Genomic DNA, 144179 nt, shown 5'->3' with positions numbered 1-144179 from the left:
ATCTATATATGTGTTAGATCTATATATGTGTTAGATCCATATATGGGTTAGATCTCTATATGTGTTAGATCTACATATGTGTTAGATCTATATATGTGTTAGATCTATATATGGGTTAGATCTATATATGGGTTAGATCCATATATGTGTTAGATCTATATATGTGTTAGATCTATATATGTGTTAGATCTATATATGTGTTAGATCTATATATGTGTTAGATCTATATATGGGTTAGATCTATATATGGGTTAGATCCATATATGTGTTAGATCTACATATGTGTTAGATCCATATATGTGTTAGATCTATATATGGGTTAGATCCATATATGTGTTAGATCTACATATGTGTTAGATCCATATATGTGTTAGATCTATATGTGTGTTAGATCTACATATGTGTTTGATCTATATATGTGTTAGATCTATATATGTGTTAGATCCATATATGTGTTAGATCCATATATGTGTTAGATCTATATATGTGTTAGATCCATATATGTGTTAGATCTATATATGTGTTAGATCCATATATGTGTTAGATCTATATATGTGTTAGATCCATATATGTGTTAGATCTATATATGTGTTAGATCTACATATGTGTTAGATCCATATATGTGTTAGATCTACATATGTGTTAGATCTATATATGTGTTAGATCTACTGGTTCATGTCAGTTCCGAGCAGTTATACCCCCCGATCACAGCGATTCTCAGGACGTTCTCTTTCACATAGAGGATCTGCTGATTTTTGAGGTTCTCCTGGTCTTCCCTGTGAATGTTTGTGTTGTTGCAGACCCTTCCGGCCATCCGTGACATCAACAGGGCGAATCCGGATGGTCAGTCACCCGCTGTACCACACCACGGTGGATGGCGATAACCTGATGATGGAAATCTCCTTGATTGGCGGTAATGAACGAGGCATTTTCATCAGCTCTGTGAAGCCAGGATCTGGAGCAGAAAAGGCTTTTCTTAAGGAGGGCCAGCAGCTTGTAATGGTGAGATCAGCTAGGCATCGCCTTCAGTTATTCCAGAAGCTCAGCGCACGCATCAAGACTCCACAATGCAGCAGTGGAGTAAAATGCAATATTACTTTACTGGTTATTTTTTTCTTATTTTACAATACAGCTAATTTCATTTACTTGAAGGGGTTGTCCATTTGTAAACTAATTGTGTCCTATCTTGAGGGTGCGTCATCAATATTAGATTGGCAGGGGTCCGTCATCTGGGACCCCTGCTGATCAGTTGTTTGCTGGACCATCATGCTTTTGCACTGAGCTGATTTCAGCAGGAAGCAGATAGCCCCGTTCTTACTGCAGTGGCCAGGCTTGGTCTTACGGGAAAGTCCCCATTCATTCCAATGCCTGTAATACCAAGCCAGGCCACTGCAGTAAGAATGGAGCTGTTTGCTTCCTGCAGAAATCAACTGAGTGCATGAGTACATCTGAGAATAGGTGATAGGATGGAGCTGTGTAACGGCTTGTTTTTTACATGACAAGCTGCAGTTTTTATTGGTAATATTTTGAGGTCTCTTCTCATCATTTTTATTGGCTTTTTTTTGGAGGCGTTTTGGTTCTGTTAATGTCTTTTTTTGGAGACGTTTGCTTTGTGGGCTAAAAAGCATGTTCAATTTATTGCATGGCACAAGTAGTGCAGTGTAGTGAACCAGCAATCGGATGATCGCCTCGTCACGTCCCCTCGAGGCACAAGAAAGGTAAAGAGTGTTAAAACTAAAATAAATAAAAAATCTCCCCTACAAAACTTTTTTTTTTTTTTTAAATAAACCCCACTTATTAGGTATTGTGGTGCCCATAAAGAGCGGCACTATAAAATGTGTGTAATGCAGGGAATGGTGCAACAAAACATATACCAGAGTTGCTATTCATTCGCCTTCAAAAAAGCGCAATTAAAAAGTGAGCAGAAAGTCAAACGGGGGGGGGGGGGGGGGCTCGAGATCCGACCAAGTTACTGCTGGGGAAGGTCACAGGGGAAAAGTAAGGTTACCTGAAATCCAAATGTCACTCGTGACGCCACCGTTCCGTCCTCTTGACGATAGAATAAAGTAGTCCACAACCAGAGAAAATGTTCTGGACAAACCGGGAACGGTCGTTAATGTCCGTTTACTGTAACTTTGGCAAAGTCCAACTCACAACAACAGTCCTGCACAGATACAACAAGTGATGCAACAGAGGGGATTCTCAGGGTATCTCGGATGATCCACAGTCCAAGTTATCTGTGTGACCCCGCTCTCGGCGACTCTTTCTATCTCTCTCACTCTCTACCAGCTAACACTCCCGTTACTTGTGCTTTCTTCCTCTAGCCATGCAGTAGTCTTTCTCTCATTCAGTGCTTAGTGGTAGCAGCGGCATATCATGGGTAGCCCAGGCCAAGCAGAAGCAAGTCAATCACCTCCCTCCATTCTCTCCTCACACAGACCGATCAGTGTCTGAGTGGCTCACTCACTTGCAGACTACCTCCAACTCCAACCTAGACTGACTCTGCCACTGACTTGCATCCCCCTTGCAAAGACATAGAATAAGCAACATCATATGACTCACAAAACGATGCATTTTCCAGACATAACCCGGACATGAACTCATTGAGTACTGCAGAGGTACAATACACATAGACCTAATGCACTACACAAGTAAGACACAGACATGAGACATGCATATAACATTATGGAGGGGCCACACTAACTCTGGGCCACTACACTTGGGATTTGGGTTAGGAGACCAGCGGTCCGGCCGGACTCACTTCTGTATTAAACAAAATGAACGCCAAAATACATCAGCGTGTCACCGGCCTCATCGTCTCACAAGTTTATGGTGAAACTACAACTCCCAGCATGCCCTGAATGTCTGGAACTGTCAGGGCATACTGGAAGTTGTAGTTCTATCAAAATCGCAGTAAATGGAGGACCTGCAGTTTGGTGGAACTACAACTCCCATCATGTCATAACAGTTACAGACTGATGGTATGCTGGGGGTTGTAGTAGCTGCTCCCCTAATCTACCCTCACACCTCTCTATGTGATGCTGGAGGAGCTCCTCTCTTACCTCCACTCCTAGTTAGTCGTGCAGATGGGGGCGGATGTGTGGGCAGCGCCTTCATGGACTAACATGGCGGGTGGTGGGTGTGTTCTATGCCATAGAGAAGGGCGCGTCTGACCCAATACTCTTCATTCCTGCAGCTCGATGGGTGTATTAAAGGAAGGAAGCAATCTGTCCCCATGGAAGCTTGCACCAAGGAGGAAGCCCACTGGACCATACAGCGATGTAAGGGGCCGGTGACTGTGCACTACAAGGGAAACGACGAAGGTAGGGAAGATGCGCTATATGTTGTCCTATATTTACTTAAAGGGACATCTACAGTTAGACATTTAACATAAAACACAGTATGTAAGGCTGCAAAATACCCCCCGTCCAGTTCAGCCTATTACCCCCCAAATGTGGTCCAGAGGAAGGCGAAAAAACAATGCGGTAGAAGCCAAATTTCCTCATTTTAGGGGAAAAAATTCCTTGTAATCTGGCAATCAGAATAATCCTCGGATCCCTGACCCTTCTGAGTAATGGGGTGACATCGTGTAAGGAGCAATTCAATAATCACTGAGATGTTTTTGCCACTGACACACAGAGGGCTCCTCACTGATGGGTAGTATCCATCCCCATGCTAACAGCACAATGCACTTCCTACATAAATCATCCAACGCTTTGACTACATACAGTGATCTGCCAGATGTCATGGGACAAGAACCTCTAGGACCCTCCAGCCTAGAAAGGTGCAGCAACTCAACATAGTGGACAGAAGACAACTTGAGGGATGTAGAGCCGCCCTGATAGCCACACACAGCTCTGTAAGATCTCTGCTACAAATAGTCCTCTTCATCATATTCTATAAATGTTCAACTGGGCTTCGGGTGAACTTGCAGGCCGCACCATTCATAGGAACTCTCCAGAATGCTGCTTCAACCAACTCTGGACAACTTGGGCCTTATGGCACAGTGCATTATCTTGTGGGAATATCCTACACTGTGGGGGACATGAAAGGCTGAAAATGGTCACCAAGCAGTGAAACAGAGTCTGCACTGGTCAGTGATGTGTGTAGCTGGACCAGTGGACCCAACCCATGCCATGAGCACACACCAGTATGGACCCACCACCGGCTGCACGGTGCCTTGTTGATAACTGGTGTCCATGGCATCATTTGGTCTGTGCCACACAGGAACCCAACCATCATCCTGAAACAACTGGTACTGTGACTCATCAGACCATGCAGTATGTTGCCAGTCCTCTAGGGTCCAGTTAGCAACCTCACAAGCCCGAGTGGGCACTGTGTCCGGTGTCGTGGTGGTAACAGACTCCCTGATGGGTCTTCTGCTCCTGTATCCTTTGAAGCTAAAGAACGCTGCCCTGACCCACGGGATGTGTGTGCGGGGTCTCGGAATGTGGATGTGATTTCAGCCAAAGTCATTTGTCTGTTCACACGGCAAGTCTTGCCAGACGCCATTGGTTGTAATCAATAAGCAGTCATGGGTGGCCACTGTACTGTCCAATGTGGGTGGTAATGTGTTCTATGACATATTCACGGTACACACGTGAAACTGTAAATCAAGGAAATCTTAAATACCCACACAACTTCAATAATGTCTAATCCACCTGGCACCCACTGTGACACCTTGTTCGTACTCCCATAATTCATGTCGCCTTTCTATGAGCATGCTGGCCGGTGATCAACCTCACAAGATGACCCCTCATAACGTATACAGGTGTGGGCGTCCCCAAACTGTCACCTGAGGTAACATCACTTCATAACTAATTTCCATATTACTAGCTCATAACTTTGGCATGTGAGTGTATTTGTAGTCTCTCCTTGAGGAGAGCACCTAGAAGAGCTGGACATTGATTTGAAGGAATGCTGCCATCCAATAGGTGGCACTACAGAGGTATTATTCCATCTGCCCTATTTGCATATTACCCAGAGGAGCATAGATGGCTCTATAAGTCTCCTCACACCTTCTAGGTGCTCTCCTCAAGGAGAGACAATACCCCTACCGACTCATGTCATAGGCCTCTCACTAGCCAAGCCAGGATCCTACTACACACTGATGATGGGCAAAAACACTTAAACAGCTGTCTGTGCATGGACTCTGGCTTGGTATTCAATTCCCAGTCATTGTTAAGACTTGTATAACGAGTTGGACATTGATTTGAAAGAATGCTACTGTCCAATAGGTGGCGCTGCTGAGGTATTGTTCCATTCCACTTATTAGTGTATATATACACACAGTAAGGTTGACTTCCAGGTGGACTTTCCAGTATCAGTTGTCTCCATGTTATTTCCATTTTTGCTCTTGTGTACCGTACTACAGCAGTTGGCTTCACAACCTCCATAATGTGATGTTGCATCTTCGTCATGACATGATGGCTACCTATTAACTGCACTGAAAGGTCACAAGGGGCTCGCAGATAACTATGCTTCATTATCCAGATAAACATTCTGAGTAGCTGCACAACTATCAGCGAGTCGCCCTACTGTCCTTATGACGTGGCCCTTACATGAGCAGCAGTGAAGCATGATCAAATGGCCATTAATATGAAGAGCTCTCCCTTGCAGTCTAACAACCCCAGATTCAATGTCCAAGACAGAACTGTAGAGATGATCATAAAAACACTTAAAAAACAGAATATGAAGGAAATACAGCAACGATACATGGAAATCCATCACCTCGGGCCACACATACCATGTCATGCACCAAGTGTTACCACGCAACTGAGGGTCTGGAAATCCCAGCGCCCCTGACCCACACGTTTCGCCCTTAGCTTCATCTAGGGACATCATCCCGTTGCAGGCTTGTAATATAGCACAAGTGAACGGACGGGCTCCTGGGTGGTCTCAGGGCCCTCTCTAGGTTCACGATACAGGAGTCTTACCAACAAGTCAGATCTTGTCTCATGAAAGCTAACAGGGACTGCCTGCGGGGAGAAGGAGTTCCTCTCCTCCCAGGACTGGGCTTTGTGGCCATTTCACCGCCTATTGGCATCCATGTAGCAGCAATGAAATAGGCTTATGTTTTTCCAGGAGGCAAACACTTCGGCCAACTTGCAGCCAAGCTCAAACTTTTAAACTAAGCAGCAATGAAACATTTGTCCGTCGGGCCTGGAGGTCAGCTGCCTAAACGTTACAGTCAATGTCTCTGGCTCATGAGTCCACAGGGCCGGCCTACGAGTACTTAGCAAAGTACCAGTCGCTACAGTTTACTCCCTCCGGTGAAGGTGTCGTTACAGAGCCTCGGAAGGAGCGTTAACGTCTGGGGACCCAGGGATTTCCCAGGCTCCTGGCCATTTACCCTTCCTCTTCACAGAACCAGCCGTAGGTCTAAGCACAACAAGACCGTACATAATGGCTTGGTACAAGTCATCAGCCGTGTTGAGTAGCTGCTCTCTTCTCTAGCGTTCATCCGATTGAGCTTGTGTGAATTACTTCCATTACTTCCTGCCTCTTGTGTCCAGACATCCCACACGACATCCCCCACAGGTCACAGTGGGAGAAAACACCAGTGAAGCTGTAAGGAGAATTTATGTGTTTATCAAAGAGAAGACGATCCCAGATCTCGTGCAGAAGTCTGGGCCCAGGAGAAATACAAATCACACCAGCCTGTGCGGTATCAGATGATTTCTAATTTATTCTAAGGTGTTTGAAGCTGATATACCATAAATGACATCACAGCAAAAGTATATACCTCCAAGATTAATAAGAATACATAATAGGCTAAAACAAAAAACGATTACCATAAATTACACCTCCTAAGGTGTATCTATTACATACAATAAAACTGTTATGAGTTGAGGGAAAAGGAATGCAAGGGAAGGCGCCTTATAGTTTACCCCGTTTTCTGTGTACATCATCTATAAACATACATACATGGGTGGTCTAGTAGACTGTCTCATCTCTAATCTGTCTACCTCAGAAGAGATTAGAGGCCTATAGAAGGGTTTCATTTAACCCCTTCACTACTTATACTAGTACCATGCTATATATTTCTAGTCTACAATGCAATATAGAATAATTAACTGATACATTGATCTAAAATTTTCTTAACAGAAGCCCCCGCAGGGTTCCTACAACCCTGTAGAACATTAATAAACAGTAATGTACTACACAAACCAGAAGGCGCCGTAACATTCCGTAAACCCCCCTACACAAGCAGAAGGGGACTTGTATATAGGTATTCATAGAGGGGCTCTGCGGACCTTCATCCACCCCTTCTTTCTTCTCTTCAGGTTACAGGAAACTGCTGAAAGATCTGGAAGAGGGGAAAATCCGCTCTGGAGACTCGTTTTTCATCCGTTTAAACCTGAACATTTCTAACCACTTGGACAGCTGCACCATGTCCGTGCAATGTGATGAGATTGTTCATGTTCTAGATACCATGAATCAGGGGAGATACGAGTGGCTGTGTGCCAGAATGGATCCATTTACTGACAGAAACCTGGAATTTGGAACTATCCCTAGCTACAGCAGGTGTGTGTCAATTAGCAGCAGTTGTTTTACTCTGCCAGGGTTACCATCGGCTGAATTCACTTATCTGCACAATTCCCACGTTTACCAGTCTTCTAAATCAAGTAAAATGGTCACTGTACAGGGTGAAGCAAAAGTCTGGACACACCTCTTTAACTGCTGTAATAATGAGAACATTGACTTCCAATGTGTAAAAGTATTAATTGGCAGGGAGGAAATATTAATTGGTGTTGGGGACATTTATGGTGACCGTTTTGAAGGGGGAAGAGGGTCATGTGATATCGTGTGATGGCTAGAATTTACTCACAAACACACCAGAAGTGTCAATTTTGCTTCATCTTTACTTGTTTAGGAGTGAGGGTAAAGTTTGAAAATTGTGTCTGACAACCAGGGTCTTTTTACATTGGTTACATTGACGGATCGCATACCGGTGAGCAGTACCCCCAGATGTTACAGATCACCACATTACCTTCTGCGTTCCACGGGAGCAGGGAGCTCCCACATTACTTTCAGCAGGATGACACACCTCCGCACTTTGCTCTGGTTGTATGCAGATGGCTGCATGTGCAATTCCCTGGGCACTGGATTGGGTGTAAAGATCATGTAGAATAGCAGCTAAGGTCAATAATACCGGAGGAGTGGGAGTGATTCCCACCGATCCCACCTCTGTCCACCATTACTCATGGATCGACTATTCTGAGCGCATTCGCTGCTACCAACCATCATGGCCGAGCCTCAATTGATCACTCTAGCAGAATTGCAGGCATGGAGTTCTTAGAATACAGGTGGATCTGTACCCGGCTTTCCCAGGCTTCTGCACGCATGCGAAGTGAAAGCTCTAATCACCACCTATCCGTTCTAACGAATCAGCACTCTCCCATAACCACACAAATACCCGCTGCCACCCCGAGGTTGTTACAGGTAAACTGGAACCCAGACTTAGGAATTATGAGCACAATCTTTGGCGCTTATGAGTCGTTTTAAAATGAACAAGGCTAACAAAATTTCACAGAGGAGGCAGAGTAGAAGTCTCCAAATTTAACTATAACTTGCCTTATCACAGTGGTGACTTAGAGTAAAAGATTCAATTTTTATTAAGAAAATTATTAAAATATACACGTAGGGGCACAACACATAAAACAAAAAGACAAGTAAGAGGCGTGGTGTGAACCATCTAACCACACCGTCACTAAAGGTAAGTGTCCAATCCCACAGTTGTGTGTGTGGGTGTTATAGTGTCTGGTCACCAACGACCGCAAGGTTTCTTGTCCTGCTTATTGCTGATTGGATGTGGAGCAGGACCTTGATTATATGTTAGCACGCCGGATACGTAAGATTTGATTAATCCCGGTTGCTATTTCTTGACACTGTGTAACCCACACACCATAAATAAATGGGGTTTTAGTGACTCATGTACACATTTCTTCACAATTGTTTCTGAGGAGGGTTAGAAGTACTCAACCGATTACTATAAATAAAGAGACCAAATTGGTCTCACCAAAAAGGAGCGTCTCACGAGGTTTCTAGGATGTATCACAAAAACCTCCATGAGAGAGCTTCCCAAAGATGTACAACAACCTCCCCTCTGTTAATAGGGGTCGTTTTAAGGATATTCAACCCAAAAAAGATTCCAATTCCCTTTTTGTATGCTATTTCTCATTGATTCGCTGCTCGACGCGTTTCACCACTTTGTTTTACGTGGATCATCAGGAGCAATATAAATTGGGATTCAATGATATAGACGATAATAGGAGGTCTCAATAGACCGATTGGTAAAGAAACGAGTGTCCTAATCTTTAGAGGACCAGCTGTCTCGGCAGATATAATGAGGGTTGGATAGCACCTAGATTGGGATCCTCAAACCCCAGGTTTCTCACATTAACATGAGTGCGGATGTAAAGTTGACCAGAGGTAATGTATCCCAATGGCACAAGGTGGCACTTAGGTGCAGGTATCTATCGTGAGGTTTTGAGCTGAAAACCTATGAAGATATACTCAGACCTCAACTACTCACATGGATTAGATATAGGAATGCAGTAGTATCCTGTGTGTGTGTGTGTGTGTGTGTGTGTGTGTGTGTGTGTGTGTGTGGGGGGGTCAAACTAGCATTCCCCTGCTACTACCACACCATCAGGGGGTCACATAAACATTCCCCTGCAACTACCACACCAGCAGGGGGTCACATTAACATTCCCCTGTCACTACCACACCAGCAGGGGGTCACATTAACATTCCCCTGTCACTACCACACCATCAGGGGGTCACATTAACATTCCCCTGTCACTACCACACCAGCAGGGGGTCACATTAACATTCCCCTGACACTACCACACCAGCAGAGGGTCACATTAACATTCCCCTGTCACTACCACACCAGCAGAGGGTCACATTAACATTCCCCTGTCACTACCACACCAGCAGGGGGTCACATTAACATTCCCCTGTCACTACCACACCAGCAGGGGGTCACATTAACATTCCCCTGTCACTACCACACCAGCAGGGGGTCACATTAACATTCCCCTGTCACTACCACACCAGCAGAGGGTCACATTAACATTCCCCTGTCACTACCACACCAGCAGGGGGTCACATTAACATTCCCCTGTCACTACCACACCAGCAGGGGGTCACATTAACATTCCCCTGTCACTACCACACCAGCAGGGGGTCACATTAACATTCCCCTGTCACTACCACACCAGCAGAGGGTCACATTAACATTCCCCTGCCACTACCACACCAGCAGGGGGTCACATTAACATTCCCCTGTCACTATCACACCAGCAGGGGGTCACATTAACATTCCCCTGCCACTACCACACCAGCAGGGGGTCACATTAACATTCCCCTGTCACTACCACACCAGCAGAGGGTCACATTAACATTCCCCTGTCACTACCACACCAGCAGAGGGTCACATTAACATTCCCCTGTCACTACCACACCAGCAGGGGGTCACATTAACATTCCCCTGTCACTATCACACCAGCAGGGGGTCACATTAACATTCCCCTGTCACTATCACACCAGCAGGGGGTCACATTAACATTCCCCTGTCACTACCACACCAGCAGAGGGTCACATTAACATTCCCCTGTCACTACCACACCAGCAGAGGGTCACATTAACATTCCCCTGTCACTACCACACCAGCAGGGGGTCACATTAACATTCCCCTGCCACTACCACACCATCAGGGGGTCACATTAACATTCCCCTGTCACCACCACACCAGCAGGGGGTCACATTAACATTCCCCTGTCACTACCACACCAGCAGAGGGTCACATTAACATTCCCCTGCCACTACCACACCAGCAGGGGGTCACATTAACATTCCCCTGTCACTACCACACCAGCAGTGGGTCACATTAACATTCCCCTGTCACTACCACACCAGCAGGGGGTCACATTAACATTCCCCTGTCACTACCACACCAGCAGGGGGTCACATTAACATTCCCCTGACACTACCACACCAGCAGGGGGTCAAACTAGCATTCCCCTGCTACTACCACACCAGCAGGGGGTCACATTAACATTCCCCTGTCACTACCACACCAGCAGAGGGTCACACTAACATTCCCCTGCCACTACCACACCAGCAGGGGGTCACATTAACATTCCCCTGTCACTACCACACCAGCAGTGGGTCACATTAACATTCCCCTGTCACTACCACACCAGCAGGGGGTCACATTAACATTCCCCTGTCACTACCACACCAGCAGGGGGTCACATTAACATTCCCCTGTCACTACCACACCAGCAGGGGGTCACATTAACATTCCCTTGCCACTACCACACCAGCAGGGGGTCACATTAACATTCCCCTGTCACTACCACACCAGCAGGGGGTCACATTAACATTCCCCTGTCACTACCACACCAGCAGGGGGTCACATTAACATTCCCCTGTCACTACCACACCAGCAGGGGGTCACATTAACATTCCCCTGTCACTACCACACCAGCAGGGGGTCACATTGACATTCCCCTGTCACTACCACACCAGCAGGGAGTCACATTAACATTCCTCTGTCACTACCACACCAGCAGGGAGTCACATTAACATTCCTCTGTCACTACCACACCAGCAGGGGGTCACAGTAACATTTCCCTGTCACTACCACACCAGCAGGGGGTCACATTAACATTCCCCTGCCACTACCACACCAGCAGGGGGTCACAGTAACATTTCCCTGTCACTACCACACCAGCAGGGAGTCACATTAACATTCCTCTGTCACTACCACACCAGCAGGGGGTCACAGTAACATTTCCCTGTCACTACCACACCAGCATCGGGTCACATTAACATTTCCCTGTCACTACCACACCAGCAGGGGGTCACATTAACATTCCCCTGTCACTACCACACCAGCACAGCAGGGGGTCACATTAACATTCCCCTGCCACTACCACACCAGCAGGGGGTCACATTAACATTCCCCTGCCACTACCACACCAGCAAGGGGTCACATTAACATTCCCCTGTCACTACCACACCAGCAGGGGGTCACATTAACATTCCCCTGTCACTACCACACCAGCAGGGGGTCACATTAACATTCCCCGGCCATTACCACACCAGCAGGGGGTCACATTAACATTCCCCTGTCACTACCACACCAGCAGGGGGTCACATTAACATTCCCCTGTCACTATCACACCAGCAGGGGTCACAGTAACATTCCCCTGTCACTACCACACCAGCCGGGGTCACATTAACATTCCCCTGCCACTACCACACCAGCCGGGGTCACATTAACATTCCCTTGTCACTACCACACCAGCAGGGGGTCACATTAACATTCCCCTGCCACTACCACACCAGCAGGGGGTCACAGTAACATTCCCCTGTCACTACCACACCAGCCGGGGTCACATTAACATTCCCCTGCCACTACCACACCAGCAGAGGGTCACATTAACATTCCCCTGTCACTACCACACCAGCAGGGGGTCACATTAACATTCCCCTGTCACTACCACACCAGCGGGGGTCACATTATCATTCCTCTGTCACTACCACACCAGCAGGGGGTCACAGTAACATTCCCCTGTCACTATCAGACCAGCAGGGGTTCACATTAACATTCCCCTGCCACTACCACACCAGCAGGGGGTCACATTAACATTCCCCTGCCACTACCACACCAGCAGGGGGTCACATTAACATTCCCCTGCCACTACCACACTAGCAGGGGGTCACATTAACATTCCCCTGCCACTACCACACCAGCAAGGGGTCACATTAACATTCCCCTGTCACTACCACACCAGCAGGGGGTCACATTAACATTCCCCTGCCACTACCACACCAGCAGGGGGTCACATTAACATTCCCCTGTCACTATCACACCAGCAGGGGTCACAGTAACATTCCCCTGTCACTACCACACCAGCCGGGGTCACATTAACATTCCCCTGCCACTACCACACCAGCCGGGGTCACATTAACATTCCCCTGTCACTACCACACCAGCAGGGGGTCACATTAACATTCCCCTGTCACTACCACACCAGCAGGGGGTCACATTAACATTCCCCAGTCACTACCACACCAGCAGAGGGTCACATTAACATTCCCCTGTCACTACCACACCAGCAGGGGGTCACATTAACATTCCCCTGTCACTACCACACCAGCAGGGGGTCAAATTAACATTCCCCTGTCACTACCACACCAGCAGGGGGTCACATTAACATTCCCCGGCCATTACCACACCAGCAGGGGGTCACATTAACATTCCCCTGTCACTACCACACCAGCAGGGGGTCACATTAACATTCCCCTGCCACTACCACACCATCAGGGGGTCACATTAACATTCCCCTGTCACCACCACACCAGCAGGGGGTCACATTAACATTCCCCTGTCACTATCACACCAGCAGGGGTCACAGTAACATTCCCCTGTCACTACCACACCAGCCGGGGTCACATTAACATTCCCCTGCCACTACCACACCAGCCGGGGTCACATTAACATTCCCCTGTCACTACCACACCAGCAGGGGGTCACATTAACATTCCCCTGTCACTACCACACCAGCAGGGGGTCACATTAACATTCCCCTGTCACTACCACACCAGCGGGGGTCACATTAACATTCCTCTGTCACTACCACACCAGCAGGGGGTCACAGTAACATTCCCCTGTCACCATCAGACCAGCAGGGGGTAACATTAACATTCCCCTGCCACTACCACACCAGCAGGGGGTCACATTAACATTCCCCTGCCACTACCACACCAGCAGGGGGTCACATTAACATTCCCCTGTCACTACCACACCAGCAGGGGGTCACATTAACATTCCCCTGCCACTACCACACCAGCAGGGGGTCACATTAACATTCCCCTGTCACTACCACACCAGCAGGGGGTCACATTAACATTGCCCTGTCACTACCACACCAGCAGGGGGTCACATTAACATTCCCATGTCACTACCACACCAGCAGGGGGTCACATTAACATTCCCCTGCCACTACCACACCAGCAGGGGGTCACATTAACATTCCCCTGCCACTACCACACCAGCAGGGGGTCACATTAACATTCCCCTGTCACTACCACACCAGCAGGGGGTCACATTAACATTCCCCTGTCACTACCACACCAGCAGGGGGTCACATTAACATTCCCCTGTCACTACCACACCATCAGGGAGTCACATTAACATTCCCCTGTCACTACCACACCAGCAGGGGGTCACATTAACATTCCCCTGTCACTATCACACCAGCAGGGGTCACAGTAACATTCCCCTGTCACTACCACACCAGCAGGGGGTCACATTGACATTCCCCTGTCACTACCACACCAGCAGGGGGTCACATTAACATTCCCCTGTCACTACCACACCAGCATCGGGTCACATTAACATTTCCCTGCCACTACCACACCAGCAGGGGGTCACATTAACATTCCCCTGTCACTACCACACCATCAGGGGGTCACATTAACATTCCCCTGTCACTACCACACCAGCAGGGGGTCACATTAACATTCCCCTGTCACTACCACACCATCAGGGGGTCACATTAACATTCCTCTGTCACTACCACACCAGCAGGGGGTCACATTAACATTCCCATGTCACTACCACACCAGCAGGGGGTCACATTAACATTCCCCTGCCACTACCACACCAGCAGGGGGTCACATTAACATTCCCCTGTCACTACCACACCAGCAGGGGGTCACATTAACATTCCCCTGCCACTACCACACCAGCAGGGGGTCACATTAACATTCCCATGTCACTACCACACCAGCAGGGGGTCACATTAACATTCCCCTGCCACTACCACACCAGCCGGGGTCACATTAACATTCCCCTGTCACTACCACACCAGCAGGGGGTCACATTAACATTCCCCTGCCACTACCACACCAGCAGGGGGTCACATTAACATTCCCCTGTCACTACCACACCAGCAGGGGGTCACATTAACATTGCCCTGTCACTACCACACCAGCAGGGGGTCACATTAACATTCCCCTGCCACTACCACACCAGCAGGGGGTCACATTAACATTCCCCTGCCACTACCACACCAGCAGGGGGTCACATTAACATTCCCCTGTCACTACCACACCAGCAGGGGGTCACATTAACATTCCCCTGCCACTACCACACCATCAGGGGGTCACATTAACATTCCCCTGTCACTACCACACCAGCAGGGGGTCACATTAACATTCCCCTGTCACTACCACACCAGCGGGGGGTCACATTAACATTCCCCTGCCACTACCACACCAGCAGGGGGTCACATTAACATTGCCCTGTCACCACCACACCAGCAGGGGGTCACATTAACATTCCCATGTCACTACCACACCAGCAGGGGGTCACATTAACATTCCCCTGCCACTACCACACCAGCAGGGGTCACAGTAACATTCCCCTGCCACTACCACACCAGCAGGGGGTCACATTAACATTCCCCTGTCACTACCACACCAGCAGGGGGTCACATTAACATTCCCCTGTCACTACCACACCAGCAGGGGGTCACATTAACATTCCCCTGTCACTACCACACCAGCAGGGGGTCACATTAACATTCCCCTGTCACTACCACACCATCAGGGAGTCACATTAACATTCCCCTGTCACTACCACACCAGCAGGGGGTCACATTAACATTCCCCTGTCACTACCACACCAGCAGGGGGTCACATTAACATTCCCCTGTCACTACCACACCAGCAGGGGGTCACATTAACATTCCCCTGCCACTACCACACCATCAGGGGGTCACATTAACATTCCCCTGTCACTACCACACCAGCAGGGGGTCACATTAACATTCCCCTGCCACTACCACACCAGCAGGGGGTCACATTAACATTCCCCTGTCACTACCACACCAGCAGGGGGTCACATTAACATTCCCCTGTCACTACCACACCAGCGGGGGGTCACATTAACATTCCCCTGCCACTACCACACCAGCAGGGGGTCACATTAACATTGCCCTGTCACCACCACACCAGCAGGGGGTCACATTAACATTCCCATGTCACTACCACACCAGCAGGGGGTCACATTAACATTCCCCTGCCACTACCACACCAGCAGGGGTCACAGTAACATTCCCCTGCCACTACCACACCAGCAGGGGGTCACATTAACATTCCCCTGTCACTACCACACCAGCAGGGGGTCACATTAACATTCCCCTGTCACTACCACACCAGCAGGGGGTCACATTAACATTCCCCTGTCACTACCACACCAGCAGGGGGTCACATTAACATTCCCCTGTCACTACCACACCATCAGGGAGTCACATTAACATTCCCCTGTCACTACCACACCAGCAGGGGGTCACATTAACATTCCCCTGTCACTATCACACCAGCAGGGGTCACAGTAACATTCCCCTGTCACTACCACACCATCAGGGGGTCACATTAACATTCCCCTGTCACTATCACACCAGCAGGGGTCACAGTAACATTCCCCTGTCACTACCACACCAGCAGGGGGTCACATTAACATTCCCATGTCACTACCACACCAGCAGGGGGTCACATTAACATTCCCCTGTCACTACCACACCAGCAGGGGGTCACATTAACATTGCCCTGTCACTAGCTAGTTTTATTGCCAGTGGAACTTAGGGTCTCCTGTACTTCAGAAGACCTGGCAGATGCCAAGGATGGGGAGTGAGATTAGACCATTGAACTCATGTCTCCTAGTATCCCGAGCGGCATGTTGCAATGGGTGGATAGTTGGGGGACGCTTTATCACTATCTCTAGATCACACCTCCCCTTTTAGGATGAGTAACAGTGGGTAATCTCTACAGATCACTTCCAAAGCCCATCCCTGTCGCCTAGTAAGGGGAAATTCAAGGGGGAAGGATGTCAGCTCAGCTTTCCTAGTGTCCTGAACAGCAGCTGATTGATACTGGGCAGCACGGGGGGGGGGGGGGGGTACACTTTATTAATCTCTGTATACCACATTAACCCCTTTGGACTTTTACCTGTGGGGCCATTTACAGTTATATTAATGATATTGCGTATATCATTCACCTGAATGGCGCACCCACGGTGCTGTGAAGAAATCTCACCTGGAGATCTTCAGTGTGTTCCCCAGGACTGGATTAAACATTTAACCATGAGCATCCGACGGAATCATGGACACATCGAGCACTTCATGTAAATCACTTGGTGAAACCATGCCCTCACTTAAAGGGGTTGTCCCGCGCTGAAACGTTTTTTTTTTTTTTTTTTTTAACCCCCCCCCCCCCCGTTCGGCGCGAGACAACCCCGATGCAGAGGTTAAAAAAACAACCCGCACAGCGCTTACCTGAATCCCGGCGGTCCGGCGTCTTCATACTTACCTGCTGAAGATGGCCGCCGGGATCCTCTGTCTCCGTGGACCGCAGGGCTTCTGTGCGGTCCATTGCCGATTCCAGCCTCCTGATTGGCTGGAATCGGCACGTGACGGGGCGGAGCTACACGGAGCCGGCATTCTACACGAGCGGCCCCATAGAAGACTGCAGAAGACCCGGACTGCGCAAGCGCGGCTAATTTGGCCATCGGAGGGCGAAAATTAGTCGGCTCCATGGGAACGAGGACGCCAGCAACGGAGCAGGTAAGTATAAAACTTTTTATAACTTCTGTATGGCTCATAATTAATGCACAATGTACATTACAAAGTGCATTATTATGGCCATACAGAAGTGTATAGACCCACTTGCTGCCGCGGGACAACCCTTTTAAGTCCTAAACAAGTGAAGAGAGAAACACGCTGGAAGTGTTAGTTTTGCGCTGATTAAATTCTAGCTAAAAATTAAAAATTCGCATGACCCCCTTCCCATTTGAAAAACATGAGCTGAATTCAATATGGCGGAGTTCAAAATGGCCTCTAAAAATGTCTCTCGCAACAAAAAATACAGCCCCCCCTTTCAATGTAATACTTTCACATATTGGAAGTCAATTTTCTTATTATTACACCACTTAAACAGGTGTGTCCGAACTTTTGCCTCACTCTGTATAACTCCAAAAATACACCTATTAGTTCATAATAAAATGAAGGGTAGCAGACGCGAGATATACTGTAACTCCAAAAGCTAGAGAGGGGCTATGTGCTCAATATAAGAGGCTTTAGTCAGAAGTCATATACAAATACATCATGTGGCTTTATATTGGAGTATTGTTGTGTTAGTTTGAGCTTGATTGTGGATCTGGTTTACTTTGACTCTAATGGGTGTGCCAGCTGTGGGTATATAACTAGGGGCAATTCGGGGTTGGGTTAGTTGCCTCCTGGCCTGGGTTCTGTACTTGTCCATTTCAGTACAGTCTCCTTCTGCTTTGGAGTGAGGACCTCTCTGGATCTGTTTTTTGTGGTTCTTTTAGCGGCTTCTCAGACAAGTTCTGAGATTTATTCTTTGAGGTTTTGGTTTACTCTTAGGGTGACTACCCACTACAATTTTTTTTTTTTTCACTGCAAATTTTTTTTTTGGCAGGGGTCTATGGGACTTGTAATGTTAAAACTATGATCGCGCAAAATCACGATTTCGCGGTAAATTGTGATTTTGCGCGATCGCGATTTTAACATTACAAGTCCCATAGACCCCTGGAGAAAAAAAAAATCACTGTGAATTTCGAAAAAAAAAATCACTGTGAATTTCGCAATAAAAAAAAGGCGTAGTGGGTAGTCACCCTTATAGTGGTTTTTCCTTTGTGATTTATCAGGGTTAGTGAGTGGCACAGGCATGAGCGTGGATGCGTCCTTATCAGGGTTGGCCATCCACTAGTAGGCAGGAGTTGTCAGCCTCTTCCTCATACTGCAGGGGGTTCCTGGTAGCGTGGTGTAAACATTGTCAGGGGGAATATATTTTGGTTTGCAGTTATTGCACGCATGAAGCAGACATAACAGGTATATGAATTGCTGCTGGAAGGTAAAACTTGACTTTGGTTTAGTAGAATAGATTTATGATACTTTGGTGGACTAATACATGACAGTACTGAAAACCCCCGAGGGAACCGTGTATCTAGTGTCTAAAATACTGAAGAAGTGTAGGCAGCTCTAGGCATGAGAGAGATGGTTGTGTCTGACGCCTCACATGGCGGGCCTGTGGTCACACAGGATGCCGCCCATCAGTTAGATGTAGGTTGGGGGCAATCACCGCCTTAGGGTCTTTCATCTTCCTCCCTGGAGCAGTGTTGTGTGGAGCTACATCAATCATCCTCCTCCTGGCTCTGTCTCCTCTCTGCTAATGTTCCAAAGTGTCGCTGTCAGCTGATCAGCACCTCGCAACATGATCAAATACTTCTGCTACTGTAGTTATGTACTGATCTTGGTTCTGGTGATGTAATTAGGTGCTTATCTTGATCATGCTATTGTATTTATGTACTGAGCTTGGTTCAGATGCTGTATTTATGTTAGGAGTTTGGTTCTAGTATTATACCTATGTACTAATCTTGGCTTTGTTGTATTTATTTTATGATCTTTGTTCTGATTCTGTATTTATGTTGTTATGAGCTTTGTTCTGGTGTTGGATTAATGTATTGAGCTTGGTTCTGCTGCTGTATTTATGTACTAAGCTTGATTCTGGTACTTTACTTTCTGAGCTTGCTTCTGCTGGTGTATTTCTGTACTGAGCTTGGTTCTGGTATTATAATGATTTTGGTCTGGTGCTGTACTTATGTTATGAGCTTGGTTCTGTTTCTGCATTTATGTTATATGTTTGGTTCTGGTGCAGCATTTATATACTGAGCTTGGTTCTGGTATTATATCTACGCACTGATCTTGGCTCTTGTGCTGTATTTATATTGTAGCTTGGTTTTGGTGCCTTGCTTCCTGCTACCGTGCGGCTTTCATACCTCGACATGTAGCCACTGCTCCACTGATCACCATTGATATACATGGCAGCTGTGCGCACAGTGCTGATGTCATCATTCATGTTGTATAACCTGCTGTTCATAATAGTAGAAATGAATATTACATGACAAAAGCCGTCTGCTAAAGTGAGGGCGTCACAGCCCAGTTATAAACGCAACCAACGGAGCTGATAATGCCAGAACTATTATAACGCGGTCACCACATTCTACTGCCTTGTCAACAGCACTGAAAACGCACCCCGTTCATTTCAATATGCTTCCTTTTAAAACACAGAAACATATGAAAATGGAACACACAGCACTTAAAAATCGCTGCGTTTAGCGCATGTCTGAGGAGCGCCGTTGAAAACGCAGCATTAAAAAAATAATAATTAAAGCCCCAATTAAAAAAACGCAGCTGGAAAAAACACGTGTGAGAGTGGCCTGACAGTAGGCTGATTACGGGCTCCTACCGCAGTGGGCCAGAGCTGCGGAGGGGGCAATTGGCAAGGGCAGCGGAAATTACAAACACAGCTTGGCGTCCGTGCTGCACAGCGGTAAATATATATTACAATTTGGCAGTTCTTTCTAAGGTGCTACCAGCGGAGTCAGGTAGGGTAAGATGGGAGTTCCCAGTGGGGTGCTACCCACAGAGTCAGGTAGGGTAAGATGGGAGTTCCCAGTGGGGTGCTACCCGCGAAGTCAGGTAGTGTAAGATGGGAGTTCCCAGTAGGGTGCTACCCACGGAGTCAGGTAGGGTAAGATGGGAGTTCCCAGTGGGGTGCTACCCACGAAGTCAGGTAGGGCAAGGTGGTGTTTTGTCGTGACGCCAGTCCGTATACGGGTAGGGACCCATTCCGGGTAAAAATAATAAATCTAAACATGGGAGAAATGAACCACAAATGGGGGTAGTAATCTTTCCACTTGGAGGGTGTAGTGTGGTACCTCAGTGCAGATGTTGCATTGGTGGGGAGGAACTACAGTTCTTCCATAAGGGCACAGCATACAAATTATTTTACGTCATTTTGAGATAATAAACATGAATTTACGTTGCTTATCTTCAAGATGACTGTAGACACTGACGACTTTTACTTTGTTCTGTTATCTATTTTACTGTTGTTCTTTACTCTCTGACCCATTTAGCTTAGTCCCTGGCTGTGGGTCTTCTCTCTTCCAACAGTGCTGATCCTTCACTGCTATAGTCCTATAATGTCTTGTTCTCCCTCCTTCTCTGACATTGAGATGATGATAGTACTCACACTTTGTTGTCTCCCCACCGCACTGGCTCCTATGTCCTTAGCTCTTCACTCCTCTCCTTCCCTTCTCTTTCTCCTCAACTCCAACTTTCTACAGATTCCCCTCACAAGCTCCATCCCCGCTCTTCTCTTATACTATCACTATAGCCTAACCCATGCAAGGGAGACCTTACCCAATCACAGGCCCTCTCTCTTCCTGCTACCTAACCAACCACTCCCCAGGCTGACCTGTGGGGATGGGGAACCTCTCAGTGCTACCTTACACAGCAGTGAATGTGAAGCCAAACTTTAACGTTTGTCACACACAATGATAAACCTGCTTTTAACCCTGACATACCACAGAAGTGCAGTAGTACTAACTCTGGGGTACTACACGACTCCTGCCCCCCAGTGGCCAGCCGTTATCACCAGCAGATCTGCTACAAGGTAATGTGTAATATAATCCCTGCAGCAGCAGCACCGCGCTCTTCAGTGTCGTTAGCAGGTCGGATATCGTGTTTTATTACACAGTGACTGCATCTTTATCGTCTCCCATTGTCTTACTCTTGTTATGAGAACCTCTTTTCCCGTCCCACAGGGCGCAGCAACTGTTTCTGGTTAAGCTTCAAAGAATAATGCAAAGAAGTAAGGATGAAAGTGAGGGTTCAAGCAACACATTGCGAGCCATGAAGGTAAGCCATCCTTATGCCATTGTACACATCGCATGTATGTATATATGTATACAAGGAGTATATATCCACTCATTGTCAGTGACATCCCTCTCCTAGACGTTGGCAGATAGAAGAAAACTTTCTTTGTGTATAACATTGATATAAGTGATTACAGGATCAGAGCAAAAGGACCATTTATTGTGGAAAACTGACCCCTTGTAGGGAGGCTCTAGTACCCTGTTGTACCACCTCTAGCTTGGATACAAGATGTGATATGGGCGGGCATGGAGGCTCTAGTACCCTGTTGTACCACCTCTAGCTTGGATACAAGATGTGATACGGGTGGGCATGGAGGCTCTAGTGCCCTGTTGTACCACCTCTAGCTTGGATACAAGATGTGATATGGGCGAGCATGGAGGCTCTAGTACCCTGTTGTACCACCTCTAGCTTGGATACAAGATGTGATACGGGTGGGCATGGAGGCTCTAGTGCCCTGTTTTACCACCTCTTGCTTGGATACCAGATGTGACACAGGTGGCCATGGAGGCTCTAGTACCCTGTTGTACCGCCTCTAGCTTGGATACAAGATGTGATATGGGGGCCTGGAAGCTCTAGTACCCTGTTGTACCGCCTCTAGCTTGGATACAAGATGGGACACGGGGGACATTGAGGCTCTAGTACCCTGTTGTACCGCCTCTAGCTTGGATACAAGATGAGACACGGGGGACATTGAGGCTCTAGTACCCTGTTGTACCGCTTCTAGCTGGGATACAAGATTTGATACGGGGGCCTGGAGGCTCTAGTACCCTGTTGTACCGCCTCTAGCTTGGATACAAGATGTGATACAGGTGGCCACGGAGGCTCTAGTACCCTGTTGTATCGCCTCTAGCTTGGATACAAGATGTGATACAGGGGCCTAGAGGCTCTAGTACCCTGTTGTACCACTTCTAGCTTGGATACAAGATGTGATATGGATGGGCATGGAGACTCTAGTACCCTGTTGTACTGCCTCTAGCTTGGATACAAGATGTGATACAGGCGGGCATGTGGGCTCTAGTACCCTGTTGTACCACCTCTAGATTGGATACAAGATGTGATACAGGAGGGCATGGAGACTCTAGTACCCTGTTGTACCGCCTCTAGCTTGGATACAAGATGTGATATGGGGGCCTGGAGGCTCTAGTACCCTGTTGTACCACTTCTAGCTTGGATACAAGATGTGATATGGATGGGCATGGAGACTCTAGTACCCTGTTGTACCACCTCTAGCTTGGATACAAGATGTGATACAGGCGGGCATGGAGGCTCTAGTACCCTGTTATACCACCTCTAGATTGGATACAAGATGTGATATAGATGGGCATGGAGACTCTAGTACCCTGTTGTACCACCTCTAGCTTGGATACAAGATGTGATACAGGCGGGCATGGAGGCTCTAGTATCCTGTTATACCACCTCTAGATTGGATATAAGATGTGATATGGATGGGCATGGAGACTCTAGTACCCTGTTGTACCACTTCTAGATTGGATACAAGATGGGATATGAAAGGGTTAATGTCTGGTCATATCTGGAAAATGTATCATTTAGTCCCTCGTGTTGTATAGGAAAGTGGTCACATGATTAAGCCTGAGAATGGTCAGAAGGAGAAACTGGAAGAGAGGTGTTGAGTAGTGAGTCAGCTACTGAGCAGAGGAGACAGTCAGTATGGAAGAGCCCAAGAGGTGGTCCTCTGCTCCTGCTTGGGCCTAGAGCTTCTGGAGGAAACTCCCTAGAACTGCTATCCAGTAAAAGAGATCCTAAAAGATACGTGGGAAACGCATGAGTCTGGAGAAGGAGAGAAAAACGCCGGGAAGCGAGAGATGTGACTGGCAGTGGTGAGAGAAATTTACCCGGAGAGAGGAGACCCACAGATAACTAGACTGCGGCTGAGCAATTCCCCGGGAAGCCTCCTGGTTCCAGCACATTGCTAAGGAGTGTTCTTCTGTGTTAAGACTGTTACATTTTTCTGTTGCCGTGAAGAGGAGTTAAGTAAACGGGTAGAACTGAATGCTCCCGATTCCTACTCAGGAAAGTATACATTGTGTGTGGACTATTTTATTCCCAGAATGGATGTCGAGGTGATTCACCACAAAGGACAGAATGTTGGCGTCACGAGTGACTAATACTAGACTGCGGGTAACCATGGTTACTATGCCCTTGATCTCCCCCAGCAGTAACGAGGTCAGGTCCTGAGCTACCCTTAGGGAGGAGACGGTAGAGCCTGTGACAAGGCTAACACTCTACACCGCTGTCTCCTCAGCTGAGGGCTTCTCCTGAGACGCTGCAGTAGGATGTGATGAGATATTTTGTTTTCAATCGCATTGTCAAAGGGTGGAAGAATGTGCCTAGTCAGGTTTGGTCGATAGTTATATGGCGCAAGCGTGAGGAGGGGGAACAGTTTTTGGGCTCACGTTACAAGCATTCCTCTTATGATGTTCCAATTTTCAGTGTTTTTAAGGCCTGGTGGCCATGTCGGTGGATGCGTGTGGGGTGAATGCGGACGGAGTTAAGAAGTTGGGTAGGTGGTAATCAGAGGGCTAGCGGTCATATGTGAGGCCTGTTTATCTATACTATAAAGTAACAGGTGGAGTGATGCCGGTTGTACTGTTTGGTTTTGGTTATGGGTTACAGCTGCAGTTGGCGGGCAGGTAGGGATCGTTGGACATTCCTTCGCGTATTGGGTGGAGAAGAGAGCAGCGATACGGCCCATCAGAAGTAGTTTGGACCTGGAGAATGTGACGGCCCATACGCATGGAGTACGGAGTTTTTCATTGGTACAGGCTGCTCAAGGTGGTGTCAAGAATCAGCAACTGGACCCATCGGAAAGTGGTGTTGCTAATACATGCGAGAGGCAACAACCTTGGGAGAGCAAAACTTGGTGAGCTGTTAGTGCTCATGAAACAGGACATGCTGCGGTTCAAGTCGAGGGTCAAGGACAAGATCTTGGTGTGGTCGGTCGGGCATTGTGGGGAATGCAAAGAGTTATAAAGCCGTGCAGTCACTTGGCTAGAGTTGGGATTGGGATGTGCTTAGGGAAGACAGGGTACATTTAAATGATATAGGTTTAGATAGATGATCGGGTTCCAGGATTATCTGGAGGCAGCATTGGTACTGGCAGGTGGGGTGGGGTGCAGCGTAGGGAGTACTCTGCATCCTTGGTGGCCAATGTTTGCTTTCCATGCCAGCATTTGGATTGGGGGAAGGTGGTTTGCAAGCCCGAGTTTAACGAGGCTTTCCAGTGCCTTTCAGGATCCATGAAATCGAGGGTTTTAGTCGGTCAAGCGTGGGACGCGTTAGAGTTAAAAACTTTAATACATTTGGATAAAGTTCATTAAAGGTAAAATAAAGCTGTGGCCTGCCCCACCTAAAAAGCCAAATTGGTGTGGAGTGTTTTTTTGTTTTAGGGTTAGGGGGGAGCATGTGAGAGTAAGGCAGTAATCCCCTCCAGTCTGGGAATATGCATATGGGAGCCTTAGAAGCAAGTAGCTCTTGTTTAGAAGAAAGTCTACTCTACATGTTAATAGGTATGTAAGAGGCTACCCTAACATAACACTCCTGGGACCTGAAGCAAGATAGGTAACACCCCCCAATCCGTCATGTGTCATTCATAGCACCGGAGCTCATGTGCCGCTGCAGTGAACCTCTGCACCCTTATAGCTGCACCCTGCTGATACATTAACCCCTGTGTTACTGCTTTTTGTAAGAAAATGTATGTTTAATTCCCTATTGATTGCAGAATACCCTTCAACCCGAAGACTATGCACAGAGCGATTCTAAGACCAGCCCTCGGCTTTCAAGAGCTAGCTTCCTTTTTGGACAAATCTTCCAGGTAGTTTCTTTGTGTTTTATCATTATTCTATATTGTGCTTGTTTTAAATGCACTTTGTACACCTGATACAAAAAGGATTGGGATTCTAAAGTATATTAAAGTATTACGCAGGGTAAGGCAAAAGTCTGGACACACCCGTTTAACTGGTGTAATACGGAGAAAATTGACTTCCAATGTGTGACGGTGTTAATTGGGAGGGAAGCAGTATTTTTTGGTGGAGAAAACATTTTAGACGGCCATTTTGAACTCACAATGTTAAATTCAGCTCAGGTTTTTCAAATGGGAAGGGAGTCAAGTGATATATGAACTTTGGCTAGAATTTATCCAGAAACACACTGGAAGTGTAATTTCTGTCCTACCATTACTTGTTTAGGAGTTAAAGAGACCATGTTTTTGCAGCCTTCTGAGAGCTTCATCAGGGGGCGCCGGTCACTCTGATTGCAGTGATTTGTCTGCTGGGGGGCTCTGTGCTGTAGTTTTGGAGCAAATTACACTTTATTAGTAGTACTCAGACACAGAACTAGTACTGCATATTCATGAGCTGCTGGCTCACCACACCCACCATGTCCTCTGGCCAATTGGCAGCCTTCTCTATGTACTGTAATTGGCAGACAGCTGTCAATCACTGGCTGGAGGGCGGCGGGGTCTGGCCTGATGGTGACAGTCTCTTTAAGTAAGTACAATGTTGGTAAATTGCCTCTAACACTCGGTGTTCTTCATTGACGGACCGCTGACCGGTGAGCAGTACCCCCCGATGTTCCAGGACACCACATCCCTTCTGTGCTCCATGTTACGGTCAGCAGGATGGCACACCGCCGCACTTTGCTCTGGTTGATGAAGATGTAGAGAAGATCTGGTGGAATGGCCACCAAGGTAGTCGGATTTAACACCTTAAGGCTGCTCCACACATGTATTCAGAAATCACCGTGTCCAAAACGGCGGTGTTTTACCACAATTTTGGACCGCATATTATTGCGTTTGATAGCATTTTTTAGTGCACTTCATCATTGTGATGCCTGATGAGGTGCATAAAAAAGCGGTAAAAAGTATGAAAATATAGCAGATAACGGTCGAACGCTGGTCTACGAAGCCCCCGTTGAAATCATTGGGGCTGTTGTATCGCGGTTAGTACGGCTAATTGCAGCAAAAAGCGGGCCATGTGAGAGCAACCTATGACTTTTATCTCTGTGACCATTTAAAGCCCCTTGTGTATTTAGAAAAAATATGCAATATGGGTCAAATCCTGCAGCGCTGTGAAAGAAATCTCACCTGCAGTTCTTCAGTGCGTTCATGGAGACCGGATTAAATGTTTAACCATGTGCATGCGGCAGAACGGTGGACATATTGAACACATCATATAAAACACTTTGTGAAACTTTGCCCACTCTTAATTCCTAAACAGGTAAAGAGAGCACAAATTGACACTTCCAATGTGTTTCTGGGTAAATTTTTGACAAGATTGATATATCACATGACCCCATTTCCATTTGAATTCAATATAGAGTAGTTCAAAATGACCGCTGAAAACGTCTCCCCGACCAAAAAAATGCAGCTTCCCTCCTAATTAATGCGGTCACACATTACAAGTAAATATTCTCATTATTACACCAGTTAAACAGATGTGTCCAGACTTTTGCCTCAGCCTGTGTTCCATTTGGCTTATGTGTAGTGAATAAAACTTTGATAACTGGACAAATTGCTGTGGCAGAAAACTGCAGGGAAGTGGCTGTTCAGGAACTGGTACACATACAGTAATGTATACTCAGCCAAGATATGGTATGTTGTGTCCTCCAGTCCTGAGCAATCCCTTGACTTAATGCCCTGCAGCGGGCAATTTGCACCGTCCTCAGAATTATCCGCAGTCAGATCTCCACCCATCAGCCAATACCCCCTGTCCTTCAGATAAGGGACAACCTGTTCTTGTGATAAAACCCCTATAAAGAATATGTTGCTGGGTGGAGGAGGAGACCCTCAGAGATCTTGAGACGTCCATGCCTGGATGGGTCTTAGCTGACTGGTGGCATGAGGGGGACCTGCACAATATAGTTATGGCTGATTGGTGTAGACATGATCGGCATGTATGAACTCTGCACATTTGTTGTTAGGAAGCTTTTTGCCTTTTAGGCTCTGCATGGGGGAGACTTCCATCCAAAGGGTGCAACCTTCAGACTGCCTAATTGCTGTAGTGCACTGCTAGTGGTAGACTACTAATCCTCTATACTTGCTCTTGTATTGGCCAGAGCTGCTCACATGATCCGCATCGGCAAGTCAGAAAGCAGTGCACAGTCTACATTAGGTGCTTAGAAAATTGCTGCAGCCATCATTGAAGGCCAAAAACAGGCTGAAACTGTTGGATTGAAGGGGCGGCAGAGAACGATTGCAGCTAATATATCCCCTCCCCTTCCTGTTCCAAGACAGAATTTTGTCCAGAAACTGGAGAGATGCTTTAAACTTTGATGCAATATTGCATGAAGTCGCCCATAAGTGTAAAGGCCAGTATGTGATAGAAAGAAGAGAAGGCAGAGAGGCAGCTGTAGAAACCTGATGGTGGAGCTGCCCATTGACTTGTATCAATGGAGGTATCCGATGCAATAGGCAGAGAGCTATGTGTAGCTATGGAGAATCATGTGAAAGTGCGAAGAACAAAGACAAGGGATCTGGTCGGAATCAAAACTCCAAAGCTTGAAGGGCTTAATACTCTTTCTTTATTGGTAACTGCATTGTCCAAGAAGCGGGCCACAGCCTAGGAGACAGCAGGGTAGAGTTTGGGCCTTGTCTCGGTGGCCCTACTGTCTCCCACCCAGAGGGTAACTGGTGACACGTCCAGGCGCAGGTTAATAAACAGGGAACGCGTGACGCCACCATTTCTTCTGTCGTGAGGGATTCCTAGCTGGTGGAGTAAATCCTCTCTGGTGCAGCTTCCGTGCGGGGGTCCTGGTTGGCAGAGTAAATCTACACACACATACGGCCTCCAGAAACGGACGGGCGACTGGTCGTTTTACTTGAACAGAACTTTGCACAATTAACAGCAGTTTCACAGCAGCTTGACAAGTGGTATGACAGGGAGAAGTCACGGGTAGGCAGGAGAAACCACAGTCTCCGTTATCAGTAGGCCCTGGGCCCGGCAACACACTTTCCTCTCTCTCCGTCTCTACCGCTACACACTCACTGGTGAACATAGATAGGCTGCAGACTCCTGTGGGTAGTAGTTCCCGGCAGCCATCAAACTCTCCTTTCATCCTCTTTCATTCTGGGCCACATGGAGCTCAAGGTGCCCGTGTGGTTCTCTTGCAGAATTCTTTAGCACTGACTCTGTCGATTTCTAGACTTTCCTCTTACAAGCCCTAAAACAGAAGACTAAAGAAGACCTCTGCACGCATCTTGCAACCACATATATCAAGCATGGTCAGGTGACCATCCACCCACAACACAAAAGGATACATTCCAGACAGTCAGCTCACATACCAGACACTTAACCCTTTCAGTGCTGCAGGTAGGCAATACACATCAATCATACAACACAGAAGACACTGACAATACATAGACAAATGCATGCATACTGTTATGGAGGGGCCCCGTTGTAAGGGGCTGCTATAATAACCAGCTTTGTTTCGAGGCCTCTTGCCTCTTCTTCAGAGAGCTGGGGTGAAAACGGCGACTCTTGTCTGGGGAGCTTGATGTCACCCATAGAGGAAAAGTGGCAGTAGCCACCGTATTCTTCCCCAGCTCTCTGAAGAAGAGGTGTCAGGCCTTGAAACGTGTTTATGGTTATTAATATTAAAGAGGATTAAATTTTTCAAGCTGTAGAGTTTTCATTTAGACCAAAATGATGATTTTCATAATTTAGTTTTAATTCTGCTTTTTAAAAGTGTGAAAATGGTCCCAGCAGTGAAAGGGTTAAAGGGGCGGGGATTACGAAGTACTCATCTATGATGGAATGTAGGCTACTTAAAAGGAAAATGTTTGTTTTCAGTTTGTCAAAGGATATGAAAATAAATACAAGAGGATGAACAGCAATGAGCGCGTGCGCGTCGTGTCCTCCCAGTCATCCTCCATCGAAAGCGTCAAACTCCTATTAGAAAAGCAAGAAGGTAGGATGATTTACGTATTATTGTGAATTCTATCCGCTTGACTGACTTATTGATGGTGGCAGAACTTCATGTAAACTCTTTGTTAAAAAACAATCAGGTCCCTGCAGAACTCGTCCTGCGGCTCCATCTCAGGCAGATCTGTAATTGTTGAGAGTTGTGGTGATTAGATGAACGGTCACTGGAGGCCCTAAAAGTGGTTGTCCCCCTTGGCCTATAAGAGGCTCTCAGAGGCTCCTTGTGTGTGGTACCTCTTGTTCCGCTTGTAGAGCTTGCTGGTCACTAGACGCCTCTATGATGCAAAAAAGAGACTTCACCCCGTTACTAGAGGGGGCGCATTATTGGGATGTGAGAAGCTGGATGTCATATCAATGAATTGTCCTCAATACCTAGGAGGCGTTGGAACCAGTGGATGTGTGAGGGCACACAAGACGACCGGGTTCAGGACGCCCCCTACAGACCACCAGTAGAGAGGACCATCTGACCAGACTGTTAGGAGGTGTTGGGACCAGTGGATGGGGGCACACAAGCTAACCGGTCTCAGGACACCCCATACAGAAGACCAGTAGAGAGGAGCATCTGACCAGACTGTTAGGAGGTGTTGGGACCAGTGGATGGAGACACACAAGCTGACCAGGCTCAGGACCGCCCCCCCCCCCCCCCCCTACAGACCACCAGTAGAGAGGACCATCTGACCAGACTGTTAGGAGGTGTTGGGACCAGTGGATGGGGGCACACAAGCTGACCAGGCTCAGGACACCCCATACAGACGACCAGTAGAGAGGAGCATCTGACCAGACTGTTATGAGGTGTTGGGACCAGTGGATGGGGGCACACAAGCTGACCGGGCTCAGGACACCCCATACAGAAGACCAGTAGAGAGGAGCATCTGACCAGACTGTTAGGAAGTGTTGGGACCAGTGGATGGGGGCACACAAGCTGACCAGGCTCAGGACACCCCATACAGACGACCAGTAGAGAGGAGCATCTGACCAGACTGTTAGGAGGTGCATCTGACCAGACTGTTAGGAGGTGTTGGGACCAGTGGATGGAGGCACACAAGCTGACCGGGCTCAGGACACCCCATACACACCACCAGTAGAGAGGAGCATCTGACCAGACTGTTAGGAGGTGTTGGGACCAGTGGATGGGGGCACACAAGCTGACCAGGCTCAGGACACCCCATACAGACGACCAGTAGAGAGGAGCATCTGACCAGACTGTTAGGAGGTGTTGGGACCAGTGGATGGGGGCACACAAGATGACCGGGCTCAAGACACCCCATACAGAAGACCAGTAGAGAGGAGCATCTGACCAGACTGTTAGGAGGTGTTGGGACCAGTGGATGGGGGCACACAAGGTGACCGGTCTCAGAACCCCCCTACAGACCACCAGTAGAGAGGAGCATCTGACCAGACTGTTAGGAGGTGTTGGGACCAGTTGATGGGGGCACACAAGGTGACCGGGCTCAGGACGCCCTCTACAGAGCACCAGTAGAGAGGAGCATCTGACCAGACTGTTAGGAGGTGTTGGGACCAGTGGATGGGGGCACACAAGATGACCGGGCTCAGGACACCCCATACAGAAGACCAGTAGAGAGGAGCATCTGACCAGACTGTTAGGAGGTGTTGGGACCAGTGGATTGCGGCACACAAGGTGACCGGTCTCAGGACGCCCCTACAGACCACCAGTAGAGAGGAGCATCTGACCAGACTGTTAGGAGGTGTTGGGACCAGTGGATGGGGGCACACAAGGTGACCGGGCTCAGGACGCCCCCTACAGACCACCAGTAGAGAGGAGCATCTGACCAGACTGTTAGGAGGTGTTGGGACCAGTGGATGGGGGCACACAAGGTGACCGGGCTCAGGACACCCCCTGCAGCTCTGTTTTATTGTTCACCATCCAGAGACAGGTGGCGTTATCATTACACCCCTGTGTTTGTCTGAACCATTTCCAGGCGCTTGGCTGAAGGACATTTGTTCATGGTGGCTTCCAGTAGCTATTTTCCAGCAGGATAATGCTCGGCCGCACACACAAGGCGGTCACCGGAGCCCCCACAACATTGTCACATTTCCCTGGCCGCCCGGTCACCAGATTTAACACGATGCGACTGTCTGGGATGATAACTTTGACAGCCTACAGGTTTCCATGATCTAGAGGTTCAGTTACAGCAAATGCTGCAGGATACCATACAGAACCTGTGTGCCTCCATACCTGCCGGTATCACATCTTGTATCCAAGCTAGTGGCGGTACATCAGGGCACTAGAGCCTCTGTGCCTGCCTGTATCACAGCTTGTATCCAAGCTAGACATGTAATTTCTTGATGTGTAAATCAGCAGAATCACACTTTCCTGCCTTTGCTCACTGCACACGTACGAATCTCTGCCAAAAACCGCAACAGAAAGCTGCAGATTTTGACATAGATTTAGAGACAAATTTCATGCAGAAAACTGGGCTGTGCCGTCCGCCGTGTGAACACACCCTGCAGCCTCGTGAAATAGACATACCCTACATGTAGAAGTGCTGCCGCGGATCAGAAAGTGACAAGTCATTGGGTCTTGTCTTCTCTGCGCGGATTTCAGATCTACAGCAGAATCATCTGCATTGGGGAGACAGTGGTACCCAACCAAATAAATGGGGGGCAGATTCTGCTCCAAAATCTGCTGGCCCTAATTTGAAGCCCCAAGGCCCCAATGCAAAGTCTGTAAACCCCTGTGATCCGTTCGTCTCTAATCATTGTGTGATTCTCCATTAGACTTGGAACAAGATAATGATCTGAAAAAGAGCCTGAACCTGGTACCCTACAGTCTGGTTCGTCCAATCCACGTTGTGAAGAGGCGGCCTGTTCTCTTTGCTCCCAGCACCCTAGCCAAAGCCATCATTCAAAAACTGCTCAACTCTTCTGGTGCTTTAGAGTTCAATATCTGTAAACCAGGTAAGTGTCTGCGAGGCGTAGCGTGTACTACAGATGCAGAAGAGGCGAATACACTGGTGGAAGTAGAAAGGGAACACGTGATAGGAAAACCGAAGGACTCAGACAGCATTTAAGTGTAAGAAGTGTGCCCACAATGGGTGTTGGTGACAAGTGTGCCTACCATGAGCTCCAGTATGGGTGTCAGTGACGAGCGTGCCCAGAATGGGTGTTGGTGAGAAGTGTGCCCAGCATGAGCCCTAGTATGGGTGCCAGTGGCAAGTGTGCCCACCATGAGCCCCGGTATGGGTGTCAGTGACAAGTGTGCCCACAATGGGTGTTGGTGACAAGTGTGCCTACCATGAGCCCCAGTATGGGTGTCAGTGACGAGCGTGCCCAGAATGGGTGTTGGTGAGAAGTATGCCCACCATGAGCCCTGGTATGGGTGCCAGTGACAAGTGTGCCTTCCATGAGCCCTGGTATGGGTGTCAGTGACAAGTGTGCCCAGTATGGGTGTCAGTGACGAGCGTGCCCAGGATGGGTGTTGGTGAGAAGTGTGCCCACCATGAGCCCTGGTATGGGTGCCAGTGACAAGTGTGCCCACCATGAGCCCCGGTATGGGTGTCAGTGACAAGTGTGCCCAGAATCGGTGCTGGTGACAAGTGTGCCCACCATGAGCCCCAGTATGGGTTTCAGTGACAAGTGTGCCCAGAATGGGTGTTGGTGACGAGTGTGCCCACCATGAGACCCAGTATGGGTGTTAGTGACGAGCGTGCCCAGAATGCGTGTTGGTGAGAAGTGTGCCCACCATGAGCCCTGGTATGGGTGCCAGTGGCAAGTGTGCCCACCATGATCCCCTGTATGGGTGTCAGTGAGACGTGTGCCCACAATGACCACCCACCTAACTAACCCTATAAAACCACATTTAATGTTCTGTTGGTCCCAGCTTTATCAAACATTGTATGGTGATGATATAATGTGGAAAACAAACCCTTGTAATCAACAAGGACATCGTTCCACTGGATATACTGGCGAAGCATCATCCATGACAGCATATTAGAGCTGGTAGAAATATGTCAATGTACAACTAGAATGAAGATCCCACCACTAGCCACAAATACACAACACATCCAATCACCAGCTTCACAGGGTCCGGCCGGAGTCCAAAGCAGAATGGAGACTCGAATATTGGATAGCAGTAAATAAATGGTCTGCTGGAAGGAGCCGCCGCGAGTTACAAACCGAGAAACAGCCTGACTGTCGAATTCAGACCCCGAGAGGAAAAACAAAAGAAAGAAAGACTATGTGTGTCCCTGTGCCTGCCTGGCCATGTCATGCTGCCCCTATGCTTTCACGCTTGGATCCTTGGAACAATAAGTGTTTGGATATTTTATTGGGGTCTCTTCCTACTCGTTCAGTCATTTGTTGATCTACTTATGATGTCCCAGAGATGTTCAAATGGTAATAAATCTGAAGGCTGTGGGCCAATGTGCCAGGGCTCAAGCCCACGACCTCTTGTACTCCAGTCAGTAGATCTCCCCCCAGTGAGCTATCCAGCTTTCTGAACAAGTTCGCCTCTGTCTTTGATTGCACTTCCTATATAAGTCTGGCCCTGCCACTCCCTCAGTGCGAGTTTATTCTGCTCCAGAGCATTTGATCCAGCTTCTATTTGCCTGCTAGTGCTATAAGACTTCTCAATACTGACTCCGGGCTTTTCCTCCTGACTACATTACCCGCCTCAACTAGTAAACTGCAACCAAGACTACCCGTTACTGACTCCTGGCTTTCATCTGACTACTCTCTAGTGCCCTGCATGGCTACTACTCCCACGGGTCCTCTTCAATGCCAGTAAGGTGTTACACAATCAATGGTTATGGCACCTTACATGCGTGTCTTGTGGTGGCTACAGTATGTGGGCGGGCATTACCCTGTTGTGAGATATATCTATACATAGTTATTAGAGCGCCCCCTTGTTACAGCCCTGGGTATAATAGATGATGGGAGAGATCTCTGTACTGACCCCTGATAGATCTATACATAGTTATTAGAGCGCCCCCTTGTTACAGCCCAGGGTATAAATAGATGATGGAAGAGATCTCTGTACTGACCCCTGATATATTTATACATAGTTATTAGAGCGCCCCCTTGTTACAGTCCTGGGTATAATAGATGATGGAAGAGATCTCTGTACTGACCCCTGATATATTGTACATAGTTATTAGAGCGTCCCCTTGTTACAGTCCTGGTATAATAGATGATGGGAGAGATCTCTGTACTGACCCCTGATATACCTATACATAGTTATTAGAGCGCTCCCTTGTTACAGTCCTGGGTATAATAGATGATGGGAGAGATCTCCGTACTGGCCTCTGATATATTATACATAGTTATTAGAGCGCCCCCTTGTTACAGTCCTGGGTATAATAGATGATGGGAGAGATCTCTGTACTGACCCCTGATATATCTATACATAGTTATTAGAGCGCCCCCTTATCCCAGTCCTGGGTATAAATAGATGATGGAAGAGATCTCTGTACTGACTCCTGATATATCTATACATACTTATTAGAGCGCCCCCCGGTTACAGTCCTGGGTATAATAGATGATGGTAGAGATCTCTGTACTGACCCCTGATATATCTATACATAGTTATTAGAGCGCCCCCCGGTTACAGTCCTGGGTATAATAGGTGATGGTAGAGATCTCTGTACTGACCCCTGATATATTATACATAGTTATTAGAGCGCCCCCCGGTAACAGTGCTGGGTATAAAAGATGATGGGAGAGATCTCTGTACTGACGCCTGATATAATATACATAGTTATTAGAGTGCCCCCTTATCCCAGTCCTGGGTATAATAGATGATGAGAGAGATCTCTGTACTGACTCCTGATATATCTATACATACTTATTAGAGCGCCCCCTTGTTACAGTCCTGGGTATAATAGATGATGAGAGAGATCTCTGTACTGACCCCTGATATATCTATACATAGTTATTAGAGCGCCCCCTTGTCACAGTCCTGGGTATAATATATGATGGGAGAGATCTCTGTACTGACCCCTGATATATCTATACATAGTTATTAGAGCGCCCCCCGGTTACAGTGCTGGGTATAAAAGATGATGGGAGAGATCTCTGTACTGACCCCTGATATATTATACATAGTTATTAGAGCGCCCCCTTGTTACAGTCCTGGGTATAATAGATGATGGGAGAGATCTCTGTACTGACCCCTGATATATCTGTACATAGTTATTAGAGCGCCCCCTTGTTACAGTCCAGGGTATAATATATGATGGAAGAGATCTCTGTACTGACCCCTGATATATTGTACATAGTTATTAGAGTGCCCCCTTGTTACAGTCCTGGGTGTAATATATGATGGAAGAGATCTCTGTACTGACCCCTGATATATTATACATAGTTATTAGAGCGCCCCCTTGTTACAGTCCTGGGTATAATAGATGATGGCAGAGATCTCTGTAATGACCTCTGGAGAAAAAAGAAAAAAAAAAGAGCTCCCACCACAATATAATATCCTCTCAGTGACCCTTCACAATATTGATGCCCTCTACACAGTAATCATGCCCCCTGATTATCCCCAAATAGTTACCTTTTGACTGCCCCCACCACAGTATGATGCCCCCTCAGTGACGCTCCTTCAGTGTACCCCCACAAACTAACGGCCCCCTTGTAGCTTTGTGTAATGCTGTGACGGTTCTGTAGATCTTTGCAACTACAATCAGACAGACAATCATGGAGTGAACAGCAGAACAGACGGACGAGGCTTGATGGCGATGTAGCAGAGCTGGGCAAGTAATTGGATGATGTAGCAGAGCTGGGCAAGTAATTGGGTGATGTAGCAGAGCTGGGCAAGTAATTGGATGATGTAGCAGAGCTGTTTTCCCGTAAGGTGACTTTCTAATGTTAAAAACGCATCACACAAAAATTGCAGAGCACAAACTTGTGATGTGTGCCGGAGCCCCAACAGGCCAGACAAGACGGACCTAGTATAGCCGTTTACAGGACGGACCTCAGGAAGGCGTGACTGAAGTCCCAAGATACAGTTCATTACCACTGTGCTAACGGGACCAAAAACCGTTAACTACTGCAGTGCCACAGTGGACAATTAGCACACTATTAGCACATACTAGTAGCATCACATGATGTCCCGTCTGAGACACCAGAGGTGCCCAAGAAAGTCCCACTAATACCCGCAGATGGATGGCACCAAACATATGAGCAGATTGGCACAGCAGGTGACGCCCCGCTGCCATGGATCAGATCACTCATCATACACCTAGCTGACCTACCTATACTTGTGTTTTATCCCTAGACAGCGGCATAAAGGAAGTTTTCCAGAAGAAGCAGGAAACAGAAGCCATTGTCTATTCAAGAGAGAAGAACGTGAACTCGTATGAGTGGATTACTCCGGCTAACATCGAGGCTGTTGTCTCTAAGGTATGCTCAAGTACAATGGTCAACGCAACTACTAACCGGCGGCGTGTGCAGATGCCCCACAAGATGCCGCGGTCACTTACCGGGATTATCCCCCCCCTGACCGACGTCTTTAGCACTTCGGCTGCAGACAGACGTTCCTGAGGAGTCTCACCCCGCCCCTCATGGACAACAGCATCCAAGAAGTAAGCAATTCTCACTCCGTGCCCGCTGCTTACAAGGGTTTGCAGTCACCCATAATTGCTCATGTGACTGTCAGCCCGTATAGAAGAGGGTTCTAAGGGACACCCCTCCATACTGTTACTTCAATGTGCCTAAGAGCAGGCAACCTTCTCAATGTACACTTTAGGCACTGATACTACACCAATCCAACATGCTGCCCGAAGGACGCTTGGCATCAAATAGCAATATCTTCCTTAGGGCTCATGTCCATGGGTGGGTTTGAATTCTGGGATCCTCGTGGGGTATCTGCGCAGATGATCGGGAGTTCAAGCCACCCATAGGCAATTCATGGGCGCCCGCAGCTTCATTAAAGCATGCGGGTTTGTTTTCAAGACCATGCAGCGTTTTGCCACGGAACCCACAGGCATGGCTTCCATTGAAGTCAACGGAAGCCGTCCGATCTGCGGCACACTCAGAACTGTCACTCCGGGTGTGCTGCGGGGCCCGCGGAAATGCAAGAGATTTTTAAAAAAAATCTCCACCGCACATCTACAGGGGGCGTGCCGGCCGGCAGGCCCACCCACATGCACGGAGGAGGCGCCGGACGACCTGCACGCGTCCGGAATGTCCTCATGCCACGGGCAGGGTGGGCTCCTGCCCACAGAACCCGCCCGCCCGTGGACATGAGGCCTTATTACGACACTGATCTATATTTCACGCCGTGGGTATTTCTATACGTGCACCTTGATGACCATCATTCTGCTCTTTCCTAGAACGCGCACTGTTTGCTTGATGCCGGTCTGCAGTGCACAAAGGACTTAATCAAAGCAAAAATGTTCCCCATCATCCTTCTAATCAAAATGCCTGAGAGGAACATGAAGAAGTTCAGGTACTGTTATTTTTAATGACTCCCCTAGACATTTTAACAATAAAGTTTTTATGTTGCACCTTTGTTCCAGATATGCCGGATGTACGAAGGCTGGGGGGGTTCTGCAGATCCACCCTGACTGGTCTCCCCTCCCCCAGCATGATGCTCCACCACCAGGCTTCACTGCAGGGATGGTATTGGGCAGGTGATGAGCGGCGCCTGGTTTCCATCCCCCCTGACCGGTCTCCCCTCCCCCAGCATGATCCTCCACCACCAGGCATCACTGTAGGGATAGTATTGGGCAGGTGATGAGCAGCTCCTGGTTTCCATCCACCCTGACCGGTCTCCCCTCCCCCAGCATGATCCTCCACCACCAGGCATCACTGTAGGGATAGTATTGGGTAGGTGATGAGCGGCTCCTGGTTTCCATCCACCCTGACCGGTCTCCTCTTCCCCAGCATGATGCTCCACCACCAGGCTTCACTGTAGGGATGGTATTGGGCAGGTGATGAGCGGCGCCTGGTTTCCATCCCCCCTGACCGGTCTCCCCTCCCAGCATGATCCTCCACCACCAGGCTTCACTGTAGGGATAGTATTGGGCAGGTGATGAGCAGCTCCTGGTTTCCATCCACCCTGATCGGTCTCCTCTTCCCCAGCATGATGCTCCACCACCAGGCTTCACTGTAGGGATGGTATTGGGCAGGTGATGAGCGGCGCCTGGTTTCCATCCCCCCTGACCGGTCTCCCCTCCCAGCATGATCCTCCACCACCAGGCTTCACTGTAGGGATAGTATTGGGCAGGTGATGAGCGGCTCCTGGTTTCCATCCACCCTGACCGGTCTCCTCTTCCCCAGCATGATGCTCCACCACCAGGCTTCACTGTAGGGATGGTATTGGGCAGGTGATGAGCGGCGCCTGGTTTCCATCCCCCCTGACCGGTCTCCCCTCCCAGCATGATCCTCCACCACCAGGCTTCACTGTAGGGATAGTATTGGACAGGTGATGAGCGGCTCCTGGTTTCCATCCACCCTGACCGGTCTCCTCTTCCCCAGCATGATGCTCCACCACCAGGCTTCACTGTAGGGATAGTATTGGGCAGGTGATGAGCAACATGTGGTTTTCTACAGACACAATGCTTAGAATTGAGGCCAAAACATTCCAGCGTGGTGTCGTCAGAGCAGAGAATCTTCTTTCTCGCAGTCTGAGGGTCCTTTTAGTAACTCTAGGCAGCTTTCACGTGTCTTTTACTGAGGAAGCTTTTTTTCTCACTACTCTGCCATAAAGTCCAGAGTGGTCTCCTTTCTTACAAGACTTTTCTCCCCCTTAGTTGGGTGGGTCGGTAGCTCTGGGAAGAGTCCTGGTTGTTCTTCCATGTATATATTATGGGGGGCCGCTGGGCTCTCGGTCACTTCTCTTACCAAGACCCTTCTCCTCAGTTTGGGGGTCGGCGGCTCTAGGAAGAGTCCTGGTTGTTCTTCCATGTAAGTATTATGAGGGGCGCTGGGCTCTTGGTCACCTCACTCACAGAGACCTTTCTTCCCCTTACTTTGGGGGGGGGGGGGGGGGGGTCAGCGGCTCTAGGAAGAGTCCTGGTTGTTCTTCTATTTAAGCATTATGGGAGCCACTGGGCTGTTGGTCTCCTCTCTTACAAGACCCTTCTCCTCCTTAATTTGGGGGGTCGGCGGCTCTAGGAAGAGTCCTGGTTGTTCTTCCATTAAGTATTATGGGGGCCGCTGGGTTCTTGGTCACCTCTCTTACCAAGACCCTTCTCCTCCTTAGTTTGGGGTCAGCGTCTCTAGGAAGAGTCCTGGTTGTTCTTCCATGTAAGTATTATGGGGGTCGCTGGGTTCTTGGTCTCCTCTCTTACAAGACCCTTTTACCCCTTAGTTTGGTGGGTCAGCGGCTCTAGGAAGAGTCCTGGTTCTTCCATGTAAGTATTATGGGGACCGTTGGTTCTTGGTCACCTCTCTTAGAAGACCCTTCTTCTCCTTAGTTTGGTGGGTCAGCGGCTCTAGGAAGAGTCCTGGTTGTTCTTCCATGTAAGTATTATGGGGACCGTTGGTTCTTGGTCTCCTCTCTTACAAGAGCCTTCTCCTCCTTAGTTTGGGGTCAGCGGCTCTAGGAAGAGTCCTGGTTGTTTTTCCATGTAAGTACTATGGAGGTGGCTGAGCTCTTGGCAACTTCTCCATATTTGAGCCTCCACACAATTCAGTCTCCAAGCTATACAGACAGTTCTGACCTCCCCATTGTCTGGTTTTGGTTCTGATATGCATTGTGAGACCCCAGAACTAAATGTGACATGTTATACCAAAGGGTATGAATAATTAGATCACTGCAAAACAGTAGTATTTAATTTCTAAAAAAATGTACAAAAATTTCTCCCGTCCGGTTGTCACTTTGTCATTTTGGGGTATTGAGTACAGAATGATGGGGAACACAAGGCCACAACATATTAAAAAAAAAAAAAAAAGGGTCTGAAGAGTTTCCGGAACCCCTGGATATGTTACCCAGAAAACCAGGTTCAGCTTTAATGTTTTGGTCGGTGTTAGGCTGGCTGCCCCCGGCCGAGTTGTCGGCGATAAATCGCCTGCGGACCTCGCATGACACGCTTTCCATAAGCTTACTACAGATAACTCAATTAGATAGGCTCACCGTGGAGACCTGTTAGTCCCTCCCCCCTGCGCTAGTGATATTCCGCCTCGGCTGTGGACCGGCAGCCTTACTGTTGCTCATGTAGAGCTTTATTCCAACTGAAGAACATTCCATTTGTGTATCAGCGGTAAATACTGAACATTATGTTCCTCTACTGCAGAAGGCTGCTGTCAAAGCAGGAGAATGAAGAGGAGTTCCTACGCACGTGTCGCCAGAAGGAGAAGGAGTTAGAGGCCCTTCCTTGTCTCTACGCTACCATCGAGGCCGATACATGGAACACCCCTGATGATCTTATTCGTGTGATCAAGGAAAGAATTGTTGAAGAGCAGAGGAAGACAATTTGGGTAGAAGAGGAACTTGTTTAAAAGGGTAATTCCCTTAATATGAAGACAATTAGCAATTCGACAATGGTGTGAATCCATGAGGTGACCTCTGATGGGACGGCTTTCAGTAGTCCCATCCTGAGGTTTATTCTACTATATGGGACACTTATTCCCAAGAGGTGGCGATCACTAATGTAACTCCTGCTGTGTCACTGAATAGGAAGTGGTGATGATTGTTGAGTCCTAACAGCAGCACCCCCATTGGGTACACAGCGGTGGTATTTACCCCAATGTTGTGCTGCTGTAGGACATATGGGGAATGGACACCTACAGACCCGCCTGCCCCCTTTCTTTTCTTGCCTGGCCGTTCTGTGCTTCTATCAGCTGTCATTTTTATGTTCCCCTGGATGTAGCTGCATATAAGGCTTTGTACATGTTAGGCTCTATGTTGGGGTATCAATGAATGACTGTTTAATTTATAAGATGTACAGGACTATGCTAGGCCATGCATGGGGTACGCCCTAACAGACATCACTGCATAGCCGTTGGGGGCCCTTTAGGGGCTGAGGATTCCCTTTGTCTACATAATGACGGGAAAGGGTTAAATGGGTCCACAAAGTCCAACATGGTTGCTGCTTTTGTATATTTTGCACATTTGCATGTCCTTATGGCCACAGAATGTATATGGTTAATAAATATATGCCATATAAGATATACATTACTATACAGTCAGGAAATATTTTGCATCATTCCATCTCTTCAGAACAGATGAAAACAATATAAGATTGGGCTTGAAAATGGATCTTTTGACTCTGGAGGATCACACCTGTCAATAAGGCGGAGCATAGAGGGGGGGGGGGGGTATTCTCATCTTGTGCCATAGTGAAGAGCTAGATTTCATTGTTCTTTTAAAGGGAGCGTTCATTGTAAACTGTTGATGGCCTATCTTTATGATAGGTCATCAATAGTAGATCAGTAGTTTCGGTCGCCCAGGATCCCTGCTGATCGGCTGTTCTCCAAATTCTACAAGCTCCTGTGCAGTTCTTACTGCAGTGGCCAGGCTTGGTATTGCAGGCCAAGTTTCTATTGTAATGAATGGGAACCTGGCTTGCAATACCTAGCTTGGCCACTAGAGTAAGAACAAAGCTATATGCTTCCTGCAGAAATCAGCTCAGCACAGGAGCTTGTAGAATTTTCTATCTGTAGGTAATATTAGTCTGTTTGGTGCACAGCCTTACCTGAGCACCCATGGGTGACTGGAGCGATTATCTCCTAGAAGTATTGCACCAGACAGAACTTTGTATAGCTGCGGTGTAGTGGAAGGCGTACAGAACTCGGTGGCGCCATACAGCCTCCACACTTGTGCATGAAGCCTAACAGTGGGAAATGCTACAAATATTGAACGACATGGCACTTACACTAGTGATTCTAAGGTCCTTTTTCCATGTGTAGATAGGGGGCCGAGTCTGCTGATGGAAATTCCTTGAGTGTCGGAAGAGTAGGAGAGGCCTGGGGTGGTTCATAAGCCCAGGTCCCTCAGAGTAACCAGCCTACGTAGGTCAGGAGAGGTGCTAGTAGGCCTTCGTGATCCAGGTCAGGCCAGACTGTAGCAGAACGGGGCCTGGGCAATGAGAGGACCTGGAGCTGGTGAGCATATGGGACAGACTACGGAGAGGCTACGGTTGCTTCAAAATAGGAAAAACAAGCCATTGCTGCTTGTAATAAATGTCTATAGCTCTACCCATTTTACGGGGGGGGGGGGGGGGGGGGGGGGCTTGTAGACCTGTTCAGTACAGAAGGAAATATCCTGTATTGATGGGACTAGTCACAAGCATCCATGAACGGTACTGGGCCAATGGCAGTTACCGGCACCAATGTCTCTCTCTAAGGGGTCCCACCCACTGGCGATATTTTCTTTCTTGCGCTGCGAGAGCACAAGAAAAATCTCGCATCGCAGCGCAAGAAAGAGGCCGGTATAGAACCGGCATATCGCAAATGGTTTCAGTGGGGCCAGCGGCGGCAGCACTAGCCCCATTGAAAGCATAGGGAGAATGGCGCGGACTTCTGCCACAGCTCTGAGAACTGTGGCAGAAGTTCACGGCATTCTATTCTATTGCTTTCAATGGGATCGGCACTGCTGCCGATCCCATTGAAATCAATGGTTTCAGCCAAGCCCCGCGGAATGATTATCGGGAAAGGGCTTGAAATATAAGCCCTTCCCCGATAATCATCAATAAGTGTGAAAAAAAATAAAATAAAATTATACTCGCCTCTCCTGAACTCAGCCGCGTCCTGCTGCTGGCTCCCCGGCACTGCTATTAAGCTCTTTCAGCAGTCAGGGATATATAAATCCCCGCCTCCTGAAAGGGCTGTGCAGATTTCCTGAGGGCTCAGCCAATAGCAGCTACTGCTTAGCTATTGGCTGAGCGCTCAGCCAATCACACATTGCCCTTAGCTATTCATTCATGAGAGGTGAGTATAATTTAAAAATTTTTTTTTTTCACTTTTGGCAGATTATCGGGGAAGGGCTTATATTTCAAGCCCTTCCCCGATAACCATTCCACGGGGCTTGCCAAAGCAGTGCTTTCAATGGGATCGGCAGTTGTGCCGATCCCATTGAAAGCAATGGAATAGAATGCTGGGGACTTCTGCCACAGCTGTGGCAGAGGATTCCTTCATCCCCACGGTCCCCACAGGGATGAAGGAAACTCCTGCCACAGCTGTCACAGCTTCTACAGCTGTGGCAGAAGTCCCCGGCATTCTCCATCTCTTTTCAATGGGGCTAGCGCTGCTGTCGCTGGACCCATTGAGGAGACTGGCGATATCCCGGCATCATGCCCATTTTTTTCTCGCACTGCGATGTGAGACATTAATTTTAGAATTGCATCACAGTGGAGAAAATATCGCCAGTGGGTGGGAGCCCTAAAACCAATGCTCTGCCCAGGATTACTAACGTGGCTGGTCCAGGAGCCCAAATGCCTGTAGGGCTGCAGCCTTCCCATGTTGGCTGCTCCAGGGAGTATCCCCGGCTCCTGAGCGGAGTAGCTGCCCAACACTAAACTTCCTGTTCCCGTCACAACACCCCCCCCCCCCCCCAAAAAAAAAAAAAAAAAAAAAAGCTGCAGAACATTCTGTATTGAACAAATGTCAACATGACTGCAACAGCCCCCCTTCTACACATCTCCAACTGTTCCTCAAGGAGAGCCCGTCACGTTTTATCTCAATGAATTACTTACAGAGCCTTAAAGGGGTTGTCTCGCGAAACCAAGTGGGGTTATACACTTCCGTATGGCCATATTAATGCACTTTGTAATATACGCTGGGCCGGGGGGGGGGGGGGGGGTGGGGTTGCGCCGGTTACCTTCTGCCTGGCGGTGGGTGACTGGTCGGCCGTGTTCACTCCAGGGGTCCGGTCGGCGGCTGCGGGGCGTCGTGTTGTCATGGAGACACAGCTGGCAGTGTCTCGGGAGCGCGCACGTCGGGCTGCAGCGAGCGACGGGAAAAGAGTCGGCGGCCATCCTGGGGAAACTTTTATAAGTTGCTGAAACGCTGGAACGGTAAGTATAAACCAGCTAGAAATGTCATTTACAGGGGGGCTTAGTAATGTGTACTTAATGGGGGGGACTGGGCAAAAAAAAAATTCACTGCTTCCTCGAGACAACCCCTTTAATATTAAAGTTTACATCCTTTTTTGTAAAGAACACACAGTTGTATTTTTGCCTCTTGCAGTGACTTAATGCTGTGGAGTAAAGCGCCTGTCCTGCCAAACCCCTCGCCCGGGGGACGTAGAAAGGTGATTTAGCCTTACTGCCTCGGGGGCATGATTAGGGTGGTGGAAAGGCTGGTTGGGTCCAGTCTAGGGCTTGATCCCTGGGTACGTTCACACATAGCTGATTTAGGCCTTATCTCCATGGCCGTACCGGTAACACGTCTGCCGACAGAGACGGCGGTGTGAACCCCCTTTGTTACAACATGGCCTCAGGGGAGAGCGCTGCACCTCGATGTGTGGAGACTATTCATCTATGGATATTTCTTTGACACTGATGCACACGCCCCAATACCGGAAGGAGGAGGCTCCAATATGGCCCCCCAGGAAAGCTTTAAAAAAATACATTAAAGAGAACACGGACGTTACTTCTCTTCTACGGAACTAGGGCTATGAGAATTAAATACACAATGCCTTCTCTTTAGGAGCACCAGTGTGAACGGGTGGTGAGACGGTCCAGGCTGGGACTAGGGTGGAAGGAATGTTAACACTAAAGCGGGGGTCCAGCTGTTGACGACATTTTAAAAACGGCTCCAAAAGATGTTAAAACAATAAAAGCAGGCTCCTCACCCGTCTTCTCCGGCAGTGATTTGCGGTCTTCTTGATCATTTTTGTGGAATGGTTACCACCGCAGCCAATCAGATGGGTCAGGCGCCGTTCTCCTGGCATCATGGCTCCCAGCAACTGAGCAGAGATGCAGGAGAACTTCATCTGACCGCTCCGGCGCCTGGGCAGTAATACAGGTCAAACCTCTAGTTCCGTTGGTAAGCCGTCCAAAATCAATCAGCTAAGCTTGAAACCAATGAAACTCGAGGCAATTATTTCCATAGAAATCAATGTAAATCCAATTAATTCGTTCTAGACAATTCAAAACGCACCAAACCCCATTTCTGTACAGCAGTGAGCGCTAAACGCTGTACAACACTCCCCTTCATTACAAAAGGGCTGTCCACACAAGCGCGTGCGTCGCCCATTGAAATGAATGCCCTAGCTAGACTACCCGAGAGAAAAAAAAAATCAATATACTCATCTTGCAGGGGGCATCGGTGTCCCAAGGACAACTCTCCAGGCCTCCGTGTAGGCTGCCAGGCATTTGTCAAGCTGGCAGAGCCTCTGCTAGTGATGGGGATTGATTTCCCCATCTCCAGCGAGAGATTGTTCTGATTGGCTGAGTGACAGCCCACTCAGCCAATCACAGCCAGCGCTGGATGCTACAATCACAGCCATTCATCCATGAATGGCTGTGATTGGACAGCGAGGTCATGTGGTCTGGCGGCAAACATTGAGGCGAAATCCTGCAGTGAAGAATCGGCGAAAGAAGGCAACAAAAGTAGAGGTATGACTGTTCGGGAGGACCGCGAGAGCTGGATCACCACAGAACGGGTAAGTACCCCTGCTTTTATTGTTTTAACAGACGTGGGGCCCATTGAAAGACGTGTCAACAGCTGGATGTGCGTGTAAGCCATAAACAAGGTTATCAGTGTTTGCAGAGGAAATTCATCATAAATCACAAGAGGTCATCGGAACGGCCATTGCTCTGACGCCAGCACATTTTTAGACTATGCCACTATGCCCTGAGGGTTTTGAATGCGCCATAGTGATCTGGCCCCTTGCATTTGAGAATTGACAGAAAGTCCAAGCTCAGGGAGCCCTTGCCTTAAGGTAAAGACCTGCAACTTGTGTTAGCTGATTTAAAGGGGTTTTCTGATAGTGATGACCCATCATCAAAATAGAGGCCACTGACCTGATATTGATTGCCTATGACTGCTTTCCACCAAATTCCCATAAATGTGTGGAGGGATTTGCCTTTTTTTAAGGAAAATTCTGCATAGTGATGCGGGGAAGGAACGGCATGTTCAGATACAGCGTTCGAGTTCTTCCCAAACATGGCACACAGGGTGGGGGAACAGAACGGCTGCAGACTTCATTGAACGACCCAAAGCCCAGATCTCAATCCCATTGAGCATATGACATGGTGCTCGGTCATGTTGGTGGAGACATGGAGCTGTACCAGAGTATTATCACAGGGGAGGTGATGCCACATTGTCCGGGAGGTCTCTGTACCCATTGGTGTTGGTGATGGACTTCACTATGACCAATGGCCCTAGTCCTTCGCAGCAGAACCCCCCCTCCCCTCCATAACAGAACCTCCTCCAAATTTCACTGTTGGGGCAATGCAGGCCTGTGGAAACCACGCTCCGGGCAACTCCCACACCCAAGTGCCGTCATCCGATCAGAAGATAGTATACTGTGTTTCAGCTGTCCACAACGCTTGCTTCCACTGACTTGCAGTACGTCGCCCCAAGCCCCATCACAGGCACTGCTGTGCATTCACTGCTGTGATGTGTGCAGCTCATTACAGAGGGCTCTGGTGCTAATGGATATTCCAATGGCCTCCAAGACAGACTGAATGACGGCAGACAATGTGTGTGATGTCTTCACAGCTTGTATAAGGCTTTGTTGTCCATGTTCTGTCAGTTTGCGAGGTGTCCCTGAACGTGGCGGCACCGCACACACCGGATAGTCTCCATCTCCCATTAACATGGCCAACAGTAGAGTATGGAAGGACCAGAAGCGCTGTAACATCCCATACAGATTGGTTGAGTTTGGTGGTGGGATCTAATCAGTTATCAGCTCTACATCTAGTGACATCCCCACCACCAGGCCCCGTTGTCAGCTCTACATCTAGTGACATCCCCACCACCAGACCCCGTTGTCAGCTCTACATCTAGTGACATCCCCACCACCAGACCCCGTTGTCAGCTCTACATCTAGTGACATCCCCACCACCAGACCCCGTTGTCAGCTCTACACCTAGTGACATCCCCACCACCAGACCCCGTTGTCAGCTCTACACCTAGTGACATCCCCACCACCAGACCCCGTTGTCAGCTCTACATCTAGTGACATCCCCACCACCAGGCTCTGTTGTCAGCTCCACACCTGGTGACATCCCCATCACCAGGCCCTGTTGTCAGCTCTACAACTGGTGACATCCCCTCACCAGACCCCGTTGTCAGCTCTACACCTGGTGACATCTCACCACCAGACCACATTGTCAGCTTTACATCTGGTGACATCCCCCACCAGGCCCCATTGTCAGCTCTACAGCTGGTGACATCTCACCACCAAACCCCGTTTTCAGCTGTAAACCTGTAGACATCCCCCCACCAGGCCCCGTTGTCAGCTCTACACCTGTTGACAACCCGACCACCAGACCCCGTTGTCAGCTCTACACCTAGTGACATTCCCCCACCAAACCATGTTGTCAGCTCTAAACCTGGTAATATCCCCCCACCAGGCCCCATTGTCAGCGCTACACCTGGTGACATCTCACCACCAGGCCCCATTGTCAGCGCTACACCTGGTGACATCTCACCACCAGGCCCCATTGTCAGCGCTACACCTGGTGACATCTCACCACCAGGCCCCATTGTCAGCGCTACACCTGGTGACATCTCACCACCAGGCCCCATTGTCAGCGCTACACCTGGTGACATCTCACCACCAGGCCCCATTGTCAGCGCTACACCTGGTGACATCTCACCACCAGGCCCCATTGTCAGCGCTACACCTGGTGACATCTCACCACCAGGCCCCATTGTCAGCGCTACACCTGGTGACATCTCACCACCAGGCCCCATTGTCAGCGCTACACCTGGTGACATCTCACCACCAGGCCCCATTGTCAGCGCTACACCTGGTGACATCTCACCACCAGGCCCCATTGTCAGCGCTACACCTGGTGACATCTCACCACCAGGCCCCGTTGTCAGCGCTACACCTGGTGACATCTCACCACCAGGCCCCGTTGTCAGCGCTACACCTGGTGACATCTCACCACCAGGCCCCGTTGTCAGCGCTACACCTGGTGACATCTCACCACCAGGCCCCGTTGTCAGCGCTACACCTGGTGACATCTCACCACCAGGCCCCGTTGTCAGCGCTACACCTGGTGACATCTCACCACCAGGCCCCGTTGTCAGCGCTACACCTGGTGACATCTCACCACCAGGCCCCGTTGTCAGCGCTACACCTGGTGACATCTCACCACCAGGCCCCATTGTCAGCGCTACACCTGGTGACATCTCACCACCAGGCCCCGTTGTCAGCGCTACACCTGGTGACATCTCACCACCAGGCCCCGTTGTCAGCGCTACACCTGGTGACATCTCACCACCAGGCCCCGTTGTCAGCGCTACACCTGGTGACATCCCCCCACCAGGCCTTGTTGTCAGCTCTACACCTGATGCCATACCCCCACCAGACACCACCGTCAGCTTTACACCTGGTGACATCTCACCACCAGATCATGTTGTTAGTGCTATCGGACCACACCGGTACCGATCTGATGACCTTGTTGCCAGGTGCCAAATTGGTAGATATAGAAGCTTGTGATGAACAATTATCTATCAATAGCATGAAATCACTCCATGTTATGTCAGGACACTTCTCCAGTGAGAATCTCAATGAAATTCTACTTTATTATGAACATTGCCAACTCTTATACAGGAAGAAGAGGGCGTATCCAAATGTTGCTTGGTACAAAGATTAGTGTTACGTAGCTTACTGTTACAAAGGTGAAAATACTTATTGATCAAAGGACTTATTGACATCTACCAAATATTCTCAAAGCTCGTAAGGCCCGTCTCAGACACAGAATTACCTAAGTCAGGATATTGCTGTTGCATTAGACAATAGTTCTGCAATAGTTGTGTGTCTTCTCTGTTAACATAGCTTAGCCTTATTTAATTTGTCTGTTGACTTCTTATCTTAAAGTCCTAGTTCACGGCACTACAAAGCATAGGTTTCAGTCTTCTATTTAAGGGTCAATAGTCCAATAGAAGGTAAGAAACATAAACTTATTGCATTCTGAAACTTAACACTTTATATTCCATGACATTAGCTCTACACCTGGTGACATCCCGACCACTAGGCTGCGTTATCAGCTGTACACCTGCTGACATCTCACCACCAGACCCCATTGTCAGCTCTACACCTGGTGACATCCCCCCACCGGACCCGGTTGCCAACTCTACACCTAGTGACATTGTAGAGAGAATTTGTTTACCAAGAAGAAGACTATCAGATTCCGTGTAGTAGTCTGGACCCAGGAGAAATACAAATTATACCAGCAGTATCAAGTGATTTCTAATTTAATTTTAAGGTGGTCAAAGATTATATACTATAAATGACATCACAGCAAAAGTTTATACCTCCAAGGTGAATAAGGATACATGATAGGCTAAAATTAAAGTGATTAACATAGATACACTTAAGGAGGTGTAACTTATTACATACAATAAGACCGTCATAAATTCAGGAGAAAGGAAGGCCTGGGAAGGTGCCCTACAGTCTAGTCACTTCTCCCTGTGTATGTTATTCTATAAACATACATGAGTGATTTAGTAGACTGTCTTATCTTCTAATCTTTCTTCCTCAGAAGACATGCAGGCCTATAGAAGGGTTTGGTTTAACTCCTTCACTACTCATACCAATATCATGCTCTACAATGCAATATAGAATAATTAACTGATACATTAATCTACAATTTTCTTAACAGACATCCCCACCACCAGGCCCCATTGTCAGCTCTACACATGGTGACAATCCACCATTACAGCCCGTTGTCATTTGTACACCTGGTGACATTCCTCCACCAGGCCCCGTTGTCAATTCTACACCTGGTGACATCCCCACCACCAGACCCCGTTGTCAGCTCTACACCTGGTGACATCCCCACCACCAGACCCCGTTGTCAGCTCTACACCTGGTGCCATCCCCCCACCAGGCCCCGTTGTCAGCTCTACACCTGGTGCCATCCCCCCACCAGGCCCCGTTGTCAGCTCTACACCTGGTGCCATCCCCCCACCAGGCCCCGTTGTCAGCTCTACACCTGGTGCCATCCCCCCACCAGGCCCCGTTGTCAGCTCTACACCTGGTGCCATCCCCCCACCAGGCCCCGTTGTCAGCTCTACACCTGGTGCCATCCCTCCACCAGGCCCCGTTGTCAGCTCTACACCTGGTGCCATCCCTCCACCAGGCCCCGTTGTCAGCTCTACAACTAGTGCCATCCCTCCACCAGGCCCCGTTGCAAGCTCTACACCTGGTGACATCCCCACCACCAGGCCCCATTGTCAGCTCTACACATGGTGACAATCCACCATTACAGCCCGTTGTCATTTGTACACCTGGTGACATTCCTCCACCAGGCTCCGTTGTCAGCTCTACACCTGGTGACATCCCCCCACCACACCCCATTGTCAGCTCTACACCTGGTGACATCCCCCCACCAGACCCCGTTGTCAGCTCTACACCTGGTGACACCCCACCACACCCCATTGTCAGCTCTCCACCTGGTGCCATCCCTCCACCAGGCCCCGTTGTCAGCTGTACACCTGGTGCCATACCTCCACCAGGCCCCGTTGTCAGCTCTACACCTGGTGCCATCCCTCCACCAGGCCCCGTTGCAAGCTCTACACCTGGTGCCATCCCCCCACCGGACCCGGTTGCCAACTCTACACCTGGTGACATCCCCCCACCAGACCCATTGTCAGCTCTACACCTGGTAACATCCCCCCACCAGACCCCGTTGTCAGCTCTACATCTGGTGGTATCTAATGGTTTCGGTACTGGGGTCCACCTGTGTGTTGCTCTCACATACTGTTGACATATCACCGGACACCACAGGAGTGGTGGGGAAGATTTTTTTAATGCAAGCGTCTTACAGAAATGATAAGACTGACACAGGCCCGTAGCTGAGCAGAAGTTGTCTACAAAGTTAGTGCACCTTTCAAATGTTCTATTTTGATATTATATTCAATGCTTGGCTTTTGTTAGACAATGAAAACTAAGTGCACCTCCTGTACCTAAAATAAAGGGCACAGGAGATGGTAAAGCTTGTTCCCCACGGCGTGACCTCTCTCCATACAATGTGGGCAGCAGATGTTTATTACAGCTGACACCCACGGGCAATAGCTGCAATCGGCCACGTGGCCGTTCACGGCTAATAACCCTTTAAATGCCACTGTCAATTCTGACAGCGGCATTTCAATCCCCCGATGAGATTGCAGACAGATGTACGGGTGTCATGGCAGGGCTGCCTTAGCAGACTGCCTATCAAGCCGTCTCCGTAGGGTGGCCTGATATACCAATCTGACAGGCAATCTATGATGTAATGCTATAGCATTACGTCATACTACAGGAGCGATCAAAGCATCAAATGTTGTGGTCCCCCTGGGGACCAAAAGAAAATGGAAAAATAAGATCAATAAAGTTTAATAAAAAAAAAAAAAAAGTAATACAAGTTTAAATCACCCCTTTTGCCATATTTGTAATAAAGAAAATCTAACTCCTAAAAGCAAAAATCCACATTTGGCATCGCCGCATCCGTAAAAGTCTGATCTATCAAAGTAAGAGCTCCCACCCACTTGCATTAGCGATTTGCGATCTTTTAGCGCTGCGATAGAGCGATAAAAATTTCTAGTTTGAAACAAATGAGTTGTATGCGCATTTGTGATTTTTTTTGTGTGCAGCGCGAGTGCGATTTTTTTATCGATTGCGACTGCCCTATATTTGTGTGATTTTTCCCTCACCCATGCAAGTCAATGGTTGGCTAAAAATCGCATCGTTCAATCGCATGCGCAAACATGTCAAAAACGCTGCAATAAAAAAACAAACAAAAAACAACAACATGAAGCTGTCATGGGGGAGGGGCATCCTCCATGATGTGCCCCGATGAACTGGTCCAGAATGGAACCCCCGGCATCCTCTGAGCATGTGCGCCAAAGTAAAAATGTTGGCACACATTCAGAAGAGAAGAAGACCGACGCGGGACATTTGAAGTCTCCTGCTTCCCGGCTACTGAAGCTAGCAAGAAACCAGGAGATGCCACCGGGGATCGTGGTTAGCAGGCCCCGGGTCCGTGATCGCCGCTATCCATCGGATCACAGAAAAGTTTAAAAAAGTTAAATAAAGTTAAAGTTTTACCTCCCCTCAGGGATGGGATCCATCAGGGAAGGTGAAAACACTCCCCCCCCCCTATGGCCAACTGATTTATCCGCTGACCTTACCCCGGCTTCTGCGCGCGCACCCATCACTAAAATGGCGGACACGTGCGCAAAAGCCGCGGATTACACGGGTAATTAAAAATCTCCTTGCTTCTGGTTACCAAACCTAGCCGGGAGCCTGGAGATTTCCCGGAGCGCCGCGGTACGCGGTCCCCAGTCACATGATTGCTGATAACGGCGATCAAGTTAACATTTCACCTCCCGTCACGGATCCGATCCACGAGGAGAGCTGAAGTTACGTAAGGCCTCCGGCGATGTTTCCCAACTGGATCCTTATCCGCGGTCCTTTCCCCAACTTTGGCACATGCGCCCAACGGCAAAATGGCGGACGTCAGCACAGAAGCTGGGGAGCGCCCTGGAAATTAAAAATCTCCTTGCTCCTGGCTACTAAAGGTAGCAGAGAACATGGGGGAGAGACCAAGGGCCGCGGTGAGCGGTCTGAGGTCATGTGATCGCCGTTATCCAATGGAGAATGGCGGTTAGGTAAAAGTTAAAAACAGTTGAAGTGTAACGCTCCTTCCAGTTTGGGCCCCGTTGTGCATCCAGACATATTAGGGCCACAATGGGGATGTTTCTGAACACGGGACAAACAGGGATATACATTTTGGGGTGAGAGTCCTCACAATATTCACACATTCTATTGTTCTGCAGGGATCTGCAGAACCTTTACGGAGTTATTCTATGTTAGAGACGCAGCTCAGATCTCCAAAGTGTGGCTCCGTCACTAAGGGGTTAATTCCCTAAGCAGCACTGAAGAATAAACCATGGGCTGAGTGTATACCATCTGTCACTGAAGGCGTGCATGACACATTGTAGACGTACCACCGTTACATGTGAACTAAGGAGCGTTTGTTTTGTGGAAGTCGATGAAAAGCAGCAAACGGCTCTGCCCCCCCCCTAATTAACGATCACCACCTATCGGTGGGGTCTCTCCACTCAGACCGGGTCCCCCTCCTCCTCACTGAGACCTTACTACACCGGTGCTGCTCCATTCTTCGTCTTCAGATTGCCGGAGATAGTTCCATCAGCCCCACTAGAACAGCGCCGTGTGAGTGCGACTGCCGCACCATTCACTCTCCATGTCACTGCATGGCGGGGATAACACAGGAATCCGGGGGGCTCAGGGGCAAGAGCTCCAACAAGCCATCTTGGGAATAAGCCTTTACCTGAAGACAAGGCCCGATTATTCTGCAGATTTCTATACTCCGCAGTGCTGCGCCTCATCACGGTTGGATGCTCAGCCCACAATCACCTATCAGTAGGCTGTCGCAGGGTGGGACAAACCCGGGCAAACATACAAGCTCCATGCAGAGGTTGTCCTCGGACTGTAAGACTACGATGCTAACCACAGACATTGGCTGTCTCCACTAGGGGCGTCCTGAGCCTGTCTGCGGTGAATAGTGAGATGCCCCCCCGATTAGTGAAGTAATAAACCCGCTTACCTCCCCCCGGACTCTTCTCTCTAGCATCCAGCAGAACGTCGCAGGTGACATCACACAGAAGGTTTCTGGCCCAGGCGTGGCTTCCGGCATCGGTGCCGCTAATTGTATTCCGGCGATAGAGGATCAGTTGACGGCAGCGGAGGCCCACTGATCCCAGGAGATTCTTAGAAGCTGGATCACCCAGGTAATATGCAAGCACTGGTGCCAAACTGAGAGGTTCTCTTGTGGTTAGCATATCTGAACCCCCGGATCTCTACATCCAGGCCTCTGATTGATGGAGCTCAGAGCTGCAGCAGACTCACTGGAAGGCCGACCGGCCAATGAATATGGCTGATACAAAGAGGTCAGCTGGAAGGTGCAGTCTATTCTGCAGGCGGCATGATCTAGGGCAGGAGGAGCTGAGCGGACTGATGAACAGTCCAGTGGGCGGAGTAGGGCAGGAGGAGCTGAGCGGACTGATGAACAGTCCAGTGGGCGGAGCCATCAGCTATCTTTGTATGACTGTACGTGCAGGGAAGGCTGTCAACCACTCCTAGCTCCACCTACTGGACTGTGCAGAGATAGAAATAAAGTACAAGTTCTACTGAATCTTTCCCCATAAACTATAGATCAGTCTGCTCAGCTCCTCTGGCTCCAACATCATGTCTGCAGGATAGACTGCATGTTCCAGCTGATAGATGTCTTTTAAATTAAAGGTCCATGCTTACTCCAGTGTCCAGGCTTGGTATTCATGTAAATGCCTGTAATACCAAGCCTGGCCACTGCAGTGGGAACAGAGCTGCTTGCTTCCTATAGAAATCAGCACATTGGCTCTGAGAAAAGCTGTTGGGTGGGGACCCCTGGCAGCCGACACCCACTGATCTGCTATTGATCTATCCTGAAGATAATCCCTTTAAACAAAATAAACACACAATTCAAAGTGTAGAAAATGATTTTTTTTTTTTAAAAGGAGGAAAAAAAAACAAAAAAAAACCCGGAGGCTTTGTGACTAGTTGACCGAAGCGAGGATTTGTACTGGGATTACCCGAGTTCTTCTACAGCATACAGTATGAGCTGATGGGGCCCCTCACACGTACCCCATGTCTATGGAGGTTCTCGGCCGTGGAAGCAGTCAATGCGCTGGACTTCATGTAGTCGGCGACTGGTCACACTGAAAGGCTTTCTTACACACTGAATGGAGAGGTTTGGCTCCGGCGCCCCGTGAACAGACTCCTAGGACGCGGTTTGCACGGCTGCTGGATCGGGGACCGCTCTCTGAGCCGCTGCTTTCTGAACGAGCTCCTCTACAGCAGTTAGAAATACAGGAACCGGATCCTGAAACCAACAGAAAAGAAAAAGGACATTCAGTAACCTTCCAAGGAGAACCGGGATGTGGGAGCGGGTGTCTGAGGAGTGGATCAGAGTGTAGGATGCCCCGCATTATAGGACAGGCGCTCGGCACATTTCATACACACTGGCCGATTTTAGGATTGAAGCGTATCTGAGTTTAACAAGCCTTCTAAAATCCCCCGGGTTCTTCTCATCCTGATTCGCTGCGGTTTGCACCCTGCTTCATGTCAACAAGTACTGATTTTCTGCTGCTTTGCAGCTTACTTTCAGGGAGTGGGCATGTAGCGAGACTAGCATTCTGCCAGTAGTTCACTGTCCTGACTTCCTTTCCCTCACTTCCCATGCTGCAATGCACTGTCTTTGGTCCAATCAGCAGGGAGGCAGTAGCTGAATGCCTGCTCCTCTGCTCTCCCACGATCATTCGGCCCAATGATTAGTAAACCCAGTAGGTCTGTGTATAATGTATGTACACCCCCACATGCTGTAACAGCAGGAGGGGAAGAGGCTGTGAAGATCATTATCCCAGTGTCTGTAGATCTGTCAGCCTGCAGTCTGTAATGGACTGATCAATCATTCCGATTTCTGCATGAAGTGGGAATCTGAAGATTATGGTTCAGTGTAAATGCGCTGTTTCTAGTCTGTCATTCAGTTTCTGCATCAGTCCGTGTAAACAGGCAGCTGCCTGCCTACTGTATAAATACAGCATGTATGAAGTACCCTGGCGCCTTGGCAGACGAGTGTGATTCGTTCTGTGACGGAGCTCTTACCCAAAACACTCGTATGTCAGAGCACTTTTCCCCACTGAAATGATTTGACCTCCATGAATGCGTTCCGGATTATTATGGCGTTTCAATTCATTTCAAATGGGGAAACTAACTACATGGAAAGAACCCCAAACATCAATAGTCCCCTACCGCCGGCGCCCCAGTCCTTGAGATGTCTGCAGGCTGCCGCGTCCTCTTCCACGCCGACAGAGCACTTCTTCCTGGACCGACTAGTTAATGCAGCGCCGCATTGTAGCCTAGTTTGTGTTCTAGAACCCAGGGGGTCCGAGGTTGTATTTATCAAGTTTTAAGACCTTCTGAAGACCAATTCTTTTTTTTCTATGCCCCCGATCCCAGACTCCCGAGGTGGTGGACTCCGTTTTCCTCATGGTGTATATATCCGCAGTTCACACAAATACACACCTTTTTTTCTAAAAGCCTTTGCTTTTCGACAGCTTCTTGTAAGCTTAAACCAACCCATTCCGCCTCCTCAAGTGGAATCGCAAATTCCTGGAAGAGTAAGTTGAGTATAGGTTAATTAAACAAAGCAGGTCGGGGGGCCTCCCCGATGGACGGGGGGCCTCCCCGATGGACGGGGGGGCCTCCCCGATGGACGGGGGGCCTCCCCGATGGACGGGGGGCCTCCCCGAGGATGGGGGCTAGAGGCATACCTTGTACTTGTTGTAGACCTGTTCTCTCTTTACTGGGTCATCGGCATGCAGCCCGGGATCCCTCTTGGCCAGCCGCATCAGCATTGCCCTTTTCAGCTCCATTCCCAGCTTGGATTGCAGATCCCTCTGCGGAGTCTGGAATGGGCCGATAACAATAGCGCCCAATCACCATTAGTGAAGCCGCTTCACCTGCAGACATCTGTATTACACAATTCGCGGATTCCCCTCAGTGATTGGTCCGTTAACGACAAGAGGAGGTCCGGCTCGTCCAAACTTTAATGTCCGGAGGTGGACACTTACCATCGTCACTTACCTTCAGGATATAAAAGTCAAAGCCGAAGGCAGCATCGATCAGGTCCAGGGTCCTCATTGTGACCTCGATGGGGAAGGAGCGGTCCAGGATCTCGCTGTACAGCTGCCGAGTGAAGAGCTGCGGCCTCCAGAGACTCCTCACCCTCGTAGAAAGCTGGAAGTGACGGGGAGAAGGGACATCAGAGCTGCGGCCTCGCTGGTGCCCGCGCATCGGTCTCATCATGGCGCCCATTGACCCCTTCTGTACGGAGTGCTTGGCAGCCGTGGCTTCTCCATGTACAGCGGGTGACGGCTGTCGTTAAGGGGCTAACCACAATGTCTCTAGCGTCGTCCATGAAGCGCCAGGCCATGAGCCGCACACGTATGCATGTATGATCCTCCAACAACAGACAGCTGCCCACAGCCGCCGTGATCAAAGACAACGCTTGGTGAATGTCCGCCATGTAAATGCGTTAAAAGGGCTTTACTGGGGTATTGGTTATATACAGAACTATAGGAAAGCAATACACCGGCTGCGGCAGCCAACAGGGGGCGACACCAGGCCCGCTGGCCAGAAGCCTGAGGCAGGTTTACTGCTAGTCACTGACGGATTTCCCTGCCGACCTTCCATCAGCTGCAGCGGTCAATGTGGGTGAACCGACGGGAGCGGCGGGGCGGGGGGGGGGGGGGGGGATTATTGCCTACATGCTAGGTTATCCCCCACTGCCACCAAAGTCAGGGAGTCTCAGACAGCCCCTATACGTGTGCCGCTCCCCTCCGCTCAGGCATCATGGCAGCTTAGGGCCCTCTGTAGGCTCCCAGGACAGTACACTGCAATACTGTAGAAGTGATCACAGCGGCAGCCATGGAGACTAAACACAAAGATTATTAAACTACCACACGAAGAAAAAACCGCAACGCCTGGACCGCGGTCTAAGAAAAAACAACACGCAACGCCTGGACTGCGGTCTGTAAGAAAAAACAACACACAACGCCTGGACCGCGGTCTGTAAGAAAAAACAGCACGCAACGCCTGGACCGCGGTCTGTAAGAAAAAAACGCACGCAACGCCTGGACCGCGGTCTGTAAGAAAAAAAACGCACGCAACGCCTGGACTGCGGTCTGTAAGAAAAAACCGCACGCAACGCCTGGACCGCGGTCTGTAAGAAAAAAACGCACGCAACGCCTGGACCGCGGTCTGTAAGAAAAAACCGCACGCAACGCCTGGACCGCGGTCTGTAAGAAAAAACCGCGCGCAACGCCTGGACCGCGGTCTGTAAGAAAAAAACGCGCGCAACGCCTGGACCGCGGTCTCTGAGAAAAAACAACACGCAACGCCTGGACTGCGGTCTCTGAGAAAAAACAACACGCAACGCCTGGACTGCGGTCTCTGAGAAAAAACAACACGCAACGCCTGGACTGCGGTCTCTGAGAAAAAACAACACGCAACGCCTGGACTGCGGTCTCTGAGAAAAAACAACACGCAACGCCTGGACTGCGGTCTCTGAGAAAAAACAACACGCAACGCCTGGACTGCGGTCTCTGAGAAAAAACAACACGCAACGCCTGGACTGCGGTCTGTAAGAAAAAACAACACGCAACGCCTGGACTGCGGTCTGTAAGAAAAAACAACACGCAACGCCTGGACTGCGGTCTCTGAGAAAAAACAACACGCAACGCCTGGACTGCGGTCTCTGAGAAAAAACAACACGCAACGCCTGGACTGCGGTCTCTGAGAAAAAACAACACGCAACGCCTGGACTGCGGTCTCTGAGAAAAAACAACACGCAACGCCTGGACTGCGGTCTCTGAGAAAAAACAACACGCAACGCCTGGACTGCGGTCTCTGAGAAAAAACAACACGCAACGCCTGGACTGCGGTCTCTGAGAAAAAACAACACGCAACGCCTGGACCGCGGTCTGTAAGAAAAAACAACACGCAACGCCTGGACTGCGGTCTCTGAGAAAAAACAACACGCAACGCCTGGACTGCGGTCTCTGAGAAAAAACAACACGCAACGCCTGGACTGCGGTCTAAGAAAAAACAACACGCAACGCCTGGACTGCGGTCTCTGAGAAAAAACAACACGCAACGCCTGGACTGCGGTCTCTGAGAAAAAACAACACGCAATGCCTGGACTGCGGTCTGTAAGAAAAAACAACACGCAACGCCTGGACTGCGGTCTGTAAGAAAAAACAACACGCAACGCCTGGACTGCGGTCTCTGAGAAAAAACAACACGCAACGCCTGGACTGCGGTCTCTGAGAAAAAACAACACGCAACGCCTGGACTGCGGTCTCTGAGAAAAAACAACACGCAACGCCTGGACTGCGGTCTGTAAGAAAAAACAACACGCAACGCCTGGACTGCGGTCTCTGAGAAAAAACAACACGCAACGCCTGGACTGCGGTCTCTGAGAAAAAACAACACGCAACGCCTGGACTGCGGTCTCTGAGAAAAAACAACACGCAACGCCTGGACTGCGGTCTCTGAGAAAAAACAACACGCAACGCCTGGACTGCGGTCTGTAAGAAAAAACAACACGCAACGCCTGGACTGCGGTCTCTGAGAAAAAACAACACGCAACGCCTGGACTGCGGTCTCTGAGAAAAAACAACACGCAATGCCTGGACTGCGGTCTGTAAGAAAAAACAACACGCAACGCCTGGACTGCGGTCTGTAAGAAAAAACAACACGCAACGCCTGGACTGCGGTCTCTGAGAAAAAACAACACGCAATGCCTGGACTGCGGTCTCTGAGAAAAAACAACACGCAACGCCTGGACTGCGGTCTCTGAGAAAAAACAACACGCAACGCCTGGACTGCGGTCTCTGAGAAAAAACAACACGCAACGCCTGGACTGCGGTCTGTAAGAAAAAACAACACGCAACGCCTGGACTGCGGTCTCTGAGAAAAAACAACACGCAACGCTTGGACTGCGGTCTCTGAGAAAAAACAACACGCAACGCCTGGACTGCGGTCTGTAAGAAAAAACAACACGCAACGCCTGGACTGCGGTCTCTGAGAAAAAACAACACGCAACGCCTGGACTGCGGTCTGTAAGAAAAAACAACACGCAACGCCTGGACTGCGGTCTCTGAGAAAAAACAACACGCAACGCCTGGACTGCGGTCTCTGAGAAAAAACAACACGCAACGCCTGGACTGCGGTCTAAGAAAAAATCCAAATCAATCAAAAAGTCGCATGTACCCCAAAATGGCACCAATACCAGCTGCAGGTCACACTGCAGAGAACAAGGACGCGTGGACCCCAGGGACAGAAGCATAAAGGAGCCCTAATAGAAATATAGTAAGTCTGTTGGTGCGCAGACAGCACCGCGGTCAGACCACCAAACACTCCACAACTTGGGGGGTCCCATTTCAGCCCACTTAGAATCCTTAAAGGGGTTGTCCCGCGCCGAAACGGGTTTTTTTTTTTTTAACCCCCCCCCCCCCCCGTTCGGCGCGAGACAACCCCGATGCAGGGGTTAAAAAAATCACCCGCACAGCGCTTACCTGAATCCCGGCGGTCCGGCGTCTTCATACTCACCTGCTGAAGATGGCCGCCGGGATCCTCTGTCTTCATGGACCGCAGGGCTTCTGTGCGGTCCATTGCCGATTCCAGCCTCCTGATTGGCTGGAATCGGCACGTGACGGGGCGGAGCTACACGGAGCCCCATTCAGAAAAGAAGAAGACCCGGACTGCGCAAGCGCGGCTAATTTGGCCATCGGAGGGCGAAAATTAGTCGGCACCATGGAGACGAGGACGCCAGCAACGGAGCAGGTAAGTATAAAACTTTTTATAACTTCTGTATGGCTCATAATTAATGCACAATGTACATTACAAAGTGCATTAATATGGCCATACAGAAGTGTATAGACCCACTTGCTGCCTCGGGACAACCCCTTTAAGTTTTCCAGAACATTCTACGGAACGGCAATGGGGGGGGGGGGGGGGGGGCAGCGAGCGCTGGGAAATAAAAGACTTAGGCCTCATGTCCACGGGGAAAATCAGATCCGCTACAGATTCTACATGTAGAATCTGCAGCGGGTCCCTCCTGCCCCGCGGACATGAGCGCCGAAAATAAGAATTTAAAAGTATTTACCATCCGGCGCGGGCGGAGAACATCAGCTGTTCCTCACGGCCGGATCTTCATCTTCGGCCGGCGGATGAATTCCTGACGCCGGCGGCACGTCGCCGGCACGTCGCCGACGTGCCGCGCGCATGCGCCGGGCACATCCGCCGAGCCGAAGCAAGGAAGATGCGGCCGTGAGGAACAGCTGACCTTCCCCGCCCGCGCCGGATGGTAAATACTTTAAATTCCTATTTTAGGTCTCCCGCGGATCCGGACGGCTTCCATAGGCTTCAATAGAAGCCCGCGGGAGCCGTCCCCGCGGGAGACCCGCACGAAAATGGAGCATGGTCCGGATTTTTCCATGCTCCATTTTTTTTAAAATCCCTTTTATTGACGATCCGCGGGTATTTATCTACCCGCGGGTGGTCAATGCATCCCTATGGGATGCGGATCCGCACGCGGGAGATCCGCTGCGGATCCTAAATCATATTTTGCCCGTGGACATGAGGCCTTAGGGCTCATGTCCACGGGCAAAATATGATTTAAGATCCGCAGCGGATCTCCCGCATGCGGATCCGCATCCCATAGGGATGCATTGACCACCCGCGGGTAGATAAATACCCGCGGATCGTCAATAAAAGGGATTTTAAAAAAAATGGAGCATGGAAAAATCCGGACCATGCTCCATTTTCGTGCGGGTCTCCCGCGGGGACGGCTCCCGCGGGCTTCTATTGAAGCCTATGGAAGCCGTCCGGATCCGCGGGAGACCTAAAATAGGAATTTAAAGTATTTACCATCCGGCGCGGGCGGGGAAGGTCAGCTGTTCCTCACGGCCGCATCTTCCTTGCTTCGGCTCGGCGGATGTGCCCGGCGCATGCGCGCGGCACGTCGGCGACGTGCCGGCGACGTGCCGCCGGCGTCAGGAATTCATCCGCCGGCCGAAAATGAAGATCCGGCCGTGAGAAACAGCTGATCTTCTCCGCCCGCGCCGGATGGTAAATACTTTTAAATTCTTATTTTCGGCGCTCATGTCCGCGGGGCAGGAGGGACCCGCTGCAGATTCTACATGTAGAATCTGCAGCGGATCTGATTTTCCCCGTGGACATGAGGCCTTAGGGTTTTTGGAAAGCAGGGAGAGAAAAATGGAAAACACAAAGAAACACAAAGGGCCGGAGCGGGAAGGGTTAAATCACACTCATGTGAGACTACTGGGGGGCAAGGAAGTAACAACCTTCTTCATACTCCCAGCTCACCGCTGTGCGCCACGAAGTCTGCCCCCTGCAACACAAATGTAGCATTACACGGCGCACAGTCACGGAGGCGGGAGACCGCCCAGAGACCACCAGCCCCCCACTCAGATAGCAGATGCCCTCCCCCTCCCCACTAATAGACTGCACCTTCAGACAAGCACATTAACCCCCTAAGGACCAAGTGCTGTAACCCTGCGTTATAGTGAATCCCACGGGCGCCCCCCTCACGCCCCAACCCATGCCACGGGCGCCCCCTCACGCCCCAACCCATCCCACGGGCGCCCCCCCTCACGCCCCAACCCATCCCACGGGCGCCCCCCCTCACGCCCCAACCCATCCCACGGGCGCCCCCCTCACGCCCCAACCCATCCCACGGGCGCCCCCCTCACGCCCCAACCCATCCCACGGGCGCCCCCCTCACGCCCCAACCCATCCCACGGGCGCTCCCTCACGCCCTAACCCATCCCACGAGCGCTCCCACACGCCATAACCCATCCCACGAGCGCTCCTTTACGCCATAACCCATCCCACGAGCGCTCCTTTACGCCCTAACCCATCCGAGCGCTCCTTTACGCCCTAACCCATCCCACGAGCGCTCCCCCGCGCCGTAACCCATCCCACGAGCGCTCCTTTACGCCATAACCCATCCCACGAGCGCTCCTTTACGCCCTAACCCATCCCACGAGCGCTCCCTCACGCCTTAACCCATCCCACGAGCGCTCCCTCACGCCCTAACCCATCCCACGAGCGCTCCTTCACGCCCTAACCCATCCCACGAGCGCTCCCTCACGCCCTAACCCATCCCACGAGCGCTCCCTCACGCCCTAACCCATCCCACGAGCGCTCCCACACGCCATAACCCATCCCACGAGCGCTCCCACACGCCATAACCCATCCCACGAGCGCTCCTTCACGCCCTAACCCATCCCACGAGCGCTCCCTCACGCCCTAACCCATCCCACGAGCGCTCCCTCACGCCCTAACCCATCCCACGAGCGCTCCCACACGCCATAACCCATCCCACGAGCGCTCCCACACGCCATAACCCATCCCACGAGCGCTCCTTTATGCCCTAACCCATCCCACGAGCGCTCCTTCACGCCCTAACCCATCCCACGAGCGCTCCCTCACGCCCTAACCCATCCCACGAGCGCTCCCTCACGCCCTAACCCATCCCACGAGCGCTCCCACACGCCATAACCCATCCCACGAGCGCTCCCACACGCCATAACCCATCCCACGAGCGCTCCTTTACGCCATAACCCATCGCACGAGCGCTCCCACACACCATAACCCATCACAAGTGCTCCTTTACAACATTGCGGTCTTCTAGGGGTTAACGTCACGTTTGTGCATCGCCTTCACCTTGTCATTATTTGCATATCGGTAGCCTGATATCCAGCCTTCTCCACCCCAGAGTCCCTCGTCGGCCTGCGGAGGGAAGTAGGGCAGCACCGGGACATCTTGGAGGCGCTCGCGCTGTCCGGACTTGGGGTTGAGTCGGTACTTCTGCCGGTGTGGCCTCCAGTGCACCGGCGTGGGCTTCTCGGGGTCATGCAGGGACTTCAGGTAATGTGCCGGCAGGCGGGCGTAGATACCTTCCTTCAACTTCAGCGACTGCCAGATGGCAGGAGGGTGCTTGTGTAGAGGCATCCCCGATGGCACTGGACAGATGGAAGACAGACAGTTACACGGCCGCACTACATGCACACGCAGGATTAACCCCTTATGGATCAGCTGTGCCGCGCCCGTTTGGGACGGAAGGCCTGCAGTTCCTACTAGTCCCATTTTGGAGTCGCTGTGACAGTTCTGATGGCATTCATATAGGTGTCTGTTTGCTGGATCGGACTCTCACGGGCGCGGCGGCGCCAAATCTGCCTTTATTCTAATTATTAATATGGAAAAAAAGAGGTCTTTTTTAACTTTTTCTGCCTTTATTTTTTCCCAATAATTAAACTTTAAGCCAATTCCACATTTTGAGTCCCGCAGGAAGGTTAACCGTGCGACGATCCGACTACCATAACCGTGCGACGATCCGACTACCATAACCGTGCGACGATCCGACTACCATAACCGTGCGACGATCCGACTACCATAACCGTGCGACGATCCGACTACCATAACCGTGCGACGATCCGACTACCATAACGGTGCGACGATCCGACTACCATAACGGTGCGACGATCCGACTACCATAACCGTGCGACGATCCGACTACCATAACCGTGCGACGATCCGACTACCATAACCGTGCGACGATCCGACTACCATAACCGTGCGACGATCCGACTACCATAACCGTGCGACGATCCGACTACCATAACGGTGCGACGATCCGACTACCATAACCGTGCGACGATCCGACTACCATAACCGTGCGACGATCCGACTACCATAACCGTGCGACGATCCGACTACCATAACCGTGCGACGATCCGACTACCATAACCGTGCGGCGATCCGACTACCATAACCGTGCGACGATCCGACTACCATAACCGTGCGACGATCCGACTACCATAACCGTGCGACGATCCGACTACCATAACCGTGCGACGATCCGACTACCATAACCGTGCGACGATCCGACTACCATAACCGTGCGACGATCCGACTACCATAACCGTGCGACGATCCGACTACCATAACCGTGCGACGATCCGACTACCATAACCGTGCGACGATCCGACTACCATAACCGTGCGACGATCCGACTACCATAACCGTGCGACGATCCGACTACCATAACCGTGCGACGATCCGACTACCATAACCGTGCGACGATCCGACTACCATAACCGTGCGACGATCCGACTACCATAACCGTGCGACGATCCGACTACCATAACCGTGCGACGATCCGACTACCATAACGGTGCGACGATCCGACTACCATAACCGTGCGACGATCCGACTACCATAACCGTGCGACGATCCGACTACCATAACCGTGCGACGATCCGACTACCATAACCGTGCGACGATCCGACTACCATAACCGTGCGACGATCCGACTACCATAACCGTGCGACGATCCGACTACCATAACCGTGCGGCGATCCGACTACCATAACCGTGCGACGATCCGACTACCATAACCGTGCGACGATCCGACTACCATAACCGTGCGACGATCCGACTACCATAACCGTGCGACGATCCGACTACCATAACCGTGCGACGATCCGACTACCATAACCGTGCGACGATCCGACTACCATAACCGCGCGACGATCCGACTACCATAACCGCGCGACGATCCGACTACCATAACCGCGCGACGATCCGACTACCATAACCGTGCGACGATCCGACTACCATAACCGTGCGACGATCCGACTACCATAACCGTGCGACGATCCGACTACCATAACCGTGCGACGATCCGACTACCATAACCGTGCGACGATCCGACTACCATAACCGTGCGACGATCCGACTACCATAACCGTGCGACGATCCGACTACCATAACCGTGCGACGATCCGACTACCATAACCGTGCGACGATCCGACTACCATAACCGTGCGACGATCCGACTACCATAACCGTGCGACGATCCGACTACCATAACCGTGCGACGATCCGACTACCATAACCGTGCGACGATCCGACTACCATAACCGTGCGACGATCCGACTACCATAACCGTGCGACGATCCGACTACCATAACCGTGCGACGATCCGACTACCATAACCGTGCGACGATCCGACTACCATAACCGTGCGACGATCCGACTACCATAACCGTGCGACGATCCGACTACCATAACCGTGCGACGATCCGACTACCATAACGGTGCGACGATCCGACTACCATAACCGTGCGACGATCCGACTACCATAACCGTGCGACGATCCGACTACCATAACCGTGCGACGATCCGACTACCATAACCGTGCGACGATCCGACTACCATAACCGTGCGACGATCCGACTACCATAACCGTGCGACGATCCGACTACCATAACCGTGCGGCGATCCGACTACCATAACCGTGCGACGATCCGACTACCATAACCGTGCGACGATCCGACTACCATAACCGTGCGACGATCCGACTACCATAACCGTGCGACGATCCGACTACCATAACCGTGCGACGATCCGACTACCATAACCGTGCGACGATCCGACTACCATAACCGTGCGACGATCCGACTACCATAACCGTGCGACGATCTACCATACCTCAGTATTACATTATACCGCACACCGCCAGTCAGCCCAGAGAAGCAGCGGCGCGGGCCGTACGGCAATCTGTGCATTTAAAGGGCGCCTTCAGCCATCTGCCGCTCCCAGGGGGTAAGCGGCCGCCCCGGGCCCGAAGCACAGACGCCAGGCTGCAGCGGCCTCACAAAATCTGCAATAAAAAAGGGACCAAACAATACTTGTACCTCAAAATGTAACTTTTGAAAACATGATCTCATCTCACAGAACCTCCAAGTCTTCCGGCCCGCAGGGGGAGACACGGCGGCCTCCTAACACACCGAGGGGTCCTCTACAAGGGATGCAAATGTAGTAAAATATAGGCCTTACATATAGCCCCGCACCTCCGCAGACTAGTTACTGCAGGCCTTACATATAGCCCCGCACCTCCGCAGACTACTTACTGCAGGCCTTACATATAGCCCCGCACCTCCGCAGACTAGTTACTGCAGGCCTTACATATAGCCCCGCACCTTCGCAGACTAGTTACTGCAGGCCTTACATATAGCCCCGCACCTCCGCAGACTAGTTACTGCAGGCATTACATATAGCCCTGCACCCCCGCAGACTAGTTACTGCAGGCCTTACATATAGCCTCCCTCCGCAGACTAGTTACTGCAGGCCTTACATATAGCCCCGCACCCCCGCAGACTAGTTACTGCAGGCCTTACATATAGCCCCGCACCTCCACAGACTAGTTACTGCAGGCCTTACATATAGCCCCGCACCTCCGTAGACTAGTTACTGCAGGCCTTACATATAGCCCCGCACCTCCGCAGACTAGTTACTGCAGGCCTTACATATAGCCCCGCACCCCCACAGACTAGTTACTGCAGGCCTTACATATAGCCCCGCACCTCCACAGACTAGTTACTGCAGGCCTTACATATAGCCCCGCACTCCCGCAGACTAGTTACTGCACGCCTTACATATAGCCCCGCACCTCCGCAGACTAGTTACTGCAGGCCTTACATATAGCCCCGCACCTCCGCAGACTAGTTACTGCAGGCCTTACATATAGCCCCGCACCTCCGCAGACTAGTTACTGCAGGCCTTACATATAGCCCCGCACCCCCGCAGACTAGTTACTGCAGGCCTTACATATAGCCCCGCACCCCCGCAGACTAGTTACTGCAGGCCTTACATATAGCCCAGCACCTCCGCAGACTAGTTACTGCAGGTCTTACATATAGCCCGGCACCTCCGCAGACTAGTTACTGCAGGCCTTACATATAGCCCCGCACCTCCGTAGACTAGTTACTGCAGGCCTTACATATAGCCCCGCACCCCCACAGACTAGTTACTGCAGGCCTTACATATAGCCCCGCACCTCCACAGACTAGTTACTGCAGGCCTTACATATAGCCCCGCACTCCCGCAGACTAGTTACTGCAGGCCTTACATATAGCCCCGCACCTCCGCAGACTAGTTACTGCAGGCCTTACATATAGCCCCGCAGACTAGTTACTGCAGGCCTTACATATAGCCCCGCACCTCCGCAGACTAGTTACTGCAGGCCTTACATATAGCCCCGCACCTCCGCAGACTAGTTACTGCAGGCCTTACATATAGCCCCGCACCTCCGCAGACTAGTTACTGCAGGCCTTACATATAGCCCCGCACCTCCGCAGACTAGTTACTGCAGGCCTTACATATAGCCCCGCACCCCCGCAGACTAGTTACTGCAGGCCTTACATATAGCCCCGCACCCCCGCAGACTAGTTACTGCAGGCCTTACATATAGCCCAGCACCTCCGCAGACTAGTTACTGCAGGTCTTACATATAGCCCCGCACCTCCGCAGACTAGTTACTGCAGGCCTTACATATAGCCCCGCACCTCCGCAGACTAGTTACTGCAGGCCTTACATATAGCCCTGCACCCCCGCAGACTAGTTACTGCGGGCCTTACATATAGCCCAGCACCTCCGCAGACTAGTTACTGCAGGTCTTACATATAGCCCCGCACCTCTGCAGACTAGTTACTGCAGGCCTTACATATAGCCCCGCACCCCCGCAGACTAGTTACTGCAGGCCTTACATATAGCCCCGCACCCCCACAGACTAGTTACTGCAGGCCTTACATATAGCCCCGCACCCCCGCAGACTAGTTACTGCAGGCCTTACATATAGCCCCGCACCTCCGCAGACTAGTTACTGCAGGCCTTACATATAGCCCCGCACCTCCACAGACTGGTTACTGCAGGCCTTACATATAGCCCCGCACCTCCGCAGACTAGTTACTGTAGGCCTTACATATAGCCCCGCACCTCCGCAGACTAGTTACTGCAGGCCTTACATATAGCCCCGCACCCCCGCAGACTAGTTACTGCAGGCCTTACATATAGCCCAGCACCCCCGCAGACTAGTTACTGCAGGCCTTACATATAGCCCCGCACCCCCGCAGACTAGTTACTGCAGGCCTTACATATAGCCCCGCACCTCCACAGACTAGTTACTGCAGGTCTTACATATAGCCCCGCACCTCCGCAGACTAGTTACTGCAGGCCTTACATATAGCCCCGCACCTTCGCAGACTAGTTACTGCAGGCCTTACATATAGCCCCGCACCCCCGCAGACTAGTTACTGCAGGCCTTACATATAGCCCCGCACCTCCGCAGACTAGTTACTGCAGGCCTTACATATAGCCCCGCATCTCCGCAGACTAGTTACTGCAGGCCTTACATATAGCCCCGCACCTCCGCAGACTAGTTACTGCAGGCCTTACATATAGCCCCGCACCCCCGCAGACTAGTTACTGCAGGCCTTACATATAGCCCCGCACCCCCGCAGACTAGTTACTGCAGGCCTTACATATAGCCCCGCACCCCCACAGACTAGTTACTGCAGGCCTTACATATAGCCCAGCACCTCCGCAGACTAGTTACTGCAGGTCTTACATATAGCCCCGCACCTCCGCAGACTAGTTACTGCAGGCCTTACATATAGCCCCGCACCCCCGCAGACTAGTTACTGCAGGCCTTACATATAGCCCCGCACCCCCACAGACTAGTTACTGCAGGCCTTACATATAGCCCAGCACCCCCGCAGACTAGTTACTGTAGGCCTTACATATAGCCCCGCACCCCCGCAGACTAGTTACTGCAGCCCTTACATATAGCCCCGCACCTCCGCAGACTAGTTACTGCAGGCCTTACATATAGCCCCGCACCTCCACAGACTAGTTACTGCAGGCCTTACATATAGCCCCGCACCTCCGCAGACTAGTTACTGCAGGCCTTACATATAGCCCCGCACCTCCGCAGACTAGTTACTGCAGGCATTACATATAGCCCCGCACCTCCGCAGACTAGTTACTGCAGGCCTTACATATAGCCCCGCACCCCCGCAGACTAGTTACTGTAGGCCTTACATATAGCCCCGCACCCCCGCAGACTAGTTACTGTAGGCCTTACATATAGCCCCGCACCCCCGCAGACTAGTTACTGCAGCCCTTACATATAGCCCAGCACCTCCGCAGACTAGTTACTGTAGGCCTTACATATAGCCCCGCACCCCCGCAGACTAGTTACTGCAGGCCTTACATATAGCCCCGCACCCCCGCAGACTAGTTACTGCAGGCCTTACATATAGCCCCGCACCTCCACAGACTAGTTACTGCAGGCCTTACATATAGCCCGGCACCTCCGCAGACTAGTTACTGCAGGCCTTACATATAGCCCCGCACCCCCGCAGACTAGTTACTGCAGGCCTTACATATAGCCCCGCACCTCCGCAGACTAGTTACTGCAGGCCTTACATATAGCCCCGCACCCCCGCAGACTAGTTACTGCAGGCCTTACATATAGCCCCGCACCCCCACAGACTAGTTACTGCAGGCCTTACATATAGCCCCGCACCCCCGCAGACTAGTTACTGCAGGCCTTACATATAGCACCGCACCTCCACAGACTAGTTACTGTAGGCCTTACATATAGCCCCGCACCCCCGCAGACTAGTTACTGTAGGCCTTACATATAGCCCCGCACCTCCGCAGACTAGTTACTGCAGGCCTTACATATAGCCCCGCACCCCCGCAGACTAGTTACTGTAGGCCTTACATATAGCCCCGCACCCCCGCAGACTAGTTACTGTAGGCCTTACATATAGCCCCGCACCCCCGCAGACTAGTTACTGCAGCCCTTACATATAGCCCCGCACCTCCGCAGACTAGTTACTGCAGGCCTTACATATAGCCCCGCACCCCCGCAGACTAGTTACTGCAGGCATTACATATAGCCCCGCACCCCCACAGACTAGTTACTGCAGGCCTTACATATAGCCCCGCACCTCCGCAGACTAGTTACTGCAGGCCTTACATATAGCCCCGCACCTCCGCAGACTAGTTACTGCAGGCATTACATATAGCCCCGCACCTCCGCAGACTAGTTACTGCAGGCATTACATATAGCCCCGCACCTCCACAGACTAGTTACTGCAGGCCTAACATATAGCCCCGCACCCCCGCAGACTAGTTACTGCAGGCCTTACATATAGCCCCGCACCCCCGCAGACTAGTTACTGCAGGCCTTACATATAGCCCCGCACCTCCGCAGACTAGTTACTGCAGGCCTTACATATAGCCCCGCACCTCCGCAGACTAGTTACTGCAGGCCTTACATATAGCCTCCCTCCGCAGACTAGTTACTGCAGGCCTTACATATAGCCCTGCACCTCCACAGACTAGTTACTGCAGGCCTTACATATAGCCCCGCACCCCCGCAGACTAGTTACTGCAGGCCTTACATATAGCCCCGCACTCCGCAGACTAGTTACTGCAGGCCTTACATATAGCCCCGCACTCCGCAGACTAGTTACTGCAGGCCTTACATATAGCCCCGCACCTCCACAGACTAGTTACTGCAGGCCTTACATATAGCCTCCCTCCGCAGACTAGTTACTGCAGGCCTTACATATAGCCCCGCACCCCCGCAGACTAGTTACTGCAGGCCTTACATATAGCCCCGCACCCCCGCAGACTAGTTACTGCAGGCCTTACATATAGCCCCGCACCTCCACAGACTAGTTACTGCAGGCCTTACATATAGCCTCCCTCCGCAGACTAGTTACTGCAGGCCTTACATATAGCCCCACACCTCCACAGACTAGTTACTGCAGGCCTTACATATAGCCCCGCACCTCCACAGACTAGTTACTGCAGGCCTTACATATAGCCCCGCACCCCCGCAGACTAGTTACTGCAGGCCTTACATATAGCCTCGCACCCCCGCAGACTAGTTACTGCAGGCCTTCTATATAGCCCCGCACCTCCACAGACTAGTTACTGCAGGCCTTACATATAGCCCCGCACCTCCACAGACTAGTTACTGCAGGCCTTACATATAGCCCCGCACCTCCGCAGACTAGTTACTGCAGGCCTTACATATAGCCCAGCACCTCCGTAGACTAGTTACTGCAGGCCTTACATATAGCCCCGCACCTCCGCAGACTAGTTACTGCAGGCCTTACATATAGCCCTGCACCTCCACAGACTAGTTACTGCAGGCCTTACATATAGCCCCGCACCTCCACAGACTAGTTACTGCAGGCCTTACATATAGCCCTGCACCTCCACAGACTAGTTACTGCAGGCCTTACATATAGCCCCGCACCCCCGCAGACTAGTTACTGCAGGCCTTACATATAGCCTCGCACCCCCGCAGACTAGTTACTGCAGGCCTTCTATATAGCCCCGCACCTCCACAGACTAGTTACTGCAGGCCTTACATATAGCCCCGCACCTCCACAGACTAGTTACTGCAGGCCTTACATATAGCCTCCCTCCTCCGCAGACTAGTTACTGCAGGCCTTACATATAGCCCAGCACCTCCGTAGACTAGTTACTGCAGGCCTTACATATAGCCCCGCACCTCCGCAGACTAGTTACTGCAGGCCTTACATATAGCCCCGCACCCCCGCAGACTAGTTACTGCAGGCCTTACATATAGCCCCGCACCCCCGCAGACTAGTTACTGCAGGCATTACATATAGCCCCGCACCTCCGCAGACTAGTTACTGCAGGCCTTACATATAGCCCCGCACCTCCGCAGACTAGTTACTGCAGGCCTTACATATAGCCCGGCACCTCCGCAGACTAGTTACTGCAGGCCTTACATATAGCCCTGCACCTCCACAGACTAGTTACTGCAGGCCTTACATATAGCCCCGCACCTCCACAGACTAGTTACTGCAGGCCTTACATATAGCCCTGCACCTCCACAGACTAGTTACTGCAGGCCTTACATATAGCCCCGCACCCCCGCAGACTAGTTACTGCAGGCCTTACATATAGCCCCGCACTCCGCAGACTAGTTACTGCAGGCCTTACATATAGCCCCGCACCTCCACAGACTAGTTACTGCAGGCCTTACATATAGCCCGGCACCTCCACAGACTAGTTACTGCAGGCCTTACATATAGCCCCGCACTCCGCAGACTAGTTACTGCAGGCCTTACATATAGCCCCGCACCTCCACAGACTAGTTACTGCAGGCCTTACATATAGCCTCCCTCCGCAGACTAGTTACTGCAGGCCTTACATATAGCCCCGCACCCCCGCAGACTAGTTACTGCAGGCCTTACATATAGCCCCGCACCCCCGCAGACTAGTTACTGCAGGCCTTACATATAGCCCCGCACCTCCACAGACTAGTTACTGCAGGCCTTACATATAGCCCCGCACCTCCGCAGACTAGTTACTGCAGGCCTTACATATAGCCTCCCTCCGCAGACTAGTTACTGCAGGCCTTACATATAGCCCCGCACCTCCACAGACTAGTTACTGCAGGCCTTACATATAGCCCCGCACCTCCACAGACTAGTTACTGCAGGCCTTACATATAGCCCCGCACCCCCGCAGACTAGTTACTGCAGGCCTTACATATAGCCTCGCACCCCCGCAGACTAGTTACTGCAGGCCTTCTATATAGCCCCGCACCTCCACAGACTAGTTACTGCAGGCCTTACATATAGCCTCCCTCCTCCGCAGACTAGTTACTGCAGGCCTTACATATAGCCCCGCACCCCCGCAGACTAGTTACTGCAGGCCTTACATATAGCCCCGCACCCCCGCAGACTAGTTACTGCAGGCCTTACATATAGCCCCGCACCCCCGCAGACTAGTTACTGCAGGCCTTACATATAGCCCCGCACCTCCGCACACTAGTTACTGCAGGCCTTACATATAGCCCCGCACCACCGCAGACTAGTTACTGTAGGCCTTACATATAGCCCCGCACCCCCGCAGACTAGTTACTGCAGGCCTTACATATAGCCCCGCACACTAGTTACTGCAGGCCTTACATATAGCCCCGCACCTCCGCAGACTAGTTACTGCAGGCCTTACATATAGCCCCGCACCCCCGCAGACTAGTTACTGCAGGCCTTACATATAGCCCCGCACCTCCGCAGACTAGTTACTGCAGGCCTTACATATAGCCCCGCACCTCCGTAGACTAGTTACTGCAGGCCTTACATATAGCCCCGCACCTCCGCAGACTAGTTACTGCAGGCCTTACATATAGCCTCGCACCTCCGCAGACTAGTTACTGCAGGCCTTACATATAGCCGCGCACCTCCGCAGACTAGTTACTGCAGGCCTTACATATAGCCCTGCACCCCCGCAGACCAGTTACTGCAGGCCTTACATATAGCCCCGCGCTCCGCAGACTAGTTACTGCAGGCCTTACATATAGCCCCGCACCCCCGCAGACTAGTTACTGCAGGCCTTACATATAGCCCCGCACCTCCGCAGACTAGTTACTGCAGGCCTTACATATAGCCCGGCACCTCCGCAGACTAGTTACTGCAGGCCTTACATATAGCCCCGCACCCCCACAGACTAGTTACTGTAGGCCTTACATATAGCCCTGCACCCCCGCAGACCAGTTACTGCAGGCCTTACATATAGCCCCGCGCTCCGCAGACTAGTTACTGCAGGCCTTACATATAGCCCCGCACCCCCGCAGACTAGTTACTGCAGGCCTTACATATAGCCCCGCACCTCCGCAGACTAGTTACTGCAGGCCTTACATATAGCCCGGCACCTCCGCAGACTAGTTACTGTAGGCCTTACATATAGCCCCGCACCCCCACAGACTAGTTACTGCAGGCCTTACATATAGCCCCGCACCTCCGCAGACTAGTTACTGCAGGCCTTACATATAGCCCCGCACCCCCACAGACTAGTTACTGTAGGCCTTACATATAGCCCCGCACCTCCGCAGACTAGTTACTGCAGGCCTTACATATAGCCCTGCACCCCCGCAGACTAGTTACTGCAGGCCTTACATATAGCCCCGCACCCCCGCAGACTAGTTACTGCAGGCCTTACATATAGCCCCGCACCCCCACAGACTAGTTACTGCAGGCCTTACATATAGCCCAGCACCTCCACAGACTAGTTACTTCAGGCCTTACATATAGCCCAGCACCCCCGCAGACTAGTTACTGTAGGCCTTACATATAGCCCCGCACCCCCGCAGACTAGTTACTGCAGCCCTTACATATAGCCCCGCACCTCCGCAGACTAGTTACTGCAGGCCTTACATATAGCCCCGCACCTCCACAGACTAGTTACTGCAGGCCTTACATATAGCCCCGCACCTCCGCAGACTAGTTACTGCAGGCCTTACATATAGCCCCGCACCTCCGCAGACTAGTTACTGCAGGCATTACATATAGCCCCGCACCTCCGCAGACTAGTTACTGCAGGCCTTACATATAGCCCCGCACCTCCGCAGACTAGTTACTGCAGGCCTTACATATAGCCCCGCACCCCCGCAGACTAGTTACTGCAGGCCTTACATATAGCCCCGCACCCCCGCAGACTAGTTACTGCAGGCCTTACATATAGCCCAGCACCTCCGCAGACTAGTTACTGCAGGTCTTACATATAGCCCCGCACCTCCGCAGACTAGTTACTGCAGGCCTTACATATAGCCCCGCACCTCCGCAGACTAGTTACTGCAGGCCTTACATATAGCCCTGCACCCCCGCAGACTAGTTACTGCAGGCCTTACATATAGCCCAGCACCTCCGCAGACTAGTTACTGCAGGTCTTACATATAGCCCCGCACCTCTGCAGACTAGTTACTGCAGGCCTTACATATAGCCCCGCACCTCCGCAGACTAGTTACTGCAGGCCTTACATATAGCCCCGCACCCCCGCAGACTAGTTACTGCAGGCCTTACATATAGCCCAGCACCCCCGCAGACTAGTTACTGCAGGTCTTACATATAGCCCCGCACCTCCGCAGACTAGTTACTGCAGGCCTTACATATAGCCCTGCACCCCCGCAGACTAGTTACTGCAGGCCTTACATATAGCCCAGCACCTCCGCAGACTAGTTACTGCAGGTCTTACATATAGCCCCGCACCTCTGCAGACTAGTTACTGCAGGCCTTACATATAGCCCCGCACCTCCGCAGACTAGTTACTGCAGGCCTTACATATAGCCCCGCACCCCCGCAGACTAGTTACTGCAGGCCTTACATATAGCCCAGCACCCCCGCAGACTAGTTACTGCAGGTCTTACATATAGCCCCGCACCTCCGCAGACTAGTTACTGCAGGCCTTACATATAGCCCCGCACCTTCGCAGACTAGTTACTGCAGGCCTTACATATAGCCCCGCACCCCCGCAGACTAGTTACTGCAGGCCTTACATATAGCCCCGCACCTCCGCAGACTAGTTACTGCAGGCCTTACATATAGCCCCGCACCTCCACAGACTAGTTACTGTAGGCCTTACATATAGCCCCGCACCTCCGCAGACTAGTTACTGCAGGCCTTACATATAGCCCGGCACCTCCGCAGACTAGTTACTGCAGGCCTTACATATAGCCCAGCACCTCCGTAGACTAGTTACTGCAGGTCTTACATATAGCCCCGCACCTCCGCAGACTAGTTACTGCAGGCCTTACATATAGCCCCGCACCTTCGCAGACTAGTTACTGCAGGCCTTACATATAGCCCCGCACCCCCGCAGACTAGTTACTGCAGGCCTTACATATAGCCCCGCACCTCCGCAGACTAGTTACTGCAGGCCTTACATATAGCCCCGCACCTCCACAGACTAGTTACTGTAGGCCTTACATATAGCCCCGCATCTCCGCAGACTAGTTACTGCAGGCCTTACATATAGCCCCGCACCTCCGCAGACTAGTTACTGCAGGCCTTACATATAGCCCGGCACCTCCGCAGACTAGTTACTGCAGGCCTTACATATAGCCCAGCACCTCCGTAGACTAGTTACTGCAGGCCTTACATATAGCCCCGCACCTCCGCAGACTAGTTACTGCAGGCCTTACATATAGCCCCGCACCTCCGCAGACTAGTTACTGCAGGCCTTACATATAGCCCCGCACCTCCGCAGACTAGTTACTGCAGGCCTTACATATAGCCCCGCACCTCCGCAGACTAGTTACTGCAGTCCTTACATATAGCCCCGCACCCCCGCAGACTAGTTACTGCAGGCCTTACATATAGCCCCGCACCCCCGCAGACTAGTTACTGCAGGCCTTACATATAGCCCAGCACCTCCGCAGACTAGTTACTGCAGGTCTTACATATAGCCCCGCACCTCCGCAGACTAGTTACTGCAGGCCTTACATATAGCCCCGCACCTCCGCAGACTAGTTACTGCAGGCCTTACATATAGCCCTGCACCCCCGCAGACTAGTTACTGCAGGCCTTACATATAGCCCAGCACCTCCGCAGACTAGTTACTGCAGGTCTTACATATAGCCCCGCACCTCTGCAGACTAGTTACTGCAGGCCTTACATATAGCCCTGCACCTCCACAGACTAGTTACTGCAGGCCTTACATATAGCCCCGCACCTCCGCAGACTAGTTACTGCAGGTCTTACATATAGCCCCGCACCTCTGCAGACTAGTTACTGCAGGCCTTACATATAGCCCTGCACCTCCACAGACTAGTTACTGCAGGCCTTACATATAGCCCCGCACCTCCGCAGACTAGTTACTGCAGGTCTTACATATAGCCCCGCACCTCCACAGACTAGTTACTGCAGGCCTTACATATAGCCCAGCACCTCCGCAGACTAGTTACTGCAGGTCTTACATATAGCCCCGCACCTCTGCAGACTAGTTACTGCAGGCCTTACATATAGCCCTGCACCTCCACAGACTAGTTACTGCAGGCCTTACATATAGCCCAGCACCTCCGCAGACTAGTTACTGCAGGTCTTACATATAGCCCCGCACCTCCGCAGACTAGTTACTGCAGGCCTTACATATAGCCCCGCACCCCCGCAGACTAGTTACTGCAGGCCTTACATATAGCCCAGCACCCCCGCAGACTAGTTACTGCAGGTCTTACATATAGCCCCGCACCTCCGCAGACTAGTTACTGCAGGCCTTACATATAGCCCCGCACCTTCGCAGACTAGTTACTGCAGGCCTTAGATATAGCCCCGCACCCCCGCAGACTAGTTACTGCAGGCCTTACATATAGCCCCGCACCTCCGCAGACTAGTTACTGCAGGCCTTACATATAGCCCCGCACCCCCGCAGACTAGTTACTGCAGGCCTTACATATAGCCCCGCACCCCCACAGACTAGTTACTGCAGGCCTTACATATAGCCCCACACCCCCGCAGACTAGTTACTGCAGGCCTTACATATAGCCCCGCACCTCCACAGACTAGTTACTGTAGGCCTTACATATAGCCCCGCATCTCCGCAGACTAGTTACTGCAGGCCTTACATATAGCCCCGCACCTCCGCAGACTAGTTACTGCAGGCCTTACATATAGCCCGGCACCTCCGCAGACTAGTTACTGCAGGCCTTACATATAGCCCAGCACCTCCGTAGACTAGTTACTGCAGGCCTTACATATAGCCCCGCACCCCCGCAGACTAGTTACTGCAGGCCTTACATATAGCCCCGCACCTCCGCAGACTAGTTACTGCAGGCCTTACATATAGCCCCGCACCCCCGCAGACTAGTTACTGCAGGCCTTACATATAGCCCCGCACCACCGCAGACTAGTTACTGCAGGCCTTACATATAGCCCCGCACCCCCGCAGACTAGTTACTGCAGGCCTTACATATAGCCCCGCACCCCCGCAGACTAGTTACTGCAGGCCTTACATATAGCCCCGCACCCCCACAGACTAGTTACTGCAGGCCTTACATATAGCCCCGCACCTCCGCAGACTAGTTACTGCAGGCCTTACATATAGCCCCGCACCCCCGCAGACTAGTTACTGCAGGCCTTACATATAGCCCCGCACCCCCACAGACTAGTTACTGCAGGCCTTACATATAGCCCAGCACCCCCGCAGACTAGTTACTGTAGGCCTTACATATAGCCCCGCACCCCCGCAGACTAGTTACTGCAGCCCTTACATATAGCCCCGCACCTCCGCAGACTAGTTACTGCAGGCCTTACATATAGCCCCGCACCTCCACAGACTAGTTACTGCAGGCCTTACATATAGCCCCGCACCTCCGCAGACTAGTTACTGCAGGCCTTACATATAGCCCCGCACCTCCGCAGACTAGTTACTGCAGGCATTACATATAGCCCCGCACCTCCGCAGACTAGTTACTGCAGGCCTTACATATAGCCCCGCACCCCCGCAGACTAGTTACTGTAGGCCTTACATATAGCCCCGCACCCCCGCAGACTAGTTACTGTAGGCCTTACATATAGCCCCGCACCCCCGCAGACTAGTTACTGCAGCCCTTACATATAGCCCAGCACCTCCGCAGACTAGTTACTGTAGGCCTTACATATAGCCCCGCACCCCCGCAGACTAGTTACTGCAGGCCTTACATATAGCCCCGCACCCCCGCAGACTAGTTACTGCAGGCCTTACATATAGCCCCGCACCTCCACAGACTAGTTACTGCAGGCCTTACATATAGCCCCGCACCTCCGCAGACTAGTTACTGCAGGCCTTACATATAGCCCCGCACCCCCGCAGACTAGTTACTGCAGGCCTTACATATAGCCCCGCACCTCCGCAGACTAGTTACTGCAGGCCTTACATATAGCCCCGCACCCCCACAGACTAGTTACTGCAGGCCTTACATATAGCCCCGCACCCCCGCAGACTAGTTACTGCAGGCCTTACATATAGCACCGCACCTCCACAGACTAGTTACTGTAGGCCTTACATATAGCCCCGCACCCCCGCAGACTAGTTACTGCAGGCCTTACATATAGCCCCGCACCTCCGCAGACTAGTTACTGCAGGCCTTACATATAGCCCGGCACCTCCGCAGACTAGTTACTGCAGGCCTTACATATAGCCCCGCACCCCCACAGACTAGTTACTGTAGGCCTTACATATAGCCCCGCACCTCCGCAGACTAGTTACTGCAGGCCTTACATATAGCCCTGCACCCCCGCAGACTAGTTACTGCAGGCCTTACATATAGCCCAGCACCTCCGCAGACTAGTTACTGCAGGCCTTACATATAGCCCGGCACCTCCGCAGACTAGTTACTGCAGGCCTTACATATAGCCCCGCACTCCCGCAGACTAGTTACTGCAGGCCTTACATATAGCCCCGCACCTCCGCAGACTAGTTACTGCAGGCCTTACATATAGCCCCGCACCTCCGCAGACTAGTTACTGCAGGCCTTATATATAGCCCCGCACCTCCGCAGACTAGTTACTGCAGGCCTTACATATAGCCCCGCACCCCCGCAGACTAGTTACTGCAGGCCTTACATATAGCCCCGCACCCCCGCAGACTAGTTACTGCAGGCCTTACATATAGCCCAGCACCTCCGCAGACTAGTTACTGCAGGTCTTACATATAGCCCCGCACCTCCGCAGACTAGTTACTGCAGGCCTTACATATAGCCCCGCACCACCGCAGACTAGTTACTGCAGGCCTTACATATAGCCCCGCACCCCCGCAGACTAGTTACTGCAGGCCTTACATATAGCCCCGCACCCCCGCAGACTAGTTACTGCAGGCCTTACATATAGCCCCGCACCTCCACAGACTAGTTACTGCAGGCCTTACATATAGCCCCGCACCTCCACAGACTAGTTACTGCAGGCCTTACATATAGCCCCGCACCCCCGCAGACTAGTTACTGCAGGCCTTACATATAGCCTCGCACCCCCGCAGACTAGTTACTGCAGGCCTTCTATGTAGCCCCGCACCTCCACAGACTAGTTACTGCAGGCCTTACATATAGCCCCGCACCTCTGTAGACTAGTTACTGCAGGCCTTACATATAGCCCCGCACCTCCGCAGACTAGTTACTGCAGGCCTTACATATAGCCCCGCACCCCCGCAGACTAGTTACTGCAGGCCTTACATATAGCCTCCCTCCTCCGCAGACTAGTTACTGCAGGCCTTACATATAGCCCCGCACCCCCGCAGACTAGTTACTGCAGGCCTTACATATAACCTCCCTCCTCCGCAGACTAGTTACTGCAGGCCTTACATATAGCCCCGCACCTCCACAGACTAGTTACTGCAGGCCTTACATATAACCTCCCTCCTCCGCAGACTAGTTACTGCAGGCCTTACATATAGCCCCGCACCTCCGCAGACTAGTTACTGCAGGCCTTACATATAGCCCCGCACCACCGCAGACTAGTTACTGTAGGCCTTACATATAGCCCCGCACCCCCGCAGACTAGTTACTGCAGGCCTTACATATAGCCCCGCACCTCCGCACACTAGTTACTGCAGGCCTTACATATAGCCCCGCACCACCGCAGACTAGTTACTGTAGGCCTTACATATAGCCCCGCACCACCGCAGACTAGTTACTGTAGGCCTTACATATAGCCCCGCACCCCCGCAGACTAGTTACTGCAGGCCTTACATATAGCCCCGCACACTAGTTACTGCAGGCCTTACATATAGCCCCGCACCTCCGCAGACTAGTTACTGCAGGCCTTACATATAGCCCCGCACCCCCGCAGACTAGTTACTGCAGGCCTTACATATAGCCCCGCACCTCCGCAGACTAGTTACTGCAGGCCTTACATATAGCCCCGCACCTCCGCAGACTAGTTACTGTAGGCCTTACATATAGCCCCGCACCTCCGCAGACTAGTTACTGCAGGCCTTACATATAGCCCCGCACCTCCGCAGACTAGTTACTGCAGGCCTTACATATAGCCCCGCACCCCCGCAGACTAGTTACTGCAGGCCTTACATATAGCCCCGCACTCCCGCAGACTAGTTACTGCAGGCCTTCCATATAGCCCCGCACCTCCGCAGACTAGTTACTGTAGGCCTTACATATAGCCCCGCACCTCCACAGACTAGTTACTGCAGGCCTTACATATAGCCCCGCACCTCCGCAGACTAGTTACTGCAGGCCTTACATATAGCCTCGCACCTCCGCAGACTAGTTACTGCAGGCCTTACATATAGCCGCGCACCTCCGCAGACTAGTTACTGCAGGCCTTACATATAGCCCTGCACCCCCGCAGACCAGTTACTGCAGGCCTTACATATAGCCCCGCGCTCCGCAGACTAGTTACTGCAGGCCTTACATATAGCCCCGCACCCCCGCAGACTAGTTACTGCAGGCCTTACATATAGCCCCGCACCTCCGCAGACTAGTTACTGCAGGCCTTACATATAGCCCGTCACCTCCGCAGACTAGTTACTGCAGGCCTTACATATAGCCCCGCACCCCCACAGACTAGTTACTGTAGGCCTTACATATAGCCCCGCACCCCCGCAGACTAGTTACTGCAGGCCTTACATATAGCCCCGCACCCCCGCAGACTAGTTACTGCAGGCCTTACATATAGCCCCGCACCCCCGCAGACTAGTTACTGCAGCCCTTACATATAGCCCCGCACCTCCGCAGACTAGTTACTGCAGGCATTACATATAGCCCCGCACCCCCGCAGACTAGTTACTGCAGGCCTTACATATAGCCCCGCACTCCGCAGACTAGTTACTGCAGGCCTTACATATAGCCTCCCTCCGCAGACTAGTTACTGCAGGCCTTACATATAGCCTCCCTCCGCAGACTAGTTACTGCAGGCCTTACATATAGCCCCGCACCTCCGCAGACTAGTTACTGCAGGCCTTACATATAGCCCGGCACCTCCGCAGACTAGTTACTGCAGGCCTTACATATAGCCCCGCACCCCCGCAGACTAGTTACTGCAGGCCTTACATATAGCCCGGCACCTCCGCAGACTAGTACCTGCAGGCCTTACATATAGCCCCGCACCTCCGCAGACTAGTTACTGTAGGCCTTACATATAGCCCCGCACCTCCGCAGACTAGTTACTGCAGGCCTTACATATAGCCCCGCACCTCCGCAGACTAGTTACTGCAGGCCTTACATATAGCCCCGCACCTCCGCAGACTAGTTACTGCAGGCCTTACATATAGCCGCGCACCCCCGCAGACCAGTTACTGCAGGCCTTCCATATAGCCCCGCACCTCCGCAGACTAGTTACTGCAGGCCTTACATATAGCCGCGCACCCCCGCAGACCAGTTACTGCAGGCCTTACATATAGCCTCGCACCTCCGCAGACTAGTTACTGCAGGCCTTACATATAGCCGCGCACCCCCGCAGACTAGTTACTGCAGGCCTTACATATAGCCCCGCACCCCCGCAGACTAGTTACTGCAGGCCTTACATATACCCCCGCACCTTCGCAGACTAGTTACTGCAGGCCTTACATATAGCCCCGCACCCCCGCAGACTAGTTACTGCAGGCCTTACATATAGCCCCGCACCCCCGCAGACCAGTTACTGCAGGCCTTACATATAGCCCTGCACCCCCGCAGACCAGTTACTGCAGGCCTTACATATAGCCCCGCGCTCCGCAGACTAGTTACTGCAGGCCTTACATATAGCCCCGCACCCCCGCAGACTAGTTACTGCAGGCCTTACATATAGCCCCGCACCTCCGCAGACTAGTTACTGCAGGCCTTACATATAGCCCGGCACCTCCGCAGACTAGTTACTGCAGGCCTTACATATAGCCCCGCACCCCCACAGACTAGTTACTGTAGGCCTTACATATAGCCCCGCACCCCCGCAGACTAGTTACTGCAGGCCTTACATATAGCCCCGCACCCCCGCAGACTAGTTACTGCAGGCCTTACATATAGCCCCGCACCCCCGCAGACTAGTTACTGCAGCCCTTACATATAGCCCCGCACCTCCGCAGACTAGTTACTGCAGGCATTACATATAGCCCCGCAGACTAGTTACTGCAGGCCTAACATATAGCCCCGCACCCCCGCAGACTAGTTACTGCAGGCCTTACATATAGCCCCGCACTCCGCAGACTAGTTACTGCAGGCCTTACATATAGCCCCGCACTCCGCAGACTAGTTACTGCAGGCCTTACATATAGCCTCCCTCCGCAGACTAGTTACTGCAGGCCTTACATATAGCCCCGCACCTCCGCAGACCAGTTACTGCAGGCCTTACATATAGCCCCGCGCTCCGCAGACTAGTTACTGCAGGCCTTACATATAGCCCCGCACTCCCGCAGACTAGTTACTGCAGGCCTTCCATATAGCCCCGCACCCCCGCAGACTAGTTACTGCAGGCCTTACATATAGCCCCGCACCTCCGCAGACTAGTTACTGTAGGCCTTACATATAGCCCCGCACCTCCACAGACTAGTTACTGCAGGCCTTACATATAGCCCCGCACCTCCGCAGACTAGTTACTGCAGGCCTTACATATAGCCTCGCACCTCCGCAGACTAGTTACTGCAGGCCTTACATATAGCCGCGCACCTCCGCAGACTAGTTACTGCAGGCCTTACATATAGCCCTGCACCCCCGCAGACCAGTTACTGCAGGCCTTACATATAGCCCCGCACCCCCGCAGACTAGTTACTGCAGGCCTTACATATAGCCCCGCACCCCCGCAGACTAGTTACTGCAGGCCTTACATATAGCCCTGCACCCCCGCAGACTAGTTACTGCAGGCCTTACATATAGCCCCGCGCTCCGCAGACTAGTTACTGCAGGCCTTACATATAGCCCCGCACCCCCGCAGACTAGTTACTGCAGGCCTTACATATAGCCCCGCACCTCCGCAGACTAGTTACTGCAGGCCTTACATATAGCCCGGCACTCCGCAGACTAGTTACTGCAGGCCTTACATATAGCCTCCCTCCGCAGACTAGTTACTGCAGGCCTTACATATAGCCTCCCTCCGCAGACTAGTTACTGCAGGCCTTACATATAGCCCCGCACCTCCGCAGACTAGTTACTGCAGGCCTTACATATAGCCCGGCACCTCCGCAGACTAGTTACTGCAGGCCTTACATATAGCCCCGCACCCCCGCAGACTAGTTACTGCAGGCCTTACATATAGCCCGGCACCTCCGCAGACTAGTACCTGCAGGCCTTACATATAGCCCCGCACCTCCGCAGACTAGTTACTGTAGGCCTTACATATAGCCCCGCACCTCCGCAGACTAGTTACTGCAGGCCTTACATATAGCCCCGCACCTCCGCAGACTAGTTACTGCAGGCCTTACATATAGCCCCGCACCCCCACAGACTAGTTACTGCAGGCCTTACATATAGCCCCGCACCCCCGCAGACCAGTTACTGCAGGCCTTCCATATAGCCCCGCACCTCCGCAGACTAGTTACTGCAGGCCTTACATATAGCCGCGCACCCCCGCAGACCAGTTACTGCAGGCCTTACATATAGCCTCGCACCTCCGCAGACTAGTTACTGCAGGCCTTACATATAGCCGCGCACCCCCGCAGACTAGTTACTGCAGGCCTTACATATAGCCCCGCACCCCCGCAGACTAGTTACTGCAGGCCTTACATATACCCCCGCACCTTCGCAGACTAGTTACTGCAGGCCTTACATATAGCCCCGCACCCCCGCAGACTAGTTACTGCAGGCCTTACATATAGCCCCGCACCCCCGCAGACCAGTTACTGCAGGCCTTACATATAGCCCCGCGCTCCGCAGACTAGTTACTGCAGGCCTTACATATAGCCCCGCACCCCCGCAGACTAGTTACTGCAGGCCTTACATATAGCCCCGCACCCCCGCAGACTAGTTACTGCAGGCCTTACATATAGCCCCGCACCTCCGCAGACTAGTTACTGCAGGCCTTACATATAGCCCCGCACCCCCACAGACTAGTTACTGTAGGCCTTACATATAGCCCCGCACCCCCGCAGACTAGTTACTGCAGGCCTTACATATAGCCCCGCACCCCCGCAGACTAGTTACTGCAGGCCTTACATATAGCCCCGCACCCCCGCAGACTAGTTACTGCAGCCCTTACATATAGCCCCGCACCTCCGCAGACTAGTTACTGCAGGCATTACATATAGCCCCGCAGCCCCGCAGACTAGTTACTGCAGGCCTAACATATAGCCCCGCACCCCCGCAGACTAGTTACTGCAGGCCTTACATATAGCCCCGCACTCCGCAGACTAGTTACTGCAGGCCTTACATATAGCCCCGCACTCCGCAGACTAGTTACTGCAGGCCTTACATATAGCCTCCCTCCGCAGACTAGTTACTGCAGGCCTTACATATAGCCCCGCACCTCCGCAGACTAGTTACTGCAGGCCTTACATATAGCCCCGCACCTCCGCAGACTAGTTACTGCAGGCCTTACATATAGCCCCGCACCCCCGCAGACTAGTTACTGCAGGCCTTACATATAGCCCCGCACTCCCGCAGACTAGTTACTGCAGGCCTTCCATATAGCCCCGCACCTCCGCAGACTAGTTACTGCAGGCCTTACATATAGCCCCGCACTCCGCAGACTAGTTACTGCAGGCCTTACATATAGCCCCGCACCTCCGCAGACTAGTTACTGCAGGCCTTACATATAGCCCAGCACCCCCGTAGACTAGTTACTGCAGGCCTTACATATAGCCCCGCACCTCCGCAGACTAGTTACTGTAGGCCTTACATATAGCCCCGCACCTCCACAGACTAGTTACTGCAGGCCTTACATATAGCCCCGCACCTCCGCAGACTAGTTACTGCAGGCCTTACATATAGCCTCGCACCTCCGCAGACTAGTTACTGCAGGCCTTACATATAGCCGCGCACCTCCGCAGACTAGTTACTGCAGGCCTTACATATAGCCCTGCACCCCCGCAGACCAGTTACTGCAGGCCTTACATATAGCCCCGCGCTCCGCAGACTAGTTACTGCAGGCCTTACATATAGCCCCGCACCCCCGCAGACTAGTTACTGCAGGCCTTACATATAGCCCCGCACCTCCGCAGACTAGTTACTGCAGGCCTTACATATAGCCCCGCACCTCCGCAGACTAGTTACTGCAGGCCTTACATATAGCCCCGCACCCCCACAGACTAGTTACTGTAGGCCTTACATATAGCCCCGCACCCCCGCAGACTAGTTACTGCAGGCCTTACATATAGCCCCGCACCCCCGCAGACTAGTTACTGCAGCCCTTACATATAGCCCCGCACCTCCGCAGACTAGTTACTGCAGGCATTACATATAGCCCCGCACCCCCGCAGACTAGTTACTGCAGGCCTAACATATAGCCCCGCACCCCCGCAGACTAGTTACTGCAGGCCTTACATATAGCCCCGCACCCCCGCAGACTAGTTACTGCAGGCCTTACATATAGCCCGGCACCTCCGCAGACTAGTTACTGCAGGCCTTACATATAGCCCCGCACCTCCACAGACTAGTTACTGCAGGCCTTACATATAGCCCCGCACCTCCACAGACTAGTTACTGCAGGCCTTACATATAGCCCCGCACCTCCACAGACTAGTTACTGCATGCCTTACATATAGCCCCGCACCCCCGCAGACTAGTTACTGCAGGCCTTACATATAGCCCCGCACCCCCGCAGACTAGTTACTGCAGGCCTTACATATAGCCCCGCACCCCCGCAGACTAGTTACTGCAGGCCTTACATATAGCCCCGCACTCCGCAGACTAGTTACTGCAGGCCTTACATATAGCCTCCCTCCGCAGACTAGTTACTGCAGGCCTTACATATAGCCCCGCACCTCCGCAGACTAGTTACTGCAGGCCTTACATATAGCCCCGCACCCCCGCAGACTAGTTACTGCAGGCCTTACATATAGCCACGCACCCCCGCAGACTAGTTACTGCAGGCCTTACATATAGCCCCGCACCTCCGCAGACTAGTTACTGCAGGCCTTACATATAGCCCCGCACCTCCACAGACTAGTTACTGCAGGCCTTACATATAGCTCCGCACCTCCACAGACTAGTTACTGCAGGCCTTACATATAGCCCCGCACCCCCGCAGACTAGTTACTGCAGGCCTTACATATAGCCCAGACCCTCCGCAGACTAGTTACTGCAGGCCTTACATATAGCCCCGCACCTCCACAGACTAGTTACTGCAGGCCTTACATATAACCTCGCACCCCCGCAGACTAGTTACTGCAGGCCTTACATATAGCCCCGCACCTCCACAGACTAGTTACTGCAGGCCTTACATATAGCCCCGCACCTCCGCAGACTAGTTACTGCAGGCCTTACATATAGCCCTGCACCCCCGCAGACTAGTTACTGCAGGCCTTACATATAGCCCCGCACCCCCGCAGACTAGTTACTGCAGGCCTTACATATAGCCCGGCACACCCGCAGACTAGTTACTGCAGGCCTTACATATAGCCCAGCGCTCCGCAGACTAGTTACTGCAGGCCTTACATATAGCCTCCCTCCTCCGCAGACTAGTTACTGCAGGCCTTACATATAGCCCCACACCTCCGCAGACTAGTTACTGTAGGCCTTACATATAGCCCCGCACCCCCGCAGACTAGTTACTGCAGGCCTTACATATAGCCCCGCACCTCCGCAGACTAGTTACTGTAGGCCTTACATATAGCCCCGCACCTCCACAGACTAGTTACTGCAGGCCTTACATATAGCCTCCCTCCTCCGCAGACTAGTTACTGCAGGCCTTACATATAGCCCCGCACCCCCGCAGACTAGTTACTGCAGGCCTTACATATAGCCCCGCACCTCCGCAGACTAGTTACTGCAGGCCTTACATATAGCCCCGCACCCCCGCAGACTAGTTACTGCAGGCCTTACATATAGCCCCGCACCTCCGCAGACTAGTTACTGCAGGCCTTACATATAGCCCCGCACCCCCGCAGACTAGTTACTGCAGGCCTTACATATAGCCCCGCACCTCCGCAGACTAGTTACTGCAGGCCTTACATATAGCCCCGCACCTCCACAGACTAGTTACTGCAGGCCTTACATATAGCCCCACACCCCCGCAGACTAGTTACTGCAGGCCTTACATATAGCCCCGCACCTCCGCAGACTAGTTACTGCAGGCCTTACATATAGCCCAGCACCTCCGCAGACTAGTTACTGCAGGTCTTACATATAGCCCCGCACCTCCGCAGACTAGTTACTGCAGGCCTTACATATAGCCCCGCACCTCCGCAGACTAGTTACTGCAGGCCTTACATATAGCCCCGCACCTCCGCAGACTAGTTACTGTAGGCCTTACATATAGCCCCGCACCTCCGCAGACTAGTTACTGCAGGCCTTACATATAGCCCCGCACCTCCGCAGACTAGTTACTGCAGGCCTTACATATAGCCCCGCACCTCCGCAGACTAGTTACTGCAGGCCTTACATATAGCCCCGCACCCCCGCAGACTAGTTACTGCAGGCCTTACATATAGCCCCGCACCCCCGCAGACTAGTTACTGCAGGCCTTACATATAGCCCCGCACCTCCGCAGACTAGTTACTGTAGGCCTTACATATAGCCCCGCACCTCCACAGACTAGATACTGCAGGCCTTACATATAGCCCCGCACCTCCGCAGACTAGTTACTGCAGGCCTTACATATAGCCCGGCACCTCCGCAGACTAGTTACTGCAGGCCTTACATATAGCCCAGCACCCCCGCAGACTAGTTACTGCAGGCCTTACATATAGCCCCGCACCCCCGCAGACTAGTTACTGCAGGCCTTACATATAGCCCAGCACCTCCGCAGACTAGTTACTGCAGGCCTTACATATAGCCCGGCACCACCGCAGACTAGTTACTGCAGGCCTTACATATAGCCCCGCACCCCCGCAGACTAGTTACTGTAGGCCTTACATATAGCCCCGCACCTCCGCAGACAAGTTACTGCAGGCCTTACATATAGCCCCGCACCTCCACAGACTAGTTACTGCAGGCCTTACATATAGCCCCGCACCCCCGCAGACTAGTTACTGCAGGCCTTACATATAGCCTCCCTCCTCCGCAGACCAGTTACTGCAGGCCTTACATATAGCCTCCCTCCTCCGCAGACTAGTTACTGCAGGCCTTACATATAGCCCCGCACCCCCGCAGACTAGTTACTGCAGGCCTTACATATAGCCCCGCACCTTCGCAGACTAGTTACTGCAGGCCTTACATATAGCCCAGCACCTCCACAGACTAGTTACTGCAGGCCTTACATATAGCCCCGCACCTCCGCAGACTAGTTACTGCAGGCCTTACATATAGCCCAGCACCTCCGCAGACTAGTTACTGCAGGCCTTACATATAGCCCCGCGCCCCCATAGACTAGTTACTGCAGGCCTTACATATAGCCCAGCACCACCGCAGACTAGTTACTGCAGGCCTTACATATAGCCCCGCACCCCCGCAGACTAGTTACTGCAGGCCTTACATATAGCCTCCCTCCGCAGACTAGTTACTGCAGGCCTTACATATAGCCCCGCACCCCCACAGACTAGTTACTGCAGGCCTTACATATAGCCCCGCACCTCCACAGACTAGTTACTGCAGGCCTTACATATAGCCCAGCACCACCGCAGACTAGTTACTGCAGGCCTTACATATAGCCCCGCACCCCCGCAGACTAGTTACTGCAGGCCTTACATATAGCCTCCCTCCGCAGACTAGTTACTGCAGGCCTTACATATAGCCCCGCACCCCCACAGACTAGTTACTGCAGGCCTTACATATAGCCCCGCACCTCCACAGACTAGTTACTGCAGGCCTTACATATAGCCCCGCACCTCCGCAGACTAGTTACTGCAGGCCTTACATATAGCCCCGCACCCCCACAGACTAGTTACTGCAGGCCTTACATATAGCCCCGCACCTCCGCAGACTAGTTACTGCAGGCCTTACATATAGCCCAGCACCTCCGCAGACTAGTTACTGCAGGCCTTACATATAGCCCCGCACCTCCGCAGACTAGTTACTGCAGGCCTTACATATAGCCCAGCACCTCCGCAGACTAGTTACTGCAGGCCTTACATATAGCCCAGCACCTCCGCAGACTAGTTACTGCAGGCCTTACATATAGCCCCGCGCCCCCATAGACTAGTTACTGCAGGCCTTACATATAGCCCCGCACCACCGCAGACTAGTTACTGCAGGCCTTACATATAGCCCCGCACCCCCGCAGACTAGTTACTGCAGGCCTTACATATAGCCTCCCTCCGCAGACTAGTTACTGCAGGCCTTACATATAGCCCCGCGCCTCCGCACACTAGTTACTGCAGGCCTTACATATAGCCCCGCACCTCCGCAGACTAGTTACTGCAGGCCTTACATATAGCCCCGCACCCCCGCAGACTAGTTACTGCAGGCCTTACATATAGCCCCGCACCTCCGCAGACTAGTTACTGCAGGCCTTACATATAGCCCCGCACCCCCACAGACTAGTTACTGCAGGCCTTACATATAGCCCAGCACCCCCGCAGACTAGTTACTGCAGGCCTTACATATAGCCCAGCACCCCCGCAGACTAGTTACTGCAGGCCTTACATATAGCCCGGCACCTCCGCAGACTAGTTACTGCAGGCCTTACATATAGCCCCGCACCCCCGCAGACTAGTTACTGCAGGCCTTACATATAGCCCCGCACCCCCGCAGACTAGTTACTGCAGGCCTTACATATAGCCCCGCACCCCCGCAGACTAGTTACTGCAGGCCTTACATATAGCCCCGCACCTCCACAGACTAGTTACTGCAGGCCTTACATATAGCCTCCCTCCTCCGCAGACTAGTTACTGCAGGCCTTACATATAGCCCCGCACCCCCGCAGACTAGTTACTGCAGGTCTTACATATAGCCCCGCACCCCCGCAGACTAGTTACTGCAGGCCTTACATATAGCCCCGCACCCCCGCAGACTAGTTACTGCAGGCCTTACATATAGCCCGGCACCTCCGCAGACTAGTTACTGCAGGCCTTACATATAGCCTCCCTTCTCCGCAGACTAGTTACTGCAGGCCTTACATATAGCCCCGCACCCCCGCAGACTAGTTACTGCAGGCCTTACATATAGCCCCGCACCCCCGCAGACTAGTTACTGCAGGCCTTACATATAGCCCCGCACCCCCGCAGACTAGTTACTGCAGGCCTTACATATAGCCCCGCACCCCCACAGACTAGTTACTGCAGGCCTTACATATAGCCCAGCACCTCCGCAGACTAGTTACTGCAGGCCTTACATTAAGCCCCGCACCTCCGCAGACTAGTTACTGCAGGCCTTACATATAGCCCCGCGCCTCCGCAGACTAGTTACTGTAGGCCTTACATATAGCCCCGCACCTCCGCAGACTAGTTACTGCAGGCCTTACATATAGCCCCGCACCTCCGCAGACTAGTTACTGTAGGCCTTACATATAGCCCCGCACCCCCGCAGACTAGTTACTGCAGGCCTTACATATAGCCCCGCACCCCCGCAGACTAGTTACTGCAGGCCTTACATATAGCCCCGCACCCCCGCAGACTAGTTACTGCAGGCCTTACATATAGCCCGGCACCTCCGCAGACTAGTTACTGCAGGCCTTACATATAGCCTCCCTCCTCCGCAGACTAGTTACTGCAGGCCTTACATATAGCCCCGCACCTCCGCAGACTAGTTACTGCAGGCCTTACATATAGCCCCGCACCTCCACAGACTAGTTACTGCAGGCCTTACATATAGCCCCGCACCTCCGCAGACTAGTTACTGTAGGCCTTACATATAGCCCCGCACCCCCGCAGACTAGTTACTGCAGGCCTTACATATAGCCCCGCACCCCCACAGACTAGTTACTGCAGCCCTTACATATAGCCCCGCACCTCCGCAGACTAGTTACTGCAGGCATTACATATAGCCCCGCACCCCCGCAGACTAGTTACTGCAGGCCTAACATATAGCCCCGCACCCCCGCAGACTAGTTACTGCAGGCCTTACATATAGCCCCGCACCCCCGCAGACTAGTTACTGCAGGCCTTACATATAGCCCCGCACCTCCGCAGACTAGTTACTGCAGGCCTTACATATAGCCCCGCACTCCGCAGACTAGTTACTGCAGGCCTTACATATAGCTTCCCTCCGCAGACTAGTTACTGCAGGCCTTACATATAGCCCCGCACCTCCACAAACTAGTTACTGCAGGCCTTACATATAGCCCCGCACCTCCGCAGACTAGTTACTGCAGGCCTTACATATAGCCCCGCACCTCCACAGACTAGTTACTGCAGGCCTTACATATAGCCCCGCACCCCCGCAGACTAGTTACTGCAGGCCTTACATATAGCCCGGCACCCCCGCAGACTAGTTACTGCAGGCCTTACATATAGCCCCGCACCTCCACAGACTAGTTACTGCAGGCCTTACAAATAGCCCCGCACCCCCGCAGACTAGTTACTGCAGGCCTTACATATAGCCCCGCACTCCGCAGACTAGTTACTGCAGGCCTTACATATAGCCTCCCTCCGCAGACTAGTTACTGCAGGCCTTACATATAGCCCCGCACCTCCGCAGACTAGTTACTGCAGGCCTTACATATAGCCCCGCACCCCCACAGACTAGTTACTGCAGGCCTTACATATAGCCTCCCTCCGCAGACTAGTTACTGCAGGCCTTACATATAGCCCCGCACCTCCGCAGACTAGTTACTGTAGGCCTTACATATAGCCTCCCTCCGCAGACTAGTTACTGCAGGCCTTACATATAGCCCCGCACCTCCGCAGACTAGTTACTGCAGGCCTTACATATAGCCCCGCACCCCCACAGACTAGTTACTGCAGGCCTTACATATAGCCCCGCACCCCCGCAGACTAGTTACTGCAGGCCTTACATATAGCCCCGCACCTCCGCAGACTAGTTACTGCAGGCCTTACATATAGCCCCGCACCCCCGCAGACTAGTTACTGCAGGCCTTACATATAGCCCCGCACCTCCGCAGACTAGTTACTGCAGGCCTTACATATAGCCCCGCACCTCCACAGACTAGTTACTGTAGGCCTTACATATAGCCCCGCGCTCCGCAGACTAGTTACTGCAGGCCTTACATATAGCCCCGCACCCCCACAGACTAGTTACTGCAGGCCTTACATATAGCCCCGCACCCCCGCAGACCAGTTACTGCAGGCCTTACATATAGCCCCGCACCCCCGCAGACTAGTTACTGCAGGCCTTACATATAGCCCCGCACCCCCGCAGACTAGTTACTGCAGGCCTTACATATAGCCCCGCACCTCCACAGACTAGTTACTGCAGGCCTTACATATAGCCCCGCACCTCCGCAGACTAGTTACTGCAGGCCTTACATATAGCCCTGCACCTCCACAGACTAGTTACTGCAGGCCTTACATATAGCCCTGCACCTCCGCAGACTAGTTACTGCAGGCCTTACATATAGCCCCGCACCTCCGCAGACTAGTTACTGCAGGCCTTACATATAGCCCCGCACCCCCGCAGACTAGTTACTGCAGGCCTTACATATAGCCTCCCTCCTCCGCAGACTAGTTACTGCAGGCCTTACATATACCCCCGCAGACTAGTTACTGCAGGCCTTACATATACCCCCGCAGACTAGTTACTGCAGGCCTTACATATAGCCTCCCTCCTCCGCACACTAGTTACTGCAGGCCTTACATATAGCCCCGCACCTCCGCAGACTAGTTACTGCAGGCCTCACATATAGCCCCGCACCTCCGCAGACTAGTTACTGCAGGCCTTACATATAGCCTCCCTCCTCCGCAGACTAGTTACTGCAGGCCTTACATATAGCCCCGCACCCCCGCAGACTAGTTACTGCAGGCCTTACATATAGCCCCGCACCACCGCAGACTAGTTACTGCAGGCCTTACATATAGCCCCGCACCCCCGCAGACTAGTTACTGCAGGCCTTACATATAGCCTCCCTCCGCAGACTAGTTACTGCAGGCCTTACATATAGCCCCGCGCCTCCGCACACTAGTTACTGCAGGCCTTACATATAGCCCCGCACCCCCGCAGACTAGTTACTGCAGGCCTTACATATAGCCCCGCACCTCCGCAGACTAGTTACTGCAGGCCTTACATATAGCCTCCCTCCTCCGCAGACTAGTTACTGCAGGCCTTACATATAGCCCCGCACCCCCACAGACTAGTTACTGCAGGCCTTACATATAGCCCCGCACCCCCGCAGACTAGTTACTGCAGGCCTTACATATAGCCCCGCACCTCCGCAGACTAGTTACTGTAGGCCTTACATATAGCCCCGCACCTCCACAGACTAGTTACTGCAGGCCTTACATATAGCCTCCCTCCTCCGCAGACTAGTTACTGCAGGCCTTACATATAGCCCCGCACCGCCGCAGACTAGTTACTGCAGGCCTTACATATAGCCCCGCACCTCCGCAGACTAGTTACTGCAGGCCTTACATATAGCCCCGCACCCCCGCAGACTAGTTACTGCAGGCCTTACATATAGCCCCGCACCTCCGCAGACTAGTTACTGCAGGCCTTACATATAGCCCCGCACCCCCGCAGACTAGTTACTGCAGGCCTTACATATAGCCCAGCACCTCCGTAGACTAGTTACTGCAGGCCTTACATATAGCCCTGCACCTCCACAGACTAGTTACTGCAGCCCTTACATATAGCCCCGCACCCCCGCAGACTAGTTACTGCAGGCCTTACATATAGCCCCGCACACCCGCAGACTAGTTACTGCAGGCCTTACATATAGCCCCGCACCCCCGCAGACTAGTTACTGCAGGCCTTACATATAGCCCCGCACCTCCGCAGACTAGTTACTGTAGGCCTTACATATAGCCCCGCACCTCCGCAGACTAGTTACTGCAGGCCTTACATATAGCCCCGCACCCCCGCAGACTAGTTACTGCAGGCCTTACATATAGCCCGGCACCTCCGCAGACTAGTTACTGCAGGCATTACATATAGCCCCGCACCCCCGCAGACTAGTTACTGCAGGCCTTACATATAGCCCCGCACCCCCGCAGACTAGTTACTGCAGGCCTTACATATAGCCCCGCACCCCCGCAGACTAGTTACTGCAGGCCTTACATATAGCCCCGCACCCCCGCAGACTAGTTACTGCAGGCCTTACATATAGCCCGGCACCTCCGCAGACTAGTTACTGCAGGCCTTACATATAGCCCGGCACCTCCGCAGACTAGTTACTGCAGGCATTACATATAGCCCCGCACCCCCGCAGACTAGTTACTGGAGGCCTTACATATAGCCCCGCACCCCCGCAGACTAGTTACTGCAGGCCTTACATATAGCCTCCCTCCGCAGACTAGTTACTGCAGGCCTTACATATAGCCCCGCACCCCCGCAGACTAGTTACTGTAGGCCTTACATATAGCCCCGCACCCCCGCAGACTAGTTACTGTAGGCCTTACATATAGCCCCGCACCTCCGCAGTCTAGTTACTGCAGGCCTTACATATAGCCCCGCACCTCCACAGACTAGTTACTGTAGGCCTTACATATAGCCCCGCACCTCCGCAGTCTAGTTACTGCAGGCCTTACATATAGCCCCGCACCTCCACAGACTAGTTACTGTAGGCCTTACATATAGCCCCGCACCTCCGCAGACTAGTTACTGCAGGCCTTACATATAGCCCCGCACCCCCGCAGACTAGTTACTGCAGGCCTTACATATAGCCCGGCACCTCCGCAGACTAGTTACTGCAGGCATTACATATAGCCCCGCACCCCCGCAGACTAGTTACTGCAGGCCTTACATATAGCCCCGCACCCCCGCAGACTAGTTACTGCAGGCCTTACATATAGCCCCACACCTCCACAGACTGGTTACTGCAGGCCTTACATATAGCCCCGCACCTCCGCAGACTGGTTACTGCAGGCCTTACATATAGCCCCGCACCTCCGCAGACTAGTTACTGCAGGCCTTACATATAGCCCCGCACCTCCGCAGACTAGTTACTGCAGGCCTTACATATAGCCCCGCACCTCCGCAGACTAGTTACTGCAGGCCTTACATATAGCCCCGCACCACCACAGACTAGTTACTGCAGGCCTTACATATAGCCCCGCACCTCCGCAGACTAGTTACTGCAGGCCTTACATATAGCCCCGCACCCCCGCAGACCAGTTACTGCAGGCCTTACATATAGCCTCGCACCCCCGCAGACTAGTTACTGCAGGCCTTACATATAGCCCAGCACCTCCGTAGACTAGTTACTGCAGGCCTTACATATAGCCCCGCACCTCCGCAGACTAGTTACTGCAGGCCTTACATATAGCCCCGCACCACCACAGACTAGTTACTGCAGGCCTTACATATAGCCCCGCACCCCCGCAGACTAGTTACTGCAGGTCTTACATATAGCCCCGCACCCCCGCAGACCAGTTACTGCAGGCCTTACATATAGCCCCGCACCTCCACAGACTAGTTACTGCAGGCCTTACATATAGCCCCGCACCCCCGCAGACTAGTTACTGCAGGTCTTACATATAGCCCCGCACCCCCGCAGACCAGTTACTGCAGGCCTTACATATAGCCCCGCACCCCCGCAGACTAGTTACTGCAGGTCTTACATATAGCCTCGCACCCCCGCAGACTAGTTACTGCAGGCCTTACATATAGCCCAGCACCTCCGTAGACTAGTTACTGCAGGCCTTACATATAGCCCCGCACCTCCACAGACTGGTTACTGCAGGCCTTACATATAGCCCCGCACCTCCGCAGACTAGTTACTGCAGGCCTTACATATAGCCCCGCACCACCGCAGACTAGTTACTGCAGGCCTTACATATAGCCCCGCACCTCCGCAGACTAGTTACTGCAGGCCTTACATATAGCCCCGCACCCCCGCAGACTAGTTACTGCAGGCCTTACATATAGCCTCCCTCCGCAGACTAGTTACTGCAGGCCTTACATATAGCCCCGCACCCCCACAGACTAGTTACTGCAGGCCTTACATATAGCCCCGCACCTCCGCAGACTAGTTACTGCAGGCCTTACATATAGCCCCGCACCTCCACAGACTAGTTACTGCAGGCCTTACATATAGCCCCGCACCTCCGCAGACTAGTTACTGCAGGCCTTACATATACCCCCGCACCTTCGCAGACTAGTTACTGCAGGCCTTACATATAGCCCCGCACCTCCGCAGACTAGTTACTGCAGGCCTTACATATAGCCTCGCACCTCCACAGACTAGTTACTGCAGGCCTTACATATAGCCCCGCACCTCCACAGACTAGTTACTGCAGGCCTTACATATAGCCTCCCTCCGCAGACTAGTTACTGCAGGCCTTACATATAGCCCCGCACCTCCGCAGACTAATTACTGCAGGCCTTACATATAGCCCCGCACCTTCGCAGACTAGTTACTGCAGGCCTTACATATAGCCCAGCACCTCCACAGACTAGTTACTGTAGGCCTTACATATAGCCCCGCACCTCCACAGACTAGTTACTGCAGGCCTTACATATAGCCCCGCACCACCGCAGACTAGTTACTGCAGGCCTTACATATAGCCCCGCACCCCCGCAGACTAGTTACTGCAGGCCTTACATATAGCCTCCCTCCACAGACTAGTTACTGCAGGCCTTACATATAGCCCCGCACCTCCACAGACTAGTTACTGCAGGCCTTACATATAGCCCAGCACCTCCACAGACTAGTTACTGTAGGCCTTACATATAGCCCCGCACCTCCACAGACTAGTTACTGCAGGCCTTACATATAGCCCCGCACCACCGCAGACTAGTTACTGCAGGCCTTACATATAGCCCCGCACCCCCGCAGACTAGTTACTGCAGGCCTTACATATAGCCTCCCTCCACAGACTAGTTACTGCAGGCCTTACATATAGCCCCGCACCCCCGCAGACTAGTTACTGCAGGCCTTACATATAGCCGCGCACCCCCGCAGACTAGTTACTGCAGGCCTTACATATAGCCTCGCACCTCCGCAGACTAGTTACTGCAGGCCTTACATATAGCCCCGCACCTCCACAGACTAGTTACTGCAGGCCTTACATATAGCCCCGCACCTCCACAGACTAGCTACTGCAGGCCTTACATATAGCCTCGCACCCCCGCAGACTAGTTACTGCAGGCCTTACATATAGCCCCGCACCCCCACAGACTAGTTACTGCAGGCCTTACATATAGCCCCGCACCTCCGCAGACTAGTTACTGCAGGCCTTACATATAGCCCCGCACCTCCGCAGACTAGTTACTGCAGGCCTTACATATAGCCCCGCACCCCCGCAGACTAGTTACTGCAGGCCTTACATATAGCCCCGCACCTCCGCAGACTAGTTACTGTAGGCCTTACATATAGCCCCGCACCTCCACAGACTAGTTACTGCAGGCCTTACATATAGCCTCCCTCCTCCGCAGACTAGTTACTGCAGGCCTTACATATAGCCCCGCACCGCCGCAGACTAGTTACTGCAGGCCTTACATATAGCCCCGCACCTCCGCAGACTAGTTACTGCAGGCCTTACATATAGCCCCGCACCCCCGCAGACTAGTTACTGCAGGCCTTACATATAGCCCAGCACCTCCGCAGACTAGTTACTGCAGGCCTTACATATAGCCCCGCACCTCCGCAGACTAGTTACTGCAGGCCTTACATATAGCCCCGCACCCCCGCAGACTAGTTACTGCAGGCCTTACATATAGCCCAGCACCTCCGTAGACTAGTTACTGCAGGCCTTACATATAGCCCCGCACCTCCACAGACTAGTTACTGCAGCCCTTACATATAGCCCCGCACCCCCGCAGACTAGTTACTGCAGGCCTTACATATAGCCCCGCACCCCCGCAGACTAGTTACTGCAGGCCTTACATATAGCCCCGCACCCCCGCAGACTAGTTACTGCAGGCCTTACATATAGCCCCGCACCTCCGCAGACTAGTTACTGTAGGCCTTACATATAGCCCCGCACCTCCGCAGACTAGTTACTGCAGGCCTTACATATAGCCCCGCACCCCCGCAGACTAGTTACTGCAGGCCTTACATATAGCCCGGCACCTCCGCAGACTAGTTACTGCAGGCATTACATATAGCCCCGCACCCCCGCAGACTAGTTACTGCAGGCCTTACATATAGCCCCGCACCCCCGCAGACTAGTTACTGCAGGCCTTACATATAGCCCCGCACCCCCGCAGACTAGTTACTGCAGGCCTTACATATAGCCCCGCACCCCCGCAGACTAGTTACTGCAGGCCTTACATATAGCCCGGCACCTCCGCAGACTAGTTACTGCAGGCCTTACATATAGCCCGGCACCTCCGCAGACTAGTTACTGCAGGCATTACATATAGCCCCGCACCCCCGCAGACTAGTTACTGCAGGCCTTACATATAGCCCCGCACCCCCGCAGACTAGTTACTGCAGGCCTTACATATAGCCCCGCACCCCCGCAGACTAGTTACTGCAGGCCTTACATATAGCCCCGCACCCCCGCAGACTAGTTACTGCAGGCCTTACATATAGCCCCACACCTCCACAGACTGGTTACTGCAGGCCTTACATATAGCCCCGCACCTCCGCAGACTGGTTACTGCAGGCCTTACATATAGCCCCGCACCTCCGCAGACTAGTTACTGCAGGCCTTACATATAGCCCCGCACCTCCGCAGACTAGTTACTGCAGGCCTTACATATAGCCCCGCACCTCCGCAGACTAGTTACTGCAGGCCTTACATATAGCCCCGCACCACCACAGACTAGTTACTGCAGGCCTTACATATAGCCCCGCACCCCCGCAGACCAGTTACTGCAGGCCTTACATATAGCCTCGCACCCCCGCAGACTAGTTACTGCAGGCCTTACATATAGCCCAGCACCTCCGTAGACTAGTTACTGCAGGCCTTACATATAGCCCCGCACCTCCGCAGACTAGTTACTGCAGGCCTTACATATAGCCCCGCACCACCACAGACTAGTTACTGCAGGCCTTACATATAGCCCCGCACCCCCGCAGACTAGTTACTGCAGGTCTTACATATAGCCCCGCACCCCCGCAGACCAGTTACTGCAGGCCTTACATATAGCCCCGCACCTCCACAGACTAGTTACTGCAGGCCTTACATATAGCCCCGCACCCCCGCAGACTAGTTACTGCAGGTCTTACATATAGCCCCGCACCCCCGCAGACCAGTTACTGCAGGCCTTACATATAGCCCCGCACCCCCGCAGACTAGTTACTGCAGGTCTTACATATAGCCTCGCACCCCCGCAGACTAGTTACTGCAGGCCTTACATATAGCCCCGCACCTCCACAGACTGGTTACTGCAGGCCTTACATATAGCCCCGCACCTCCGCAGACTAGTTACTGCAGGCCTTACATATAGCCCCGCACCACCGCAGACTAGTTACTGCAGGCCTTACATATAGCCCCGCACCTCCGCAGACTAGTTACTGCAGGCCTTACATATAGCCCCGCACCCCCGCAGACTAGTTACTGCAGGCCTTACATATAGCCTCCCTCCGCAGACTAGTTACTGCAGGCCTTACATATAGCCCCGCACCCCCACAGACTAGTTACTGCAGGCCTTACATATAGCCCCGCACCTCCGCAGACTAGTTACTGCAGGCCTTACATATAGCCCCGCACCTCCACAGACTAGTTACTGCAGGCCTTACATATAGCCCCGCACCTCCGCAGACTAGTTACTGCAGGCCTTACATATACCCCCGCACCTTCGCAGACTAGTTACTGCAGGCCTTACATATAGCCCCGCACCTCCGCAGACTAGTTACTGCAGGCCTTACATATAGCCTCGCACCTCCACAGACTAGTTACTGCAGGCCTTACATATAGCCCCGCACCTCCACAGACTAGTTACTGCAGGCCTTACATATAGCCTCCCTCCGCAGACTAGTTACTGCAGGCCTTACATATAGCCCCGCACCTCCGCAGACTAATTACTGCAGGCCTTACATATAGCCCCGCACCTTCGCAGACTAGTTACTGCAGGCCTTACATATAGCCCAGCACCTCCACAGACTAGTTACTGTAGGCCTTACATATAGCCCCGCACCTCCACAGACTAGTTACTGCAGGCCTTACATATAGCCCCGCACCACCGCAGACTAGTTACTGCAGGCCTTACATATAGCCCCGCACCCCCGCAGACTAGTTACTGCAGGCCTTACATATAGCCTCCCTCCACAGACTAGTTACTGCAGGCCTTACATATAGCCCCGCACCTCCACAGACTAGTTACTGCAGGCCTTACATATAGCCCAGCACCTCCACAGACTAGTTACTGTAGGCCTTACATATAGCCCCGCACCTCCACAGACTAGTTACTGCAGGCCTTACATATAGCCCCGCACCACCGCAGACTAGTTACTGCAGGCCTTACATATAGCCCCGCACCCCCGCAGACTAGTTACTGCAGGCCTTACATATAGCCTCCCTCCACAGACTAGTTACTGCAGGCCTTACATATAGCCCCGCACCCCCGCAGACTAGTTACTGCAGGCCTTACATATAGCCGCGCACCCCCGCAGACTAGTTACTGCAGGCCTTACATATAGCCTCGCACCTCCGCAGACTAGTTACTGCAGGCCTTACATATAGCCCCGCACCTCCACAGACTAGTTACTGCAGGCCTTACATATAGCCCCGCACCTCCACAGACTAGCTACTGCAGGCCTTACATATAGCCTCGCACCCCCGCAGACTAGTTACTGCAGGCCTTACATATAGCCCCGCACCCCCACAGACTAGTTACTGCAGGCCTTACATATAGCCCCGCACCTCCGCAGACTAGTTACTGCAGGCCTTACATATAGCCCCGCACCCCCGCAGACTAGTTACTGCAGGCCTTACATATAGCCCCGCACCTCCGCAGACTAGTTACTGCAGGCATTACATATAGCCCCGCACCCCCGTAGACCAGTTACTGCAGGCCTTACATATAGCCTCGCACCTCCACAGACTAGTTACTGCAGGCCTTACATATAGCCCCGCACCTCCGCAGACTAGTTACTGCAGGCCTTACATATAGCCCCGCACCTCCGCAGACTAGTTACTGCAGGCCTTACATATAGCCCCGCACCACCGCACACTAGTTACTGCAGGCCTTACATATAGCCCCGCACCTCCGCAGACTAGTTACTGCAGGCCTTACATATAGCCCCGCACCCCCGCAGACTAGTTACTGCAGGCCTTACATATAGCCCCGCACCTCCGCAGACTAGTTACTGCAGGCCTTACATATAGCCCCGCACCCCCACAGACTAGTTACTGCAGGCCTTACATATAGCCCAGCACCCCCGCAGACTAGTTACTGCAGGCCTTACATATAGCCCCGCACCCCCGCAGACTAGTTACTGCAGGCCTTACATATAGCCCCGCACCTCCGCAGACTAGTTACTGCAGGCCTTACATATAGCCCCGCACCCCCGCAGACTAGTTACTGCAGGCCTTACATATAGCCCCGCACCCCCGTAGACCAGTTACTGCAGGCCTTACATATAGCCTCGCACCTCCACAGACTAGTTACTGCAGGCCTTACATATAGCCCCGCACCCCCGCAGACTAGTTACTGCAGGCCTTACATATAGCCCCGCACCTCCGCAGACTAGTTACTGCAGGCCTTACATATAGCCCCGCACCCCCGCAGACTAGTTACTGTAGGCCTTACATATAGCCCCGCACCCCCGCAGACTAGTTACTGCAGGCCTTACATATAGCCCCGCACCTCCACAGACTAGTTACTGCAGGCCTTACATATAGCCCCGCACCTCCGAAGACTAGTTACTGCAGGCCTTACATATAGCCCCGCACCCCCGCAGACTAGTTACTGCAGGCCTTACATATAGCCCCGCACCCCCGCAGACTAGTTACTGCAGGCCTTACATATAGCCCCGCACCTCCGCAGACTAGTTACTGCAGGCCTTACATATAGCCCCGCACCCCCACAGACTAGTTACTGCAGGTCTTACATATAGCCCCGCACCTCCGCAGACTAGTTACTGCAGGCCTTACATATAGCCCCGCACCCCCGCAGACTAGTTACTGCAGGCCTTACATATAGCCCCGCACCCCCGCAGACTAGTTACTGCAGGCCTTACATATAGCCCCGCACTCCCACAGACTAGTTACTGCAGGCATTACATATAGCCCCGCACCCCCGCAGACTAGTTACTGCAGGCCTTACATATAGCCCCGCACCCCCGCAGACTAGTTACTGCAGGCCTTACATATAGCCCCGCGCTCCGCAGACTAGTTACTGCAGGCCTTACATATAGCCCGGCACCCCCGCAGACTAGTTACTGCAGGCCTTACATATAGCCCCGCACCCCCGCAGACTAGTTACTGCAGGCCTTACATATAGCCCCGCACCTCCACAGACTAGTTACTGCAGGCCTTACATATAGCCCCGCACCCCCACAGACTAGTTACTGCAGGCATTACATATAGCCCCGCACCCCCGCAGACTAGTTACTGCAGGCCTTACATATAGCCCCGCACCCCCGCAGACTAGTTACTGCAGGCCTTACATATAGCCCAGCACCCCCGCAGACTAGTTACTGCAGGCCTTACATATAGCCCCGCGCTCCGCAGACTAGTTACTGCAGGCCTTACATATAGCCCCGCACCTCCGCAGACTAGTTACTGCAGGCCTTACATATAGCCCCGCACCCCCGCAGACTAGTTACTGCAGGCCTTACATATAGCCCCGCACCCCCGTAGACTAGTTACTGCAGGCCTTACATATAGCCCCGCACCTCCGCAGACTAGTTACTGCAGGCCTTACATATAGCCCCGCACCTCCGCAGACTAGTTACTGCAGGTCTTACATATAGCCCCGCACCTCCGCAGACTAGTTACTGCAGGCCTTACATATAGCCTCCCTCCTCCGCAGACTAGTTACTGCAGGCCTTACATATAGCCCCGCACCCCCGCAGACTAGTTACTGCAGGCCTTACATATAGCCCCGCACCTCCGCAGACTAGTTACTGCAGGCCTTACATATAGCCCCGCACCTCCGCAGACTAGTTACTGCAGGCCTTACATATAGCCCCGCACCTCCACAGACTAGTTACTGCAGGCCTTACATATAGCCCCGCACCCCCGCAGACTAGTTACTGCAGGCCTTACATATAGCCCCGCACCCCCGCAGACTAGTTACTGCAGGCCTTACATATAGCCCCGCACCTCCGCAGACTAGTTACTGCAGGCCTTACATATAGCCCCGCACCCCCGCAGACTAGTTACTGCAGGCCTTACATATAGCCCCGCACCCCCGCAGACTAGTTACTGCAGGCCTTACATATAGCCCCGCACCCCCGCAGACTAGTTACTGCAGGCCTTACATATAGCCCCGCACCTCCGCAGACTAGTTACTGCAGGCCTTACATATAGCCCCGCACCCCCGCAGACTAGTTACTGCAGGCCTTACATATAGCCCAGCACCCCCGCAGACTAGTTACTGCAGGCCTTACATATAGCCCCGCACCCCCGCAGACTAGTTACTGCAGGCCTTACATATAGCCCCGCACCCCCGCAGACTAGTTACTGCAGGCCTTACATATAGCCCCGCACCTCCGCAGACTAGTTACTGCAGGCCTTACATATAGCCCCGCACCCCCACAGACTAGTTACTGCAGGTCTTACATATAGCCCCGCACCTCCGCAGACTAGTTACTGCAGGCCTTACATATAGCCCCGCACCCCCGCAGACTAGTTACTGCAGGCCTTACATATAGCCCCGCACCCCCGCAGACTAGTTACTGCAGGCCTTACATATAGCCCCGCACCCCCACAGACTAGTTACTGCAGGCATTACATATAGCCCCGCACCCCCGCAGACTAGTTACTGCAGGCCTTACATATAGCCCCGCACCCCCGCAGACTAGTTACTGCAGGCCTTACATATAGCCCCGCGCTCCGCAGACTAGTTACTGCAGGCCTTACATATAGCCCCGCACCCCCGCAGACTAGTTACTGCAGGCCTTACATATAGCCCCGCACCCCCGCAGACTAGTTACTGCAGGCCTTACATATAGCCCCGCACCTCCACAGACTAGTTACTGCAGGCCTTACATATAGCCCCGCACCCCCGCAGACTAGTTACTGCAGGCCTTACATATAGCCCCGCGCTCCGCAGACTAGTTACTGCAGGCCTTACATATAGCCCCGCACCCCCGCAGACTAGTTACTGCAGGCCTTACATATAGCCCCGCACCCCCGCAGACTAGTTACTGCAGGCCTTACATATAGCCCCGCACCCCCACAGACTAGTTACTGCAGGCATTACATATAGCCCCGCACCCCCGCAGACTAGTTACTGCAGGCCTTACATATAGCCCCGCACCCCCGCAGACTAGTTACTGCAGGCCTTACATATAGCCCCGCACCCCCGCAGACTAGTTACTGCAGGCCTTACATATAGCCCCGCGCTCCGCAGACTAGTTACTGCAGGCCTTACATATAGCCCCGCACCTCCGCAGACTAGTTACTGCAGGCCTTACATATAGCCCCGCACCCCCGCAGACTAGTTACTGCAGGCCTTACATATAGCCCCGCACCCCCGTAGACTAGTTACTGCAGGCCTTACATATAGCCCCGCACCTCCGCAGACTAGTTACTGCAGGCCTTACATATAGCCCCGCACCTCCGCAGACTAGTTACTGCAGGTCTTACATATAGCCCCGCACCTCCGCAGACTAGTTACTGCAGGCCTTACATATAGCCTCCCTCCTCCGCAGACTAGTTACTGCAGGCCTTACATATAGCCCCGCACCCCCGCAGACTAGTTACTGCAGGCCTTACATATAGCCCCGCACCTCCGCAGACTAGTTACTGCAGGCCTTACATATAGCCCCGCACCTCCGCAGACTAGTTACTGCAGGCCTTACATATAGCCCCGCACCTCCACAGACTAGTTACTGCAGGCCTTACATATAGCCCCGCACCCCCGCAGACTAGTTACTGCAGGCCTTACATATAGCCCCGCACCCCCGCAGACTAGTTACTGCAGGCCTTTATATATAGCCCCGCACCTCCGCAGACTAGTTACTGCAGGCCTTACATATAGCCCCGCACCCCCGCAGACTAGTTACTGCAGGCCTTACATATAGCCCCGCACCCCCGCAGACTAGTTACTGCAGGCCTTACATATAGCCCCGCACCTCCGCAGACTAGTTACTGTAGGCCTTACATATAGCCCCGCACCCCCGCAGACTAGTTACTGCAGGCCTTACATATAGCCCCGCACCTCCACAGACTAGTTACTGCAGGCCTTACATATAGCCCCGCACCTCCGCAGACTAGTTACTGCAGGCCTTACATATAGCCCCGCACCCCCGCAGACTAGTTACTGCAGGCCTTACATATAGCCCCGCACCCCCGCAGACTAGTTACTGCAGGCCTTACATATAGCCCCGCACCTCCGCAGACTAGTTACTGCAGGCCTTACATATAGCCCCGCACCCCCGCAGACTAGTTACTGCAGGCCTTACATAGAGCCCCGCACCCCCACAGACTAGTTACTGCAGGTCTTACATATAGCCCCGCACCTCCGCAGACTAGTTACTGCAGGCCTTACATATAGCCCCGCACCCCCGCAGACTAGTTACTGCAGGCCTTACATATAGCCCCGCACCCCCGCAGACTAGTTACTGCAGGCCTTACATATAGCCCCGCACTCCCACAGACTAGTTACTGCAGGCATTACATATAGCCCCGCACCCCCGCAGACTAGTTACTGCAGGCCTTACATATAGCCCCGCACCCCCGCAGACTAGTTACTGCAGGCCTTACATATAGCCCCGCACCTCCACAGACTAGTTACTGCAGGCCTTACATATAGCCCCGCACCTCCGCAGACTAGTTACTGCAGGCCTTACATATAGCCCCGCACCCCCGCAGACTAGTTACTGCAGGCCTTACATATAGCCCCGCACCCCCGCAGACTAGTTACTGCAGGCCTTACATATAGCCCCGCACCTCCGCAGACTAGTTACTGCAGGCCTTACATATAGCCCCGCACCCCCACAGACTAGTTACTGCAGGTCTTACATATAGCCCCGCACCTCCGCAGACTAGTTACTGCAGGCCTTACATATAGCCCCGCACCTCCGCAGACTAGTTACTGCAGGCCTTACATATAGCCCCGCACCCCCACAGACTAGTTACTGCAGGTCTTACATATAGCCCCGCACCTCCGCAGACTAGTTACTGCAGGCCTTACATATAGCCCCGCACCCCCGCAGACTAGTTACTGCAGGCCTTACATATAGCCCCGCACCCCCGCAGACTAGTTACTGCAGGCCTTACATATAGCCCCGCACTCCCACAGACTAGTTACTGCAGGCATTACATATAGCCCCGCACCCCCGCAGACTAGTTACTGCAGGCCTTACATATAGCCCCGCACCCCCGCAGACTAGTTACTGCAGGCCTTACATATAGCCCCGCGCTCCGCAGACTAGTTACTGCAGGCCTTACATATAGCCCGGCACCTCCGCAGACTAGTTACTGCAGGCCTTACATATAGCCCCGCGCTCCGCAGACTAGTTACTGCAGGCCTTACATATAGCCCCGCACCCCCGCAGACTAGTTACTGCAGGCCTTACATATAGCCCCGCACCCCCGCAGACTAGTTACTGCAGGCCTTACATATAGCCCCGCACCTCCACAGACTAGTTACTGCAGGCCTTACATATAGCCCCGCACCCCCACAGACTAGTTACTGCAGGCATTACATATAGCCCCGCACCCCCGCAGACTAGTTACTGCAGGCCTTACATATAGCCCCGCACCCCCGCAGACTAGTTACTGCAGGCCTTACATATAGCCCAGCACCCCCGCAGACTAGTTACTGCAGGCCTTACATATAGCCCCGCGCTCCGCAGACTAGTTACTGCAGGCCTTACATATAGCCCCGCACCTCCGCAGACTAGTTACTGCAGGCCTTACATATAGCCCCGCACCCCCGCAGACTAGTTACTGCAGGCCTTACATATAGCCCCGCACCCCCGTAGACTAGTTACTGCAGGCCTTACATATAGCCCCGCACCTCCGCAGACTAGTTACTGCAGGCCTTACATATAGCCCCGCACCTCCGCAGACTAGTTACTGCAGGTCTTACATATAGCCCCGCACCTCCGCAGACTAGTTACTGCAGGCCTTACATATAGCCTCCCTCCTCCGCAGACTAGTTACTGCAGGCCTTACATATAGCCCCGCACCCCCGCAGACTAGTTACTGCAGGCCTTACATATAGCCCCGCACCTCCGCAGACTAGTTACTGCAGGCCTTACATATAGCCCCGCACCTCCGCAGACTAGTTACTGCAGGCCTTACATATAGCCCCGCACCTCCACAGACTAGTTACTGCAGGCCTTACATATAGCCCCGCACCCCCGCAGACTAGTTACTGCAGGCCTTACATATAGCCCCGCACCCCCGCAGACTAGTTACTGCAGGCCTTACATATAGCCCCGCACCTCCGCAGACTAGTTACTGCAGGCCTTACATATAGCCCCCGCACCCCCGCAGACTAGTTACTGCAGGCCTTACATATAGCCCCGCACCCCCGCAGACTAGTTACTGCAGGCCTTACATATAGCCCCGCACCCCCGCAGACTAGTTACTGCAGGCCTTACATATAGCCCCGCACCTCCGCAGACTAGTTACTGCAGGCCTTACATATAGCCCCGCACCCCCCGCAGACTAGTTACTGCAGGCCTTACATATAGCCCCGCACCCCCGCAGACTAGTTACTGCAGGCCTTACATATAGCCCCGCACCCCCGCAGACTAGTTACTGCAGGCCTTACATATAGCCCCGCACCTCCCGCAGACTAGTTACTGCAGGCCTTACATATAGCCCCGCACCTCCGCAGACTAGTTACTGCAGGCCTTACATATAGCCCCGCACCCCCACAGACTAGTTACTGCAGGTCTTACATATAGCCCCCGCACCTCCGCAGACTAGTTACTGCAGGCCTTACATATAGCCCCGCACCCCCGCAGACTAGTTACTGCAGGCCTTACATATAGCCCCGCACCCCCGCAGACTAGTTACTGCAGGCCTTACATATAGCCCCGCACCCCCACAGACTAGTTACTGCAGGCATTACATATAGCCCCGCACCCCCGCAGACTAGTTACTGCAGGCCTTACATATAGCCCCGCACCCCCGCAGACTAGTTACTGCAGGCCTTACATATAGCCCCGCGCTCCGCAGACTAGTTACTGCAGGCCTTACATATAGCCCCGCACCCCCGCAGACTAGTTACTGCAGGCCTTACATATAGCCCCGCACCCCCGCAGACTAGTTACTGCAGGCCTTACATATAGCCCCGCACCTCCACAGACTAGTTACTGCAGGCCTTACATATAGCCCCGCACCCCCGCAGACTAGTTACTGCAGGCCTTACATATAGCCCCGCGCTCCGCAGACTAGTTACTGCAGGCCTTACATATAGCCCCGCACCCCCGCAGACTAGTTACTGCAGGCCTTACATATAGCCCCGCACCCCCGCAGACTAGTTACTGCAGGCCTTACATATAGCCCCGCACCCCCACAGACTAGTTACTGCAGGCATTACATATAGCCCCGCACCCCCGCAGACTAGTTACTGCAGGCCTTACATATAGCCCCGCACCCCCGCAGACTAGTTACTGCAGGCCTTACATATAGCCCCGCACCCCCGCAGACTAGTTACTGCAGGCCTTACATATAGCCCCGCGCTCCGCAGACTAGTTACTGCAGGCCTTACATATAGCCCCGCACCTCCGCAGACTAGTTACTGCAGGCCTTACATATAGCCCCGCACCCCCGCAGACTAGTTACTGCAGGCCTTACATATAGCCCCGCACCCCCGTAGACTAGTTACTGCAGGCCTTACATATAGCCCCGCACCTCCGCAGACTAGTTACTGCAGGCCTTACATATAGCCCCGCACCTCCGCAGACTAGTTACTGCAGGTCTTACATATAGCCCCGCACCTCCGCAGACTAGTTACTGCAGGCCTTACATATAGCCTCCCTCCTCCGCAGACTAGTTACTGCAGGCCTTACATATAGCCCCGCACCCCCGCAGACTAGTTACTGCAGGCCTTACATATAGCCCCGCACCTCCGCAGACTAGTTACTGCAGGCCTTACATATAGCCCCGCACCTCCGCAGACTAGTTACTGCAGGCCTTACATATAGCCCCGCACCTCCACAGACTAGTTACTGCAGGCCTTACATATAGCCCCGCACCCCCGCAGACTAGTTACTGCAGGCCTTACATATAGCCCCGCACCCCCGCAGACTAGTTACTGCAGGCCTTTATATATAGCCCCGCACCTCCGCAGACTAGTTACTGCAGGCCTTACATATAGCCCCGCACCCCCGCAGACTAGTTACTGCAGGCCTTACATATAGCCCCGCACCCCCGCAGACTAGTTACTGCAGGCCTTACATATAGCCCCGCACCTCCGCAGACTAGTTACTGTAGGCCTTACATATAGCCCCGCACCCCCGCAGACTAGTTACTGCAGGCCTTACATATAGCCCCGCACCTCCACAGACTAGTTACTGCAGGCCTTACATATAGCCCCGCACCTCCGCAGACTAGTTACTGCAGGCCTTACATATAGCCCCGCACCCCCGCAGACTAGTTACTGCAGGCCTTACATATAGCCCCGCACCCCCGCAGACTAGTTACTGCAGGCCTTACATATAGCCCCGCACCTCCGCAGACTAGTTACTGCAGGCCTTACATATAGCCCCGCACCCCCGCAGACTAGTTACTGCAGGCCTTACATAGAGCCCCGCACCCCCACAGACTAGTTACTGCAGGTCTTACATATAGCCCCGCACCTCCGCAGACTAGTTACTGCAGGCCTTACATATAGCCCCGCACCCCCGCAGACTAGTTACTGCAGGCCTTACATATAGCCCCGCACCCCCGCAGACTAGTTACTGCAGGCCTTACATATAGCCCCGCACTCCCACAGACTAGTTACTGCAGGCATTACATATAGCCCCGCACCCCCGCAGACTAGTTACTGCAGGCCTTACATATAGCCCCGCACCCCCGCAGACTAGTTACTGCAGGCCTTACATATAGCCCCGCACCTCCACAGACTAGTTACTGCAGGCCTTACATATAGCCCCGCACCTCCGCAGACTAGTTACTGCAGGCCTTACATATAGCCCCGCACCCCCGCAGACTAGTTACTGCAGGCCTTACATATAGCCCCGCACCCCCGCAGACTAGTTACTGCAGGCCTTACATATAGCCCCGCACCTCCGCAGACTAGTTACTGCAGGCCTTACATATAGCCCCGCACCCCCACAGACTAGTTACTGCAGGTCTTACATATAGCCCCGCACCTCCGCAGACTAGTTACTGCAGGCCTTACATATAGCCCCGCACCCCCGCAGACTAGTTACTGCAGGCCTTACATATAGCCCCGCACCCCCGCAGACTAGTTACTGCAGGCCTTACATATAGCCCCGCACTCCCACAGACTAGTTACTGCAGGCATTACATATAGCCCCGCACCCCCGCAGACTAGTTACTGCAGGCCTTACATATAGCCCCGCACCCCCGCAGACTAGTTACTGCAGGCCTTACATATAGCCCCGCGCTCCGCAGACTAGTTACTGCAGGCCTTACATATAGCCCGGCACCCCCGCAGACTAGTTACTGCAGGCCTTACATATAGCCCCGCGCTCCACAGACTAGTTACTGCAGGCCTTACATATAGCCCGGCACCCCCGCAGACTAGTTACTGCAGGCCTTACATATAGCCCCGCACCCCCGCAGACTAGTTACTGCAGGCCTTACATATAGCCCCGCACCCCCACAGACTAGTTACTGCAGGCATTACATATAGCCCCGCACCCCCGCAGACTAGTTACTGCAGGCCTTACATATAGCCCCGCACCCCCGCAGACTAGTTACTGCAGGCCTTACATATAGCCCCGCACCCCCGCAGACTAGTTACTGCAGGCCTTACATATAGCCCCGCACCCCCGCAGACTAGTTACTGCAGGCCTTACATATAGCCCCGCGCTCCGCAGACTAGTTACTGCAGGCCTTACATATAGCCCCGCACCTCCGCAGACTAGTTACTGCAGGCCTTACATATAGCCCCGCACCCCCGCAGACTAGTTACTGCAGGCCTTACATATAGCCCTGCACCCCCGCAGACTAGTTACTGCAGGCCTTACATATAGCCCCGCACCCCCGCAGACTAGTTACTGCAGGCCTTACATATAGCCCCGCGCTCCGCAGACTAGTTACTGCAGGCCTTACATATAGCCCCGCACCTCCGCAGACTAGTTACTGCAGGCCTTACATATAGCCCCGCACCCCCGCAGACTAGTTACTGCAGGCCTTACATATAGCCCCGCGCTCCGCAGACTAGTTACTGCAGGCCTTACATATAGCCCCGCACCTCCGCAGACTAGTTACTGCAGGCCTTACATATAGCCCCGCACCCCCGCAGACTAGTTACTGCAGGCCTTACATATAGCCCCGCACCCCCGCAGACTAGTTACTGCAGGCCTTACATATAGCCCCGCACCTCCGCAGACTAGTTACTGTAGGCCTTACATATAGCCCCGCACCCCCGCAGACTAGTTACTGCAGGCCTTACATATAGCCCCGCACCTCCACAGACTAGTTACTGCAGGCCTTACATATAGCCCCGCACCTCCGCAGACTAGTTACTGCAGGCCTTACATATAGCCCCGCACCCCCGCAGACTAGTTACTGCAGGCCTTACATATAGCCTCCCTCCTCCGCAGACTAGTTACTGCAGGCCTTACATATAGCCCCGCACCCCCGCAGACTAGTTACTGCAGGCCTTACATATAGCCCCGCACTCCCACAGACTAGTTACTGCAGGCATTACATATAGCCCCGCACCCCCGCAGACTAGTTACTGCAGGCCTTACATATAGCCCCGCACCCCCGCAGACTAGTTACTGCAGGCCTTACATATAGCCCCGCGCTCCGCAGACTAGTTACTGCAGGCCTTACATATAGCCCCGCACCCCCGCAGACTAGTTACTGCAGGCCTTACATATAGCCCCGCACCCCCGCAGACTAGTTACTGCAGGCCTTACATATAGCCCCGCGCTCCGCAGACTAGTTACTGCAGGCCTTACATATAGCCCCGCACCTCCGCAGACTAGTTACTGCAGGCCTTACATATAGCCCCGCACCCCCGCAGACTAGTTACTGCAGGCCTTACATATAGCCCTGCACCCCCGCAGACTAGTTACTGCAGGCCTTACATATAGCCCCGCACCCCCGCAGACTAGTTACTGCAGGCCTTACATATAGCCCCGCGCTCCGCAGACTAGTTACTGCAGGCCTTACATATAGCCCCGCACCTCCGCAGACTAGTTACTGCAGGCCTTACATATAGCCCCGCACCCCCGCAGACTAGTTACTGCAGGCCTTACATATAGCCCCGCGCTCCGCAGACTAGTTACTGCAGGCCTTACATATAGCCCCGCACCCCCGCAGACTAGTTACTGCAGGCCTTACATATAGCCCCGCACCCCCGCAGACTAGTTACTGCAGGCCTTACATATAGCCCCGCACCCCCGCAGACTAGTTACTGCAGGCCTTACATATAGCCCCGCACCCCCGCAGACTAGTTACTGCAGGCCTTACATATAGCCCCGCGCTCCGCAGACTAGTTACTGCAGGCCTTACATATAGCCCCGCACCTCCGCAGACTAGTTACTGCAGGCCTTACATATAGCCCCGCACCCCCGCAGACTAGTTACTGCAGGCCTTACATATAGCCCTGCACCCCCGCAGACTAGTTACTGCAGGCCTTACATATAGCCCCGCACCCCCGCAGACTAGTTACTGCAGGCCTTACATATAGCCCCGCGCTCCGCAGACTAGTTACTGCAGGCCTTACATATAGCCCCGCACCTCCGCAGACTAGTTACTGCAGGCCTTACATATAGCCCCGCACCCCCGCAGACTAGTTACTGCAGGCCTTACATATAGCCCCGCGCTCCGCAGACTAGTTACTGCAGGCCTTACATATAGCCCCGCACCTCCGCAGACTAGTTACTGCAGGCCTTACATATAGCCCCGCACCCCCGCAGACTAGTTACTGCAGGCCTTACATATAGCCCCGCACCCCCGCAGACTAGTTACTGCAGGCCTTACATATAGCCCCGCACCTCCGCAGACTAGTTACTGTAGGCCTTACATATAGCCCCGCACCCCCGCAGACTAGTTACTGCAGGCCTTACATATAGCCCCGCACCTCCACAGACTAGTTACTGCAGGCCTTACATATAGCCCCGCACCTCCGCAGACTAGTTACTGCAGGCCTTACATATAGCCCCGCACCCCCGCAGACTAGTTACTGCAGGCCTTACATATAGCCTCCCTCCTCCGCAGACTAGTTACTGCAGGCCTTACATATAGCCCCGCACCCCCGCAGACTAGTTACTGCAGGCCTTACATATAGCCCCGCACTCCCACAGACTAGTTACTGCAGGCATTACATATAGCCCCGCACCCCCGCAGACTAGTTACTGCAGGCCTTACATATAGCCCCGCACCCCCGCAGACTAGTTACTGCAGGCCTTACATATAGCCCCGCGCTCCGCAGACTAGTTACTGCAGGCCTTACATATAGCCCCGCACCCCCGCAGACTAGTTACTGCAGGCCTTACATATAGCCCCGCACCCCCGCAGACTAGTTACTGCAGGCCTTACATATAGCCCCGCGCTCCGCAGACTAGTTACTGCAGGCCTTACATATAGCCCCGCACCTCCGCAGACTAGTTACTGCAGGCCTTACATATAGCCCCGCACCCCCGCAGACTAGTTACTGCAGGCCTTACATATAGCCCTGCACCCCCGCAGACTAGTTACTGCAGGCCTTACATATAGCCCCGCACCCCCGCAGACTAGTTACTGCAGGCCTTACATATAGCCCCGCGCTCCGCAGACTAGTTACTGCAGGCCTTACATATAGCCCCGCACCTCCGCAGACTAGTTACTGCAGGCCTTACATATAGCCCCGCACCCCCGCAGACTAGTTACTGCAGGCCTTACATATAGCCCCGCGCTCCGCAGACTAGTTACTGCAGGCCTTACATATAGCCCCGCACCTCCGCAGACTAGTTACTGCAGGCCTTACATATAGCCCCGCACCCCCGCAGACTAGTTACTGCAGGCAGCAGCTCGCCGCACAGAGGGCGAAAAGCAGCCGTCTATGGGGGCCAAAAGACACAAAATAAGGGAGATTTTTTTCTCTCTTAAAGGGGTTGTCTCGAGGAAGCAGTGATTTTTTTTTGCCCAGTCCCCCTTATTAAGCATACATTACTAAGCCCCCCTGTAAATGATTTTTCTAGCTGGTTTGTACTTACAGTTCCAGCGTTTCAGTAACTTATAAAAATTTTCCCAAGATGGCCGCCGGCTGTTTTCCCGTCGCTCGCTGTAGCCCGACGTGCGCGCTCCCGAGACGCTACCAGCTGTGTCTCCATGACAACCAGATGCCCCGCAGCCGCCGACCGGACCCACCGCGGCCGCCGACCACGGCACACGCTCTTAGGCCACAGTCACCCACCGCCAGGCAGCAGGTAACTGGCACTAGGCCCCCACTCCCTTGCGCTAGGCCCCGGGGCCCAGCGGCAGGCCCCTGGCAACAGACGAAGGCCCCGGGGCCCAGCGGCAGGCCCCTGGCAACAGACGAAGGCCCCGGGGCCCGGCGGCAGGCCCCTGGCAACAGACGAAGGCTCCGGGGCCCGGCGGCAGGCCCCTGACAACAGACGAAGGCTCCGGGGCCCGGCGGCAGGCCCCTGACAACAGACGAAGGCTCCGGGGCCCGGCGGCAGGCCCCTGACAACAGACGAAGGCTCCGGGGCCCGGCGGCAGGCCCCTGACAACAGACGAAGGCTCCGGGGCCCGGCGGCAGGCCCCTGACAACAGACGAAGGCTCCGGGGCCCGGCGGCAGGCCCCCCAGCGCACACATCACCCCCGACCCCTCACTTACATGGGTGGCTTCTCCAGTTTCTGCACCTTCCTCTAACAGAGGAAGGTACAGAATGGCCGCTGCAGCGCGCTCCCGAGCAGTGGCATGCGCAGAAGAGCTGTAGCGGGGAACACACTGAAGCGGCTCGTGCTGAAAGGAGAAGACCGGACTGCGCAAGCGCGTCTAATAGGGCGATTAGACGCTGAAGTTACACGGCTCCATGGCAACGGGGACGCCAGTGCAGGGAAGGTAAGTGTATAACTTCTGTATGGCTCATATTTAATGCACAATGTATATTACAAAGTGCATTAATATGGCCATACAGAAGCGTATACCCCAACTTGCTGCCGCGAGACAACCCCTGTAACCCCTTCCCGCTGCAGGACATAAGTTTACGTCCTGGGAGCCTTGTACTTCCCGCAACAGGACGTAAACTTACGTCCTGGAGATAGCACAGGATCACATATGATCCCGCACTATCCCACAGTGGGAGCCGGCTGTCAGTCACAGCCGGCCTCCGGCTGCAACAGCGGGGGGGGGGGGGGGGGGGGGGCATCGGAGATCTAAGTAGATCGCGGCAGGGAAAGAGTTCACAGAGGGAGCGCGCTCCCTGTGTGCCTCCGGCCGGCTCTGGCGATGTCATCGCGAGAGCCCGGCCTGTCACCATGGCAACAGGATGCCAGACACTGGAGTCCTGTATTGCCTGTGCCTATAATCGCTGTACAAGCGATAAGGCATGGGAGAGCAGTAGCTCTGCCATGCCTTATACCAGCGATCATCAGGGCAGTGGTGAAAGTCCCTCAGAGGAACTCAAATAGTGTAAAAAAAACAAAGATTAAAAAAATGAATAAAAAAATCAAAGATTAAAAAAAGAATTTAAAAAAATGTAAAAAAAGAGTTAAAAAAAACATTTTTTAATGCTTTTTCTCAGATTAGCATAAAAAAAAAGGTAAAAAAAAAATAAAACCCCACATATTTGGTATTGTCGCGTCCGTAACGACGCGTACAATAAGTTGCACATGCTTTTGACTGTGCACGGGAAAAAAACGCTAAAAAACTGAGGCAAAATGCTAATTTTTAGCATGTTGCCTCACTAAAAACGCAATAAAAGTGATCAAAAAAGCCGTATGTACCCCAAAATGGTACCAATAAAATCTACAGCTCGTCTCGCAAAAAATAAGCCCTCATAGAGTGCTGTACATCAAAAAATAAAAAAGTTACAGGACTTTGAATGCAGCAATTTAGAAAAAAAAAAAAAAGATTACCCAGAAAAAGGGTTTTTATTGTAGAAAAGTGGGAAAACCTAAAAAAAATGTAAGAATTTTGGTATCATTGTAACCGTACCGACCCGCAGAAAAAATGGATTGTGTCATTTATGCTGCATGATTAACGCTGTAAAAAAAAAAAAAAAAAATCTATGGCAGAATTGATGCGTTTTCTTTCCCCGCTATCATAAAAAAAAAAATAAAAGTTTTACAATATAGTCTATGTACCCAAGAGTGGCACCGATAAAAACTACAGCTCGCCACGCAAAAAACAAGCCCTCATACGGCCGCGTCGACGGAAAAATAAAAAAGTTATGGCTTTTGATAAACGGAGAAGAAAATCCGCCAAAAATCGTTGCGTCCTTAAGCCCAAAATAGGCCGTGTCATGAAGGGGTTAACACATCCTGATATGTAATTGTGTGTCTCGCAGTTTCTATTACGTCATGAAGGGGTTAACGTCCTGATATGTAATTGTGTGTCTCGCAGTTTCTATTACGTCATGAAGGGGTTAACGTCCTGATATGTAATTGTGTGTCTCGCAGTTTCTATTACGTCATGAAGGGGTTAATGTCCTGATAGGCCGTGTCATGAAGGGGTTAATGTCCTGATAGGCCGTGTCATGAAGGGGTTAATGTCCTGATAGGCCGTGTCATGAAGGGGTTAATGTCCTGATATGTAATTGTGTGTCTCGCAGTTTCTATTACGTCATGAAGGGGTTAAAGATTCACAAAGTAAGATAACATAGACCCCGGGTACAGGCAGCCCATTTGGCGCCGCGGCGTCCTGAAGCGGCCGCACTCCTGACATCACGGTCACGCCGCGCAGCGGACGCTCAGAGGGAGGACAACTCTCCAGATTCGCACTTTTTTGTAAGACGTCGTCCACCACAATGGTTCCAATAGAAATCCCTGGCCGCCCGGCGATCCGCAGCGCGAGCAGCGACGGCGTCCGACTAGTCCAACAGACCATCCTGCAAACCGGCTCCCACCATCATGGTAGCGCCCCACGCAGTCCGAACACCGTCACTGCAGGAACAACACCCCAAAGATGGCAGAAGGGTGTTGTACCCCGAACACAGTCATGTCCCTGCCCTGAAGGGGTTAATTAATACCCACTGCCCCGGCGGCTTCACAGTCACAGAGTATCGCGACTGTCGGGCAGATGGTGCCGGTCACTCACCCGCCTGTCGCCCCGCTGATGACAACCCAAGGAGAGCCGGCAGGGATCACGTGGTCCCCGCCAGGCGCCGCTTTACGAGCTTGTCGCAATGTTACGACGAAGAAAAGAGCTTTACAGGAATCACGTGATTTCTCCCAGCGCTTTACCTTCTAAGCGCCCTCTGCTGGCCGAGACTGGCGTTGCAGACAATGGCGCGCTGTATGAAATCCGGAGCGGCGCCTATACTTCAGGGGCTGTGTGTCTATAGGGGACACGTAGGAGAATAATACAGCCTTATTATTGCACTCGTCCCCTATAGATACACCCTTATCACCAATATTACTGCACTCGTCGCTTATGTATAAACATGTATCACTAGTATTATTATTGTACTAGTCCCTTATAGATACACCCCTATTACTAGTATTATTATTGATAAGGGTGTATAAGGGACGAGCACAATAATTATACGGGTGGCAAGGGTGTATCTATAGGGGATGAGTACAATAATGATACTGATGATACGGCTGTATCTATAGGGGATGAGTACAATAATGATACTGATGATAAGGGTGTATCTATAGGGGATGAGTACAATAATGATACTGATGATAATGGTGTATCTATAGTGGACGAGTACAATAATGATACTGATGATAAGGGTGTATCTATAGGGGATGAGTACAATAATGATACTGATGATACGGGTGTATCTATAGGGGATGGGTACAATAATGATACTGATGATAAGGTTGTATCTATAGGGGATGAGTACAATAATGATACTGATGATAAGGGTGTATCTATAGGGGATGAGTACAATAATGATACTGATGATAAGGGTGTATCTATAGGGGATGAGTACAATAATGATACTGATGATACGGGTGTATCTATAGGGGATGGGTACAATAATGATACTGATGATAAGGTTGTATCTATAGGGGATGAGTACAATAATGATACTGATGATAAGGGTGTATCTATAGGGGATGAGTACAATAATGATACTGATGATACGGGTGTATCTATAGTGGACGAGTACAATAATGATACTGATGATAAGGGTGTATCTATAGGGGATGAATACAATAATGATACTGATGATAAGGGTGTATCTATAGTGGACGAGTACAATAATGATACTGATTATAAGGGTGTATCTATAGGGGATGAGTACAATAATGGTACTGATGATAAGGGTGTATCTATAGTGAACAAGTACAATAATGATACTGATGATACGGGTGTATCTATAGGGGATGAATACAATAATGATACTGATGATAAGGGTGTATCTATAGGGGATGAGTACAATAATGATACTGATGATAAGGGTGTATCTATAGTGGACGAGTACAATAATGATACTGATGATAATGGTGTATCTATAGTGGACGAGTACAATAATGATACTGATGATAAGGGTGTATCTATAGGGGATGGGTACAATAATGATACTGATGATACGGCTGTATCTATAGGGGATGAGTACAATAATGATACTGATGATAAGGGTGTATCTATAGGGGATGAGTACAATAATGATACTGATAAGGGTGTATCTATAGGGGATGAGTACAATAATGATACTGATGATAAGGGTGTATCTATAGGGGATGAGTACAATAATGATACTGATGATAAGGGTGTATCTATAGGGGATGAGTACAATAATGATACTGATGATAAGGGTGTATCTATAGGGGATGAGTACAATAATGATACTGATGATAAGGGTGTATCTATAGGGGATGAGTATAATACTATTCGTGATAAGGGTGTATCTACGAGTGATGGGTAAAATAATGCCAGTGACAAAGGTGTATCCATAGGGGGCAAGTTTGATAATTACACTGCTAAGGGTTTAACTATAGAGGACAAGTACAATAATAATGTTGGTGATAAGGGTGTATCTATAAGGGATGAGTACAATAATCATACTGGTGATAATGGTGTATCTATAGGGTATGAGTACAATACCAATACCAGCGATACAGGTGTATCTATTATGATTATTATAACAATCTATAATTATCACCAGCATTATTATTGTACTTGTCCTCTATAGCTACACCCTTAGCAGTGTAATTATCATACTTGCCCCCTATGGATACACCTTTGTCACTGGTATTATTTTACCCATCACTCGTAGATACACCCTTATCACTAATAGTATTATACTCATCCCCTATGGATACACCCTTATCACTAATAGTATTATACTCACCCCCTATGGATACACCCTTATCACCAGTATTATTACTGTCCTTGTCCCCTACAGATACAATCTTGTCATCAGTATTATTATTGTGCTCGTCCCTTATAGATACACCTGTATCACTAGTATTATTATTGTACTCATTCCCTATAGATACACCCTTATCACCAGTATCATTATTGTATTTGTTCCTTATAGATACACCCCTATCACTAGTCTTAGTATTGTACTCATACCCTATATATACACCATTATCACCAATATTATCAGTGCACTTGTCCCTTATAGATACACTCTTATCACCTGTATTATTATTGTACTTGTCCCCTATAGATACACCCCTATCACTAGTATTATTATAGTGCTCATTCCTTATAGATACACCCTTATCACCAGTATTATTACTGTCCTTGTCCCCTACAGATACAATCTTGTCATCAGTATTATTATTGTGCTCGTCCCTTATAGATACACCTGTATCGCTAGTATTATTATTGTACTCATTCCCTATAGATACACCCTTATCACCAGTATCATTATTGTATTTGTCCCTTATAGATACACCCCTATCACTAGTCTTAGTTTTGTACTCATACCCTATATATACACCATTATCACCAATATTATCAATGCACTTGTCCCTTATAGATACACTCTTATCACCTGTATTATTATTGTACTTGTCCCCTATAGATACACCCCTATCACTAGTATTATTATAGTGCTCATTCCTTATAGATACACCCTTATCACCAGTATTATTACTGTCCTTGTCCCCTACAGATACAATCTTGTCATCAGTATTATTATTGTGCTCGTCCCTTATAGATACACCTGTATCGCTAGTATTATTATTGTACTCATTCCCTATAGATACACCCTTATCACCAGTATCATTATTGTATTTGTCCCTTATAGATACACCCCTATCACTAGTCTTAGTTTTGTACTCATACCCTATATATACACCATTATCACCAATATTATCAATGCACTTGTCCCTTATAGATACACTCTTATCACCTGTATTATTATTGTACTTGTCCCCTATAGATACACCCCTATCACTAGTATTATTATAGTGCTCATTCCTTATAGATACATCATTATCACCAGTATTATTGTACTTGTCCCTTATAGAGACACCCTTATCACCTGTATTATTATTGTACTTGTCCCCTATAGAGACACCCTTATCGCCAGTATTATTATTGTACTTGTAGATTATTGTAGATTTCCTGGGTTGTTTGTGAGTTGGATGTAAGTGGAGTGAGCCCCCAAGCGTGAGATAGTATTTGTAAGTAACTACTCCTTCTCAAGGCCAGTGCAGAGGTACTACTCATCGACTAAGTTTCCTACGTGGCTGTCTGGAGCCAGGATCACGGTGTAGAGGTACACTCTTTTATTGTCACACCCACTCATCTCTAAATCGGGGTGGAGGTACTCTAAGAAAATAATCTTGCGGGAAGGGCCGAAGCGATAATGCAAGGCAGTTTAATTAAAGACTTTACAGTACAGGCAAATGACTTCAGAACATAGTACCTCCATACGTCTCTCATAAGCTCAAAGACACACAGGGAAGGCATTACAACTTCCTCCTGTGACGTTCCAGCCCTATCCAGCGCAGGCAGGGGAACACTCTCCAAGGCCTTTGCCAGCTTTATAGCTCCCCAGCAAGACTGTGTCACCGCTCCCCAGTCAAGGCTAAGTCGGAGGGAGCACTGTAAAAAGACGGTGAGGGAGTATGTAGACGATCGTACCACCGTTCTACGGGATGCCTCTGCTCCATACAACTATCGGGTGTCAAAGCTGGACACGTGACACAAACTTGCGCTGTACGCCCTGGAGCTGCTGGCTTGCCCTGCCACTAGCATCTTGTCAGAGAGGATGTTTAGTGCAGCTGGGGGAATCATCACGGATAAGCGTACCCGCCTGTCAACTGCCAGTGCCGACTTGCTTACACTCATCAAGATGAACAAAGCCTGGATTTCCCCAGAATTCTCTTCTCCACCGGCGGAAAGCAGCAGTATCTAAAGATTCTTTTCGCTGCAACCGGATAAATAAGCATTCCCTATCACCGGAAAAAAAAGGGGGAATTAGCTTTGTCAATCACTCTCGGATATTAGTCCTCCTTCTCCTCCTGAAACAACATGTCATCACGCTGAACTGCCAATTTTTCTGCGGCCCAAAAGGCTGTTTATCATTTTTTTTACAATTTTTCAAAGTGTCAAAAGTATTGATACTTTACCAGAAACCATTTTTTTTCCCCACTGGGCTGCCTCCAGGCTCTGCTACAAATTAAGCAATAGCGAGCTGTATCTTTAAAAATATTTCTGGGTTTCACCTGCCTCTCGGTTTATACATTTTTCAGAGGTACACGTGTACTCTTGTTACACTAATTTTTCTGGCCTTCGCCTATACCGTTATCTAACTATTTTTTACGGACTTCGCCTACACTAATGGTACACCAATGTTTCAGGGGTTCGCCTATACTTCTGCTACAGAAACGTTACAGGGGTCTGCCTATACTGTTACTACAGAAATGGTACTCTGGTCTGCCTATACTGCTGCTACAGGAATGTTACTGAGGTCTGCCTATACCTTTGCTACAGGAATGTTACAGGGGTCTGCCTATTCTTTGGAGCGGTGAAAGCAAACGTAACTGATTTAATGAGGCGTTCACAGCTGCACTAGCATCGGAGTCTGCTTCATACCCGCGATTGCTGAGGGTTTGTGCAGAGGCCTATGTCCTGGGGGAATTGCAGCTGCACCAGGTTGGGCCCGTGGGACTTGGCCCTGGTTAATCCAGTCTTTGGAACGGTGAAAGCAACCGCAACAAATTAAATGAGACGTTCACTGCTGTACTAGCATCAGAGTCTGCTCTATGCCCACGATTGCTGAGGGTTTGTGCAGAGGCCTATGTCCTCGGTGCCGTGAAAGTCTGCCATGTTTGGGCACTCTGATTTCTTCATGGTTCATGTCTTGGTTTTCCTAGGACTCACCTATGCTGTGGGTGCACACAGACTTTCCATAGCGGTGATTTACCTGTCTGGCCCCAAAACACTGACTGACTAGGGCATGAATTGTGGGCTGAGGCCAACATGTATTTTCTCTTGCGTTACCACAGTTATCCGCAGCACTGGTTTGGGCCAAACAAGAGGAGTGATACTGCACAAATAAGACGTTCACAGCTGCACTAGCATCGGAGTCCGCTCTATGCCCGCCATTGCTGAGGGTTTGTGCAGAGGCCTATGTCCTCGGTGCAGTGAAAGTCTGCCATGTTTGGGCACTCTGATTTCTTCATGGTTCATGTCTTGGGTTGCCTAGGACCCACCTATGCTTTGGGTGCACACAGACTTCCCATAGCGGTGATTTACCTGTCTGGCACAAAGACACTGACTGACTTGGGTAGGGTGCAGAGTGCAGATGGCTTTCCCCTTGCGGTGTTGATTGAGGTATCCGACACCTACACAGAATGAGTAGTGTGTGGACACATGGAGTCCCCATTGCTATGTCACTCGCAGCACCTTGGGCCACACACGGTGTTTGCTGGGACCGAGCCTGACCCAGGGTCCGCTCACATACTTCCCACACCGAGTATTGCTGCATTGTGGAGATGTGTAGAAGTGCTGGGCTGGCACCTGAGTCCCCTTTATGCCCACGTTTGTGGCTCGTGACATTTTTGCAACGGAGGTGGCACAGGATTGGAATGATGATCGTACGTCAATTTATCCTGATTCTCAACAGCATTGTGGGCTATCGTCCCCCCACCTTTTGAAGAGGGTCACTGCCTGGCCCTGCCAACCCTCTGCAGTCTGTGCCTCTGGTTCCTCCTCATGCCAGACGCACTTATAAATAGACATGAGGGTGATGTGGCTATGCAGCCAGCATGTGGCATGAGGGCAGCTGAAGGCTGCGCAGGGATGCTTTTGTGTGCGCTGCGGATCAGGGTTGTGCGGGGGGGGGGGGTTGGGCAGCATGTAACCCAGGAGAAGTGGCAGCGGAGTGTCATGCAGGCAGTGCTTGTGCTTGGTTGGAGGTCGTGTGGTGCTTAGCTAAGGTATGCCATGCTAATAAGGGTTTGTCCGAAATAAAAATTGCTAGGGGGTTGAGGGGGGACTCTTGCCACTATTGTGGCTTAATAGTGTGACCTGGGAGCCTGAGATGCAGCCCTGCATGCTGCCCCTGCCCTGCCCTTTCCTTTTCTGTAGTGTTTCCATGACTTCCGGATGTTTTCCAGAGTTTTACAAGTGAAGACCTATGCGGAGCATAGGTCCCATACAAAAATGCTCGGGTCGCCCATTGACTTCAATGGGGTTCGTTACTCGAAACGAGCTCTCGAGCATCGCGGGAAGTTCGACTCGAGCAACGAGCACCCAAACATTTCGGTGCTCGCTCATCTCTACGCCCTACTGGTCCCAGCCAGCCAAAATGCTGATGCACAGAATGGGAGATGTAGTAGTAGTCCTAAAAGGGACTGTTGGGTTCTGGTAATCAAGATGTCTGCCTAACCGCAACCTAATCCCTACATTAAAACTTTCTCTGCCTAGCACTGCAAGCAGCAACTCTATCGCTAATGTCATGCAGCGTGCGTCTGAGGCGAGCTGGGGGGCGGCACAAGATCAAGTACTTGGCGGTCACCTGATCAGCCCAGCCACTCATTGCTGTAGACGTGCAGAGGGCTTGCACGTCATCATCATCATCATCATCATCATCATCATCATCACTCTCAACAAGGGCTGAAGAAGTTAAGCATAAAGTGGGTCTGTTTTTGCCGCTATACATAACTATAGACATAGATTATACATATATAAATACATCTGCAATCCCTGCTAGCCTCCATCTACTACCCCCTGCAGTCACACCGTTTCTACCGTGACACGGGCCAATGTCTGACCGTTGCTTATGTGTACAGCATGCTGAGGGATTAGGAGAGCGCCAAGTCTCTACACTCCCCAGTGTCATATCACAAGTTGCGGGTCCATGTGGTAGACCTTTATTACAAGCAGAGCAGTGTGAGCAGGTCCTGTCGTGGATGGCAGAAAATGCATCCAGCAATGTATCAACCCCCCAGTCTTCTACGCCGTCCACTACTCCCGGCCTAGGGACTAGGGACTGCCTCTTCCCCTGTGCCCCAACCTGCCACTTAGATCCAACCCCCCTCTCAGGACACAGGCACGAGCGTCTCCCGGCCTGCACCCATACCCTCACCTCCGCTGTCCTCGGCCCAATCCACCAATGTCTCTCAGCGCAGCGTTCAGCTGTCGCTAGCACAAGCGTTGGAGCAAAAGCGCAAATACGCCACCACGCACCCGCATGCACAAGCTGTAAATGTGCACATTGCCAAATTGATCAGCCTGGAGATGCTGCCGTACAGGCTTGTGGAAACGGAGGCTTTCAAAAACATGATGGTGGCGGCGGTCCCACGCTACTCGGTCCCCAGTCGCCACTATTTTGCCGTCCCAGCCCTGCACGACCACGTATCCCGCAACATAAATCGCGCCCTCACCAATGCGGTTACTGGAAAAGTTCACTTAACCACGGATATGTGGACAAGTGCTGGCGGGCAGGGAGACGACATCTCCCTGACGGCACATAGGGTGAACTTGGTGGAGGCTGGGACCGAGTCAGAGCCTGGGACCGCTCACATGCTACCCACACCGAGGATAGCAGGTTCTACCTTGGTTATGGTATCTGTGTTGTATTTTGCCACCTCCTCCAACACCCCCCTCCCCCTCCGCCACCTCTCAATTAAGAAATGTGAGCACGTCGCCAGCAGTCGGTAGCGTGTGGCGTTGCAGCACAGAGGTGGGCAAGCATCAGCAAGCCATGCTGAAACTAATCAGCTTAGGTGACAAGAAGCACACCGCCCAAGAGCTGTTACAGGGTTTGACGGAGCAGATCGACTTCTGGCTTTTGCTGCTGAGCCTTCAAATGGGCATGGTCGTGTATGACAACGGACGTGACCTGGTGTTGGCTCTGCAGCTTGGCAGCCTCACACATGTGCCTTGCCTGGCCAACGTCTTCAATCTGGTGGTTCAGCGATTTCTGGAAAACTACCCCTACTTGTCTGACTGCTCGGCAAGGTGCGCCGCATGTGCACACATTTCCACAAGTCCATCATGCATGCTGCCACCCTGAGGACCCTGCAACGTCAGTTCTCAGCTGCCAGAGCACTGACTGCTGTGTGACGTGCCCATGTGCTGGAATTCTGCTCTGCACATGTTGGCCAGGCTCTATGAGCAGCGTAGAGCCATTGCAGAATACCAGCTGCAACATGGGCGGCAGTTCTTCACAGAGGACTGAGCATGGATGGCAGACATCTGCCAGATACTTTGAGGAGTCTATCTAAATGGTGAGCGGCGATGAGGCCATTATTAGCATAACCACCCTTCTGCTTTGCTTGCTGAGAAGTTCATTACTAAGCATAAATGCCAATGCTTTGCTGTTAGAACAGGAGACAGGGGATGTCAGTATATCGCTTGATAGCCAGACCACCCTGACGTCTATATCTCAGCGCGTTTTGGAGGAATAGGGGGAGGCGGAGGGGGAAGAGACTTCTGGCCACACTGCTTGCCTCTCATCTGTTCAGCATGTATGGGCTTAAGAGGTGGAGGAGAAGTATCCTGAAAATCATCCTTCTAGTGAGGACAGCGATGTGTTGTGTTCTGGAACCATGGCACACTTGGCTGACTTCATGTTAGGCTGCATTTCCCATGACCCTCGCATTAGACACATTCTGGCCAACACGGATTACTGGGTGTACACCCTTCTAGGACCACAGTATAAGGAGAACCTCTCCACTCTCATTCCCGAAGAGGAAAGGGGTACGAAAGTGATGAAATACCACAGGGCCCTGTTGGAAAAAGTGATGCTAAAGTTCCCATCTGACAGCGCTAGTGGCAAAAGACACAGTCAAGATGGCCAACTAGCGGGGGAGGTGTGGGGATCATGCAGCATGCCCAGCGCAGGCAGGGAAACCCTCTCCAAGGCCTTTGCCAGTTTTATGGCTCCACAGCAAGACTCTGCCACCACTCCCCAGTGAGGACTGAGTCAAAGGGAGTAATGTAAAAAGATGGTGAGGGAGTACATAACGGATCATAGCACCATCCTCTGTGATGCCTCTGCTCCATACAACTATTGGGTGTCAAAACTGGACACGTGGCACAAACTTGCGCTGTATGCCCTGGAGGTGCTGTCCTGCCCTGCCGCTAGCGTCTTGTCAGAGAGGGTGTTTAGTGCAGCTGGTAAGATCATCACAGATAAGCCTACCCACCTGTCAACTGCCAGCGCCGGCATGCTTACACTCATAAAGATGAACAAAGGCTGGATTTCCCCAGACTTCTCTTCTCCACCGGTGGAAAGTAACAGATCCTAAAGATTCTTTGAACTGCAACAGGATAAATATGCATCCTCTCTGTAACCCCAAAATTGGGGAGAAGTAGCTTGGTCTATCACTTTCGTATCTTACTCTTCCTCCTAAAACAGCATGTCATCACGCTGAACCACCAATTTTTCTGCTGCCCAAAAGGCTCTGTTAAAACCAATGTTTTCGAACGGCTGCCTTCAGGCTATGTTACAAATAAAGCACCGACAGGCTGTATCTTTAAAAAAAATGTTTATGAGACCCTTGGCAAACCACATTTTTCAGGTGTTTGCCTTGCCTATACTCTTGCTACAGAAATGTTTCCGGGGTCCGCCCTTAATCTTGCTACTGAAAGATTTCATGGGTCCGCTTATACTCGTGCAACAAAAAAAAAAGGTTTCAAGGGTTCGCCCATAGTCTTGCTACAGAAATGGTTCGGGGGTCGACCTACACACTTGCTACTAAAAGGTTTGAGGGGTTCGCCTATAGTCTTGCAACAGAAAAGTTTCAGGGGTCCGCCTATACTATAGGTGCACAAAGGCTTCCCATAGCGGTGTACTGCAGTCTGGCACAAGAACACTGATTGACAGAAGTATGGGCTGAGGTCCTTGGCGGGGTGAAACTGTGCTATGTGTGAACACTCTGATTTCTTCATGTGTAATACTGTCCCTGGGTTCCAGTGGTCTGCCTATGCTGTGGGTGCACAAAAACTTCCCATTGCGCTGATTTACCTATCTGGCACAAATGCACTTACTGACTAGGGAAGAGGTGTGGGCCGAGGTCCTGGGCAGGGTGAAACTCTGCCATGTTTAGGCATTCTCTTTTCTTACTGTTTAATACTGCCCCTGGGTTCCAGGGATCCACCTATACTGGGGGTGCACAAAAGCTTTCCCATTACGTTGCTCAGCTTACTGATACATACAATGGATAAATTGGACAGAAATGTGGGCCGAGGTCCTTGACGTGGTGAAACTCTACCATGTTTGGGCACTCTGATTTCTTTATGTATAGCAGGTTGCACTGCCTATAACTATCTTCTTTTATGTGCAAATAGCCAGGGCTGTGGGTCTATTTAGACTTAACGGGGTTGTCCCGCGCCGAAACGCTTTTTTTTTTTTTTTCATAGACCCCCCGTTCAGCGCAGGACAAACCCAAGGGACGTGATAAAAAAAAAAAAAAAAAAATTACTTACCCGAATCCCGTCTCTGCAGCTTCTTTCTTCTTTGCAGCCAAGATGGCCGCCGGGATCTTCACCCACGATGCACCGCGGGTCTTCTCCCATGGTGCACCATGGGCTCTGTGCGGTCCATTGCCGATTCCAGCCTCCTGATTGGCTGGAATCGGTACACGTGACTGGGCGGAGCTACGCGATGATGCGTAGAAGGGGCGGAGCCAGAACGCCGCTCATGCCCAGACCGAAGAGAAGAGAGAAGACCCTTCTGTGCAAGCGTATCTAATCGGGAGATTCCTTGCAGTCTTTCATACCTTATCTTCTGTTACCAGCAGTATTGCCCATGGCTGGCAGCTTATGTACACCAAGAAGCCTATTATTTTTATTCGTTCACACACATAAAACAATCCCCTGGCCGTTGAGATATACAAACGGAAACACAGAGGGCCCTGTGCAGAATCGTTGCCTTTTTGGTGACTCCTTTCAGCCCCACTGATCGGGTTCCTGTTAACACGGGACGCAGAGATTTATATTTGCACCCCGGAGGTCAAGTTACGTAGATCAGGTCAGTTCATCTCGATCACTCACTCATGCATAAACAGACACACATAAAGACAAAAGCATTTGCATTTGCACCTATACACTTACTACTGAAAGGTTGGAGGGGTTCGCCTATACTCTTGCAACAGAGATGTTTCAGGGGTCCGCCTATACACTTGCTACTAAGCGGTTTGGGGGGGTCCGCCTATACATTTGCTACCGAAAGGTTTGAGGGGCTCGTCTATACACTTCCTACTAAGAGGTTGGAGGGGTCCACCTATACACTTGCTACTAAAAGGTTTGAGTGGTTCCCCTATTCTCTTGCAGCAGAAAAGTTTCAGGGGTTTGCCTATTCACTTGCTACTAAAAGGTTGGAGGGGTCCGCTTATACTCTTGCAACAGAGAAGTTCCAGGGGTTTGCCTAAACACTTGCTACTAAAAGGTTGGAGGGGTCTGCCTATACACTTGCTACTAAGAGGTTTGGGGGGTCCGCCTATATACTTGCTACTGAAAGGTTTGAGGGTCTCACCTATACACTTCCTACTAAAAGGTTGGAGGGGTCCACCTATACACTTTCTACTAAAAGGTTTGAGTGGTTCCCCTAAACTTTTGTGGCAGAAACATTTCAGGGGTCTGCCTATACACTTGCTGCTAAGAGGTTTAGGAGGGTCCGCCTGTACACTAGCTACTAAAAGGTTTGAGGGGCTCGCCTATACACTTCCTACTTAAAGGTTGGAGGGGTCCGCCTATACACTTGCTACTAAGAGGTTTAGGAGGGTCCGCCTATACACTTGCTACTAAGAGGTTTAGGAGGGTCTGCCTATTCACTTGCTACTAAAAGGTTGGAGGGGTCCGCTTATACTCCTGCAACAGAAACGTTTCAGGGGTCTGCCTATACTGTGGGTGCACAAAGGTTTCCGATAGCAGTGTTCAGCTGTCTGGCACAAATACGCTGAATAGCTAGGGCAGAAGTGTGGGCCGAGGTCCTTGGCGGGGTGAAACTCTGCCATGTTTGGACACTCCGATTTCTTCATGTGTAATACCGTCTTTGAGTTTCATGGGCTTGCCTATGCCATGGGTGCACAAAGACTTCCCATTGCAGTGTTTTAGCTATCTGGCACAAATACATTGAATTACTTGGGTAGGGTGCAGGGGGCAGACGGCTTTCCCATTGCGTTGTTCAGCTATCTGCGTATGTATTATCTCTTGTGCTACAAATTACCACAGTTATCCAAGATACTGGATTGGAGCATTCACAGGAAGCGTTAGTGATTTCATGAGACGTTCACAGGGTCACTGTATACCTTTGGTGGCTACTTTTGCAACACCTCCTGCTTCAAACCAATCTTTGGTGTTAGTAGGTGCTGCTGCATTGTGGAGATGTGTAGACGTCCTGGCACTCGAGTCCCCTTTATGCCCACGTTTGCGGCTCCTGACAATTTTGTGACACAGTTGGCACGGGATTGGAATGATGATCGCATGTCAATTTATCATCAATTCTCTACAGCATTGGGGGCTATTGCCCCGCCCCTTTCAAAGATGGTCGCTGCCTGGCCGTGCCAACCCTCTGCAGTGTGTGCCTCCTGTTCCTCCTGATCGCAGACGCACTTATAAATCGACATGAGGGTGGTGTGGCTATGAGGCCAGCGTGTGGCATGAGGGCAGCTGAAGGCTGCGCAGGGATACTTTTGTCTGCGCTGTGGACACAGGGTCGTGCGTGGGGGGGGGGGGGGGGGTTTGGACTCGAGTACCGAGCACCTGACCATTTTGTTGCTCGCTCATCTCTGGACGCGTGCCCGCTCAGCATATAATAGTCTCTGCCTGAAAGAATAAGGTAGTTAAAGATTCATAGAATGGTAGAGTTAGAAGGACCCCCAGTTTCACCGGGTCCAACCCCCTGCTCAGTGCAGGATCACTAAAACATCCCACATAGATGTCTGTCTGGCCTCTGAAGACTCCTATTGAAGGATTACTCGCCCACCTCCCGTGGCAGCCTGTTCCACTCATTAATCCCCCTCACTGTCTAATATCTAATCTGTGTCTCCTCCCTTTCAGTTTCATCCCATTGCTTCTTGTCTTTCCTTGTACAGATGAGAATAGGGCTGATCCCTCTGCACTGTGACAGCCATTCAGATATTTGTAGACGGCTATTAAGTCTCCTCTCAGCCTTCTCTTCTGCAAGCCAAACATTCCCAGATCCTTTACCCGTTCCTCATGGAACATGATTTGCTGACCGCTCACCATCTTGGTGACTCTTCTCTGAACTTGCTGCAGTTTGTCTATGTCTTTTTTTAAAGTGTGATCCCAGAACTGGACCCAGTATTCCAGATGAGTTCTGACTAAGGAAGACTAGGGGAGGGGGGGGGGGGGGGGGGGATAATGACCTCACATGATCTAGACTCTGTGCTTCTCCCGATACATCCCTGAATTGTGTTTGCCTTTTTGGCTGCTCCATCACATTGTTGACTCATGTTCAGTCTATGATCTATTAGTATAGCTGATTCTTTTTCTTGGATAAGTGTACATTTCAGTCACTCTGGTTGATGCCTGTTAGACAGCCATTCCTCAGCCTCAGACGGAGAGGAGAAGAAACGTGTGCGGTCACCATCCATATGCCATGGAGTATGGCAGCTGGAAATCTCAGAGTTGCCTTTTGATCCCAAAGAAGGGCGCTCTCTGCTTTTATAGATCTGCCGAGAAGTCCGGGAAGATGGATTTTGCAGCATTGTTGCATCTAAGAGGGCCTCCTGTTCTGGCAGCTTGTAGGATCACCTCTCTATCCCAGGAGTTGAGCAGCTTTGGCTGTAGTGGATATCCGCCATATCTATATTTTCGGGACAATGGACATAAATTTCATGTGTAGTGGACAGTGGACCTGTGTTTAAAAATGTTATGCATTCTGTATACCAATGACAATACTTTTCCATTTTGTTTGCTCTTCTACAAATATAGATATATTCTTCATGTATCCAATATATCCACTTCCTCATATATAATGAAACTTTCCGTTCTCTAAACTCCTACAGATATAAACAGAAGCTGACATTTAGCAAGAACCTCTATTTCCTGATTCTTGGTAAGCTTTAGGAGAAGTAAAGTCAGACACCCGTAACCGCAGTAATAATCAATGAATACGTTGTATCTATGTAATCTTTGGCCTGCCCAAAAAAGGGCAGATATGTTAAACACTTTAACCCCTTGAGTGGCACGCCCGGAAAATTTCCGGGACGAGCTCCACTGCTCAAAGCAACATAGCCCGGAAGATTTCCGGGCTCTGTATCACTATGGGAGCTGCAGAGCACAATGCCACAAGCTGTGACAGTGTGCTCTGCCTGCACAGACCCACACAGAGCAGTGCAAGGGCTTTGAAAAACCAGCAGAAGATATTGCCGACATGTCGGCAACCTCCTGCTTTGTTTACAGGTTGCCATAGAGACCATCGGCTTGTCAGAAGCAAGCCGATGGTCTCTAAGGCAGGGAGAGCTGGTTGTTAGGTGTCAGAGGACAGCTAGGTACCAGCTCTTACAGCAGAGATCAGAGAAAACCTCCGATCTCTGCTGTGTTAACCCTTTACATGCTGCAGTCTATGTGACTGCAGCATGTAAAGGGCTGTCACTGCAGCATGTAAAGGGCTGTCACCATCGGACCCCCGGAATGTGATCAGGGGTCCTGATGGGTCCCTGTGGAAGTCCCCTAAAGGGACAAAAAATAAAAAATAAAAAGTAAAAAAATAATAAAAAAAATAATAAAAACACTTGTCTCCCTTTACTTTGTAAAAAATCAAAAATACAATCACACATGTGGTATCCGTGCGTCGTAATGACCCAGAGAAGGAAGTTAATGCATTATTTAACCCCTTAATGACATGGCCCCTTTTTTTCTTTTTCCCCCATTTCTTTTTTTCCTCCCCCCACTTGTCCCGCAAAAAATAAGCCCTTATATGGCCATGTCAATGGAAAAATGAAAAAGTTATGGCTCTTGAGACGCAACTGCAAAACTAGTTGAAATTCAATGATTAGACCATTTTAAAAAACCTGCCCTGGTGGGCACGACAGGGTGGTAGGAAACCCGCCACTCAAGGGGTTAAAAGAGGCTGCACACCCACAAATAAAGCAGAATTGAAGAAGTCATACATGCTGAACCTGTGTCAGTGTGAAATCTTCTTGTGCGCACAAACAATTCATAACTAATTTGGAAGGGTGCAAACATTCCTATTGATTACGCCGTGGACCCACAAAGGAAATCCACGACATGGCAACAGGGGTCTAGGAGGAGCGCCCGCCTGGTATAGGTGGTTTCATGGGTACTCGGTGTGCGCGCTCCACCACAAAGACTTGTGTGACAGGGAAGCATTCACGTAGTCACCGTTCCATGATCCCCTGCGGTCTCTGCCCCGCAGTGTGTTTTGGCAGGCCCACAACACAGATTATTCCGCCGTGAGCCATTTCCCAAGCCGCCCACCTTTTGTTTCCAGATTTCTGCTTTTGGCGTAAGCTCTCGCACAGTCGCTGCCGTCAGGGATACGGTATCATCCAGCACAGAGATCCTGTCCTCTGTACTAGTGACGTGGTCTCTTAGATTCTGGGTGGCTTGTCTCAACAGGCTCACATCCATTCAGATCTCAAGGATTTTACCCGTAAGGGCAGCAGTAGCTTCTGCATCGCTGATAAGAGCCGATCGGACAGTCATTGCAAAGTCTGAACCAACCCAGCAAGCGAACTCAAACAGGCGGTTGGTGCAGAGGCCACGTCTCCTGATGCAGATGATGTCGTAGGCTCCGTGTCGGGGGGTTCCCCCCTCGCAAACATCTTTAGTTTATCATTGGGAGAGTTCTGTCTAGTGGGTCCCATAGCAGAACCACTTCTGTGTTTCTGGTATTAGTGTATATTGACGCCACCAGGACGTACTGATGGAGACAAGACACACTGCCTAGTAACACCCCCACACATATTTGGGATTTCAGACGCACTTAAGCAGCGCTGCTGATTAGAGCCACCTGATTGGCTCTTCGGCACCATGTGACTACACAGCGTGCACGTGCATTGCTTTTAGCAGCCGTGCACTACACACTACAGTTAAGCAGCCGTGCACAGACCCCCATTTAGGGTTAGGGTTAGGTTTAGGGTTAGGGTTAGCACTAACCCTAACCCTAAAGGGGGGTCTGTGCACAGCTGCTTTACTGTAGTGTGTAGTGCACGGCTGCTAAAGGCAATCCGCGTGTACGCAGTGTAGTCATGTGGTGCCGAAGAGCCAATCAGGTGGCTCTAATCAGCAGCACTGCTTAAGTGCAGCTGAAATCCCAAATATGCCGCCCCCACAGGCTGATTGTGCGTCACAACAGGAAAGGATTCACCACTTCCAGTTGTGATGTGCTAACCCTCTGCATGTCTACAGCTGTGACTTGCTGGGCTGATCTGGTGACCGCCAAGTATTAAAGCTCTGGTCACCCGTGGCTCACCTCAGACGCATGCTGCATGAGCTTAGGGATAGAGCTGCTGCAATACGGAATACATTAGTGTAGGGAATAGGTTGTCGTTAGGCAGGGATCCTTACTATCGGTACCCAGCACGTTTTAGGACTACTACTCCTCTCATTGTCTCATTGTGTGCATCAGCATTTTGGCTGGCTGGGACTAGTAGTGCGCACACATTCTTTTTCAAGCATCCCTGCTGTATTCTGCCCACTATTACATGTTTTATGCAGTGCACTGCCAGGGGTGTACACAGAGTATATAGGAAGTAACAAAACTCCTAGCATTTCTCTTATTTTTAGTTTTTGGGGGCTCGAAGCGTACGCTATATACCGTGTGTTGGTGCTGTGGATCTATGCCATCTAGCAACAGTATGCACACTACCACAATGTTTTAACCCCAGGCGGGCAACTGAGCGGCGGTCCCTACACTCACTAGGGACCGAGGAGGGACGCTGGCGTACCAAGATGGAACAGGGTAGAATACCGACAGGATGGGCAGGTGAATAAACCAACAGGAAATGCAAGCAGACCGAGGCAGATGGGATGACCTAGCAGATAAAGCAAAAGCTGACCAACAGGAGACTGCCAGAGGCAGGATGCAGGCACACTGACAGAAACCAATAACTGGCAGTGAATGGACCTCACTGCCAGCCTTATAAACAGAGGCCTCCTAGCAGAGTCTCATAACAGGGACTCGTGCATAGAGCTGCACTCACAGACGCCCGCTCACACGCCGCCGCCCAGACCCACGAGCGCGCACACCGCGCCGACCAACCACCCGCCCTGGCAGTCACCGCATTGTAGCAGTAGCATTTAGTTGAGGTCGAGGACGTGGGCGTCCGAATGAGGGTGTGGGCAGAAGCCGAGGTTCTGGGCGGGGTGAAACAGTGCCTGCTGCTGAGGGATTAGTAGAGCGCCCCGTATCTCCACCCCCCAGCTTCATCTCACATTTTGCAGGTCCGCGTGGTAGACCATTATTAAAAGCACAACAATGCGATCAGGTGCTGACATGGATAGCGGATAACACCTCCAGTACTTTACCCAACACCCAGTCTTACACGCAGTCCACTCCTACCGGGCTAGGGGCTGCACCTCTGAATCCTCTGTCTCCCCCTCCTTCCTCCCAGCCTGGTCACTCCAGCAACAGGAGATATTCGGAACAGGCATACACCCAGGAACTGTTCTCGGGTCCCTGCCCTGAGTCGGAAAAAAACTGGTTATCAGCCACCTGAGGAGTTTGTCGTGACCGATGCCCAACCTTTGGAAAGTTCCCGGGGTCCGGGGGATGAGGCTGGGGACTTCCGGCACCTGTCTCAAGAGCTTTTTGTGGATGAGACACAGTTGTCTGTCAGTGAGGTAGTAGTAAGGGCAGTAAGTCCGAGGGAGGAGCGCACAGAGGATTCGGAGGAAGAGCAGCAGGACAATGAGGTGACTGACCCCACCTGGTTCGCTAGGCCAACTGAGGACATGTCTTCAGGAAGGGGGAGGCAAGGGCAGCAGCAGGACAGGTTGGAAGAGGCAGTGGGGTGGCCAGAGGGAGAAGCAGGGCCTGAGCAAATAATCCTCCAACTGTTCCCCACAGCACCTCCTCAAAGCTTACTAATTAGGCCTACAGACTAGTAAATGCTAAAATTTAACTTTTATTAGATTCCAAATAAAAACTATGAAAAACCAAACAGACAAACATATATTTCTAGAGAAGTAACATAAGATTGATACTCCAAAGAAAAAGGGGTTATCCGTACAAACTGGTCATGTGTCCAGATTAGTAACCCTCGCAACTCTAAATATGCTATATATGTAAGCAGAGTTGCTGCCCACAGGGAACACACATCCGTGACAAATAGTCAAGTGTGTCAGTGGGTATTATTCATCCAGAATCATGTATTTCTGTCAAAATACGTCATACAAGTGATGGAGATGTAGTTTGATGCCCTATCAATGCCAATGCATTTTGCCCACCGAATGGGCTCCTCAGGGGCTTAGATTCACTCCAGGTGTATTGAGCTGGAGGATGGCTACTGATCACACCGCAAGGTTATGTGAGAGCGGAGATCTAAAAAGTATGCTATCACACGCTAATAGTCTGTGCACAGCTTGATATATAGTTCCGTATGAGCTGTATAATAGCCAAACGTAAAATCTGGTCGATCTGAATAATCCAGTGGATTACGATCTGTTACTGGTATAGACAAATTCACCCAAACAATAGGGGTGGTGTCATACTATCTCCCATACCTTTCTAATGGCGACTTAGCTTAGGATTACTATAAATTAGTCCTCAGTGGCTCAGTTGGACCAGGACTATACCTTCCTATGCCAGACCCCAATGTACAATCAATGCCGTATTATTAGTTTGTTTTGTAGTTAACTTCGATAAGTCAATCAAGATTCAATAGATTAGGATAGCCAAATACCATCTAAATCGGCTCTCAAGATTCTGAGTAAGGTGATGCTCACTCTAAAGATAAGAATATAGATAAAGAAAAACAAAAGAACGGCGACATGTCAGCCCTGATGGTGGACTGACAGCATAACTGAGGGCAGCTGAAGGCTACGCAGGGACACTTTTGTGTGCGCTACGGAGGCAGGGTCGTGCGCGGCGAGGGGGGGGGGGGGTTGGGTAGCAAGTAACCCAGGAGAAGAGGCAGCGGTGCTTCCCGCAGGCAGTGCTTGTGCTTGGTTGGAGGTAGTGTGGTGCTTAGCTAAAGTGTGCCTTGCTAATGAGGGTTTGTCCGGAGTTTTCTGGAGCTACATAATGCTACAACATCAGCATCGAGGGGCATTTTCTACTCAGCCATCGTGGTAACTTCCCGGGAAACCTTGGTGCCCTCAGCCATGAGCAAGGTGGACGATCCCACCAAGATGTGAAGGTCATGGAGGCAGGGTATCAGGGTAGACGGGGTGCATATATCAGGGCCGGCTATTATTGGGGCATCAGTCCGGATTGCCAAAGATTGAACAACACTCCGTGACAAGATATCAGCCTAAAGGTTGCCCTTTGCCGCTACTACTTGCACACAATGTGACACAAGAACACTAGACCCTTTGTACGGACACGGTGACCTTTACATAAACATTACATTCAGAACTCATTTATTGTATTGTTCTCCATTGTATGTCCATGTTGTTCATTGTGAGCAGATTATTGACCCGCCGGCCGCACTGTGTACCGCGGCTACTGCCTTTACATGTATGACTGCAGGTAGGTACAGTGACCGGAGACTAGTGGGTTAAGGGTTAAATGTACATAGCTAGGCCGGTGTCCCGTGGGAAGTCACGCATGGGGCAGCCCGGACAGGGAGCTGTCTTCCGTGAAGCTTCTTGATGCCACCCGATGGTATTTATTATCCCCTCCTCCCCACGGAGGCATCACATAGACATAGAACAAGAGCAGCGTCCGAGGCAGCTAGGAGAGCCCGTCCTAGAGAGCGCTGCCCCCTCCCCTCACACCTGTCCGGAGGAGGGTTCATGGGAGGGCATGAGGTGCAGCAAAGCCGGAGTGACCCTACTGCACTGAGAAGGAAGCTGGAGGCCGGCCGGGAGACGGAGCTCAGCTACAGGTGTACTGATGCCGTACCATCTGCGCTGCTCCTATTCACTTACAGCTGAGCGGCCCTGGTGCATTATGTCTCCAGCGGATGTAAGGGTGGAAACATGGGTTGGGAGCCCTGAGTTAGATGGTACGTCTAGGCGAGGGGCACAGCGGTGGACCGGCTGCCGCACACACACCTCCCCACATGTACCGCCCATTCCCCTGGCACGCTCACATATCTCCCAGGCGGATTCCCATCTCTGGTCCTGTCTCACACATCTCCCCGCCGGATTGACATCTACTCTCGTTTCCCCCCGGGCGCTCGCTGGACAGCTTTGTCTGCTCCCAGCTCCTGTCCCCGTCGGCCGCAGCAGCCGTCGCCGCTGTCACCCTACGCGCTGGCCTCCGCTCCCGTACACCGATGGCACTAGCGCCGCTGCCACGGCGAACCCCGCTCTCGCTGCCCATGGCGCCGCTGGTGGCCAGCTCTGCCGATGACTGTGAGCTGCTGTTCGGTCGGAGCAGCGGCTTGCCTACAAGAGCTCCACTAGCTGCCCCTGCACTGCTCTCTTTCTGGGTAGCCTCATTGGGCGCTAAATAGAAGAGCTGATTAGCGATCTGGAGGGGTATATGGGACCGGGTTGTGGGGGAAGCGGGGGGTCTCACAGTAGCGGTGGTCCTTCAGGGTCTGTGAAAGCTTTCTGGACCAACACGCTCTCCCGTAGGAATCCCAGCGGACACTGTACAACATCTGCTGCCCCGGGGATCTACAGTGCAACCCTCCCTGCGGGTTCTGTACGATGTCACCGACTGTGGCACTGGATCTGGCGCTGAGAGTCCCGCTGTATCACTGCTCCGCTCGGACATCAGTGACTGACAGGCCATCGCCGGCTGCAGGAGACCCGCGGGTAGAAGGCTTTGTTCAGGCGTCATTTCTTGGCGATCTACATCCCGATTAGAGCGTTGTTAGATGCCACCGCTCTGCAGCAGAATCCCAAGTTCCATCTTCACCGTCAACGATTGATGGGAACTACAGAGCCGATGCAATGGCCGTCACGTCCAGCACATGATATCCCTAGGATGATATAGAACGGGCAGCAGCCCATGGGAGGAGATGAACCTGCAGAGAAGAAGAATCGCTTCTTCTTGTGGACAACCACACCCATCATGTCCGGGGTATTAAAGGGACGATAACGTGTGGCATTCCCGATCGTCTGAGTGTACAGGGGGGTACTGGGTTTCCTCATCTTACATTGCGCCGCAGTATAGAGAAGTCTGCAGTATATACAGTATACATTCAGCACCCGGGAGCTGGCAGTGAGCGGAGGCGCCGCCTGTGCTACACCTCTGGGCTCTCGGCAGCTCCAGGTCGTCCTCACATTGTGCAATCAGCCTCGTGTAGCCACCACGCCGACCTCACCCCACAGCATAATCCAGTCATGGGCGCACTGTGCTCCGGGTACTTCGGTGGCAAAAACGCTGCCGCTTCTCTAATGGCTAATTGTCCGCATACGATGATGCTCCCTACACAACCGGGAGGTGACAGCTCTGCTGTAGACGGGGTGGGTGGCTCTTAGAAGAGCCTTTGGGGTGATCGTGCACGGCGGGCCACGGAACAGATTACTTGGCGCTGGTGTACTTGGTGACGGCCTTGGTGCCCTCGGACACGGCGTGCTTGGCCAGCTCTCCGGGCAGCAGCAGGCGCACGGCGGTCTGGATCTCCCGGGAGGTGATGGTGGAGCGCTTGTTGTAGTGAGCCAGGCGGGAGGCTTCTCCTGCGATGCGCTCGAAGATGTCGTTGACGAAGGAGTTCATGATGCCCATGGCCTTGGAGGAGATGCCGGTGTCGGGGTGGACCTGCTTCAGCACCTTGTACACGTAGATGGCATAGCTCTCCTTCCTGGTCTTCTTACGCTTCTTGCCGTCCTTCTTCTGAGTCTTGGTCACGGCTTTCTTGGAGCCCTTCTTGGGCGCTGGAGCAGACTTGGCGGGATCAGGCATGATAACGTAGAGATACTTTCCTCACTAGAGAGAACAGTGTTCCTGCACATCCCAGCGCTGCGGTATTTATAGCGGGGCCATGCAAATGAGTACCGCCGTCTGCTTGCTGTTCTACTGGAGCAGCAAAACATGTGACCCCTGTGAGCGTCATTAGCCACGCCCAGTGCCGCTCATTGGTTCTTCCTCAAGTCTGGCCTCTATTGCGTGGATTGAAATCTACCCAATTAGAAGAGAGGAGGGCGGAGCAGCAGGTTATAAAAATCAACAGAAGGGCTCTTCTCCTTATCACTACTTCCGAAGTGTTTTTTTTCCCTTGTTCTGCTTTCCTGTGCTAGAAGATGTCTGGACGCGGCAAACAAGGAGGCAAAGTCCGTGCTAAGGCCAAGACTCGCTCATCCCGGGCAGGACTGCAGTTCCCTGTCGGCCGTGTACACAGGCTTCTCCGCAAGGGCAACTACGCTGAGAGGGTGGGCGCCGGCGCTCCGGTCTATCTGGCAGCAGTGCTAGAGTATCTGACCGCTGAGATCCTGGAATTGGCTGGCAATGCCGCCCGGGACAACAAGAAGACCCGCATCATCCCCCGTCACCTCCAGCTGGCTGTGCGCAACGACGAGGAGCTGAACAAGCTGCTCGGTGGGGTGACCATCGCCCAGGGAGGCGTCCTGCCCAACATCCAGGCCGTGCTGCTGCCCAAGAAGACCGAGAGCAGCAAGACGAGCAAGAGCAAGTGATCGCGCTGATCCCTACATAGAACCAAAGGCTCTTCTAAGAGCCACCCACATGCTCCTTACAACAGAGCTGCGCCGCTTCTATGCTGTGATACTCGGCGGCCGGTACGCCGGCTGCACCGGGAAACTAAAACTGTACAGGACTTTCCACAAGGAGGCGGAGATTGGGGCGGATGCCAATTTGGCCATCCCTGTCACCGGCAGAAGCGGACAATCGTCCTGCTCTAGGTGACCTCATGTCCAGAGGACGGGCGGCTGTAGGACTCGCTCACCAGTCCTTGCGATAACGGGTTAACAGAGTCCTCTGTTAGGTCACGTATATACAAGAATCGGAACGCTTCAGTTGTTTCGGATAGAACACCCAGCTTTCTCAGGATCCTGCGTGGGCTGTATGCTTACAAAGCGTTGCAGCCGCATCATCCAGCCCTCTCAGAGCTCTGCACGGTCGCCCCCTTAGAAGTGCGCTCATCATGTCACTCCACAGCCATGCCCTTTTTATGGAGGTGGAGCTATATCACCCAGCTTTCCCAGAGCCCTGCACGGCTCAGGCTGGTTTTGGATTATAGTAAACCTACAGGGATTAGACGTCCTCTTGCGTTACGGGTGGAGCAGGTAGAGGATTCCACCGCCCGTCGTAGGGCTGGGATTAGGGGGTGTATCTGAGGGTTCTTTACCTCCAGCCCCGAGCGCCTCTATATCAGACGGCCTGGTCACTGATTACACGTGTTACATGGATGGATGGAGGACAGGAAGAGCGGGAGACGCGATCAACTGAGCGGGAAGTTCAAATCTCCGGGGATCAGCCAATGAGCGGGAAGAATCTGACTATAGCCCCGCCCATAGGCGGCACTAAAACCACCCGACCTCCAACGGCAGGTCTGTTAACCCTTCACCGCACTCATTAATTCAGGCCCAGCTCCTCGCGTATTATAAACATAACCTGCCTGCCCTAAATAGGTTAAGGGGTTTAAAAGCGTGCCGTGACCGCAGCCTGAAGCGCACCCTGACGGGGAGGCTGCTCCACCCCCGCTGTATCATGTCAGAGCCCATAGACCATCACCGCTGCTGACGAGCCCACAAGGAGTTGGATTACAGCCTTTCCTTGGAAGAGGTGGGCGGCTCTGAGAAGAGCCTTTGTGTTATGGAGAAAGAGCAGAATTATTAACCTCCGAAGCCGTAGAGAGTGCGGCCCTGGCGCTTGAGCGCGTACACCACGTCCATAGCGGTGACGGTCTTCCTCTTGGCGTGCTCGGTGTAGGTGACGGCGTCGCGGATCACGTTCTCCAGGAAGACTTTCAGGACGCCGCGAGTCTCTTCATAGATGAGGCCGGAGATACGCTTGACGCCTCCCCTGCGAGCTAGACGGCGGATGGCAGGCTTGGTGATGCCCTGGATGTTATCACGGAGCACCTTCCTGTGCCGCTTAGCGCCGCCCTTCCCAAGACCTTTCCCTCCTTTACCGCGACCAGACATCTTCTACGTTGTAAGCAGAAAGCGATAGCTGCTCAGCGCAGAGCCCTTGTCTATATAGACAGTTTGCGGACCAGAGAGGGAA

General features: G+C 51.8%; 4 protein-coding genes across 5 annotated transcripts in view; 2 read left to right on the top strand and 2 right to left on the bottom strand.

The window, feature by feature from the left end:
• CARD11 (caspase recruitment domain family member 11) overlaps positions 1-41897 on the top strand; it is a 309307-nt gene extending 267410 nt beyond the window's left edge. The window contains exons 15-24 of the mRNA XM_066577246.1: positions 801-1002; positions 3197-3323; positions 7287-7527; positions 21713-21806; positions 25564-25656; positions 29630-29747; positions 32501-32680; positions 36996-37120; positions 38053-38168; positions 40960-41897. Of these exons, the coding sequence (XP_066433343.1) occupies positions 801-1002; positions 3197-3323; positions 7287-7527; positions 21713-21806; positions 25564-25656; positions 29630-29747; positions 32501-32680; positions 36996-37120; positions 38053-38168; positions 40960-41164 (1501 nt within the window). The 3' untranslated portion in view covers positions 41165-41897. The remainder of the gene's footprint in view (positions 1-800; positions 1003-3196; positions 3324-7286; positions 7528-21712; positions 21807-25563; positions 25657-29629; positions 29748-32500; positions 32681-36995; positions 37121-38052; positions 38169-40959) is intronic.
• A 13415-nt stretch (positions 41898-55312) lies between these two features.
• Positions 55313-119733, bottom strand: MRPL28 (mitochondrial ribosomal protein L28). 2 transcript variants are annotated; one of them, XM_066577244.1, is made up of 6 exons: positions 119612-119733; positions 64146-64444; positions 57477-57629; positions 57164-57298; positions 56916-57002; positions 55313-55713 (listed from the first exon to the last, which is right to left on the bottom strand). In XM_066577244.1, the coding sequence occupies exons 2-6, from the start codon at positions 64431-64433 to the stop codon at positions 55612-55614; spliced, it is 765 nt and encodes a 254-aa protein (XP_066433341.1). In that variant the 5' UTR covers positions 64434-64444; positions 119612-119733; the 3' UTR covers positions 55313-55611. The 2 variants fall into 2 exon arrangements, with proteins under 2 accessions (XP_066433341.1, XP_066433342.1); XM_066577245.1 differs by having other exon boundaries at positions 64146-64452; positions 119612-119695.
• Positions 119734-141488: 21755 nt separating this feature from the next.
• Positions 141489-141912, bottom strand: LOC136577769 (histone H2B 1.1-like). The gene has a single exon (XM_066577691.1). It carries the CDS (start codon positions 141894-141896, stop codon positions 141516-141518), a length of 381 nt encoding a protein of 126 aa, XP_066433788.1. The 5' UTR covers positions 141897-141912; the 3' UTR covers positions 141489-141515.
• Positions 141913-142234: 322 nt separating this feature from the next.
• LOC136577768 (histone H2A type 1) lies at positions 142235-142627 on the top strand. The gene has a single exon (XM_066577690.1). The coding sequence runs from the start codon at positions 142235-142237 to the stop codon at positions 142625-142627; it is 393 nt and encodes a 130-aa protein (XP_066433787.1).
• Positions 142628-144179: the final 1552 nt, after the last annotated feature.

This window comes from Eleutherodactylus coqui, chromosome 8, assembly GCF_035609145.1.
Source record: "Eleutherodactylus coqui strain aEleCoq1 chromosome 8, aEleCoq1.hap1, whole genome shotgun sequence".
Taxonomy (NCBI): Eukaryota; Metazoa; Chordata; class Amphibia; order Anura; family Eleutherodactylidae; genus Eleutherodactylus; species Eleutherodactylus coqui.
This window is presented reverse-complemented; position numbering and strand designations above follow the sequence as displayed.

Excerpts from the sequence above, each read along its gene's own strand:
- MRPL28 (XM_066577244.1), bottom strand. The coding sequence starts at position 64,433 with ATGCCTCTACACAAGCACCCTCCTGCCATCTGGCAGTCGCTGAAGTTG. Across the intron at positions 57,299-57,476 it reads TTGACTTTTATATCCTGAAG|ACTCCGCAGAGGGATCTGCA; the intron begins GTAAGTGACGAT and ends GGCCCATTCCAG. Across the intron at positions 57,003-57,163 it reads AGGTCTACAACAAGTACAAG|GAATTTGCGATTCCACTTGA; the intron begins GTATGCCTCTAG and ends TTACTCTTCCAG.
- LOC136577769 (XM_066577691.1), bottom strand. The coding sequence starts at position 141,896 with ATGCCTGATCCCGCCAAGTCTGCTCCAGCGCCCAAGAAGGGCTCCAAG.
- LOC136577768 (XM_066577690.1), top strand. The coding sequence starts at position 142,235 with ATGTCTGGACGCGGCAAACAAGGAGGCAAAGTCCGTGCTAAGGCCAAG.